At 45.4% G+C, this 113,693-nt stretch overlaps 2 protein-coding genes across 4 annotated transcripts; both read left to right on the top strand.

Moving 5' to 3' along the window:
* Window positions 1–18,339: 18,339 nt before the first annotated feature.
* On the top strand, window positions 18,340–63,184 carry LOC110526396 (trichohyalin). 2 transcript variants are annotated; one of them, XM_036980756.1, is made up of 13 exons: window positions 18,340–18,358; window positions 19,444–19,524; window positions 20,612–20,695; window positions 23,105–23,251; window positions 26,360–26,443; window positions 27,385–27,529; window positions 28,797–28,871; window positions 54,929–55,075; window positions 56,147–56,239; window positions 58,244–58,306; window positions 60,039–60,553; window positions 62,550–62,707; window positions 62,992–63,184. In XM_036980756.1, the coding sequence occupies exons 3-12, from the start codon at window positions 20,652–20,654 to the stop codon at window positions 62,569–62,571; spliced, it is 1,335 nt and encodes a 444-aa protein (XP_036836651.1). In that variant the 5' UTR covers window positions 18,340–18,358; window positions 19,444–19,524; window positions 20,612–20,651; the 3' UTR covers window positions 62,572–62,707; window positions 62,992–63,184. The 2 variants fall into 2 exon arrangements, with proteins under 2 accessions (XP_036836651.1, XP_036836652.1); XM_036980757.1 differs by lacking the exons at window positions 18,340–18,358; window positions 19,444–19,524; window positions 20,612–20,695; window positions 23,105–23,251; window positions 26,360–26,443 and adding an exon at window positions 26,474–26,747.
* Window positions 63,185–70,879: 7,695 nt separating this feature from the next.
* Window positions 70,880–86,080, top strand: LOC110526397. Of its 2 annotated transcripts, none has more exons than XM_036980758.1 (8): window positions 70,880–71,060; window positions 72,155–72,377; window positions 74,344–74,466; window positions 75,783–75,909; window positions 76,069–76,226; window positions 77,419–77,654; window positions 80,815–80,968; window positions 84,577–86,080. In XM_036980758.1, exons 2-6 carry the CDS (start codon window positions 72,174–72,176, stop codon window positions 77,515–77,517), a joined length of 711 nt encoding a protein of 236 aa, XP_036836653.1. In that variant the 5' UTR covers window positions 70,880–71,060; window positions 72,155–72,173; the 3' UTR covers window positions 77,518–77,654; window positions 80,815–80,968; window positions 84,577–86,080. The 2 variants fall into 2 exon arrangements, with proteins under 2 accessions (XP_036836653.1, XP_036836654.1); XM_036980759.1 differs by having other exon boundaries at window positions 76,069–76,303.
* The last annotated feature ends 27,613 nt before the right edge of the window (window positions 86,081–113,693 follow it).

Here is a 113,693-nt window from a genome sequence, read left to right as displayed (position 1 = left end):
CTGAAGACGGGACAAAACCAAAATAAAAAAATATGATTTTTTAAATAATCTAACAAAAACCAAACTGACCTCAAAAATCAGTAATCGCTCAGCTCTATCAGACAGTGCAGTGCAGATGGCTGAGTTGAATCAACAGATCACATCACATATTTTAGCACATATTTTGCTTCCTGCTTTGCTCCTTTGGGTACACTCACAATGGCCGCCAGTCCACCCATTATGCCATCATTGACTTGAATGGGGATGCCCGTTCTATTCATTCTATTTCTACGGCAGCACATGCAGTCAGAAGCGAAGGAGAGGAGAAAATGTGCGTCCCAACTGTGCCATTCAAACGTTAATTACGTTGACCACGTTCATTTGGCTGGCGAATTACCGTCATCCAAAATTCCATGACCATCACAGCCCTAGTGTGAGTGCATGAGTATATGTGTGTGCCGTAGACTACAGCGATGTGCATGGGGAGTAATGGATATAAAGTACCTCATAGAGATTGCTCCCTAATCTGATTCCTCCTGAAGCTGTGGGCTTGCCATGATTTGTTTGGCTGTTCTGGGCTCCATATGCACATCATGCAGAGTGGGCTTGATTTGCAGCGCTCCAGAATGATCCCACTTGGCATTACAGAGAGAGAGACAGAGATATTTGTATACTAGAGAGTGCAGAGAGCGTGCCGGGGAGGCTGGTAAAGAAGCACCCTTCAGTCCAGTGGGTGGGGCTGATCCATCTCGCTCTGAATTGTGCACTTTGAGGGACATTTCTCGTAACGTGCCACTCGCTCATCCTTAACACCAGCAGCCCGCTGGGAACTTTCCAAAACTCTGTCCGATGCACCACAGCAGTGACACACGGCCCAGCACTCGGCACGCCACCTCCACGTCACGCCGCTCCTCGCCATGCCAACCCCCATGATGCATCATTCACCGCCGGGCCCATTTACATCCATTTATCTGACTGCGTCAACATGGGTACAGTGTGGGAACAGTTGTGTTTATCTACTCCTCATATATCATCATACTGTATGCTGTAGGGATTTATATTCATCAGCTTCTGTTTTCGAGAGTGTAACTGTTATGCTATTATTATTGCATTGGAAATGCACTCTGTGGTAAGAATTCCCTCAGTCCAGGATGATTTGAATCTGGTAAACAATATAATCATATGATTTGGAAAAATGAAGGGGGGAAACCTGAATTGCAAGATAAGATATCAAATGGTTTTAATGTGATTACATTGTGAGTGTAGCCTGTCTTTATCTAAAAGCTTCAAGAACCAAACAAAAGGAAAATGGTGTGATTGTATGCTCTTTTAAGCAGTCCTTTGTTTCAAAAAGTAATCATAAAAATAGGACTCAAGTCAATTACACATATTATCTCCCAGTTGAAATGACGGTCCCTTTGCAGACTATATCTCCAGTCACATTACATAATGTCGATTATATATTGAATGTCACCTATTTTCTCTACCTTATTGACGGGCACCTGCTAAACTGCCTGACAACATTCACATTAATACCATATTTTCTGTATAAAAATTCCTAAATATATTTATCAGCTTAAAACATGGTATTTAGATGGTATTTAAACAATCTAATTATAGGAAGGTCCATTAATCACTGTGTATTGTTTATGCACTGTCAATGCAAATTCATTGAGGAGAATGTGGGCTTTAGTATTATGTATGTTGGCATAAACTGCTTTTCCCTGAGCAAACCAATGCTGTTATATTATTCATCAGCCAGACACTGTACCAAATATCCCTGCAGCAAAATGGAGGTGCGGCAGCCGCAGCAGCAGGCAGGCAGGAGACACTTAGTCACATGGACAGAGCAGGAGCAATAGCAGCTCCTCCAATTCAGCTGGGAATTGACTCTGGGTGACAATGGAATTAATTTCCAAAGGCTGTGTGTGTGTGTGTGTGTGTGTGTGTGTGTGTGTGTGTGTGTGTGTGTGTGTGTGTGTGTGTGTGTGTGTGTGTGTGTGTGTGTGTGTGTGTGTGTGTGTGTGTGTGTGTGTGTGTGTGTGTGTGTGTGTGTGTGTGTGTGTGTGTGTGTGTGTGTGTGTCTGTGTGTGTGTCTGGTGACAGGGCTGTGGTAATGAGTCTCGGCAGCAGCCCGCTTTAGTATTAAAGGCACAACTCCCTTCCTCTACAGGCAGTAAAGTAATGCTGGGACGCAGTGAAATGTTTACAGCGCTGTGATTGGCTCCTGCAGCCAGGCCGTGGAGGATATTACTGCAGCTCGCAGCTAATCACTTATCCCTGCCCACCAATCAGGACTTTGCCCCCTCCACCTCCACAACAACGCTCCTAAAGCACCGCATCACAAGGACACTTTTAATGCCTTCCCACTACGCTTAGAATGATTAGCCCTATTTAAGCATTTTTCCATTATTCATTATTTGCATCAGGAACTCATAAACACGCCGGGTTCTGATTCAGGCTGTAGCTTTTGACACTGTTGAAGGTTGGCTGAGGTGAGAAGTTTGCCTGGAGCTCTGGGAGGAAGGTTCCAGAGGGGTTTAGGAGGGACAGTGGGGTCATAGGGAGGGAGCCAGAAGGTGTGAAACCTGAATAATAAAACCAACTTAACAGAGTTACACAGTCACAGCCCTGCATACATCACCTCAATGACAAAATAGGATTTATTCACCATTCAAGTGGGAAGATTATCTTTGGCACAAGCTATCAACTTGAGTTTTTTTTGCAAGAATGCAAGTATGGCTGTTGGAGTGTAAAGTGACTTTTAGTTTTTTTTTCTCCTTTTTATCAGGGCTTGGTTATGCTTGTGGTTGGTGACTCCCCATGTTATTACGAACCAGTAGTGAGTGCCAGTTTATCCTAAGCCAGTGCAGCTGGTGGGGCCTGATTTGAACTCCATTCTGATTCTGGTGGGGATTGCCGTCACACACAATCATCACATTGGATTAAAAGTTGTTGTGATTTTAAGTACTCAACTCCCTTGCCAAAATCAATAAAGCAAGTCAATAGCTGGACCCAGCGCTCCGTTCCTGCTTCCCATCACCAAAGCTGTGCTACGCTGCTATGGAAGCCTGCCTTTCCTTCCTCCACAGTCACACACCCTACCAAACACAAGTTCTCAAACCCACTAAGGCCCCATCTCATTTGGACTTTTCATTATCTCTCCTTAGTTGAGTCTATATCAGATTGTTGAGATACGCTGTAGTGTCCGTTACCATCCTTGATAAGAGTTAGTTTGGCCAATGTCTTGTCCTTTTTGTACAATGTAGTTTGACGTATGTAGGCTACTCTGTGTTCTGTTAAGTCCATGTCCCTTACTGACCATTGTCTCTCACAATAGCCTAAGAACTCTCTGCTTCTACAAAAGACAATACCACCGTATGATTATTGTCTTAAGAAGAAATTCTGGTAATTGTAACAATACAGTTACTGTACAGTTAGGTTACAGTTCAGTTAGGTTACAATACAATTAGGTTACAATACAGTTAGGGTACAGTTCAGTTAGGTTACAGTTCAGTTAGGTTACAGTTCAGTTAGGTTACAGTTCAGTTAGGTTACAATACAGTTAGGTTACAGTTCAGTTAGGTTACAGTTCAGTTAGGTTACAGTTCAGTTAGGTTACAGTTCAGTTAGGTTACAATACAGTTAGGTTACAGTTCAGTTAGGTTACAATACAGTTAGGTTACAGTTCAGTTAGGTTACAGTTCAGTTAGGTTACAGTACAGTTAGGTTACAGTTCAGTTAGGTTACAATACAGTTAGGTTACAATACAATTAGGTTACAATACAGTTACTGTACAGTTAGGTTACAGTTCAGTTAGGTTACAATACAGTTACTGTACAGTTAGGTTACAGTTCAGTTAGGTTACAATACAGTTACTGTACAGTTAGGTTACAATACAGTTAGGTTACAATACAGTTAGGTTACAGTTCAGTTAGGTTACAATACAGTTAGGTTACAATGCAGTTACTGTACAGTTAGGTTACAGTTCAGTTAGGTTACAATACAATTAGGTTACAATACAGTTACTGTACAGTTAGGTTACAATACAGTTAGGTTACAGTTCAGTTAGGTTACAATACAGTTACTGTACAGTTAGGTTACAATACAGTTAGGTTACAGTTCAGTTAGGTTACAATACAGTTAGGTTACAGTTCAGTTAGGTTACAATACAGTTAGGTTACAGTTCAGTTAGGTTACAATACAGTTACTGTACAGTTAGGTTACAGTTCAGTTAGGTTACAATACAGTTAGGTTACAGTTCAGTTAGGTTACAATGCAGTTAGGTTACAGTTCAGTTAGGTTACAATACAGTTAGGTTACAATACAATTAGGTTACAATACAGTTACTGTACAGTTAGGTTACAATACAGTTAGGTTACAATACAATTAGGTTACAATACAGTTAGGGTACAGTTCAGTTGGTTAGAGTTCAGTTAGGTTAGAGTTCAGTTAGGTTACAATACAGTTAGGTTACAATACAGTTAGGATACAGTTCAGTTAGGTTACAATACAATTAGGTTACAATACAGTTAGGGTACAGTTAGGTTAGAGTTCAGTTAGGTTACAAAACAGTTAGGTTACAATACAGTTAGGATACAGTTCAGTTAGGTTATAATACAGTTAGGTTACAGTTCAGTTAGGTTGCAGTTCAGTTAGGTTACAATACAGTTATTTTACAATACAGTTGGGTTACAGTTCAGTTAGGTTACAATGCAGTTAGGTTACAATACAGTTGGGTTACAGTTCAGTTAGGTTACAATACAGTTAGATTACAATACAGTTAGGTTACAGTTCAGTTAGGTTACAATACAGTTAGGTTACAGTTCAGTTAGGTTACAATGCAGTTAGGTGCAATACAGTTAGGTTACAATACAGTTAGGTTACAGTTCAGTTAGGTTACAATACAGTTAGGTTACAATACAATTAGGTTACAATACAGTTACTGTACAGTTAGGTTACAATACAGTTAGGTTACAGTTCAGTTAGGTTACAATACAGTTAGGTTACAATACAATTAGGTTACAATACAGTTACTGTACAGTTAGGTTACAATACAGTTAGGTTACAATACAATTAGGTTACAATACAGTTAGGGTACAGTTCAGTTAGGTTAGAGTTCAGTTAGGTTAGAGTTCAGTTAGGTTACAATACAGTTAGGTTACAATACAGTTAGGATACAGTTCAGTTAGGTTACAATACAATTAGGTTACAATACAGTTAGGGTACAGTTAGGTTAGAGTTCAGTTAGGTTACAAAACAGTTAGGTTACAATACAGTTAGGATACAGTTCAGTTAGGTTATAATACAGTTAGGTTACAGTTCAGTTAGGTTGCAGTTCAGTTAGGTTACAATACAGTTAGGTTACAATACAGTTGGGTTACAGTTCAGTTAGGTTACAATGCAGTTAGGTTACAATACAGTTGGGTTACAGTTCAGTTAGGTTACAATACAGTTAGATTACAATACAGTTAGGTTACAGTTCAGTTAGGTTACAATACAGTTAGGTTACAGTTCAGTTAGGTTACAATACAGTTAGGTGCAATACAGTTAGGTTACAATACAGTTAGGTTACAGTTCAGTTAGGTTACAATACAGTTAGGTGCAATACAGTTAGGTTACAATTCAGTTAGGTTACAATACAGTTAGGTTACAATGGAGTTAGGTTACAGTTCAGTTAGGTTACAGTTCAGTTAGGTTACAGTTCAGTTAGGTTACAATACAATTAGGTTACAATACAGTTAGGGTACAGTTCAGTTAGGTTACAGTTCAGTTAGGTTACAGTTCAGTTAGGTTACAGTTCAGTTAGGTTACAATACAGTTAGGTTACAGTTCAGTTAGGTTACAATACAGTTAGGTTACAGTTCAGTTAGGTTACAATACAGTTAGGTGCAATACAGTTAGGTTACAATTCAGTTAGGTTACAATTCAGTTAGGTTACAATACAGTTAGGTTACAGTTCAGTTAGGTTACAATACAGTTAGGTTACAGTTCAGTTAGGTTACAATACAGTTAGGTTACAATGCAGTTAGGTTACAATACAGTTAGGTTACAATACAGTTAGGTTACAGTTCAGTTGGGTTACAGTTCAGTTAGGTTACAATACAGTTAGATTACAATACAGTTAGGTTACAGTTCAGTTGGGTTACAGTTCAGTTAGGTTACAATACAGTTAGGTTGCAATACAGTTAGGTTACAGTTCAGTTAGGTTACAGTTCAGTTAGGTTACAATACAGTTAGGTTACAATACAGTTAGGTTACAGTTCAGTTAGGTTACAGTTCAGTAAGGTTACAATACAGTTAGGGGCAATACAGTTAGGTTACAGTGCAGTTAGGTTACAATACAGTTAGGTTACAGTTCAGTTAGGTTACAATACAGTTAGGTTACAGTTCAGTTAGGTTACAGTACAGTTAGGTTACAGTTCAGTTAGGTTACAATACAGTTAGGTTAGTATTCAGTTAGGTTACAGTTCAGTTAGGTTACAATACAGTTAGGTTGCAATACAGTTAGGTTACAGTTCAGTTAGGTTACAGTTCAGTTAGGTTACAATACAGTTAGGTTACAATACAGTTAGGTTACAGTTCAGTTAGGTTACAGTACAGTTAGGTTACAGTTCAGTTAGGTTACAATACAGTTAGGTTAGTATTCAGTTAGGTTACAGTTCAGTTAGGTTACAATACAGTTAGGTTGCAATACAGTTAGGTTACAGTTCAGTTAGGTTACAGTTCAGTTAGGTTACAATACAGTTAGGTTACAATACAGTTAGGTTACAGTTCAGTTAGGTTACAGTTCAGTAAGGTTACAATACAGTTAGGGGCAATACAGTTAGGTTACAGTTCAGTTAGGTTACAATACAGTTAGGTTACAGTTCAGTTAGGTTACAATACAGTTAGGTTACAGTTCAGTTAGGTTACAGTACAGTTAGGTTACAGTTCAGTTAGGTTACAATACAGTTAGGTTAGTATTCAGTTAGGTTACAGTTCAGTTAGGTTACAATACTGTTATATTACAATAACGTTAGGTTACACTTCATGCCTAGGCCTTCTTGGCTAGGCCTTCTTGGCTAGGCCTTCTTGGCTAGGTCTTCATGCCTAGGCCTTCTTGCCTAGGCCTTCTTGGCTAGGTCTTCATGCCTAGGCCTTCTTGGCTAGGCCTTCTTGGCTAGGCCTTCTTGGCTAGGTCTTCATGCCTAGGCCTTCTTGCCTAGGCCTTCTTGGCTAGGCCTTCATGCCTAGGCCTTCTTGGCTAGGCCTTCTTGGCTAGGCCTTCTTGGCCAGGCCTTCTTGGCTAGGCCTTCTTGGCTAGGCCTTCTTGGCTAGGCCTTCTTGGCTTACTTTTTATATCAAGAAGATATTCTGGTAATTGTAACAATACAGTTATTGTCTTGTACTGATATAATACAATACAATAGTGTAGGTGTGAGTTTAACAATACAGAAACTATTGATGTTAATTGGTTTATTTTTTTGAAACCTCTGGGCCAGGCCACCATTGTGAACGAGAACATGTTATTGACTTTTTCTTATTAAAGAATGACAAAAAAAAATTCACCTCAAACTATGCCTCTTCCAAGGAATGGACATAAAATGGATGCCTTCCAGGTCCAGTCTTGAAAGGTGTCGCACATTCCATTTCCCCTTGACAACATTTATTTTATCCTGCCACGCCAGAGGTGCAAGAGATGAAGCTAAGCAGAGATGAGTGCTTTGTACCTATCAGTACTACATGTTTTATTTATGCTTATATGTTTTAAAACTCTTAACCACTAATCGAGCAGATTTTTAATTGCAATCCAAGGAGAGTCGTGATAGTTTCAGCTGGAGATAACCTGCTGCTGTGCTTCTGAAAAGATGGCTGTTTTTAGAGGATCCAATCTACACCAACAATAGCAAGGCACTCTTTGTGTGTGTGTGTGTGTGTGTGTGTGAGCATACATGGCTCTGTGTGTGTGTGCATGTATGTGTGTCCTTGTAGCTGCGTCTGTTTTGGTGTGTGGGTGGTGAGTGATAACACAGTTTACAACTAGATGCAGGGAGCATTCTGTGAACAAACAGCATGATTCGATTCTGGGAAAACACATGTATTAGTGAGTGTTCACTTCAGCTTGCTGAGGACGTGGGTGGTGGAGCTGCAGAGGACACAATCACATGTTGTTGACCATGATTTCATTGTGTTCTTGTTGTTGGTTTCTTATATTTTTAAATAACTTTTACATTTTTAAGTAGTAGTCTCAAATCCTCCTAACAGTGGGCTCTCGTAGTGAAGGCCTACTTGACTTACGCTTCTGGCACACCCTCTGGCCTTGCGCGCACGCACACACACACACACACACACACACACACACACACACACACACACACACATTCATAGTGGAGATGAGGATGAGGGGAAAGAAATAAGCTGCAGCACTGCATAAGACAGGTGTCAGCGTGTCCTCTTCGCCGGCCATAAAAGTTAATTAAAGAAAAGGAATTTTTATTATGCTGTGCTGCTTGCTGGAGCACGGCTGCTGCTTAATAATAGCCTCTCCTGGAGCTGCTGTCAAGAGGAGCACCAAAGCAGAATAATGGCACTGTGTGTGTGTGTGAGTGTGAGTGTGATTGTGTGTGTTCATCTGCTCATGTGCCAGAGGGATTCATTCTGTGTTGGTCGGAATGTTTTGTTACATTACAGTGATGATATTCTATTATATATTCTATATTCTATTCTATTGTACATAGTCCTTCTATTCCTACAAAGACCACTCAATATTTCATTGTTTTATTTGTGAGGAGGTTGAGCCACACCTAATGACATCTGAGAACATAGATTTCTGAGGACTTGGATTTCCGAGGACTTGGATTTCACCTACCTTAGTCTTGTGATTCCACCATGGCTCGATAAAGACCTGACTCTCTAGAAAGTCGAGTCCCCATGTGGCAAGAGAATACCTCAGAATACTGCAGTGCACTGGATGTCTACATAGCCTGACTCTATATGGAATATATCAGGGTTTATATAGTAGTCCTTATTTGTAGTCCCTTCCTGCCACTGCTTTAATGATATTTGTTTTGTTCTGCGCTGAAAGTATTTTGGGAATCTCAGTGGGGAGTTTGGGTTTTAGGAGGATTGGGTGATTTGGATCAATGTGGCTCATTTTTCTTCTTGCATACAGCGATGCCCTCTTTTTTTGGCACATTTGAAAGAGAAACGTGGGCATATCAAACGCTCTCACACAAACGCACGCACCTAAGAATGCACTCACTCACACACACACACACACACAAACAAGAAAACAAACGCATGCACACTAACAAACACACTCTGTACATTAGGATATGCAGTACCTAGCAACTTCCAGCTTTAGCATTATATCCATACAATATAATACATTAAGGAAATACTGTTTAAGAGCCTACATGCAGCACAGTATAAAGTGGTGGATTTGATCTCTAGGTTTATGTCTAATTTCAGCTTTAATTACTAGAACGACTCAGCAGTAAATTAAGTGGCGGAGGATGAGTTGAGAAAGGGAGGGAGGGGGCGGAGGACAAGGGAAAGGGAGGGGGGAGGATAGACGGGGGAGTGGGAGGGGAGCAGTGCGGTAGTAAAGGATGCATTAAGCAATTAAAGTTAGGGCGCAAAAGAATGAAGTGATGCAATGAGTTTTGCAGTAATTGCCTTCGCTATGACTGGTGATCACAGGGGAGCAGGGCAGAGAGGGGGGGGGGGGGGGGGGGGGGGGGGGGGGGCGGCAACAATATTCTGTACATCAGTATCTTCTCCTGAAAGTCCTTCATACTCACTCACAATCAAGGGCATACTTTACACATGTGATACACACACGTATGCATTGCATATATACAGTGGGGCAAAAAAGTATTTAGTCAGCCACCAATTGTGCAAGTTCTCCCACTTAAAAAGATGAGAGATGCCTGTAATTTTCATCATAGGTACACTTCAACTATGACAGACAAAATTAGAAAATGAATCTAATGAATTTATTTGCAAATTATGGTGGAAAATAAGTATTTGGTCAATAACAAAAGTTTATCTCAATACTTTGTTATATACCCTTTGTTGGCAATGACAGAGGTCAAACGTTTTCTGTAAGTCTTCCACCATAATTTGCAAATAAATTCATTAAAAATCCTACAATGTGATTTTCTGGATTTTTTTTCTCATTTTGTCTGTCATAGTTGAAGTGTACCTATGATGAAAATTACAGGCCTCTCATCTTTTCAAGTGGGATAACTTGCACAATTGGTGGCTGACTAAATACTTGTTTTGCCCCACTGTATAAACACCCACACACACATTCTAAATTGCACAGGTCCAAAGCAGAAGGATAAAAATAGTATGCTTGGCTTTACATTTGCGTTGATTAATTCATATGTGCAATCATTCTCTCTATCTCTGTCTCTGTCTCTGTCTCTTTCACCACCACAGAAACGTATAGACACCACCATCTGCACACATATGCGTGTATAATTATGCATGCATCAATATTTGATAAAGAACACATGAGTTAGCACCCTGCAGTATTTGTGATCTTGAATGGTGGGATTATGTTAACAGTGCTCACACAAGCTCATCTATGATTTATCTGGTGCCAGAGCCCAAGCCAGCACTTTTTCACACTTTAAAGCATTTGTCTTGCCTGTCTGTGGGAGATAAGACAGTGGATATACTTGGGATGGGACGGAGGACAGGAAAGCAGGGGGAGAGAGAGCGAGGACTGGACAGAGACAGTGCCGATGGAAGGAGAGGTGTAACCTTTTGTTTGTAACTGGGGTGAGTGTGGGGTGTGTGCCGAGCCCTCCTTCCTCCTCTCTTTCTCTATCTCTCTCTCCATCTCTCTCCTCTGCGTTTTAGAGGGACGTCTGGCTCCCGCTAGCCGCTCCCTGCAGGCCCTGATTAATGCTAATTTATGCAGCCTCCTCTTGCACAAAGCAGGGCTGGGAGGGGCCCTCTCCCCTGATTACCAGCAGAAAGAGAGGGAGGAGGTGGGGGAGGGGGTGACGTGGACAGACACCTCATTTCATTTAATACTTTGGAGCATGCGGTGGCGGGGTGCGCCAGAGAAGGAGGGAGATAATCAAGAGCCCTGGCCCTTATAAATGTGCGCTGAGATGACACAGAAGAGATTGGATTTGGAAAAGAGGAGCAAAGAAGAGCAAAGCCGAGCGAAACGCGATTGATTGATTCCATTCAAGTGATCACACCCGCTGATAAGGAATGAGTTATTTTTCTTTTTTTAAGTAGGAAAGAAAACCTGATGAGTTTTTTCAAATTTAATACAGTGATTGCGAATTAAGTGTTTTCATAGCTCGGCCTATCCCTTGTTCAGTGATTTTTTACAGTCACACACTAAATATGCATCATGAATTGCTGTTTCATATAGCAGAATCTGCTTTAAAAAAAACTACAAACAGCAGCAATATGGTTGCCAACACATCCGAACATTCCAAACTCAATTCCATAAATAAAAAACTGCTTCTGTAGGTATTTTAGGCCCAGACTTCACAGAGATAGATAATATCTATGTCTCCCAGCGGCTCCAGTTCAGTAATGCAGCTCTGTGAAGTAAAGTGATACCTAGAAACCCCCCTGGTTCCCTGAAGACCTGCTCTGGCCATCCCTGAGCTGGTGCTGGTGCACCTCACGAGGCTCTGCTCTCTCTCTCTTTCTGCTGAAGGTTGAAATGCCGTCCACGCTGTGACGAATGGCAGGAAATCGGGAGGCGGCCATGACTGGCAGATTATGAGATCCCTCTGTCTACATGACTTAGCCTCTTAATCGTTAAACATGATTAAAGCAAACAAACGCAGCATTATTAGATTAGTCAGAAGGACATGGAGTCTTTGGCACTGATTATCTATTCCTTTTTAATGAAATGCTGCTCGGAATTAACATTGCTTTGGCTAATTTGATTTAGCACTGCCCCGAGAAATGCCAGACAGCTCTGATTCAACTGCAGACTGTTTGAGATCCTTGTCAGGAGCTTAAGACCAAACAGCGATGCAAGATCAACGTTTCCAGCATTTTAGAAAGTTCAAGAGGCTGATTGAGTTACAGGCGCTGTATTCTAAATGACAGAAGGCTTCGGATGAGCTAGTAAGAGATAGTAGAGAGAGAGAGAAACTAGACAAAGGGTAGAGGAAGTAGATATGGGGGACAGGAAGTAGAGATGGGATATACAGTTGAAGTCGGAAGTTTACACACACTTAGGTTGGGGTCATTAAAACTTGTTTTTCAACCAGTCCACAAATGTCTTGTTAACAAACTAGAGTTTTGGGAAGTCGGTTAGGACATCTACTTTGTGCATGACACAAGTAATTTTTCCAACAATTGTTTACAGACAGATTATTTCAATTAATAATTCACCATATCACAATTCCAGTGGGTTAAACAGGTTGGAAAATTCCAGAAAATTATGTCATGGCTTTAGAATCTTCTGATAGGCTAATTGACATCATTTGAGTCAATTGGAGGTGTACCTGTGGATGTATTTCAAGGCCTGCCTTCAAACTCTGTGCCTCTTTGCTTGACATCATGGGAAAATCCAAAGAAATCAGCCAATAATTGTTTTTGTAAACCTCCACAAGTCTGGTTCATCCTTGGGAGCAATTTCCAAACACCAGAAGGTACCACGTTCATCTGTACAAACAATAGTACGCAAGTATAAACACCATGGGACCACGCAGCCGTCATACCGCTCAGGAAGGAGACGTGTTCTGTCTCATAGAGATGAACGTACTTTGGTGCGAAAAGTGCAAATCAATCCCAGAACAACAGCAAAGGACCTTGTGAAGATGCTGGAGGAAACGGGTACAAAGGTATCTATATCCACAGTAAAATGAGTCCTATATCGACACAACCTGAAAGGCCGCTTAGCATAGAAGAAGCCACTGCTCCAAAACTGCCATAGAAAAGCTAGACTACCGTTTGCAACTGCACATGGGGACAAAGATCTTACTTTTTGGAGAAATGTCCTCTGGTCTGACAAAATAGATGCCATCACGAGGCGGAAAATTATGTTGATATATTGAAGCAACACCTCAAGACATCAGTCAGGAAGTTCAAGCTTGGTAGCAAATGGGTCTTCCAAATAGACAATGACTCCAAGCATACTTCCAAAGTTGTGGCAAAATGGTATTGGTACGGTATTGGAGTGGCCATCACAAAGCCCTGACCTCAATCCTATAGTTAATTTGTGGGCAGAACTGAAAAGGCGTGTGCGAGCAAGGAGGCCTATAAACCTGACTCAGTTACACCAGCTCTGTCAGGAGAAATGGGCCAACATTCACCCAACTTATTGTGGGAAACTAGTGGAAGGCTACCCAAAACATTTGACCCAAGTTAAACAATTTAAAGGCAATGGTACCAAATACTAATCGAGTGTATGTAAACTTCTGACCCACTGGGAATGTGATGAAAGAAATAAAAGCTGAAATAAATAATTCTCTCCACTATTATTCTGACATTTCACATTCTTAAAATAAAGTGGTGACAGGGACAGGGACAGGGACTTTTTACTAGGATTAAATGTCAGGAATTGTGAAAAACTGAGTTTAAATGTATTTGGCTAAGCTGTATGTTAACTTCCAACTTCAACTGTAGAACCTAGAGATGGGGTGGAGAAAGTAGAGATGGGATAGAGAAACTAGAGATGGAGTGGAGACATTAGAGATAGGATAGAGAAAGTAGAGATGGGATAGAGAAACTAGAGATGGGGTGGAGGAAATAAAGATGGGATAGAGAAACTAGAGATGGGATAGAGAAACTAGAGATGGGATAGAGAAACTAGAGATGGAGTGGAGAAAGTAGAGATGGGATAGAGAAACTAGAGATGGGGTGGATAAAGTAGAGATGGGATATAGAAAGTAGAGATGGGGTGGAGAAAGTAGAGATGGGGTGGAGAAGCTAGAGATGGGGTGGAGAAACTAGAGATGGGGTGGAGAAACTAGAGATAGGGTGGAGAAAGTAGAGATAGGATAGAGAAAGTAGAGATAGGATAGAGAAATTAGAGATAGGATAGAGAAACTAGAGATGGAGTGGAAGAAGTAGAGATTGGATAGAGAAAGTAGAGATAGGGTGGAGAAAGTAGAGATGGGGTAGAGAAACTAGAGATGGGGTGGAGACATTTAAGATAGGATAGAGAAAGTAGAGATGGGATAGAGAAACTAGAGATGGGGTGGAGAAAGTAGAGATGGGATATAGAAAGTAGAGATGGGGTGTAGAAACTAGAGATGGGGTGGAGAAAGTAGAGATAGGGTGGAGAAAGTAGAGATAGGATAGAGAAAGTAGAGATAGGATGGAGAAACTAGAGATGGAGTGGAAGAAGTAGAGCTTGGATAGAGAAAGTAGAGATGGGGTGGAGAAAGTAGAGATGGGGTAGAGAAACTAGAGATGGGGTGGAGACATTTAAGATAGGATAGAGAAAGTAGAGATGGGATAGAGAAACTAGAGATGGGGTGGAGAAAGTAGAGATGGGATATAGAAAGTAGAGATGGGGTGGAGAAAGTAGATATGGGATATAGAAAGTAGAGATGGGGTGGAGAAGCTAGAGATGGGGTGGAGAAACTAGAGATGGGGTGGAGAAACTAGAGATAGGGTGGAGAAACTAGGGATGGGGTGGAGAAACTAGAGATAGGGTGGAGAAAGTAGAGATAGGATAAAGAAACTAGAGATGGGGTGGAAGAAGTAGAGATTGGATAGAGAAAGTAGAGATAGGGTGGAGAAAGTAGAGATGGGGTGGAGAAACTAGAGATGGGGTGGAGAAACTAGAGATGGGGTGGAGAAACTAGAGATGGGGTGCAGAAACTAGAGATGGGGTGGAGAAACTAGAGCTGGGGTGGAGGAAGTACAGATGGGGTGGAGGAAGTAGAGATTGGATAGAGAACCTAGAGATGTGGTGGAGGAAGTAGAGAAGGGATAGAGAAACTAGAGATGGGATAGAGAAACTAGAGATGTGGTGGAGACATTAAAGATAGAATAGAGAAAGATGGGATAGAGAAACTAGAGATGGAGTGGAGAAACTAGAGATGGGATAGAGAAAGTAGAGATGGGGTGGAGGAAGTAGAGATGGGATAGAGAAAGTAGAGATAGGGTGGAGAAAGTAGAGATGGGGTGGAGAAACTAGAGATGGGGTGGAGAAACTAGAGATGGGGTGGAGGAAGTACAGATGGGGTGGAGGAAGTAGAGATGGGATAGAGAAAGTAGAGATGGGGTGGAGAAAGTAGAGATATGGTGGAGGAAGTAGAGATGGGATAGATTTAGTTTAAATGAGAGTTAGTAAACATGAGTAGTGTACCTGTAGCAGGAAGGATAAAGAAACTGAAACAGCAGGTAATCAGCTCAGCAAATCCAATGTATGTAATTTGGATGTGTGTGTCTGTTTATGTTGTTGTGTATTTGCGTGTGTGTGCATAATGCTCATCTGTAGTCCAGCAGTCCATCTGAGGTCCTGCTGGTGTGTAATTGGCAGCGGGTGCTGCATTGTTGTTCAGGATAATCCTGTCAGCATAATCCTCCTTTGTGGGGTTCATTAATTGCACTTAACATTGCATTCAATTTAGCTGATTCAGGGCCTGCCTTTGAGCCAGCCTCAGCCCCTCTCCCACATAAAGCCTCTGTTACTTCAAAGGTTAAAGGGACTGGCCTAAGCGTGTTTTCAGATGTTTTATTTAAATTTACAGTGCTTTTTATCTGTGAGTTTTACAGCAGTATGGCCACATTGTTTCTGTGGTAAAATGAATTGAACAGGCAGGCAGCCTCTCGGTCGGAGCAGCTGCTGCAGACATTTGTGTTTGAGGGATGTAGTGTTTTAATGGCCTGGGTATACACACACGTGGCAGATCATTTTCTATTCCACTCCATTCACAATAGAGGAAGTAAAAACACTTTTTTACAGAAACCCATTCCCGGCTCTTGCATTCTATTTGGATAAAGCGTGTTTCTACTTGGGTTCCTGCTCCTCCAGTATTCCTCTGTATTGTGGAGAGAGAACCACTCAGGCAGCCGAGTCTAGCCCAGCGTGGGATAGAAACACTGTTCTCTCACGCAGCCCTGCCTCTGAATCACCCTCCTGCACACTACAGCCTTTTTTATTTTCCTGAATGAAACTTTAAGAAATCCATTTATGGCGGCCTTCGCAGCCTTGGCTGTCAGACACACGGCCGCTTAAAACCAGAGGTCAGCCCCAGACTTGTTTAATAGCTACTCAGAGCACCTAAGCGAGTGTGTGTCTGCCCCGACTCGCAATAAATACTCACTGGATGGGTCCAGGTTTACCTTTCCCCACCGGGCCCTTTAAAGGGACACCTCTTACTTTCTGGCCCATCTTCTTCCTCCCCTCTCCCTCCCCAGTGAGCCTCTACCCAAGTCGGATGGAATAGTTGAGGTGGTGGACTGGGAAGCTGTTGCACATGTTTGGGTAATATGAAGTCTTGGGGAAAGGGAAGACTGTTGGTTTATATTGGTCAGTATTTGGTTGTATGTCCTTCCTGTATGGAGGAGCATCAGCAACTCTCCTCTCTGTGGACATGACAGCTGCTGGAGACCCATGAATACATTTATAAATGTACGATTGTCCTGCATGTATTACTGCCCAAGTGGAGAATGATGAGCAGTACTGTGGACTCCTCACCCAGGCCCCCCCCAGAAAGGCAGGGAGAATAAGAAGGAGGGAGACTGGGAGAGATCGAGAGAAAGATTGAGAAGGAGTGAGGGTAGTGAGAGAGACAGATAGAGGGAGAGAAAGGGAGAGGCGGAGAGGGGTCGTCAGAGAGTGACGCAGAGGAATGAGATGTATAGAGACAGAGAGAGGGGTAGACGGAGAGGACAGTGGGGGAGACAGAGAGGAGTGCAGTGAGACAGACAGAGAGGACTGAGATAGATATAGACAGAGGCGGGGGGGGGGGGGGGGGGTAAAGAGCTCTCCCCTCCACCTGTGAGCTGAGGCAGTAAAGGGCCTCTCTCAGGCAGAGCAGCCCCATCACTCTCTGCCAGACGAGGGGCTTGTTCTGTGTAGAGTGCCACCAGGGACCGCTGGGCTGCGGCTATAAACTTAATGAAGTTTGACTGAACTCATCAGCTTCTGAGAGCTAGAATCTCAGAGACTAGGAAACCAGATGCGGGGGGGGGGCTGAAATTTTTGTTGGAAGAGGCTCACTAAGAGGTCATTACTGTAGTACAGGAAGTGTCTATGGATGCGGGAGGTGGACAGGGGCGGCACATCTGCTTTGCCCCCCACAATCCACGCATGACCCTGATGGCACACACACCTGGGGTGGCAGGTAAACTAGTGTTTAAGAGAGGGTTGGGCCAGTAACCGAAAGGTCACTGGTTTGAATCCCCAAGCCGGCTAGGTGATCTGTCTATGTGCCCTTGAGCTAGGCACTTAACCCTTAACCCCCCCGTAAAACAACACATTTCAGTGCACCTATCTGGTGTATGTGACAATAAAACATATATATATATTTTTTACACACTTGCGATCCAGCTCTTCCCAGCTCGGCCCAGATGAGACAGAGATGCTGTTGTTGTCTCTTGCAGGAGAACCTGAAAAATACATTTTAACTAGCCTATGGCTTTTTGTCAATTACATTTCCTCATCTCCTACATCCTCTCTCCTCCATCCTCTCTCGCCTCTTTTTGACAAAGGTCAAAGGTAATCGAGGAGAGTCAGTGAGGAAAGTGAACGTGGATTGAAATGCGTTTGTGTGAAATGAGATGGTTCTTCTCCACTCATGCGTCAATAGGCAAATGACGTTGACAGGGGTGGATAAATGTGTAAAGTGATCAAAACAAATTGAGTTAGTTGTGCAATACATTTTATAAATAAAACAATAAGTAGCATATTGTTTTTAAAGCTGATTCAAAGGAAGGTGGTGTGGCAGATTACAAAACTCTTCCGCGGTTGGATACACGAGTATCCTCTGATAAAAGGTGGCTATCGAGGAGTCACACAGACATCCATGAGATTATTGATATGAGTATTCGTCTGGTTTGTTCCTGTGTGTCTGTTTCTCATCTATGCTTTAATTCAGCTCTTTGAGGCATATCCGTCTCTCTCTTTTTTCTTCTCTTTACCCCGTCTCTGCCTGGTGGCAGGAGGGAACTTGCCATGCATTTCACGTCCAACTCAGAGTGTGTTGCTATGGTGGTTGCTAGGGATTTAGCCTAGAGTGACGTGAAAAGCCTGAATATTAAAGGTGTCCTTCTGATGCAGTGCTGTTTGAAGCTGTGAGGAATGAGCAATCACTTCTGAGAGACTATTTTGTCTCTCTCTTTGGAATATCAGGATTGATTTTCAAACAAACACCAAAGGGTGGACTGGATAAAAGCAATTTGCCACAGGAAGAAAAAGAGAAACAACACACTGACTACCTTTTCAGTATGATTGGTTGTTCATTAATTTCCTCATTTCCACATGTCTATGCATCTCTAACATCATGCTGCTCATACTAAACAGTGTGTACCATCTCATCTGTGTGAAAGCAGCCAGTTGTGTATAAATGACCAAGGACAGCAGATTCTCCACGTACTTGTAAAATAGCAGAGGTCCTAATGTGCTTTCCTCACATCTAATGCACTGAGTCTCTGAAGGCGACGGCCCGTGATTGTGTGCTAGCTGAGAGAATGTCCTTGGTAGTTGGAGGTTAGGATATAATTGAGGATGTAGAAGTGGAGGCTGAGAACCGGGTGGGGTGGTAGGGGTGCATTGTAAACAGGGTTAAAGGCTCTCAGCATTAGTTAACTGGGCTCCACACTGTAGACGCTAATGTGGTGGCAAACGTCTCCGGCATGGAGAGCAGATCAGGTGTCTCCATCACGATCCCCGCCAGCTTTCATGAATTCAACTTAACCTTTGTCTTCACAATGAAGGAATGCTCACAAAATACATGTTTCCCGGTTGCTCATGGTCTGACTGGAGGGTGGGTTTTCCAGCACCAGGCAGTACTCTCTGTCTCTGTTTAACTGTCGTCTTTCTCAGCCATCAACTGGCTGTCCAAACCACTCTGTCTGTCTGTCTGTCTGTCTGTCTGTCTGTCTGTCTCTCTGTCTTTCTGTCTCTCTGTCTGTCTGTCTGTCTGTCTGTCTGTCTGTCTGTCTGTCTGTCTGTCTGTCATGTACTACTGAGTGTCTGTCAGTCCTGATATGGTAGGACTGGTGTTGTGCCGTATTGCTTAATAATGAGGGGTGTGGAATATGGCCAATATACCACGGCTAAGGGCTGTTCTTAGGCACAACGCAACGCGGAGTGCCTGGATACAGCCCTTAGCCGTGGTATATTGACCATATACCACAAAATCCAGAGGTGCCTTATTGCTATTATAAACTGGTTACCAATGTATTTAGAGCAGTACAAATAATTTGTCGTCATACCTGTGGTATACGGTCTGATATACCATGACTTTCAGCATTCAGGGATTGAACAACCCAAGTCACAACAACCATATTCTGTTTATTATTTTCCAGGGGAGTACTACTGACCCGACAGGATCCAGTCCAGTCCCACATCTTACAGAACAGAGGGGCAGAGAACTGCTGAAGACTGAGGTAGTCACACCCATCAAGTCAATAGCTACTGTCATGTAGCAATAATCACCCATTTTTTATTTCCCAGTGTCCCCCAAACACGACCAAAATGCAATGTACACAATGAAGTAATCTAGTCTTTCCATTGTACTGATGTTGTCAAATAATTTGTTGATCGGAAACCAGACCCTTAACTATTGATGAATTACTAGTAATGTTATTGTGGTGCGTGCCATGGTGTCTCTGGGATTGTGTGTGTGTATTGAGTATGTGTCTCTGGGATTGTGTGTGTGTTTGAGTATGTGTCTCTGGGATTGTGTGTGTGTTTGAGTATGTGTCTCTAGGATTGTGTGTGTGTTTTGAGTATGTGTCTCTGGGATTGTGTGTGTGTTTGAGTATGTGTCTCTGGGATTGTGTGTGTGTTTGAGTATGTGTCTCTGGGATTGTGTGTGTGTTTGAGTATGTGTCTCTGGGATTGTGTGTGTGTTTGAGTATGTGTCTCTGGGATTGTGTGTGTGTGTTTTGAGTATGTGTCTCTGGGATTGTGTGTGTGTTTTGAGTATGTGTCTCTGGGATTGTGTGTGTTTTTGAGTATGTGTCTCTGGGATTGTGTGTGTTTGAGTATGTGTCTCTGTGATTTTGTGTGTGTAGCTGTGTGTGACTGCATGGGGTCCAGGCTTATTTAGCAGGCAAATCAATAGCAGGCTAAATGGTAATGACCAGTCCCCAACTCAGAGCTCAAGGCCTGGGGAGAGAAGGACCTGCCCTACCCTGTCCGTCGCCCTCCACCTTCCTCAATCCCACCCTCCCCTCCCAGTCTGCAGCCACAGCAGCCGTCACACAACCTCAGGCAGCCTAGTTAGCCCTGGATAAAAAGAGCTAGAACCTGCGATCAATAGTGTTAGTCTTGTCTGTCTAATTGCTCATTGGTTGACATTGGCGCCAGGCTATATGTAAGTGCATGTTCTGTAGTGATCGTCTGGCATTTGCCTCTCTGTCCCACCTCACGCCTAGTGTTGGGTTCACACTCTGCCCCTCTCTCCTCTCCTCTCTGTTCACCCACGTTCGGCATGGGAAAACCTGACCCGTTGGGCTGGCTGCACCCCAGTTATCATGTCGGGACGCAACCATCCAGAGGCTCCGGTGAGATGTGCTGCTCTCCCACCAGGCCCGCGACTCCCAGTCTGCTCAGGTAAATATCCAGCTAGGATTAATGACCAGCACCAAGATTAGCCAGTCATTCGCAGCGCCAGCTATTCCAATCAGCGGCAGGAAATCAGATGGGCTCGTTTTGGCATTCTGAACAGTTTATTATGTGATCCTACGCAGACGTATATGGCCAGAAAGCCGGCTGTGGAGAGGGCACTATTGATTGGGCTCATTGTGAATTACGTGAATAGATAAATGCGTGAGAGTGCATATATATAACGGTATTACTCATTCAGGTCTAAATGGAAAATATTAAAGATTTCTGCTTGAATAAATATGAAATATGTCTCTATCAGCACCGTCTAACTAGGGCATCCGCAGCGTTGGTTATTTGACATGATAATTAGGAAAGCGTGTTTCTCTTTCCCTCTGATGTGATGATAGTGCTCCTCTGTCTGGGATTTAAATGTGCTATTGATCAGTGTGAGGCTCGGGAGCTCAAATCAAAACGGTGCTACAGCCCCGCGCACTTGCATACATTCCTACCTTTTGTTTTTACTTCTTGTTAAAACAGATATTTAAACTTCACCCCCCCCAAAAAATATACTGTTATCTGTTATCCGCTTAACATACGAAGCGCATTTGCCTTCCTACTCTCGGTTTTTCTCCAGTTGTAGTGTGCTAATGTCATGATTTAAATGAAGTATTGATCAGTTTAGGAGGGGAGAATAGAGAGAGGGAGCGATTGTGAGGGAAAGAAAGCAAGAGCAGGGTTATCGGCGTGGATCGCACACAGAAAGAGAGAGCTAAAGGGATGAGCCAGGTTTTCGGTGGGATTCCGTGGAAACGATTCCTATATCAGTGCTACTTTCTAATTGAGGAATAAGCAGCAGTCACCTCATCAGGCTTTCCAAGAGGGAGATGGTGGAGGCAGCCATGATGCTTTTCAACAGAGAAAGAAGGGGAGAAACGCCCACGAGGGTCCTGTTCTGGGTGGATTTGTGGATTATCTCTCAGCCTGTTTGCAGATGTTTGATTAATGGGTCGTCCTGGGACTCGTCTGGGACTCCATCTTGTCTGTTTTCCTTTCCTCCTCCTCCTCTCGCTGCTGCTGCTGTTGTGATGAGCTACCACCATCACACACACAGAAACAAGACTATGTCTCTGTCTCTGACCAACTGGACCAGTACCTGCATGGGTCTTTCCTTTCCCTCCTCTCTCTTGTTCTATCCCACTCTACCTACTCTTCCTCCTCCCTCCCTCCCTCCCTCCCTCCATCCCTCCCTCCCTCCCTCCCTCCCTCCCTTCTCCCTCTCTCTCTCTCATATGATTTAGCAGGTGACTGTGTTGTGTTAATTAAAGATAGTTTATTAGAGTTAGTGCTGTGTTGGCGTGCCGGGCCAGCCCACTGGCCAGGCTTCTGCAGGTGTCAGACCGGGATCAGTGGGATCCCTCACTGGTCCAGAAGTTTGTTTGGTTACATGTTGATGGTAAAAACACCAGACACAAAAAAAAGGTGAAAAAAGGGTTATTCGGCTGTCCCCATAGGAAAAGCCATTTTTCAGGTAGAACCCTCTGTGGAAAATATTATTTATGGAACCAAAAAGGGTTCTATCTGGAACCAAAAAGGGTTCTTCAAAGGGTTCTCCTATGGGGACAGCCGAAAAAACATATTAGGTGGTAGATAGAAAACAAGGTGCTAAGACTGTATGGTTTCTCAGGAATCCTGTCCTGTGATTATTACAATGATTTAAAATGTTGTTTTTAGTTGTTCTGCTGTTCTAAGTTGTTTTACATTCTATGATCAATTCTACTGTTGCTCGTATTATAATGATTATTTCCTTTTTCTTTGTTTAATGACACTTCAGCAGTTGGTTGTCATTGCATTAACTGCATAGGAGTAACATTGTAGTATTTAAACACACATGTAGTCTGTTATCGTGTGTGTTGACACTCACTGACGCAAACCTCCGCTTCTACGGGATTATACCGTTGAAATTGAAAAGGTATTTGATTAGTTAAGATCAGACTAGATTAGTTCCATGGTGATTATTCCACACTTTATTGACCCATCATTGATCCGTTGTTATTGTTCAGAATAAGAACTGGACAATCTCTCACCATCAGTACTCGTTTTGGGTTTGAACAATGCATAAATGGCAGCCATTTCAATACGGCAGGGTGTATTCGTCAGATTTTTTGCGCTTATTTAATTCATCCAGACGCTTTCTTACTCCGAGGCAAGCGAATCTCAGGGCTGGTGTTGGGAGAGCAGTCCTGGGACTCAGGGTGTCTGGACTTGGGCAGCTGGTGGGTCTGATCTGGGATCCATGATGTAGCCCTGTCTCAGATAGACAAGCAGGCAGGCAGAGCCAAGACGAAAGGAGAGGCTCTTTGTACTGGATTGATTTTCTCCTTCTCTGCCGCCCTGCCTTCTTTTGTGGTTCGATAGCTGGATGTCCATGGGCAGAGGATCTCTCAGCTGCAGACGGAGCTACAGGAGAGCCAACTGGAGCTCCAGAGGGGACACAGCCGAAGAGAGCAGCAGCAGAGGGACCTGCAGACCCAGACACAGCAGGCAGAGGAGCTCCACACTCAGGTAGAGAACTCACCGCCAGTCTCAGGCTTCTCAGGCCTCCTCTCCCTCTTGTTCAGCCTTGATGCTTTGTGTCTACAGTTCTTTGAACGTGTGTGTTCGGTGTCTGTTCATTAGTGCACGGTCAAGAACCAACCAATTTACCCCCAGGAATCTAATCCAAATGTGCTTGAAAAATGTAGACTAACTCATCATACAGGTTGTGTCCACTTTTGTGTCTTTATCATTTAAATGTGGTTTGTATAGAAAGCATCATAAGCACATGTTACCGAATGTAAAGTAGCCTGGTATTCATATTGATGAATTGTATTTAGCTAAACTGTGAAAGTGCGTCATCTTATAGAGGAGCTTATCTGTTGACCATAAAATAACTCATCCTTTAGAAACTTGAAGATTTCTCACTTTCTAGCAAAACTATATAGTCAGGGTACGTAGGCCTAGGTTAAATCTGCACAATGATCCAATAGCAGCATAATGGGCGATAATCCTCCATGTTGATGGAGGCACAACATCCTGTCTTATGGACCAAAGTGCCATAGCGGGACAGCCCTGTATTGGTTCCATTAGTACAGTTATGCTTTCTGATGCTGGGTCGTGGCTTGGGAACATGTGCTGAGCAGCTGGCCCTGTCTGTGTCTGTGTCTGCCTCTGGCCCAGTCCACCTCTCTCCTGTCTAACTGGCAGAGGCCAGGAAACATGATTTTTTTTTTTTTTTTTTTTTTTTTTTTTTTTTTTACCTTTATTTAACCAGGCAAGTCAGTTAAGAACAAATTCTTATTTTCAATGACGGCCTGGGAACAGTGGGTTAACTGCCTGTTCAGGGGCAGAACGACAGATTTGTACCTTGTCAGCTCGGGGGTTTGAACTCGCAACTTTCCGGTTACTAGTCCAACGCTCTAACCACTAGGCTACCCTGCCGCCCCTGCCGATTCAGGGCAGGATGACTATGTTGTTTACTACAGAAAACTGGGGGGACAGACAGACAGACAGACATGTTGAAAAATAGACATCCATAAATATACAGTAGTTTATACAGTAGTTAGATACTTTTTTTAGCCCTTTTTCTCCCCAATTTTGTGATATCCAATTGGTAGTTACAGTCTTGTCCCATCGCTGCAACTCCCGTACGGACTCGGGAGAGGCGAAGGTCAAGAGCCGTGCGTCCTCCGAAACACAACAGAGCCAAGCCGCACTGCTTCTCCTGGATAAAACTGCAAACCAATCAGATTCAGAGCTAATGCTGTCTGTCAGCGCCTGTGTCACCTGTCGCTAGGTATCTAGGCAGACTCTCTGCCTTGAGCTGGAGGGATCCACAGCAGCTATCTGCTCTACATGCCTGATGAAAGATCTCATTCTCACTTGTCACTCTGAGCTCTCTGCCTTTATCTCCCCCTTCTATCTATATAGAATGAAAGGAACGAGTCAGTTTATTTTCCTTCATAGCATAATTATATTCTGTAGCCTCCTGTAACTGTACAGTCATGGCTAGATCTGATGGTTACATCAGAAATGTCCAATTAATGGATGCTGTGTATTAAGATCCAAGTGCTCTGGACACCAATTGGGCATAATGCTAAAGTTACCACCAGCCTATTTCCTCCATGTGCTATCAGTGTCCATTAATGATGAACTAATCAACTGTCTTGTCCTATCCTGTCCTAACTCCCTATGTGTTTCATTCCAGCCCCTCCATAGTCATTATCACCGCTGTGTCACCCACCTTTAATTTAAAGTTTTTTTTTCTACTTTTCTACATTTTCTACTCTCTATAATGACGTGTCTCTGTCCTTTTTCCTTAGATTGAGTAGATTTGAATGTGGTGACTCTGGTCCCTGTCTATATTAGTCATACAAGCTTCTGCCTAACCTGAAAGAAGTTCACTCATAGGCGGCGCTCGAGTTCAGTTTGGGGAAACACATTTTGACCATAAAAATGCAAACAGATCAATAAAAATGACGTTGTCTGATCCATATAATAGGCCTATGAGAAGGGGAGACGCCAATACAAAATGACGTCCATACAAACTGGGGGAGGGAATAACAAACTTTCAGGTGGCACCGAGCCAACAATGATAAAGAGTGAATATGCACACTCACCACGGGGATATGGTCGATGCTCTCCGCTGGTGCCAAGGAGATAGGCTACTGTTCGCTCAATGACAATATAAGGGCACAGGGCGAGGCCCAGATGCAGACACGGGAGGCAGATGGTTTGAGTCTATGATATTTATTAGTATCCAAGTGGCAGGCAAGAGAATGGAGTCCAGGAGGTACAGAGTGGCTCGAGGTCAGAGCACGCAATATGGTCAGGCAGGCGGGTCAAGGCAGGCAAGGGTCAAAACCGGGAGGACTGGCAAAAACAGAGAAACGGAACAAGCAGGCCCGCAGAGTAACGCGCTGGTTGACTTGACAAAACCACACGGACTGCACAGACAGACAGAAAACACAGGTATAAATACCCAGGGGATAATGGGGAAGATGGGTGACACCTGGAGGAGGTGGAGACAAGCACAAGGACAGGTGAAACAGATCAGGGTGTGACAGACAATTTAGATAACTAAAAGACAGATTAGAGTATTTTCATTGTCTTCTCTTTACAGCAATATCCATTTGCTTTCCAAAATATGTTTTCCCGCAATTGTATTTTGAAATATTGCGATATGCCTGGCTGGGCTTCTCTACTTTTCAATGACAGTCTCAACTCAACAGTCATCTATTTGGAATTGAACGCGCGTTGCCCAAATTGCGGGCACTTCCGACTGTATGAAATGCGATTTAAAGAATCGAATGATCCCCTGTGGTCAAATTGCGCTTTCTGGTGTAGTAGCCTATTTATTTCTGTGTAGACAGGAGTAGGCTAATTAGGCTATATAATGACACGAACAATTTACTTTCGCCACGTATGATTTCACTCTTGCAGTTTCTACAGAAGCTTGGGTAACAGCTGTGTTACTGTAAGAAATAATGAAATGCTGTATTGAATAGAAATTGAATAGTGTGGATATATATTTACCGTATTCCAGTGTTTGTTCAGAGAAAAGTAGACCTCGTTTACGCTGCAGTACTGTAGTATTCCTCCCTCTCTGACATCATGTCTCTTTTGTCTCCCTAGCTGGCTGAGGTCAAAGGGCGTCTTGTGCAGGTGGAGGGAGAAAATGAGGCGCTCATGGGATATAAGCGGGAGCAGAGAGCCGAGGTCAGACTGGGTGCCTGTCGTGGTTCACAGTGACTGGAGTCCACCACTAACACAATACTCCAGCGGAAACACTTTCATAACCCAAAGTCCATCACCAGCAACAATACACGCTGATTCACACCCGGATTCATATTGTCCGCCGGAACAGAAATCTCTCCATAAACTATGTCCATCTCTGTTGACAATGGAGACCTTGATGCTCACATTCACATTACTGTATACTCTGGAGTCTCTGCCTGTTATAATGTCTCTGTAAGAGACATTATTACCATTGAGAGTCTGCTCATATCCATGCCTACATAATGTGAGTGTGCACATGTGTGTGTGTGTGTGTGTGTGTGTGTGTGTGTGTGTGTGTGTGTGTGTGTGTGTGTGTGTGTGTGTGTGTGTGTGTGTACATGCGATTGTGTCTTTCCATGGTCTCTTCCTCTCAGAGACCCACTCCTTCTCCATTAACCTGGGCAGACAGACAGACAGAGATTCCCACTCGGGAAACTGTGCTCTCCCCTGGGACTAGGGGAATATGGATGAGTTAAACATAGACATGGCTCAGGGGCTGGGTGGATTTGGGCTCTGTTAGTGCTGGGAATGAGGATGTATAATGAGAGGGAAATGAGAGCCACTCTTACCTGATTGCCATGGATTTCCCTCCAGTATTAGTGAGGAGTCACAATGAGACGGGCCAGCCTACTGTCCCACTGGGAGAAGATGGAGCTGTGACCCAATGTTGCAATAACCTTACAGTAATGTGTGTGTGTGTGTGTGTGTGTGTGTGTGTGTGTGTGTGTGTGTGTGTGTGTGTGTGTGTGTGTGTGTGTGTGTGTGTGTGTGTGTGTGTGTGTGTGTGTGTGTGTGTGTGTGTGTGTGTGTGTGTGTGTGTGTGTGTGTGTGTGTGTGTGTGTGTGTGTGTGTGTGTGTGTGTGTGTGTGTGGACCCTGCAGGTGGAAAGACTGGCAGCAGTGGTGTGTTCTCTGCAGAGCTCTGCCAGGGTCAGAGAGGACACAGTGTGCGCAGGCCGAGCAGAGGTGTGTGGACCTGGAGTGGGAGCTGACAGAGACCCCTCCCCAGAGACCAAGGGAAGCCTGGGTGAGACCACCATGCTATGAATCACCATCAACCCAGCTGTACAGATAGAAACATACAGACACACGGGCACTACCACTCTATAAGATAATGTCATGTTGACCTGACTGTTATGCTCAGTGAGCCTACTTCAGTTCTAGTCTTACCATCTCACCCACAGTAAGATACTTGATGTCAGTGCTTATTGGGTATACTGGATTACTCCTAGAGTACATGCCATTGTAAAGGCAGCTACGCTCATGTTGAAGAAGCTGGAATTGTGTTTGCCGTGGCTCAGAACCTTGTTCAAAAGCCTCCCACTGATCCAGCTTCTCCATGTGAGGTGGTGGAAGTCCGGCACATTTCCTCTAGTGCTCAGCATACGGCCAGAGCCTTTATCTGAACACAATTAGTCATTTTCCCAGGCCTCTGCACTCTGCAGGCTCTTCCACTGTAATTTCTCTGCATGTCCCTGTAACCTTTAGTAGTGGGGTTTGAGTCCACTGTGAGCCCCAGCTCCTCTGCCCAGGCATCCATTACAGCTCTCCAGGACAGCAGCATTAATCCACCTGATGCCATGCCAGCCGTGCTCCTCACATGGAAATTAAGCTGCCTCACTGCTGCTGTATTACTATTCACAGGAGGCTATGGAAGTCTGTCTGTATGTCTGTCTGTCTGTCTGTCTGTCTGTCTGCCTGCCTGCCTGTGTTATTTGTCTGCTTTCTCTCCATGTCACCTTTGTTGATTTTGTCTCTCTTGTCTCCGTCTCTGTGCTCTCTGCTTTAATGACGCATATATCCTATCTTCAGTCACTGCTTAATCCCAGCAGTGCTGGCCCAGGAACAGATTACTGCTCCCAGACATGAGAGAAGTAAAGAGCAGGGAGGGAGAGAAAGAGAGTTAGAGACGCCTCAATGAGACGATCCACAGGGAGACAGAGGGGTCCAGCACATGTATGTGGAAGTGTAAATGCCCACAACCCTGTCCCAGACAGAAAATTATTTTTAAAACTCCATCCACTGCTTTTGTTCATCCTCATTTGCTATGATGGACTCTGTGTACAGCCAGAGAACCATGTCCAGGTTCACACCAACAGTCCCTCAGAGTATGCAGTGGGTTTCAGAATGGACTTTTTCCATGTTAGGATGAATCACTTTAATCAATGCCCTCTCTATCAATGTCTATCTCACCTCTAGCTCCTTTATGAGCTCAAACTGCATGTTTTTGACCTCCTCTCTTTTCCTCCCTCTCCCCCTCTCTCTCTTCCTCCCTCTCCCCCCTCTCTCTCCAGGCTGAGGAGCAGACCCAGAAGTTCCAGGCCACGGTGTCCAGTCTGAAGAGCCAGCATGGCTGTGTTAGTCAGCAGGTACGCAGGCCCATGTGACCGCCCCAATCCTAACCCTTTCCCCCTTGATTCCTCACCCCCTACCCATACCCCATACCCCATCCCTACCACACCCTGCTGTTACAATCCCTAATCCCTACCACATGCTGCTGTTACCATCCCTATCACACCCTGCTGTTAAAATACCTAATCACTACCACATGCTGCTGTTACCATCCCTATCACACCCTACTGTTAAAATACCTAATCACTACCACATGCTGCTGTTACCATCCCTATCACACCCTGCTGTTAAAATACCTAATCACTACCACATGCTGCTGTTACCATCCCTATCACACCCTGCTGTTACCATCCCTATCACACCCTGCTGTTACCATCCCTATCACACCCTACTGTTAAAATACCTAATCACTACCACATGCTGCTGTTACCATCCCTATCACACCCTGCTGTTACCATCCCTATCACACCCTGCTGTTAAAATACCTAATCACTACCACATGCTGCTGTTACCATCCCTATCACACCCTGCTGTTACCATCCCTACCACACCCTGCTGTTAAAATACCTAATCACTACCACATGCTGCTGTTACCATCCCTATCACACCCTGCTGTTACCATCCCTATCACACCCTGCTGTTAAAATACCTAATCACTACCACATGCTGCTGTTACCATCCCTATCACACCCTGCTGTTACCATCCCTATCACACCCTACTGTTAAAATACCTAATCACTACCACATGCTGCTGTTACCATCCCTATCACACCCTGCTGTTAAAATACCTAATCACTACCACACCCTGCTGTTACCATCCCTATCACACCCTGCTGTTAAAATACCTAATCACTACCACATGCTGCTGTTACCATCCCTATCACACCCTGCTGTTACCATCCCTATCACACCCTGCTGTTAAAATACCTAATCACTACCACATGCTGCTGTTACCATCCCTATCACACCCTGCTGTTAAAATACCTAATCACTACCACATGCTGCTGTTACCATCCCTATCACACCCTGCTGTTACCATCCCTATCACACCCTGCTGTTACCATCCCTATCACACCCTGCTGTTACCATCCCTATCACACCCTGCTGTTAAAATACCTAATCACTACCACATGCTGCTGTTACCATCCCTATCACACCCTACTGTTACCATCCCTATCACACCCTGCTGTTAAAATACCTAATCACTACCACATGCTGCTGTTACCATCCCTATCACACCCTGCTGTTACCATCCCTATCACACCCTGCTGTTACCATCCCTATCACACCCTGCTGTTACCATCCCTATCACACCCTGCTGTTACCATCCCTACCACACCCTGCTGTTAAAATACCTAATCACTACCACATGCTGCTGTTACCATCCCTATCACACCCTACTGTTAAAATACCTAATCCCTACCACATGCTGCTGTTACCATCCCTATCACACCCTGCAGTTAAAATACCTAATCACTACCACATGCTGCTGTTACCATCCCTATCACACCCTGCAGTTAAAATACCTAATCACTACCACACCCTGCTGTTACCATCCCTATCACACCCTGCTGTTACCATCCCTATCACACCCTGCTGTTACCATCCCTATCACACCCTGCTGTTACCATCCCTATCACACCCTGCTGTTAAAATACCTAATCACTACCACATGCTGCTGTTACCATCCCTATCACACCCTGCTGTTACCATCCCTATCACACCCTGCTGTTAAAATACCTAATCACTACCACATGCTGCTGTTACCATCCCTATCACACCCTGCTGTTACCATCCCTATCACACCCTACTGTTAAAATACCTAATCACTACCACATGCTGCTGTTACCATCCCTATCACACCCTGCTGTTAAAATACCTAATCACTACCACACCCTGCTGTTACCATCCCTATCACACCCTGCTGTTAAAATACCTAATCACTACCACATGCTGCTGTTACCATCCCTATCACACCCTGCTGTTACCATCCCTATCACACCCTGCTGTTAAAATACCTAATCACTACCACATGCTGCTGTTACCATCCCTATCACACCCTGCTGTTACCATCCCTATCACACCCTGCTGTTACCATCCCTATCACACCCTGCTGTTACCATCCCTATCACACCCTGCTGTTAAAATACCTAATCACTACCACATGCTGCTGTTACCATCCCTATCACACCCTACTGTTACCATCCCTATCACACCCTGCTGTTAAAATACCTAATCACTACCACATGCTGCTGTTACCATCCCTATCACACCCTGCTGTTACCATCCCTATCACACCCTGCTGTTACCATCCCTATCACACCCTGCTGTTACCATCCCTATCACACCCTGCTGTTACCATCCCTATCACACCCTGCTATTACCATCCCTATCACACCCTGCTGTTACCATCCCTACCACACCCTGCTGTTGAAATACCTAATCACTACCACATGCTGCTGTTACCATCCCTATCACACCCTACTGTTAAAATACCTAATCCCTACCACATGCTGCTGTTACCATCCCTATCACACCCTGCTGTTACCATCCCTATCACACCCTACTGTTAAAATACCTAATCACTACCACATGCTGCTGTTACCATCCCTATCACACCCTGCAGTTAAAATACCTAATCACTACCACATGCTGCTGTTACCATCCCTATCACACCCTGCAGTTAAAATACCTAATCACTACCACACCCTGCTGTTACCATCCCTATCACACCCTGCTGTTACCATCCCTATCACACCCTGCTGTTACCATCCCTATCACACCCTGCTGTTACCATCCCTATCACACCCTGCTGTTAAAATACCTAATCACTACCACATGCTGCTGTTACCATCCCTATCACACCCTGCTGTTACCATCCCTATCACACCCTGCTGTTAAAATACCTAATCACTACCACATGCTGCTGTTACCATCCCTACCACACCCTGCTGTTAAAATACCTAATCACTACCACATGCTGCTGTTACCATCCCTATCACACCCTGCTGTTACCATCCCTATCACACCCTGCTGTTACCATCCCTATCACACCCTGCTGTTAAAATACCTAATCCCTACCACATGCTGCTGTTACCATCCCTATCACACCCTGCTGTTACCATCCCTATCACACCCTGCTGTTACCATCCCTATCACACCCTGCTGTTACCATCCCTATCACACCCTGCTGTTAAAATACCTAATCACTACCACATGCTGCTGTTACCATCCCTACCACACCCTGCTGTTACCATCCCTATCACACCCTGCTGTTACCATCCCTATCACACCCTGCTGTTACCATCCCTATCACACCCTGCTGTTAAAATACCTAATCACTACCACATGCTGCTGTTACCATCCCTATCACACCCTGCTGTTACCATCCCTATCACACCCTGCTGTTACCATCCCTATCACACCCTGCTGTTAAAATACCTAATCACTACCACATGCTGCTGTTACCATCCCTATCACACCCTGCTGTTACCATCCCTATCACACCCTGCTGTTACAATACCTAATCACTACCACATGCTGCTGTTACCATCCCTACCACACCCTGCTGTTACAATACCTAATCACTATCACACCCTGCTGTTACCATCCCTATCACACCCTGCTGTTACCATCCCTATCACACCCTGCTGTTACCATCCCTACCACACCCTGCTGTTAAAATACCTAATCCCTACCACATGCTGCTGTTACCATCCCTATCACACCCTGCTGTTACCATCCCTATCACACCCTGCTGTTAAAATACCTAATCACTACCACATGCTGCTGTTACCATCCCTATCACACCCTACTGTTAAAATACCTAATCACTACCACATGCTGCTGTTACCATCCCTATCACACCCTGCTGTTACCATCCCTACCACACCCTGCTGTTAAAATACCTAATCACTACCACATGCTGCTGTTACCATCCCTATCACACCCTGCTGTTACCATCCCTATCACACCCTGCTGTTACCATCCCTATCACACCCTGCTGTTAAAATACCTAATCACTACCACATGCTGCTGTTACCATCCCTATCACACCCTACTGTTACCATCCCTATCACACCCTGCTGTTAAAATACCTAATCACTACCACATGCTGCTGTTACCATCCCTATCACACCCTACTGTTAAAATACCTAATCACTACCACATGCTGCTGTTACCATCCCTATCACACCCTGCTGTTAAAATACCTAATCACTACCACACCCTGCTGTTACCATCCCTATCACACCCTACTGTTAAAATACCTAATCACTACCACATGCTGCTGTTACCATCCCTATCACACCCTACTGTTAAAATACCTAATCACTACCACATGCTGCTGTTACCATCCCTATCACACCCTGCTGTTACCATCCCTATCACACCCTGCTGTTAAAATACCTAATCACTACCACATGCTGCTGTTACCATCCCTATCACACCCTGCTGTTACCATCCCTATCACACCCTGCTGTTACCATCCCTATCACACCCTGCTGTTACCATCCCTATCACACCCTGCTGTTACCATCCCTATCACACCCTACTGTTAAAATACCTAATCACTACCACATGCTGCTGTTACCATCCCTATCACACCCTGCTGTTACCATCCCTATCACACCCTGCTGTTACCATCCCTATCACACCCTGCTGTTAAAATACCTAATCACTACCACATGCTGCTGTTACCATCCCTACCACACCCTGCTGTTACCATCCCTATCACACCCTGCTGTTAAAATACCTAATCACTACCACATGCTGCTGTTACCATCCCTACCACACCCTGCTGTTACCATCCCTATCACACCCTACTGTTAAAATACCTAATCACTACCACATGCTGCTGTTACCATCCCTATCACACCCTGCTGTTAAAATACCTAATCACTACCACATGCTGCTGTTACCATCCCTATCACACCCTGCTGTTACCATCCCTATCACACCCTGCTGTTACCATCCCTATCACACCCTGCTGTTACCATCCCTATCACACCCTGCTGTTAAAATACCTAATCACTACCACATGCTGCTGTTACCATCCCTATCACACCCTGCTGTTACCATCCCTATCACACCCTGCTGTTAAAATACCTAATCACTACCACATGCTGCTGTTACCATCCCTATCACACCCTACTGTTAAAATACCTAATCACTACCACATGCTGCTGTTACCATCCCTATCACACCCTGCTGTTACCATCCCTATCACACCCTGCTGTTACCATCCCTATCACACCCTGCTGTTAAAATACCTAATCACTATCACACCCTGCTGTTACCATCCCTATCACACCCTGCTGTTAAAATACCTAATCACTATCACACCCTGCTGTTACCATCCCTATCACACCCTGCTGTTACCATCCCTATCACACCCTGCTGTTACCATCCCTATCACACCCTGCTGTTAAAATACCTAATCACTACCACATGCTGCTGTTACCATCCCTACCACACGCTGCTGTTAAAATCCCTACCACACCCTTCTGTTAAAATACCTAATCACTACCACATGCTGCTGTTACCATCCCTACCACACCCTACTGTTACCATCCCTACCACACCCTGCTGTTACCATCCCTACCTCACCATGCTGTTACCATCCATAACTCACCCTGTTGTTACATCCCTACCACACCCTGCGGTTACCATCCCTACCACACCCTGCTGTTACCATCCCTATCACACCCTGCTGTTACCATCCCTATCACACCCTGCTGTTACCATCCCTATCACACCCTGCTGTTAAAATACCTAATCACTACCACATGCTGCTGTTACCATCCCTATCACACCCTACTGTTACCATCCCTATCACACCCTGCTGTTAAAATACCTAATCACTACCACATGCTGCTGTTACCATCCCTATCACACCCTGCTGTTACCATCCCTATCACACCCTGCTGTTACCATCCCTATCACACCCTGCTGTTACCATCCCTATCACACCCTGCTGTTACCATCCCTATCACACCCTGCTATTACCATCCCTATCACACCCTGCTGTTACCATCCCTACCACACCCTGCTGTTGAAATACCTAATCACTACCACATGCTGCTGTTACCATCCCTATCACACCCTACTGTTAAAATACCTAATCCCTACCACATGCTGCTGTTACCATCCCTATCACACCCTGCTGTTACCATCCCTATCACACCCTACTGTTAAAATACCTAATCACTACCACATGCTGCTGTTACCATCCCTATCACACCCTGCAGTTAAAATACCTAATCACTACCACATGCTGCTGTTACCATCCCTATCACACCCTGCAGTTAAAATACCTAATCACTACCACACCCTGCTGTTACCATCCCTATCACACCCTGCTGTTACCATCCCTATCACACCCTGCTGTTACCATCCCTATCACACCCTGCTGTTACCATCCCTATCACACCCTGCTGTTAAAATACCTAATCACTACCACATGCTGCTGTTACCATCCCTATCACACCCTGCTGTTACCATCCCTATCACACCCTGCTGTTAAAATACCTAATCACTACCACATGCTGCTGTTACCATCCCTATCACACCCTACTGTTAAAATACCTAATCACTACCACATGCTGCTGTTACCATCCCTATCACACCCTGCTGTTACCATCCCTATCACACCCTGCTGTTACCATCCCTATCACACCCTGCTGTTAAAATACCTAATCACTATCACACCCTGCTGTTACCATCCCTATCACACCCTGCTGTTAAAATACCTAATCACTATCACACCCTGCTGTTACCATCCCTATCACACCCTGCTGTTACCATCCCTATCACACCCTGCTGTTACCATCCCTATCACACCCTGCTGTTAAAATACCTAATCACTACCACATGCTGCTGTTACCATCCCTACCACACGCTGCTGTTAAAATCCCTACCACACCCTTCTGTTAAAATACCTAATCACTACCACATGCTGCTGTTACCATCCCTACCACACCCTACTGTTACCATCCCTACCACACCCTGCTGTTACCATCCCTACCTCACCATGCTGTTACCATCCATAACTCACCCTGTTGTTACATCCCTACCACACCCTGCGGTTACCATCCCTACCACACCCTGCTGTTACCATCCCTACCTCACCCTGTTGTTACCAGCCCTACCTCACCCGGTTGTTACCATCCCTACCACACCCTGCTGTTACCATCCCTACCTCACCCTGTTGTTACCAGCCCTACCTCACCCTATTGTTACCAGCCCTACCTCACCAGGCTGTTACCATCCCTACCACACCCTGCTGTTAAAATACCTAATCCCTACCACACCCTGCTGTTACCATCCCTACCACACCCTGCTGTTACCTCCCTATCACACCCTGATGTTACCATCCCTATCACACCCTGCTGTTACCATCCCTACCACACCCTGCTGTTACCATCCCTACCACACCCTGCTGTTACCATCCCTGTCACACCCTGCTGTTACCATCCCTACCACACCCTGTTGTTACCTGCCCTAATCCCTACCACACCCTGCTGATACCAACCCTACCTCATCTCGCTGTTACCAGCCCTACTACACGCTGCTGTTACCAGCCCTACCACACCCTGCTGTTACCATCCCTACCACACCCTGCGGTTACCATCCCTACCTCACCATGCTGTTACCATCCCTACCTCACCCTGCTGTTACCATCCCTACCACACCCTGCTGTTACCATCCCTACCACACCCTGCTGTTACCATCCCTACCACACCCTGCTGTTACCATCCCTACCACACCCTACTGTTACCATCCCTACCACACCCTACTGTTAAAATACCTAATCCCTACCACACCCTACTGTTACCATCCCTACCACACCCTGCTGTTACCATCCCTACCACACCCTGCTGTTACCATCCCTACCACACCCTGCTGTTACCATCCCTTCCACACCCTGCTGTTACCATCCCTACCACACCCTGCTGTTACCATCCCTTCCACACCCTGCTGTTACCATCCCTACCACACCCTGCTGTTACCATCCCTACCACACCCTGCTGTTACCATCCCTACCACACCCTGCTGTTACCATCCCTACCACACCCTGCTGTTACCATCCCTACCACACCCTGCTGTTACCATCCCTTCCACACCCTGCTGTTACCATCCCTACCACACCCTGCTGTTACCATCCCTTCCACACCCTGCTGTTACCATCCCTTCCACACCCTGCTGTTACCATCCCTACCACACCCTGCTGTTACCATCCCTACCACACCCTGCTGTTACCATCCCTACCACACCCTGCTGTTACCATCCCTTCCACACCCTGCTGTTACCATCCCTACCACACCCTGCTGTTACCATCCCTTCCACACCCTGCTGTTACCATCCCTACCACACCCTGCTGTTACCATCCCTACCACACCCTGCTGTTACCATCCCTACCACACCCTGCTGTTACCATCCCTACCACACCCTGCTGTTACCATCCCTACCACACCCTTTGTGTTGCCTTTTTCCGTTCTCACTGTTTCTGAACAAATAAGTCATTTATTGAGGATTTTTGTCTTATGAAACATGTCTTTTCTTATATAACATTAATACCTTGTGAAACATGTCTTTGTTTGATCTCTCTCTCACACTATGTGTTGTCTATCACACACACACATCCCCAGCTCAGCTTGTTTCAGACTCCATGCGGCTTGTTATGTATTTCACAGACTGTGAAACATGAAGGATCAGCTGCCATTTAGGACCTATCTGTCTGTCTGTCTCCCTCTCACACACACAGTGTGCACGCACCTACACACAACACACACACACTCTCTGTTGGCGCTGTCCAGGCCTGTGGAGATTACAGGAGCACGGGGTCTGAGTGAGTGAGCCCCTTCCTCAGCCCGGCTGCCCTGGGGGTTAATTAACACTCCAGCCCCATCCTGCTCCACCAGCCCCATCCTGCTCCACCAGCTCCATCCTGCCCCAGCAGCCCCATCCTGCTCCAGCAGCTCCATCCTGCCCCAGCAGCTCTATCCTGCCCCAGCAGCTCCATCCTTCCCCAGCAGTCCTATCCTGCCCAAGCAGCTCCATCCTGCCCCAGCAGCTCCATCCTTCCCCAGCAGCTCCATCCTGCCCCAGCAGCTCTATCCTGCCCCAGCAGCTCCATCCTGCCCCAGCAGCTCCATCCTGCCCCAGCAGCTCCATTCTGCCCCAGCAGCTCCATCCTGCCCCAGCAGCTCTATCCTGCTCCAGCAGCTCCAGGTGTAAATAATTGGGAGTTGTGCGAACCCAAATGGTCTCCTCTGTAACTGGCCTGGTTGCTGAACCTGCCTGCTGGCATCACGCGGGCCCCTCCCAGGTTAGATGACTGTTAGGGCCAGGCGGACGGCGAATGATTGCTAATAAAACATTTGATTGAGAGGAGAACAGAGTGAGAACCATAAACATCCTGGATTCTGCCCTTTCATTTTGCCATCTCCAGAGAATTGGTTTTGCTGTGCCGCAGAGCGACTCACACACAAGCAGTTAGTTGTCTTCCCTAGGACTGGAATTTAATTTAGTGCGTGTGTACGAGCTCATGTGCATGTGGGTACGGGTGTAATGCGGTGTGCGTATTTTATACTTTCCTATTTTATAGAAATGAGCCAGGGTTTTTCTAGGTTTGAAATCTCCCGTCCCTATAGGTGCAGCAGTGCTGCTACAGATAAGGAGAGAAAACAGTAATTTCATACTGCAGTGGGGAAATTACCATAGAGTTACCAAGATGTCCACTGCAGAGCTGTGAATGCACTGCTGAGCCCTCTGCAATCTCCCCTCATTCTTGCTCTTTGTGTTACAAGTTTGTGAGGCAGGTCTGTAGTGATGAGCTATTGTACAGGCTAGTGTTTAGCTACTGTGTTTGACTACAGGATGTGGCTCTTCTACAGTCATTTACCAGCATGTTGTGGGCTCTTTATGTTAGAGATATTGTATGGCGGTTATTGACAGTGTCTTGGTAGGGCACATACTGTATGGCTGGTTGCTGTTGCTGAGTGAACCTGAGAGGCTGTTATGATTACTGGAATGTAGTTCTACTACAGTATTCTGCATGGATGCATGGGATTGATGGGTCTTGTTGGTGTGTGTTGCCAGTGTGTTGGACAAATGTGCATTCCTGGTGTGTGTTTAAGGTGCTCTATGATTGCTGGGTTGGGTATATAGCTTGATACAGTATAAGACCACTATGTTTAATGCTGGTGTATGTTGGTTCTGTGCAGGGTGTATAAAATGCATAATGGGTGTGTTGGTGTAGTTGAGCGTCTGAGGGGGTTGGATACCATCAGTGTGGTGGGGTGTTGGTGTGGTTGGGTGTAACACCGGTGTATTGGGGTGTGTGGGGTATATACTCTAATAACCATGTATTGGGGAGTGGGGCTGGGGTAGGATGAAAGGGTTAGAAGCGTATATCAGACTCCAGCCCAGGCAGAACTAATAAAAGGCCAACCATGTTGGAGCTCCTCTGCTTCTGGCAACAGCGCTGCTTTTTACTGCCGCTCTGACAGCAAGATAAAGTGCTCATCCAATTAGAAAAATATTTGGTCACCTACCTACCAATGGAGCTTGGGCTTTTATTTTTCAAGCCATTTGATCCGGAATCCTTGCTATTTTTATTGTATGTTTTCCTACCATTGTGTATATACATTTGATTGCGCAGCCATGGAATGTTGATGAACCATTTACCATGTAGTAATGTAGTGAATGTTGTCTGTCTCAGTGTGGTTTCTAATGAAGGGTGGGGCTGGAGGCACTGCTACATAGTGTAGGTCTGTGTATAGTATGGTGGTGTGTGGGTTTACATTCTGTTAGGTTTTTGTGTTGGTGTCGGCTATGTTTGGGATGAGAGGATTTTAGTCATCTCTGTCATTTGTCCATTTCCTGTGCAGGACTCTGTGCATGTATACATCGCCATCTCTGCTTAAGAATACTGATGTATTTTTTCCAGTGCATTAAAATTAAATTCTCTCTTGTTGTAAAAAGAGGCACATGTTAAAAATAATTGGATGTGGGAGAGAACAAAGGGCTGCCTCTCGTTCCCTCCCTGCACACCCCAGCTAGGCGTTAATACCAAGCCAGCCGCATTGTTCTGCCGTCTGCAGCCATCCCCCCAGCCAGACACTCAGCGCTGGAGAAGTCACTTTTAATGTCTGATAATCAAGGTGAATTTTCAAAAAGCTGCCATTTTCAAACGATGGTGTATATATTACATGGAGATGGAATTTGAGGAGGGGAGGGGCTCTGCTGGGAGAGAGGCAGAGCCTCGGCCATGCACAGTGGAAGAGAGACACCTAATGGCCACGGCATGGACTGCAGGCAGGTTGTGCTCTGTTGGCAATCAATGGAGGAAGGTGGTTGTCAGTTCACTGTCAGTCATGTGTTGTTGTGCTGTGTAATTTGCTTTGTCTGTGGTAGAGTATGTGTGTTCCACAAGTTCAGGTTGAACAATAGCTTTCAGCGATTCCTATTTTCTCAATGAGCCATTCACTAGGAATGTCCTTGTGTCCTCCAAACATTCATGTACATTTTACTCATATACAGACAGAGTATATAGAGATCTATTATTAAAGATAGTATGTCCACGTATATGTGTGTTCATCCGCTCTTCTCAGTAATTGTGGTGGAGCGTTGCAGGGGAGACCGAGGCAGCCGAGATAGGAGTAGGGGGGCTCTATTTCTCCGGCGTGGTGCAGGGGCTCATCTTCCCCCGCCCCCTCTCCCTTCTTTCTTCCCCACGCCGATCTAAGGTAGGATTATTTCTCCTCCGCTCTGCCGCACCATATATCCTAGGTCCACAGTTCCCCCTCGCCGCTGTCATTTTTCACACTGTGTTTTCGGGTGCAGCATTGCGCGGTGGCACTGTGCCTATGCAATATGTTAAGGAGGTGAATATATGCAGCGTGTAGAATGTAATAAGTGTACATTTATTTTCTGCGGTGGTGATTTACTGGTGTTTCCGGTGCTTGGGAAAAAGAGGGCAGCAGTGTATCTTAATGAACATGACTGCTGCGAATGCACTCACCTCTGAGGCTTTTTTACACACCGGAGACACAATATTATCCAGTTGATAGAGAGGGTTTGGATGTTTTTTATGATGTGTATAAATGAAATGCCCCGATTCCAGCATGGTGTTTTTTTTGTTTACAGATGGTGATGTTCGGTGTTGGCTTGGTTAAATACCAGTCTAATGGCACCTTGTCTGGCAGTGAGGCGGAGTTTAGTATATTTAGGATAGCTGTGGAGCTTGGACCCTGCCATTCTGATTGCCCATCCTGGTCCACCTGTGTTCCTACACCCCCTATAGAGCCCCCTGTGTTTTTAACCTGCACACACACACTGACACACACACACAATCCCCCTCCCATCTCCAGTCCTGTCCCCCTGAGTGAGATCTGATGGAGCCATGCAAAGAGGTTTAAAATAAAAACACTAACACAAACACACATGGTTGATGGAAGCCTGAAATGGACATTATACTCTGAGGGGAAGTAGATCTAATCCCATGAAACAGTAGGCTTTAAATCTATTCTGTGCTCGGAGCCTTGTGGCGCAAACCTCCCTCTGTGAGACCACCACTGAATAGAACAAAACAAATCAAACAATGTTTTTTCAGAAGTAAATGCTAGTGTAGAAGCTTTTGGTCCAGTGTGTCTGATGCTGTTCATTGATTAGCTCAGCTATGTGGGTTTGTTTTAACATTTCTGGCCTCAAAAGACTGACTTAATGCACCCCGGAAGAAAAAAAATGGAGGCAGCCTCCTCTCTGCTCTTTCATGAGGACAACGTCTCAGGCGTGCCCCGCTCTTTCAGTGTGTCTGTGTGTGCGCGCAAAAGCCTCTTCTTGTACACTGTCAAAAGCATGAAGTGTTTTTCAATGGGACACTGTTGTTGGTGGCTGAGCTCTATGTCTCTCCCATTCTAGTAGTATTTAGATTTCATATGTGCGTTATACTCCTCATCTCTTCCCCATTCTCCCGTTGGTCTTTGTGAAGTGGGAAGATTTTCCATTGTTAATTTGCTCCTTTCTCTCCCCTTTTCTATGCTGGTCTCAGAACAATTTTTTCTCTCTGAGTAGACTATGTACGACAATGTATTCTGATATTTGCTACAACTCCATGGCTTGTTTTCTATAGGATTCTTTTCTCATACTGGCTTTGTGTTGGTGTTTGAAGTTGTGTTTTAGTGTTGTGCCTGAGTGTTTGTCTCGTGGTCGTCGTGGGTTTCTGTGGTTTAGCAGAGACACTGTGAGACAGACGTGGACCCATGACACAAACCACTACAGGCATTGTGTACATCAGAGTGACCTTCCGGACCAGGCTGGAGTTCACATACGAGCTTTTTCTTCTGAAAGTACAGAAGCTATTAGATGTAATGGCGATGTTGTTGTCTTTTATATTTCCTATCTGCTAGAATTCATTGATAGTTTGATAATGCAGGGGTTCACTGAGTGCAAGAACTCTAACCATATGATAAGATATTGGCAACGTGTTTGAAGGCTGGTGGTTTTATTTGGTACATGAGTGTATTATTTGTTCCTGGCACTGTTATGTTTCATTGCTTGGTTAGAGGGCATGCTTCCAAAGTGTTGTTCTCAGCTGTAGTGGAGAGTAAAGAACGGAGAATGAGGAGAGGACTGGGGCCGGGGGCTCTCTGATGGAGGGAGGAGTGTGGAGAGATGAAGATAGGGAGCGTTGTTTTGCCAGGCCAGTGTGGCAGAGCTGTTATGTCTGGCCCTGTGTCAGCCTGGGCAGTGTGCCCACGTGGAGGCAGTGTGTAGCCAGCGCTGTGCCACAGACAGAGAGGCATAGAGACAGAGGGAGAGGCTGGTAAGAGGACTGACTGACTGTCAGGGGAGTCTGTGTTGAAGTGACACTCCCCCCTGGGGTGTGATGGGTGGGCAGGACCAGCGTGAGAGAGAGAGAGAGAGACTCACATATCTATTGGGTGAAATACCATAGTGTGCCATCACAGCAGCAAGATATGTGACCTGTTGCCACTCGAAAAGACTAACCAGTGCAGAACAAACACCATTGTAAATACAACCCTAATTTATTTTCACTTTTGTACTTTAACTATTTGCACATACAGTGGGGCAAAAAAGTATTTAGTCAGCCACCAATTGTGCAAGTTCTCCCACTTAAAAATATGAGAGAGGCCTGTAATTTTCATCATAGGTACACTTCAACTATGCCAAATGAGAAGGAAAAAAATCCGGAAAATCACATTGTAGGATTTTTTATTTATTTATTTGCAAATTATGGTGGAAATAAGTATTTGGTCAATAACAAAAGTTTATCTCAATACTTTGTTATATACCCTTTGTTGGCAATGACAGAGGTCAAACGTTTTCTGTAAGTCTTCACAAGGTTTTCACACACTGTTGCTGCTATTTTGGCCCATTCCTCCATGCAGATCTCCTCTAGAGCAGTGATGTTTTGGGGCTGTTGCTGGGCAACACAGACTTTCAACTCCCTCCAAAGATGTTCTATGGGGTTGAGATCTGGAGACTGGCTAGGCCACTCCAGGACCTTCCTTGAAATGCTTCTTACGAAGCCACACCTTCGTTGCCCGGGTGGTGTGTTTGGGATCATTGTCATGCTGAAAGACCCAGCCACGTTTCATCTTCAATGCCCTTGCTGATGGAAGGAGGTTTTCACTCAAAATCTCACGATACATGGCCCCATTTATTCTTTCCTTTACACGGATCAGTTGTCCTGGTCCCTTTGCAGAAAAACAGCCCCAAAGCATGATGTTTCCACCCCCATGCTTCACAGTAGGTATGGTGTTCTTTGGATGCAACTCAGCATTCTTTCTCCTCCAAACACGACGAGTTGAGTTTTTACCAAAAAGTACTATTTTGGTTTCATCCGACCATATGACATTCTCCCAATCTTCTTCTGGATCATCCAAATGCTCCCTAGCAAACTTCAGACGGGCCTGGACATGTAATGGCTTAAGCAGGGGGACACGTCTGGCACTGCAGGATTTGAGTCCCTGGCGGCGTAGTGTGTTACTGATGGTAGGCTTTGTTACTTTGGTCCCAGCTCTCTGCAGGTCATTCACTAGGTCCTCCCGTGTGGTTCTGGGATTTTTGCTCACCGCTCTTGTGATAATTTTGACCCCACGGGGTGAGATCTTGTGTGGAGCCCCAGATCGAGGGAGATTATCAGTGGTCTTGTATGTCTTCCATTTCCTAATAATTGCTCCCACAGTTGATTTCTTCAAACCAAGCTGCTTACCTATTGCAGATTCAGTCTTCCCAGCCTGGTGCAGGTCTACAATTATGTTTCTGGTGTCATTTGACAGCTCTTTGGTCTTGGCCATAGTGGAGTTTGGAGTGTGACTGTTTGAGGTTGTGGACAGGTGTCTTTTATACTGATAAAAAGTTCAAACAGGTGCCATTAATACAGGTAACGAGTGGAGGACAGAGGAGCCTCTTAAAGAAGAAGTTACAGGTCTGTGAGAGCCAGAAATCTTGCTTGTTTGTAGGTGACCAAATACTTATTTTCCACCATAATTTGCAAATAAATTCATTAAAAATCCTACAATGTGATTTTCTGGATATTTTTTTCTCATTTTCTCTGTCATAGTTGAAGTGTACCTATGATGAAAAATACAGGCCTCTCTCATCTTTTTAAGTCGGAGAACTTGCACAATTGGTGGCTGACTAAATACTTTTTTGCCCCACTGTAATATGACATTTGAAATGTCTTTATTCTTCTGGAACTTTTGTGAGTGTAGTGGCTATTTCACTTGCTTTGGCAATGTAAACATATGTTTCCCATGCCATTAATGCCTTTAAATTGAATTGCATTGAGAGGAGAGAGAAATGGCTGATGTTGGATAGTGCCATGTCATTATGTGCCTTAGCGACTCCATGGACATCATTGCCTATTTAGTGTCTGTGCATTTTCCGTTAATCTCCAATGCATGGAACATATGCAGACTGTAGTGGACAATGGGGATTTTGAGCAATTAATGCTATTTATGCAGTCGTTTATAGTCTCAAATAATACTGCTGCTAGTCTGTTCAGAGGTTGTTGTTTTTCATTCACTCAGTTGTTTCTCCTTTTTCAGTGTCAATGCTTGAATAAACAGATGCTTCATGGATAAAATGCTATCTCCCTGGTATGTGTGCATTTAAATAGTGTTTGCTTTTCAAAACCCTATCCCTCCTTTCCCCCTCTTTTCCCTCTCCGTTTCCCTCTCCCCCTCTCCACTCCTCTTTGTATCCTTAAAATATTCTGCACATCCCGCAGCAGTTCCGCATCGCAGATATCCCTAATATAATCTATGTGTCTGAATACTAATTTATACCGTCAGGATAAAATAAATAGTCTACAGTTAATCATGGGGAGCCGGCTCCTGGCCTGGCCCAATGATTTATGAAGTGCGCGTAGGCATTCTGCTACACATTTTTCTTAATTTATTTTAATCTGTCTTTCAATACATTTTGCTGGAAACGTCTTAATGATGTCAGAGGTCTGTGTCAATGACCCTGGCTCAGGGAGCAGTGCTCTGGTGGGGGAGAGGTAGAGGTGGGGGGGGTCCAGCCTGACAAGGGCACTTTCAGGCACACCCCTTCACCCCTCCCTCCCACCTCCCCTCTCCACACACCACCTCGGTTTCATTTGCAGCCTTGATGTCTGTCTGTGTGGTTGTCTGTGCTTCCATTTGTCTTTCTGTCTGTATGCCTTGCTGTCTGTGTGTCTATGTGTCTGTCTGTTTCTCCTATCAGCATTTCTCCTATCTTTCCTGTCATGACTGTGTGTCCATGTGTTTTCTGTGGGGGCTCCTGTTCCACTAGACTGCTCTCTTGTTTATGTAGCTCTCTGGTCCTATGTGAGCAGTAAGATACAGTAACGTAGCAGTACGGTTCTGGGTAATCCATACCTCTGTCAGAGCTGTTAGCCAGGCCAGGGGCTGGGGGGTGGGTGGTTGGTGATGCTGGGCATGGTCCACCAGGGGAGAGAGAGCCCCTAGCTCTCTCTCAGACAGCAAAACACTTCACATGATTAGATGCATTTTCTCCACCCTTTCTTCTCCTCTCAAATGAAAGCCGATGCCTCCTCTACTTGTTATGCGCTGTCGACCTCCGTCAATTAGCGCGGAGCGTGCCCGACGTGACGCTCGGAGAGCCCTGGTAGGGAGCAGGCGGGCAGGCGCTGGGCCTCCGCCCTAACCACGTCCGTCCGTCTGCCAGGTTCCCAGACAGACAGAGGCAGCACACAGCTCGTCAGAGCAGGGCCCCATTAGGGACATCCACACATCTCTCTGCATCAGGATGCTCTCATTTACCTCCTCCAGATCCTACCATTCATCTCCTCTGAAAAAAAAGATCTCCCATCAAGCGGCCAAGCATGGCTGGCTGCAGTGGCTATCCTGAAAGAGGAAAAAGAATGATTTAATTTCGTCTCCTTTTTGTCTCAGTGGCCTACTCACTTTGTTCATACACACATCATTACACACAGAGGCCTGGTTTTCATCTCGCGGCCAGGCAGGCTGAGGCTGAGATCAGGGCTCTAAGTTAGCCATGCGGCCGCAACCAGGCCATCGCTGCAGATCAATACCTGTGGTCAGGACGGAGCACGCCGTGCTTTGCTGTGCTACGCCTCCTAAATAGGCCCTGCAGGTCCCACTATAAAACACCTCACAGGCCAGCCTGGCGGACCCATAAATCCATACAGTTTTTTTTTCTTTCTATTGGAGCGAGCCAAGAGTAGCAGGGCTGGGTTAGGATAGGGTGGTCCATGAACAGAGGTCTAGAGGTTAGGGAGTATGACTCTAGGGTGGTTCCAGCTGTTAATCTGTATCCTTAGAGACCTATAATCAATAAGCATTAGCCAGGGAAAGGACAGGTTGGGATTTGTGTTGTGTCTTTTGAAAATAAACATACACTCTTTGATTTGGGCCAGAACAAGCACACTTGTTTAGTTATTGTGTTGGGATCGCTAGTCTGGAGTGTTTTACTGTGAACTGGGTTACAGGGCTGGATGGTGCTAGTATCAAATCAAATCAAAGTTTATTTGTCACGTGCGCAGAATACAACAGGTGTAGTAGACCTTACAGTGAAATGCTTACTTACAGGCTCTAACCAATAGTGCAAAAAAAGGTGCTAGGGCAATGCTGGGCTACAGCAAGGCTGGATTGTGCTAGTATGCTGGACTACAGCAGGGCTGGATTGTGCTAGTATGCTGGACTACAGCAGGGCTGGATTGTGCTAGTATGCTGGACTACAGCAGGGCTGGATTGTGCTAGTATGCTGGACTACAGCAGGGCTGGATTGTGCTAGTATGCTGGACTACAGCAGGGCTGGATTGTGCTAGTATGCTGGGCTACAGCAGGGCTGGATTGTGCTAGTATGCTGGGCTACAGCAGGGCTGGATGGTGCTAGTATGCTGGGCTACAGCAGGGCTGGATTGTGCCAGTATGCTGGACTACAGCAGGGCTGGATGGTGCTAGTATGCTGGGCTACAGCAGGGCTGGATGGTGCTAATATGCTGGGCTACAGCAGGGCTGGATGGTGCTAGTATGCTGGGCTACAGCAGGGCTGGATTGTGCCAGTATGCTGGGCTACAGCAGGGTTGGATTGTGCTAGTATGCTGGGCTACAGCAGGGCTGGATGGTGCTAGTATCAAATCAAATCAAAGTTTATTTGTCACGTGCGCAGAATACAACAGGTGTAGTAGACCTTACAGTGAAATGCTTACTTACAGGCTCTAACCAATAGTGCAAAAAAAGGTGCTAGGGCAATGCTGGGCTACAGCAAGGCTGGATTGTGCTAGTATGCTGGACTACAGCAGGGATGGATTGTGCTAGTATGCTGGACTACAGCAGGGCTGGATTGTGCTAGTATGCTGGACTACAGCAGGGCTGGATTGTGCTAGTATGCTGGACTACAGCAGGGCTGGATTGTGCTAGTATGCTGGACTACAGCAGGGCTGGATTGTGCTAGTATGCTGGGCTACAGCAGGGCTGGATTGTGCTAGTATGCTGGGCTACAGCAGGGCTGGATGGTGCTAGTATGCTGGGCTACAGCAGGGCTGGATTGTGCCAGTATGCTGGACTACAGCAGGGCTGGATGGTGCTAGTATGCTGGGCTACAGCAGGGCTGGATGGTGCTAATATGCTGGGCTACAGCAGGGCTGGATGGTGCTAGTATGCTGGGCTACAGCAGGGCTGGATTGTGCCAGTATGCTGGGCTACAGCAGGGTTGGATTGTGCTAGTATGCTGGGCTACAGCAGGGCTGGATGGTGCTAGTATGCTGGGCTACAGCAGGGCTGGATTGTGCCAGTATGCTGGGCTACAGCAGGGTTGGATTGTGCTAGTATGCTGGGCTACAGCAGGGCTGGATGGTGCTAGTATGCTGGGCTACAGCAGGGCTGGATGGTGCTAGTATGCTGGGCTACAGCAGGGTTGGAGTGAGTAAGATGTGTTCCAGATGAGAGCCTGGGGACCTGCCAGAGACAGAGAGAGACAGAAGGCTGATTCTCCTCATCTCTCTCCTTCAACCCCCCAGGCTGTGTGTGTGTGAGTGCCTCTGTCTCTGTTGGCCTGCTCCATGCATTAACCAAACAGATAGCCACCAACTTTAATTACCTTTGCTTCCACTTACTCACCCCTGATGCCCTCAAACTCCATCCACCGTTCTTGCCTCCGTCGCTTGTGCAAATGAAAGAGAAATAGGGGGGAGAAAGAAGAGAAGCATAATTACGTATTTTAGTGGAGTGCGGCAGAATGCCTTTTGCCAAATGACTCTAATTCCAAATAGTTAGCAAGATTTTTCTTTTTAATAGAGCCGAATCCGTGTGACAGCAAATAGCTTTCCCATTTGCAGCCCTTAATGGCTTTTCATACTTTGCACTTCCAATAAGCAGTAAACTCGGAAATTAATATTGCACGCTGTGTTATGATGCAAATGGGAGCGAGATAGGAGAGCGGTACCTTCATGCAGAAAGCTCTGATTAGATCCATAATTGCTTCAGTGGGATGAAAGCATTTCTCCCGTTCGTTTGAATTTGTTTTTTTTATATATATGTATATTTTAAGCCTCGCGATTCGCTCCGGCGTCAGAATCGACAGAATTGTTTTGTTATGTTGTTGTTTTGCGTTTTTAAGTCAATGCTAATCAGTGGTAATTGTGGTTGGAAGAAAAACACTCCTCCACAAAGTCTTTGTCTATATGGAAGATTGTTTATGTGACCTTTCACTGTATTCACTATGTATTGGTGTATATTTTCTGTACTGTGTTCAGATCTGTAGAATATGGTTTAAGATCCTAAAGGTAGATTCTATCCTTGGAGCGTCCCACTAAAACACCTCTATTTCATCTGATCATACTGTAAATGGACATTTAGCTGCTTTATGGGTCACCCAGTTACAATGTCTTTGAACCAACCAGCCACCTCTTTCCAGGAAAACACATGAGGCGCAATATTTGATATATTTGTGCAAGGTGTCTCATAATTAACATCTGATCCAAGTCATTTAGTTTCCAATTCCATTTTACACGTCCTCAAATATTAAGCCTGGTCTGTGCATAACGTATTGACATCCACGGGGTTGTCATGTTAATGGAACATATACATTTATTATATGGCTTGACCCTGATCAAAAATTCAACTCCTAACGGCACCCTTAGGCACCTGGCTCTCATCCTTGCTCTTTCACAAGCCACTTCAATCTGTCTCTGTCATATTCAACATCTCGCCCTCCTCAACCCTGTTGACTCACTGCATATCACTGTAGCAGGCTGTCCTGTACCGCAGACATATGTGTTTGTCTGTTCATGAGCGTATACATTCCACCTGCTCATATTGTCTGATTTACTGCATTCCCAGCCCAGCTATGTTATAACACTGTCATATGCTTTAAATGCAGATTATCCCTTAAGACTGTAAATACGCCACAGCACAGCGGCCTGCCCCGATGCCTGACTCTAGCCAGCCCAGCCCACAGAGCCTGTCTTTGGGGAGAGAAGAGCGTCCTGCCTGCTTGGAGCCCCAGCCCCAGACATACAGCCACACTGACCTTTGGACAGAAATAGCTAATAAATGGGCCTCCGATTGCTGCCAGCTATTGAGGTTAAGTGTCCTTTGGTCTGCGGGGCTTCAATGTAGCGCTGTGCAGCCGAGGCTGGCTGGGTCACGTGACCAACGCGCACGCCCACACACACACGCACATCTGATTCCCTCTCGCCGGCAGTGTCGTCATGGCAACGCTTCATTTATTTTTCAGCGTGTTCCTATTTCACCTGTCACTTCGATAATTGCCACAGAATTTTCCAGCGCATCACGGAAGAAATTACGATGATGATAATAATAAGACAATATTTATGAGCCAAATGACTGACAGACAAGTGTAGAGAGATGAAGAAATGTAGAAAGGTTTCATTAGGATAGAATATTAATGCAGGGACAAGGCCTTTTTGGGACTGATAAAGCTTGTTCCCTTTTGTCTCACGGGCTTTAGCTCATTGCCTGTGTGACTGGCAGCGGAGTCTGAATTTCCATTGTTTTAATTGGGTTACCCTCTCCTCCATGTCGCCTCTCTGGTGAGCATCTCTCTGCTTAATCAGTTCTACAAGACTGTCTCGCTAGCCGAAACGTCCTAAACATCCTGTGACCCTCACAACTATTGATGTTATGCTTTTAGAAGTATTGATAAGACCAGCAAACGTAATGTCCTTTGTCACGGTGCTGTGTTCATTATTGGCCTGAGAGAGAGAGAGAGAGCTGGTCTCATTCTCACTGTATAGCTTGAAATTGACAGCAAGCTGTGAAAGCCAGCAAGCTGTGAAAGCCAGAAAGCTGTGAAAGCCAGCTACTGAAGTGAATAAGAATGATGCATTTCTTTAATTGGCTGTGGTAGCATTTGTTTACTGAGGTTATTGACAAGATGTTGGATATGTTCTATGTGCATAATTAAAGTGGGGTGGGGATATTAGTGTGCTTGTTGTGTTAGGTGCATTGAGTGCATTCTGGACTTGGTCGATATGTGTCATATTATCACGTCCTGCTGCTTTGAATGATTCTCATAATGCACTAGCATATAAAACATATTTTCTCATCAAAGTGTTCCAGACCTCATTTGAGATTTTAAAGTCAATATCTACTTTCAAAATCTTGTAACTCAAATGAGTCTGTGTTTGTAACGATAACAAATGCCCTATCCTGTCGGGGTATTTTAGGATTAGAACATAAAAATGTGAAATGATTCTTGCTTGCTTTGCTTGATAAAACAAAGACACGAAAGCAAGCGTCCATGTTGGATTTATATGTGTGCTTTGGGGGAATGTCAGTGGAATTAATTGATTTGCCCATATTTGTCAGAAAAGAGTAAGCGCCTAACCCCAGCTTGCATTATTAAAGCTAATACCACAGTGGTTTCGGCAAGTCCTCTGCCGTGAATCAAAGTCTGACATGGACTGAGGATGTATGGATATATTATTCAGAGCGTTGCATGGGGCTCTGAGCAGGGCTCTTGCCCCCCATCCTGCATCAGCAGCCCCACCCCATCCCCCTGGAGGGTACCTGTGTTTTCAAAGTAAAGACCACTTAGAGAATAGCCCGGGGCATCTGCATACTGGAGTGTCCTGTGTTACACATTAGAAGCCTGTGTCCAGGTCAGCAACATAAACACTCTCAACAGCCTCTGTCTCCCCCTCCGCCCCGGATACCTCAAAGACAGAGAGGGGAAACAGCTCACACAGACAGGCCGCAGTGTGGATCAGATGGTCTTTAGGGACGTGACCACGTTAATGACCACTCTCTGAGAACCTCCTCAGCTCAATCCTGAGGTGAGCTTTCATAGACAATATGGAGAAAATGCCTAGATTAAATTAAATTGCCATTACATATTTAAAAAGCATTCAAGAGCTTTTCTCTAGAGAATGAGGAGATATTCAGTCCAATTCAAAGCATTGTGACTTTTACCTGCTTAGCTTAGCACAGTAACCCCTTCTTACTTATGTAGCCTGTCCCAGCAGACAAACACCCAGTACGTCTCAAAACACGGCAGCATGTCTGCTAACAAATACACTACTTAATGAGCTTCATCTAGTGGAAATTGAAAAGCACTTGTGGAAATAATGAACACTTAAACGCTGAGAGGATGGGTGAGGGGCGGAGGGAGAAGAAGATGGGGCGCGCTTTTTGACATGTGGCATCAAAGACAGCATAGACTAAACGGGGGCGTATGAGAAGGAGCTGGGACTGTGCAGTGTACAGGGTGCACTGGGCTGACATCTTGGGGGTGAACAGCAGACACAACAGGCAGTAAACATCTCCCCCATGGGTGAGGCCTCGGCAGAGGGTGAGACGGGGTTAACGATCAGACGTCTCGTTCAATCCCCCCGGTGGAGTAAATGGGTTTTGATCAGGCGCCAGGAAGGAGCAGAATAAGCTGCTTTCATAGGCAGGCTTTACCATTTGTCAAGACCAACAGTTTTAATATTTAAAAAAACAATCCTATTACCCAACAAAAATAGAGCAAGGATACCGGGAAACCTGCAATATAAATGTTTAATGGCAGTTTCTGCACATAGCTTTTGTATCTACATATATAGCTTGGTTGGTTGTTGAGGGAAAAACAAGGAGTATTGCTTCACTGCTCCTTTGTGTGGATGCAGACAGAGAGAGCTGGAATTGAATGGCTGGGAAGGACATTAGAATGTCTTTACTGCCTTTCTCATTTCTGTATCTCCCCACCTGCCGAGATGGAGGTGTGAGGAATAGCATCATTAAGGTAATGTGCCTGGGAAGGCAATGAGTTGAGATCTAACGTGGGCAGGTTCCTCGGCTCAGCCACCAGAAGCTTTAAATGCCCAATCTACAGTGACCTTTACCGCAGAGAGAGGAGAGAGCTTTGGAACTCACACACAAACACACACACAGCCCACCAGACATATTGAGCAACGCATATAATGTACACATTTAACATATAGATTATTGTGTTAAATGGCTTCTAAATGATGACTGTTTTATTTGTTTGGAGATAAAGATCCGTCCAGTGTGGATATGAGTGTGTAATTTGAGGTTTGTGTCTGTCTGGGATCAGTTAGTCTGGAGTGTTGCAGCCTCCACAGCGTCACCAAACTCCAGGTTGTCTGTCAGCTGAGATGCAGAGCGGAGCCCTTTCATGTCACCGGCATTCTCTTGACAGAGTGGCAGAATGAGAGCAATTATAATACACTTAGTGAGTGTGTGTTCCAGTATCAGATGGACCGCTGGACCAGACCAGCAGCACAGAGGCACCGGTATGCCTCTGTTGCTGTAACCCTCTTCCATCAGCAGCACCCCCGCCAGAGAGAAGACCATGAGGGGGGTTTAGTCAACCCCTGTCTTAGTGTCCAAGCACAGCCAAGCCAATCATTCCTCAGCCCCCTTCGCCCCCCCGTCCTGCAGCGAGAGAGTCAACAGCCCTCCTTAAACACTCTCGTTCTCTTTTAATGTGTCGTTTCACTGTGTTTGTAGGCAATCAGGAGTGACCAGGGGTTATTTTCTTGTTTGGTCGTCCAATGTGTGTTTTGTTTGGGCTGAGGTCTTGCTGATGAATTTCACATTTTCCAGGGTGGTTGACCAATGAGTGGTGTGGGTCTAGGGGAATGTGGCCGGTGGTGTTTTTCTTTAATAAGTCTAGAGGTGAGGGGAACACACCATGTGATCAGTCATCCTGTCAGGATGCTCGACTCTGATTAGCCCAGTACTCTGGCTGACATATCTGACCTGCCACACTCCACGATGTCAAACGACTGACTCCGGTTCACCTAATGACTATTTTTAAGTTAGCCAAAAAGTCATCTTTTGTGACCTATCGTGAATCAAGTTTGTTTATCGGATTCATCTCTTACGAAAATAAGAAAAACATCCATCTCTTTGTTGTGGCATTTTCAGAGTTTTCAGTAGATAAGGTCACAGACGTACTAAAATACAGATCATCAAAATATATCGCCCTCCATGATTTCACTGGCCCGTCTGATTAGCTCTGGGAACCCTTTTGTTACACCTGTCCTACAACTCTTCTAGCAGCATTTTATTAGTCCTAGTTGCTCCAGGCCCCCTGGCTTTGAAGCCTCTCTATTGCTCCCCCACTACCCCCATGTCCCTATGTCCCCTGTTCCCCTTGTCCTGTCAGGTGTGTGTCTGAGGCAGCCTAGTGCTGTTGGTGGCACTCTCCCCTTTGGGCCTCCGTCAGAGACTTCAGAATAGATCTTTATTTACAGCACAGAAGTTGGAAACAGCTGGTCAATCCATTTAGCCTAAGGCCACTGATTTGTTCGTATTTACTACAACACCCAAAGAAAAGCCGGGTTTTTCCCCCTCTCTCTTTCCTATTGATCCGGCGCTTAGGAAATCTGCTCTGCTGTCTAAACACTATTGATCCCTCCCTCTCGACGGCAGGCTACCCGCACCAGTGTATAAAGGGACTGGATGAATTGAAATTTCATTTCCGACAACTTGTTCCTGTTATTTCTACCTGTTTTTTGAGGGAGGGGAACATGCGCTGGCGAGACGATAGGTGGTTGGCAGAGGGAGGAGCAGTGGGGCGAGGCTCGCTATGTCATACCAGACCGCACCGTAATGTACAACCATAAACAGGCCAGCCACACACACAGGCCCCAGCCAGGAATGAATTCCTTGTTGAATAAGTTCCCAGTGATCATTATGGGCTAATAGGGCCTGCCGTAGGCCAGCATGCCCGGCTCTCTCTCAGGCCTCTCAGCAGCCAGCTGAATGGAGAGTCACAGCTACATCACAGAGCCAGCCAACACCCACAGAGAGAGCTGGACCTCAGCGCCAACATCCAGACCTCTCAATCATATGGATCGTATGGAGTTTTATAGCCAAATGAAGAGTCTTGTGAGGAACTACCCAACATGTTCTCTACGGGCTTTATATGATTCATCTAGTCTGATGAGCTGCTTGTTGTCAAGCCTTTAGTTTAGCAGGATGCTGTTGGTTGTGGATTCAACCAGGATGTGTGACCATACCTTACCTCCCATGAGCAAAAGTTGTCTGTACAGTGTGTGTGTGTGTGTGATTGACATTATTCTTCTTTCTATGTCCTTTAGCTGCAGGACAGGAGTGCTGAGGTGCAGAGGCTCCAGAGGTCATTGGCTGAGCTACATGGACGAGAGATGAGGTGGGAGAGAGAGACATCCGCCCTGCAGGGCCAGCCGGGCCTTGCCAGAGAGGAGCTCCACAGCGCCATCCTCAGGGTGAGCCCCGAACTGCATCCTGCCCTTCCGCAGCGATCCCCATTGTGTTCCACTCAGACGATTAGCACTGAGATATAGTGGTACATAAAAGGGGAGGCCCTGTTTTAATTAACATAAATATTAGTATAATGACGTGAAGCCATCCCACGTTCCATTTCAGGCTCTTAGTGTTAATACCTATTTTAATACATTATCATTACCGCCATCATAATTCTTATTATGGTAACTGTAATTATTCGATTTATGACAGAATTATTATTTTGTTCCCTGCAGCCATTTCCTCCCCGTAAAACCACATTTTCCCTTGTGTATGGCGCTCTCGGTCTCCCCCCTCAAAAATATTGAACGGGCACTGATAAAGATAAACACACAAACACCCCAGCCTGTTGGCTCCCGCCCCTGTAAAACACTCAATCTGAATTGCATATCCGCCTGGCGACCAGGCTTGTCATAAGCCGTATTAAGAAAAATGGTCACACGGTTTGACATAAATTGGAAAATGACATTTGGAAAGCGGCCGCTGCTGTGGAAATTAGAGATATTAAAATTATAAATCAGTGTCTGGATGTGCAAGGGGGTGTTGAGGAGAGGCTGAGTGTTCTCTTTCTCTCCAATGTCCCTCTCTCTCTCTTGCCTCTCTTTCTCTCTCTCTCTCTCTCTCTCTCTCTCTCTCTCTCTCTCTCTCTCTCTGTGTGTCTGTCTGTGTTTCTCTCGCGTCTCATTCTTTCTCTGGGGACAGCAGAGGGGGCCTGGTCCTACAGGGACAGAGGCCTGGAGAAAGTGCTCCTCTCTGGCTCAGCGACCCTCTCTCTGCTCCGTAGGGACAAACACTCCCTCTCATTTGGCAGTGAAAGTAGAGGATATTGTCTGTGCTGGCGTAGTGTCCTGTCAGCTGATTTAGCAGCTCTCACGCTCTAACCTGCTAATGGATCATTTCAGAGGTGTGATATGCATAATGCAAAGATATCCGCTGACACCTTTAAAAACAGACACTTCCCTCTCCCATGTGTGCCTCACCTCTGCCCTCCGGGTGTGTGCGTGTGTGTGTGGGCATTTGTGTGTTTTGAGCAGAGGCAGGCACAGCAGCAGAAGGAAGAGCTGTTTGGTGAGCTGCAGAGGGAGGTGGACAGACTGAAGAATGGGAGACAGGAGATGCAAAAAAAGGTAATTGAGTGCTTTGTCTATTGACAGCATCAGTAACACACCTCACACACACACACACACACACACACACACAGAGCTTACAAGAAAGGCATTTCACTGTACTTGTGCATGTGACATTAAAACATAAATCTTGAAAAACACACACGCTGTCTATAACAACCTTCCTTTGCTCAATGAAGAACAGTAACCCCACTCATATAAACATGTGTGTACCTTCAAGTACCTTCAACTGCTCAATAAGTTGTGATTCTTTATACTGCCTGACTGGACTGCACATCCCTTCCTTTCACTGAGCTCAAAGAGAGGCTCCACAAAAGACTGCAACTGCTGTGGGGCTATGTGCCTTGACACTGCCGACCCTGAGCTATTGAGGGAAAAAAATATGTCTGCTTTAAGATGAGGCTCAACTGTGCTACCTTCAAGGCATGGGTTAAAGCTCTTTTCATTCCAAGTGCAGGGAGAAAACATTACCTATTTGTGTCCTTGGGGCAGGAATGTTGCATTCAGATACAGGGTATTTGTGTTGCGAGAGAAGAGGTCAAGAGTGATGTCATCCTCCTTGGATCTGAAAGAAGAGAGGTCACCTCTATAAGAGCAATCCCACCCAGACTGGGTTCATGTGCCATTCTCTGCCCTCCGACTCTCAAGATGTTCACACTCAGATTGAACTATCACTTAAGAAGTTTCTGAAGATTTCATTTCCATCAGGCAAGTCTTTCCTTGCTCAATATCTGCTGTTTACCATAAAGCGCTCTCTAAGGCCTCCACTCAGTACGGCTTAATTTCCCTAACTGCCAGAGTTCCAGTACAGCTGAATGTCACCTCCCTGCCAGGGGCCACTGTTAATAAAGCCCGGGGGCCCCAGGGGTCTGAGGTACCTGCGTCAGCCTCTCCCGTCCCGGTAGTCAGGTCTATCGCTGTCGCTTCCCACTCTTCTCCTACACACACCCTCGCCCCTGCCATCCCTCACCCCCCCCCCCCCCTCCCTCGTTACCGCCCTTCCTCGCCCACGGGCCCCTCTAGCCCCTGCCCTCCCTCGTTCCCGCCCTCCCTCGCCCACTGGCCCCTCTAGCCCCTGCCCTCCCTCGTTCCCGGCCTTCCTCGCCCCCGCAATGCCTCGCCCCTGCCCTCCCTCGTTCCCTGCATTACCGCTCCCAAACTGCCCAGCCACAGCACCCCTTCAATATTTCAGCACTTTCTACTCCTGCCGTAAGTTTTTGCTGTTCTCTCTTAATATTTAAATATTTAAAGAGGTATTCCTGAAGAGGTCAAAGAAAGAAAGGAGAGGCACTTTGTTTTATTAAGATTTCAGATGCTTTTCACTCCAGGTCTATTGAGGAGAGAGAGGGGGGTAAGGGGTACAACCACTCAGTAGGACTAGATAACAGCATTAGTTATTCATCTGGACTGGCCTAGACCTGTTGTTGAATGCCAGGAGACTTAGCACTATTGAGAATGTGAACGCTATTAAAGTCCCAGTTCAAAATTCAGTTTTTTGTTTCATGTTGTGCAACAGTTGATGAAATTAACACTGTAAATGTGTGAAAACTCTGTAAATGTGATCATTGTTATTTCCTCATTCTGGTTGGAAATACAATCTACACAATACCTTCTAATCTCCAGGTTTTGCATGGGTGGAGTTTTGGCTTTCTTGGTGACATCACCAGGTGGTAAATTAGTTAATAGGTCAATAACAAGGAGTTCCAAACCTCTCTGCCAATAACAGCTAGTTTTCAGTTCCCCCTCCCCACTCAGACCACTCCCAGACAGTCCTAGCAAAATTCTTGCTTGAGAAATTGTTTTTGGGTAAAAAGCTATTTTTGTTTATTTTTGATCATTTTAATGGAAAACTATTACAGTAAGGTACTTAATTGTTATTCAGAGCTGATTTGATATTGATATAAATTGGCTGCATTGGGCCTTTAATAATGTGCTTGTTATAACAGCCCTTCTGTGTAACCTCCCACTCTATGTACTTAACATGTTGTCTGTGTTTCTCCTCAGCTTTGTGGTAGAGAAGAGGAGCTGAAGAGGCTGAGAGACGAGCAGCATCAGCTCAAGGACAAGGTCTGTGGCTCTGGGCTCTGGGCTCTGGGCTCTGGGCTCTGGCTGACACCTTTGTGCTTCCCCCGAACAGGATGACACACAATGCTGCTTAACAAACCCTCTCCTCTCACGCTGCTGTGTTGTGAGGTTCCTGACTGACTGACACAGAGTGGGCATCTTCTAACGCCTGCTTTCAACCCTTCAACTTCACATTCGCCTCTTAAGCAGTGGGAGCCGACGTGTAATGAGGCTTTTGGTCGGCCCTTAAAGGCCAAAGAGTGGGTCAGGAGCGTTCCCGGGGATTGGTGTGGTGTGTGTGTGTCTGCGTGTATGCACATGTCTACTGGGCATGGCCTTGGCAGCCCACACTAATGAGGGCTCAGACAGGCACCTGTCCCAGTCAATAGAGCCACAGGGAGGTAGTGGGTGAAAGTGGGACAGAGCAGAGGGAAGACCTGGGACAGAGCAGAGGGAAGACCTGGGACAGAGCAGAGGGAAGACCTGGGACAGAGCAGAGGGAAGACCTGGGACAGAGCAGAGGGAAGACCTGGGACAGAGCAGAGGGAAGACCTGGGACAGAGCAGAGGGAAGACCTGTGACAGAGCAGAGGGAAGACCTGGGACAGAGCAGAGAGAAGACCTGGGACAGAGCAGAGGGAAGACCTGTGACAGAGCAGAGGGAAGACCTGGGACAGAGCAGAGGGAAGACCTGGGACAGAGCAGAGGGAAGACCTGGGACAGAGCAGAGGGAAGACCTGGGACAGAGCAGAGGGAAGACCTGGGACAGAGCAGAGGGAAGACCTGGGACAGAGCAGAGGGAAGACCTGGGACAGAGCAGAGGGAAGACCTGGGACAGAGCAGAGGGAAGACCTGGGACAGAGCAGAGGGAAGACCTGGGACAGAGCAGAGGGAAGACCTGGGACAGAGCAGAGGGAAGACCTGGGACAGAGCAGAGGGAAGACCTGGGACAGAGCAGAGGGAAGACCTGGGACAGAGCAGAGGGAAGACCTGGGACAGAGCAGAGGGAAGACCTGGGACAGAAGGAGTGATAATCTGTAGAGGGAGAGAGGGAACAAGACAGAAATAGAAAAGGGTCAGACGGGCGTTTTAGGTGGTCTGCAGGTCTGCGCTAGATCCCTGTGTGAGGTGAGTAACCCCGGACGAGTGTCGAGCGCTGGGCCTGCGTGTTTTTACAGCGCGGCCTCACTGTGCTCTGGGACCGCAATAAACCACGGCCTTCAAAGCACAGCCAAGCTCCACTAACTGCTGAGTGCTTCTCTGGTGGTTGGACAAGATTACTCTCAAAACAAAGTGCAGACAGGTTGATTGATAGAAGGGTCTGTAGAGGTGCGCGCCACAGTGTTTATTCACACCCTGCTAACACTCGTTTGTTTCATTCGCATGGACTTTTATGTGCTGATCCTGTTACTGTGTGAGTTTGTCAGTTCATAAAGAATAGTCCTGCTCTTTCAGTGGGTTTTAGTGGAAACTCACTAGGGCTGTTATAGATGTGTTGTTTTAACATCCTGGGAACTAGCTGTGACAGGAGGGACAGTCTGCTCTGTGCCACAGCAGTCACTGTGATGACGAGCGTCGGACGTGTTTACATGAGTGTCTGTACTATGTCCTTGACCGTTAATGTGTGTGTTCTGAGTGTTTGTGAGTTGTGTTACTAGATGTCTCCTGACTGATATGAATGACTGAAGATGTCTATTTGGTGATATAACTGACTGGGACTGTGTGTCTATGTGCAGGTGAGGGAGAGTGATGTGCAGGCTGTGTGGCTGCAGAGCCAGGCAGACGGGGTGGGTCGGGAGCTGTTTGAGGAGAGTGCCCAGCGGGACAGGGAGCTGTGGGAGGAGAGTGCCCAGCGGGACAGGGAGCTGTGGGAGGAGAGTGCCCAGCGGGACAGGGAGCTGTGGGAGGAGAGTGCCCAGCGGGACAGGGAGCTGTGGGAGGAGAGTGCCCAGCGGGACAGGGAGCTGTGGGAGGAGAGTGCCCAGCGGGACAGGGAGCTGTGGGAGGAGAGTGCCCAGCGGGACAGGGAGCTGTGGGAGGAGAGTGCCCAGCGGGACAGGGAGCTGTGGGAGTGGAGGGACCGCTACCATGCTGTCTCAGAGGAACTGAGGCTGAGGGAGGCTGGGCTTGAGGAGGTGCAGAGGGCCAGGGACACGGCCATCAGAAGCCTGAGACTACAGGAGGAGAAGACCCACAGTCTGGGGGCCCAGAGGCAGGAGCTGCAGCACAGCCTGGAGGGCCTACAGGACAGGTGAGTGGCTGGGGCTGGGGAGGTACAGGGAGCAGGGTTGAGGGTGTGGGGGGGGGTCGAGGGACGGGTAGGAAGAAGAGGGGAGAGGTGGAAGGGAGTCTAGGCCTGGGGAGGTGGAAGGGTTCTAGGAGCTGTGGGGGTCGGAGGGAGGGAGCAGGGTTGGTGTGGCTGCAGTGTGTGTGTAGTGAGGGCCCGGTCAGGCTCCATCACATCAGGTCACTGGGGTCTAATTAAGCTGAGCTCCACGTTAGGCTGCAATCTGCAGACATGTACAAGAAATTAGATTTGTTTCCCACTCCTCGCTTTCAAGTGCACGGCCGTGTTAAAATGCATATGACCCCTGTGGTTTTAATTACCATTTTGTGCTTAGCAGGCAGGTTAATGACGCTCCTTAATGGGCTCTGTGGAAATTAGCCTCACAGAGAGGAGAAAGGATATATATTTTCTTTACTGATGTGTTTCTTTCTTGTCCTTTTATTGTTTCTTGTGATAAAAGGGACATTATAACTCAGTTAACTACCTCTGTTAGGAATAACTCCTGTAGGTCAACTAAAAATCACTCTGCCATAACCCTATCACAATCAGAATGTTCTATGTGGAAATAAGGCTCCTCTGTTTCAGAGTGAGGCCTGTGCTCATTGGAAGGCACAGCGCTCTGTGAAAGCATGTGTGTTGAACCTCAGACTGACCTTGTGGTTCTCAGTCTGATCATACTCCTGTGTCTGTCTGTCTGTCTGTCTGTCTGTCTGTCTGTCTGTCTGTCTGTCTGTCTGCTCATACTCCTGTGTCTGTCTGTCTGTCTGTCTGTCTGTCTGTCTGTCTGTCTGTCTGTCTGTCTGTCTGTCTGTCTGTCTGCTCATACTCCTGTGTCTGTCTGTCTGTCTGTCTGTCTGTCTGTCTGTCTGTCTGCCTGCTCATACTCCTGTGTCTGTGTGTCTGTCTGTCTGTCTGTCTGTCTGTCTGTCTGTCTGTCTGTCTGTCTGATCATACTCCTGTGTCTGTCTGTCTGTCTGTCTGTCTGTCTGTCTGTCTGTCTGTCTGCCTTTCTGATCATACTCCTGTGTCTGTCTGTCTGTCTGTCTGATCATACTCCTCTGTCTGTCTGTCTGTCTGCTCATACTCCTGTGTCTGTCTGTCTGTCTGTCTGTCTGTCTGTCTGCCTGCGTTGGGGTTGGAATCCTCAGCCACTCTTTAGATACCCCAGTCTACAGCCAGCCCTCTCCTCCCCAGCCCACTCACCCATTCCACATGTTTCCAGTATCAGTGTTGTTGTTAATTGCCTCATCCCAGTCAGCCTCTCTCTGTCTCTCATGCGTATGATTACTCACGACAAAATAACACTATCACTATAGCCGTGTGTTTTCATTACTCGGGTACCAATGTGGAGTCTGATCATATTTTAACAGATTTGGGCAACAAAAACAGAGAGAGAAAGCTGCTTTATCAATAATTATGTGTAATCCACAACAATTTCACAGAAGCTCAATAACAGCAGCAGAACTGTTATAAATTCTGTATAAATTCTCCAATTTGCAGTGGAATGGAGGGATGTAGCTAGCAGAAAAACTCATTTCCCTAAAACAGGAAAAATTGTCTTGCTTATCTAGGACATGTTTTTTGTCCAAATGGGAAACTAACTGGACAGAACGTCTATATATATATTGTGTTCTTTTCTAATGTACAATTGTGAGTGTTGCTACCATTAAATGGTTTGTTGGACTTTTACCTCTTTATGTGTTATTATGTGTGTCTATAGGATGGAACTAAAACCATCACGCTCTTTGTCATTGTTTTCCTGTATCCCAGTAAGACGGAACATAGAGAACAACAGTAAATATTTTTGATTTGAACTTTTTTGCTCCTTGCTGAATGCAAATGATGCCTGTGATTTGAACAGGAAAGTGCTTTCCACATAGCTATTACTGTACAATCAGCATGTTCTCTGTCCTGTCCTTGATGTGTTCTTCAGTGTGTTACGTTCCCTCCTGTCCCGCAGCTTGCCCAGAAGGAGGAGATAGTCGTGGCTCTCAGAGTGAAGCTGCAGGACCATGAAGAAGACGCCCGTGTTCTCCGCCAACAACTGCTCTCCTCCCAAGATGCACTGTAGCAAGTTACTGCCGAGCTGAGGTCATGTAAAAGAGAGAGGGAAAGCAGGTAAGAAAATACGTTTCATTTGACCCATTAAGAGCCATGTGTTGACATGTTTATGACAATGGAATGACACGTGCCACAGACTGGCTGAGATCAGAGCTGATCTGGTCCAACTACAGCAGCAGTATACCACCTGCTATGCCCAGGTACTTGAACCTTGATAGAAAGTCACTCGTACATAATATTCTAAAATAGTCTATAGATTTATCCATATACTGTACCTCTGCTAGTCTCTTTTATTAGCTTCTCTTCTGTTAGACCCATACTATTTCTCTGTCTGTGTGTAGCTGGTCCAGGAGGAGGCTGGGGTGGGCAGGCTGAGGGAGGAGCTGCGTGAGGTGGGGGAAACAGAGGGAAAGACTGGCTTCTCAGGTGACAGAGAACCAGGACCTGAGCCATGATCTGGACCTGAGCCATGACCTGGACCTGGACCTGAGCCATGACCTGGACCTGCTCACTGAGAAACACAAGGCTGCACAGCACAAGGTACTGGCCTTAACATCACTCAACATCTCTACTCCATCTCTCCTCCATCTGTCTCCTCTCCCTCATCTAACCAACCCTCGTTAGCTCCTTAGCTGCCCCTTAGCTGGTCAGCTCACAAACAGGCAATCAGAAATGCCATGGCCTTGTATCAGGATGTTTCATAATGGATGTCGAATACAAAATGTCTTTATCCAGGAACACCTGAAATCAGCTCAGGATGAGGTGAGGCCTGAGATCTAACGCATCTCTTTTTAATTAGTCAACAAGGACAAGGACGTGGTTGTACAGACCTGCCTAGTCCCTACAGCCTTCGAAGACGAGTCCTAGTGCTGTCGGTATATGGAGAGGCTAGTTCAACTCAAATCCAGCAGAATTCCCAGGGGCACAGACCCCCCCCCCCCCCCCCCCCCCGGTATATCACTGAGAAGAAAGCTCAAGGACATGGTGACCTTGTTAGTGTCCAGCCAGCCCTGTACCGTGGGACTTAGAAAAGACACCTGACTGTGTCCCATGTACCCTCTGTGTTATTTCAGAGTTTTCTTCTTGAAGGAGAACTTGTGGAGGATCTGTCAATGGCCGTACGCTGTGTTGTGCTGGTTTATTTATTCCTCTCTCTCTGACTGGTCAGATATTTGTTTGCCAGAGTGTCCTTGTGTTATAAATGGGACAGGCCTGTCACTTCAATGCTGAGAGGATGTTTTGACTTCCTTGAAAGATTTTTATTTATTTAATTTTGGGTTGGAGGAGAGCGGTGAATAATGCATTGGGAACCTGCTACATCTACTGTTTTTATCATTAGCATGCAGCCCAAGTTATCTGCAGAATACTTATGAGTGCCAGTGAAATGTTTGTGATGTTATTTATTTATGTTGCCCTCTCAATTATTCATTTGTTTATTTATTCATGGCAGAACTAACTGCAATTGGAAAATTCATTTTTGCTGAAGGGCACATGCCCCCCCACCCCCTACATAAAGGGAAGGGGGGACATCAGGCTTATTAGTAATTGCTTTACTTGGCGTTTCCTGAGACTCACAGGGAGATGTCATTTAATCTGAGCAGACGGGTGAAGAGAGGGACTGGGGTAGAGAGAGAACGAGAGAGAGAGATGGGATGGGTCGGGTTGAGAGGTGGGGTGGGGATGGGAGAGGAGGGGTGGAGAGGGGGTTGAGTTTATCATTCTTTTAGCCTACTACCTCCGAAACTTGCTGCTGGAGGGGGCTGGAGGGGACTGGAGGGGGCGATGGTTAGGGGGGAAACAGGGTAATATCCACATATATTACAGGGAATCAGATTCCACTTCTCCAGACAACAAGCTCTACAGGTCTGACTACAAGCAGAATAGAGGAGAACACAGTGGTTTTGTGGTTGTCTCTGGTTGTCTCCATGCTCCCCTTCCTTCTCTTCTTGTCTGCTCACAGCACCGGTTTCTTTAATTATATGGACTGGGATTTTGTTCAATTTCACACTTGCGCCCACACATGCAGCAATTGTTTCCTGATAAGGGATAATGTTTCACTGAACATTAAATAATATGTATGTTGTGTGTGTCTATCTGTCTGTGTGTCTGTCTGTGTGTCTGTGTGTGTGCGTGTGCGTGTGTGTGTGTGTGTGTGTAGCTGTCAGTGCAGGCTCAGCAGGAGCAGGCCCTTGGAGAGGAGATGCAGAAACTGCAGAAGGAGGTGAGCTGTCTCCAGGGCAGCCTAAGTCAGAGAGAGGAGGACATGGAGGCACAACTACAGACAACTGGCCAGCTACAGCAGGAGAGGGTCAGTCTGCTCACACAGGTCAGCTATACACACACACACACACACACACACACACACACACACACACACACACATCCTTAGTGACACTCATGTTTTTTATGCAACATTGTGTACAGTAGCTACTGAAATTATGATCTTTATAATGATGGGCTTTATTATATAGCTGCAGAAACTATACAATATATATACACACACCTTAATCTATATAAACTATACAATATGTATACACACACCTTAATCTATATAAACTATACAATATGTATGCACACACCTTAATCTATATAAACTATACAATATGTATACACACACCTTAATCTATATAAACTATACAATATGTATACACACACCTTAATCTATATAAACTATACAATATGTATGCACACACCTTAATCTATATAAACTATACAATATGTATGCACACACCTTAATCTATATAAACTATACAATATGTATGCACACACCTTAATCTATATAAACTATACAATATGTATACACACACCTTAATCTATATAAACTATACAATATGTATGCACACACCTTAATCTATATAAACTATACAATATATATACACACACCTTAATCTATATAAACTATACAATATGTACACACCATAATCTACATACACTTGGCACTCACACGTTTCTACACCACCTCAGGGCATGTACAGTATGCAGTCACACATATCACGGAAATTTACATAGACTTAGGTTGGAGTCATTAAAACTTGTTTTTCAACCACTCCACAAATGTCTTGTTAATAAACGATAGTTCTGGCAAGTCGGTTAGGACATCTACTTTGTGCATGACACAAGTCATTTTTCCAACAATTGTTTACAGACAGATCATTTCAATAATAATTTACCAGATCACAATTCCAGTGGGTCAGAAGTTTACATACACTAAGTTGACTATGCTTTTCAACAGCTTGGAAAATTCCAGAAAATCATGTCAGAGGCTTCTGATAGTCTAATTGATATAATTTGAGTCAACTGGAGGTGTACCTGTGGATGTATTTCAAGGCCTACCTTCAAACTCAGTACCTCTTTGCTTGACATCATGGGAAAATCAAAAGAAATCAGCCAAGACATCAGAAAAAAAATGGTAGACCTCCACAAGTCTGGTTCATCCTTGGGAGCAATTTCCAAACGCCTGAAGGTACCACGTTCATCTGTACAAACAATAGTACACAAGTACTAACACCATGGGACCATGCAGCCATCATTCCGCTCAGGAAGGAGACGCGTTCTGTCTCCTAGAGATGAACGTACTTTGGTGCGAAAATGCAAATTAATCCCAGAACAACAGCAAAGGACCTTGTGAAGATGCTGGAGAAAACTGGTACAAAAGTATCTATATCCACAGTAAAACGAGTCCTATATCGACATAACCTGAAAGGCCGCTCAGCAAGGAAGAAGCCACTGCTCTAAAACCACCATAAAAAAAGTCAGACTACGGTTTTCAACTGCACATGTGGACAAGGATCATACTTTTTGGAGAAATGACTCTGGTCTGATGAAACAAAAATAGAACTGTTTGGCCATAATGAACATTGTTATGTTTGAAGGAAAAAGGGGGAGGCTTGCAAGCCGAAGAACACCATCCCAACATGTTGTGGGGGTGCTTTGCTTCAGGAGGGAACTCCACAAAATAGATGGCATCATGAGGCAGGATTATTATGTGGATATATTGAAGCAACATCTCAAGACATCAGTCAGGAAGTTAAAGCCTGGTCGCAAATGGGTCTTCCAAATGAACAATGACCCCAAGCATACTTCCAAAGTTGTGGCAAAATGGCTTAAGGACAACAAAGTCAAGGTATTGGTGTGACCATCACAAAGCAATGACCTCAATCCTTCTGACTTCAACTGTACATACAGTATGTCTAACCTTCTCATCCCTCCTATCACAGTTTGTCTAACCCTCTCATCCCTCCTATTACAGTATGTCTAACCCTCTCATCCCTCCTATTACAGTATGTCTAACCTTCTCATCCCTCCTATTACAGTATGTTTAACCCTCTCATCCCTCCATATTACAGCATGTCTAACCCTCTCATCCCTCCTATTACAGTATGTCTAACCCTCATCCCTCCTATCCCTCTCATCCCTCCATATTACAGCATGTCTAACCCTCTCATCCCCATATAGGGTTGTAAAATCCTGGTAACTTTACCAAAACTTCCAGGTTTTAAAGAAATGCCGTTTGTAGAGTTGCAAGCTTGATGTAATCATAGCATGCTAGGAATATGGGGGGCTATATACAAAAAGTACTATAATTTCTAAAACAGTTCACCCGATATGGATGGAAATCCATAAGTGCTGGAGTACAATGCCAAAACAACTAAAAATGTCACTGTCCCAATACTTATGGAGGTCACTGTATACACAGACTATGAGAAATGACCCATGGTGTGGCTGTGTGCAGTAATGTGTGCTGTTGAGGAGAAGCAGCAGAGACAAAGGAGTGGGCAGTCAGCGATCCCTCTCTCTTTCTCTCCATGCCAACAACAAACACACAGCACAGCACACAGCCGTGGAATTCCAATTAGTATCATTTAATTAGAAGTGGGCAGCCTCTTGGCACAGTTCCTTCATTTATTTGAATCTTGTTTATGCACCTTGATTGTTTCACAATATAGATTTATTTTAATTAGCTAAGATTGATTCAATTGCATTGATTCTGTATCCTTATTCAAATGAAATCCCCATCCCTCCTCCTCCCCCCGCTGTGGTATTTTTCATAATTAATGGTACAGTGTGGGACTAGGGCAGGGGGTTGTAATAGTGACAGCTTTGACCATTTTGTAATCAAGGCAAGGTTTATCGTTATTCAATGCCTGTGCTGTCACGTTGTGACGTGAAAGGCGTTTTTTGAGTTTGTGGACCTGGTGACAGAGCTCCTGCTGCATGTCTGCCTGCCATTCTGTTCTGCCACAGTCACAAGATAAGATGGTCAGACTGTTCTTTTGTCTTTAGCGGAGAGTTCAGCCTCTGTCCACTCTACAGACAGACAGCCCCTGAAAGCACTGACCTTGGGCGGGGGGCCCAGTGTGTGTGTGTGTGTGTGTGTGTCGAAGCGGCCATGGTTAACACCCAACGCCTCCTTCTCAACCCAGAGCTCTTTTAATTTTGATTGATGACTCCGTTTATCTTCTGCATAACAACCCTCCACCCCCACCTCCCCCACTGTCCATTTTCCCAGCTCCCGCTACCTTCCACACACACCCAGTAAGAAAATTATATTAGAAACAAAATTAGATTTGAAATGTTATGTCTGACAAGCGACTTGATGAAAGGGTTTTATTGCAGGGCCTGATCCATGGAAATGTTATGCTAATAATACTGCTAGCCAAGCGATCTAGTTGGAAATTAATCAGTGGTTGAGCTGCGAGAGAGGGTGAGGGAGAGGGAGAGAGGCTGCTCTATAAACACCCTTCCCCCCCTTCCCTCACCTCCTCTCTCCCTCTCTATAGCTATGAATCTAATCAAAAATAGCCATGGGGTGTTGTCTGTGTGATGAGGTTGGGAGAGAAATAGGGAGTTAGAAAATTACACTGCAGCTTAGCACTGATTGATGCAGTAATGTATGCAGCAGGCCAGGCAGGCAGGCAGGCAGTATTATGGATTAGTCTCTCTCTCTCTCTCTCTCTCTTGCCTCTCTCTCTCTCTCTCTCTCTCTTTCTCTCTCTCTCTCTCTCTTGCCTCTCTCTCTCTCTCTCTCTCTCTCTCTCTCACTATTATTATTATTATATTTATCCTCTTCATCTGTCCTCTTTTGTCTGCATGTATCTTTTACCTCCACATTTGTGTGTCTACACGGTTTGTGATGTCACAGACTGCCTCAGTCCATCCTGTCACTTCCTCCCTCCCTCCTTTCCTGGGAGACATCAATGGAGTCTCTAATGGAGTCATCAGATTTAACTCATTTAAAAGAACACAATTAGCACTGGGGTCTTAATGATGTTTGTAAGTTAAATGCAAACTAATGTTTCTCTCTTCCTCTCTCTCTCTCTCTTACTCCTAGCTTAGAAGTCAGTAAGAACGAAGGAGTAGATGAATCACAGAAGTGTTTTGTGGGTGTGGGTGCGTGTCTCCCAGCCATGTTACAAGTCTGGGATTTATTATTTTTACCCTGAGAGCCATCTGTTACACTGCTCCTTATTTTTGTAATGTATCATCAGCCAGGGGAAAACTAATATTATCCCATCTGGGATATTGTACTCTGGAGTGTAGTAATGTAATGTAGAGCTGGTGTCATTAAAGTGCCTCGGTGGAGCTGCAGGGAGAGGAAGGAAGGCTGAAAGAGTGTACTGGATCATATCTGTCTGTTCTTTCTGTGTGTGTCCTACACCCCTCATGTGTATATACACACACACACACATATATACACACATACGCACACACACATATATACACACACATACATACAGTGGGGCAAAAGAGTATTTAGTCAGCCACCAATTGTGCAAGTTCTCCCACTTAAAAATATGAGAGAGGCCTGTAATTTTCATCATAGGTACACTTCAACTATAACAGACAAAATGAGGGAAAATTCCCCTGCATGGAGGAATGGGCCAAAATACCAGCAACAGTGTGTGAAAACCTTGTGAAGACTACAGCAAACGTTTGACCTCTGTCATTGCCAACAAAGGGTATATAACAAAGTATTGAGATAAACTTTGTTAGTAGTGTGTTACTGATGGTAGGCTTTGTTACTTTGGTCCCAGCTCTCTGCAGGTCATTCACTAGGTCCCCCGTGTGATTCTGGGATTTTTGCTCACCGTTCTTGTGATCATTTTGACCCCACGGGGTGAAATCTTGCGTGGAGCCCCATATTGAGGGAGATTATCAGTGGTCTTGTATGTCTTCCATTTCCTAATAATTGCTCCCACAGTTGATTTCTTCAAACCAAGCTGCTTACCTATTGCAGATTCAGTCTTCCCAGCCTGGTGCAGGTCTACAATTTTGTTTCTGGTGTCCTTTGACAGCTCTTTGGTCTTGGCCATAGTGGAGTTTGGAGTGTGACTGTTTGAGGTTGTGGACAGGTGTCTTTTATACCGATAACAAGTTCAAACAGGTGCCATTAATACAGGTAACGAGTGGAGGACAGATGAGCCTCTTAAAGAAGAATTTACAGGTCTATGAGAGCCAGAAATCTTGCTTGTTTGTAGGTGACCAAATACCTATTTTCCACCATAATTTGCAAATAAATTCATTAAAAATCCTACAATGTGATTTTCTGGAGAAAAACAATCTCATTTTGTCTGTCATAGTTGATGTGTTCCTATGATGAAAATTACAGGCCTCTCTCATCTTTTTAAGTGGGAGAACTTGCATAATTGGTGGCTGACTAAATAATTTTTTGCCCCACTGTACATACATACAAACAAACAAACAAACATACACACATACATACATATACACACACACATACAAACACATACACACGCATACACACACAAACATACACATACACATACACAAACATTCTCCCTACACACTCCCTCACTGACACTCCCTTCTATCTCCAGCGGGACAACCAGCAGGGGGCAGTGTGTGTTCTGCGCGGGGAGCTGCAGCGGTGGCAGGCGGAGGTCCGGTCTCAGCAGGAGAGCAGTGAGGAGGTGTCGGGCCTGAGGGCTGAGCTACAGGAGACCCAGGGCAGGCTGCAGCAGTGTAGAGCAACCATGAAGCACCTCCGCTCTGACCTGGAGCACGGCCAGAGACAGACCAGGTAGGCAGAGGAGGAGGTGGGTGGGAGGAGTGAGAGGAGTACAGTACACAGAAAGACAGGAACATGGATTTCTCTTCACTTCAATAAGCAGTGAAGTTCCCTCAGTACTGTTCCTGTTGCAGGTGTATGTAAGCCATTATACAGGCATATTGAAGTAGACTACAGTGTTCTGAGAATGTGTTGTCTAGGCTGAGGGCTGTGCTACAGGATGCTGAGAGCAGAGCAGTGGACACAGAGACAAGGCTGCAGACCCTGACCAGGTCCCTGGAGCTGTACAGGGTCAAGTACCAGGCCTGCCTCACCAAGATCTCCCAGCAGGACAGCACTCTACAGGCCCAGGACGAGGACCTGAAGGAAGCCAGGGCTCAGGTCAGCTCCACGCCATCTTCACCCTGCAGGAAAACTAAGAGCTGATACTGGAGCTTTTTCTAGTTTTTCCAGAGCTTCTATTTGCTAGAGGTTCTGTCTGCTAGAGCTTCTGTCTGCTAGAGGTTCTATCTGCTAGAGGTTCTATCTGCTAGAAGATGTTTCTAAGATAGTTGGCGTTAAAGTTACTTAAATAAATACATTTAATAAATTCATTAAAAATCCTACAATGTGATTTTCTGGATTGTTTTCCCTCATTTTGTCTGTCATAGTTGAAGTGTACCTATGATGAAAATTACAGGCCTCTCTCATCTTTTTAAGTGGGAGAACTTGCACAATTGGTGGCTGACTAAATACTTTTTTGCCCCACTGTAGGTAGGGAACATTGAACACCAGCCTCCCGGGTGGCGCAGTGGTTAAGGGCGCTGTACTGCAGCGCCAGCTGTGCCATCAGAGTCCCTGGGTTCGCGCCCAGGCTCTGTCGTAACCGGCCGCGACCGGGAGGTCCGTGGGGCGACGCACAATTGGCCTAGTGTCGCCCGGGTTAGGGAGGGCTTGGTCGTTAGGGGTGTCCTTGTCTCATCGCGCACCAGCGACTCCTGTGGCGGGCTGGGCGCAGTGCGCGCTAGCCAAGGTGGCCAGGTGTTTCCTCCGGCGCATTGGTGCGGCTGGCTTCCGGGTTGGATGCGCACTGTGTTAAGTATCAGTGCGGCTTGGTTGGGTTGTGTATCGGAGGACGCATGACTTTCAACCTTCGTCTCTCCCGAGCCCGTACGGGAGTTGTAGCGATGAGACAAGATAGTAGCTACTAAACAATTGGATACCACGAAATTGGGGAGAAAAAGGGGTAAAATTCAAAAAAAAAAAAAGGGAACATTGAACAGAACAAGGCTGTCATTAACTCCATTTAGACTAAAATGCAGATAGAACCTTCTAGCTCTCCAATTGTTGTGTTTTTCATCTCTGCTGCTTATACCCTTGCTGCCAGGAGTTGCATACATCACTAGGCCTGATTTATGAGTGTTAATAGCATGCCTTTTTTATGTATATGTGTGTTTGTGTGCCTGCCTGCGTGTCCCTGTGTGTCTGTGTCCCAGGTGGTGGAGCGGGACGAGCATGTGCTGCGTCTGTGTGCCCAGGCGGTGGTGTTGCAGGGGGGAGCTGAAGGCCCACAGTGCCCAGCTGGAGAGCGGGGATGGTGCCCTGAGCCAGCACCTCCGAGACACCCAGAGAGACCTGGAGTCCAGCCGCAAACACAGCCAGGAGTGTGAGATGGTCATCAGCACTATGAGAGACAGCACCGCCGCACTGAGACGACAGGTCGGACAGTCAGTCAGAACAGTTAGGTCAGTCAGTCAGGCCGATCCTCATCTACAGGGATGTAGCTTCCCAATGACAGACTCGTCCACAGACACAGACAAACCCGGTCACGCTGTGCTAATCACTCCCTTTCCACTACAAACATAGATTAATATACTAGTCCACTCAGTGGTTTCCCTCTACACAGTCAGGCCCGCTCGTCCTGCTCACTACCCCTGCTACCTAGAACAGTGCCAGTCATGTGGTGAAGTCAAAGCCAGTCAAGTAGTACTAGCACTGTAGTATACCCAACTGGCCTCTCAGGTGAGTGAAGCTACATGCAGGTCAGTTGTCGTGCCACACCTCTGTAGGTAAGGCTCCATCTCTGCTGCTGATCTGTAAACGGGTGGAGTCAGACAGGGTACAACACACTGGGAGTCGGAGGCCTGGGGACCTCTGGAAGTGTTTTCACTGATTCCTATTGATCGGCTTCATGGCCCCATACAGGAGGAAACACAATGAGAAAACACAGGCAGTGTGAGCTCCCTGGACAGCACAGAGCACAGCACACAGCACAGAGCACCACCATTAATGTCTGGCAGAAGGAAGCAGAGAGGAGGGGAAGACTGGATTACATGGGCAGAGCAGTGGAGAGGAAGGATTGATGTTTGGACTTGTTTGGGTGTGTGTGGTTGTGTGCATGCATGTGTGTGTGAGACACGGGGTGGTTGACAGCTCCATGCACGGAAGAAGCAAAGTGGAAAATCATGCTGGGGATGCGATATGTGGCTGAAATAATAGCAGCCGTGCCCAGTGGAGCTCAGCGTTTATGTGGTGTGGGGGTGGCTTGAGATGCAGTTGGGCGTTTACCTCCTTCTGTGAGCCAACAATGGAGGCGCCGTTCCCATCACTTTCAGCTCTTACCCCCACACCCCACCACCTGGGTCCCTAACAACACCCCCTCCCACACAGCAGAGCTCCATTGGTAACACAGAGGCTCTCAATCACACACACAGTATTGATCTCTCCCATCCTCAGCTGGGTCCTTAGTGCACACAGCGCGACACACCACCCGCTCGGTTCAGACTTTTAAGTGATCACTTCCTGCCAAGTTATTTTTTCACACCAATGTTTCTTTACCTCTTTCCTAAGTTTACATTTGTTGTCTGGAAACTGGGGTGTGTGTATGTCTGTGTGAGAGAGGGAGGTAGAGAGAGGGAGAGAGAGTCTGATTTCATTTAATGAGCCGATCGCTCTGAGTCTGCTGTGAGATATCAATACAACCAGCTGATTTCACCACCTCTCACTCCATCTTCATCCTGCCTGTAACGGGCCCTGGCTTTATGAACACTACAGACACGAGGTAGTGAAGGCTGTCTGGAAAACATAGACAAAAAATAACAACAGTGGGTAATGAGAGGAACACCATATTCAGATAGATATATTAGTCTCATAAACTTAGAGGCCATTTGGAAGTGTTTTATAAGTGCAGCAGCACAAAGTAATCCTGACAAACCACCGACACCCAATAGGACATTTTGACTGTGTGTGTGTGCGTGTGTGTGTGTGTGTGCCCCTCAGACAGGCCAACTCATCTGTGAGAAGCAGAATGTGCTCCAGTCACGAGCCATCAGGCCCAGCACAGCGTGCAGACGGGGGAGACTGAGGGGAAACATTCTGTTTGCCTGTCTCTGTTTCATTAGTGTGAACTCACCCAGCACCTCAGCCCCAAACTTAGTCTCATGGTGACCCCTGGCCTGCCTCACCCACAGTCAGACAGGAGGACCCCATGCAGTCTGCCCTTCAACCATAGTCTCACAGAGCTCCAGCCAGTCCTTCTGTCTCTACCTCGCAACACTCAACTACACAACACAGGAAGGAAATGGGAGGAGAGACCTACTAAAGTCAACCGCATGACAGTGGTTCTGTACCGGTCTGTCAACAGATATATCTGTGCGCTATGTTTGTACCTGTGTGCCTCTCTCAGGTGGAGGAACAGGAGGAGAGTGTGGTGAAGAGCCAAGCTGATTTCTCTGTCTACAGAGCCAGTCACATCCGCTCTGACTCAGACTACGACTCCCAGCTCTGCCGCATCCAGGAACTACAACAGGTACAGTAGGGGCAGAACACTTCACCTCTTCATGCTGGAGTCCTGCTAACACAACCTGTCACTGTGGCCAGTGAAATCACAGTGACCAGAGAAAGTCATTGTCTTTAAAACTTCACTCATCAACTATAGTTAGAAGTTTGGTCCTGCTGTATGTTCAGTAAGTTCACTGTAGTTCTGTGTATTCCAACACTGGCTTTAAACTGACCCTAGACAGGAAGTCAGAGCAGCCATCGCCAGACAGACCCTGACCCACACCAACCAAGGTCCATAACGGCCACGGTGACTAATTGTTTGTTATGTCAGCATGCGTATGCCCGTTTGCCTTTAATGGAGTGTAGTGGGGCGATCCATCAGGCTGTCAAACAGGCCCAGTGTCAGCTGGAGTGGCTGGCGTGTCAGAGAAGCGCCCGCGCTGCGCTGACGTGATTTACTGCCCTACTCCCAACGCACGCAGCCACCGCTCCCTGCTCCACTCCGACTCAGCCCAGATTGATTACCCAGCCCGGCTGGCCCACGATGCCCGCCATCTTCTGGCAACCTTTTAGCTGCGTTTTATAGATGGTTAGAGCACCTCGTTTGACTATTTATACATCTGTAAGTGGCCATGAAATCTAGATTTGTCTTGACGGGTGTCAGCGTCAGGGGGTAGTGAAAGCAGAGCCTGGTGACAACTCGTTATTTTAATGGTCTGAGATGAAGGGGGAAGATGGCAGGATCTTCCCTCCTCAACATGGCTGAATTATACTTTTATTATTTTCACTTAATGTTTACGTACATATTTCACTCAAAGCTGTTGGCTTGTATTTTCTCCACCACGTTTGATAGGGTCTGAGAGCAGTGGGGAGATGGCTGACACACATACACACACACTCTACCGGAGGAAGAGTGACAGTGACATGTTGACCTGTCAGCTGCCTGCGCTCACACACACACAACTTATCTTAGGTAAATATGTCATGGCAGCCACACAGTGCAGTTGTCTGGTTAATTGAATAGTTAAAACATCAGTAGGTCTGTGCAGATTGGATGTGACACCTGTCAGATAGGTGCTCCCCTAACACAGGATGCTTCCTCCACACACTGATACTCATGCCATCATGGTGGAAATGCCAAATTAGGGGCAGGCGCTTCACTGAACGCGCTAGAGCAGGTGTGGAGATGTCCTGGGGGGTGGAGGAGGGGGGAGGCATTGCTATGCTGGGTCTCTCAGGTGAGGATGTGGAAAGCCTTGGGCTTCGGTCCTCCCCTTCCCCTCAGGCATAGTCATAGGTGTGTGACAGGTGTATGTGTGTCCGTGTGTGTGTGTGTGTGTCTAGGCATTCTCCCAGACCGTGGAGCAGTGTGCCCAGGGTAGCCAGGACCTCAGTGTGTGTCAGTCAGAGGTTCCTCAGCTGAGAGAGGAGGTGTCCAGACTCACCCAGCTCAAGGACAACACTGTGGCAGGTGTGGTGGGCATGACACAACTCAACCAATAACTTTGTGTTTATGATAGAACACATAAAGGGTTAATTTTTTACTGCATAGTGTGTGTATTTGTGTGTGCCTCCTTGTGTGTGTGTGTGTGTGTGTGTGTGTGTGTGCATCCATGTGTGTGTGCTGCAGAGGTGCTGCGACTGCAAGAGGCTGGGAGGCAGCTCCAGGCAGAGGCCAGGATGGAGGGCCAGCGCAGGCTGGAGGAGGTGGGAGCTCAAGAGCAGAGGGCTGCCAGGCTGGAGCAGGACCTGCAGGCCGCCCACAGACAGTGTGCCAAGAGACAGCAGGTACACACTGCGGCACGATGCCAGGCCAGGCCCCATCACCTCCAACATGCCTGGAGGATAGGATAGAAAGACCTTACGTACGTACACCTACTCACTCAGAACTTCAGGAAGTGTAAAACACACACACACATAAATAGAACTCTCTGGATAAGAGGATACACACACAGGAGTATACACTACCTTTCAAAAGTTTGGGGTCACTTAGAACTGTCCTTGTTTTTGAAAGAAAATCTGCTTTTTTGTCCATTAAAATAACATCAAATTGATCAGAAAAACAGTGTAGTCCTGGTTAATGTTGTAAATGACTACTGTAGCTGGAAACGGCTGATTTTTTAAATGGAATATCTACATAGGCGTACAGAGGCCCATTATCAGCAACCATCACTCCTGTGTTCCAATGGCACGTTGTGTTCCCTAATCCAAGTTTTTCATTTTAAAAGGCTAATTGATCATTAGAAAACCCTTTTGCAATTATGTTATCACGGCTGAAACTGTTGTCCTGATTAAAGAAGCAATAAAACTGGCCTTCTTTAGACTAGTTGAGTATCTGGAGCATCAGCATTTGTGGGTTCGATTACAGGCTCAAAATGGCCAGAAACAAAGGACTTTCTTCTGAAACTCGTCAGCCTATTCTTGTTCTGAGAAATGAAGGTTATTCCATGCAAGAAATTGCCAAGAAACTGAAGATCTCGTACAATGCTGTGTACTACTCCCTTCACAGAACAGGGCAAACTGGCTCTAACCAGAATAGAAAGAGGAGTGGGAGGCCCCGGTGCACAACTGAGCAAGAGGACAAGTACATTAGAGTGTCTAGTTTGAGAAACAGACGCCTCACAAGTCCTCAACTGGCAGCTTCATTAAATAGTACCCACAAAACACCAGTCTCAACGGCAGCAGTGAAGAGGCGACTCCGGGATGCTGGCCTTCTAGGCAGAGTTGCAAAGAAAAAGTTATATCTCAGACTAGCCAATAAAAAGAAAAGATTAAGATGGGCCAAAGAACACAGACACCTGACAGAGATATGGCTTTTTCTTTGCAACTCTGTCTAGAAGGCCAGCATTCCGGGGTCGCCTCTTCACTATTGACGTTGAGACTGGTGTTTCTAAGTGGCCCCAAACTTTTTAACGGTAGTGTATGTTCACACACACGTACACTCACACTTTGACTGAGCCTTCCCTCTTTTCCCTCCCAGGCAGTGCAGATGCGGGATAACCTCCTGAGGCGTTCGAAGGCTGACCTGCTGGAGGCCCGGGAGACTCTGAGGAGTCGGGCTGTGGAGGTGGAGCGGTAGGCAGCTGCAGCCAGGGTCCTGGAGGCTGACGTCTAGAGGGGCAGGAGGGAAGGACAGCAGAGAGAGGCAGAGTGTGGCTCTCTCAGGACCCAGCTGGGAGGAACTAAAGGAGGCCCAAGGATGCTGCAGGGACATGGGTAGGAGGATTACACAGTCCTGGGGGGTGGGCTGGGAGACTGGTGTCTATAAAGCTGGACTCGTGTGTAGTCAGGTACCTTTGTAGCTCTCTCTCTCTCCCTATTTCTCTGTCTTGCTCTGTCTCTCTTTGTCTGACTGTTTGTCTCTCTCTCTCTCCTTCCCCCTTCCTTGATGGAGAAGAGGTTCTAAAAAACAGTTGAAAGCAGTAGAGGCATGAGGAAGAAGGAATGAGAGTAATGCTGATGGAAGGAGGGAAGGGGAGAAAGAGGAGAGTGACATGGTTGTAGTGGCAGCAGCAGCAGTGCAGCCTCTAGGGCTGACTTTAATGATCAGTATGAGACAGTCACCTGTTTACGTCCTGCCTGCCCCAGAAGCCTCAGCAGCTAGCCAGCAATGAAACAGACCATCAATTCACAGCCTGGGGCCTTTTGTCTGACACACACACTCACACATGCATACTAACATATGCATATGCACTCAGAGGGACCACCAGCAGCATCGGGCACAGGAACACCTGGCAGAGCGTGTGGCAAAGGTGGTGAGGGCAGAGCAGGCCCAGAGGAAGCTACAGGCAGAGCTACGCACCTTAAAGGAGAGACTCCGCACCACAGAACATGACCTGCAGGGCTACAGATACTCTACAGGGCTTTGAGTTCCCTAAAGCACTCTGACTGTCTGTCTCTATCTGGCTCCAAGTAGAGGTCTGCGCATGACTGATTTATTCATGCCATTCCCACCTGCACCCGCAGCTTTTCATACCACACCTACTTGCTCCCGCTGGCTTTCTGTCTAACTCCCACCCGCTCCCGCAAGAACTGGTCCCCAACCGCGGCCCCGCAATGTTATTTTAGGCGTATGTGATGCAGCGAGCTTGCTAGCCATGGTCCTAGCAATTTTGTGCTCTATTGTCAATATCATAATGCCCAAAAATAACCTACGAAATAAGTAACATTTCCAGAGAGTCTCACATTCTCCATTATATTAGGCTATCTATATTACTGGGCTATATCAGCCAATAGGCTAGACTTAGTTTGAAGAGAGCGGAGTTGGAGAGAGAACGGACACTTGCATTTTCTCTTGAGCTACGTTTAATAGCCTACCTTTTAGAAGCGGGACGATTTTCAGACGGTGACAAAATAATATGGGTGATTCATATTTATTACTAGGCAGTGTAGTAAACTATAGCCTAATTATATTTATGAAGCTAATTTCCTTGGAAAGAGAACTGCCCCGTGCTTCTCCACCTATGCATAGGCTACAGCCTACTCTATTAAATTGAGACCAAACGCGCACTTGATCTCACACTTCCAACTAGGAAAGGTATGGCTACTGAACTTGAAGCAGCAAGAATGATGACAGCTGACACTTGCACTTTCTCTTGAGCTACGTCCTAAAAGGTATAGCTATATCCTATATGCAAAGGATATAGCTATACCTTTTAGGAGCAGTACGATTTGTAGGCAGATACAAATAAACGAGTAATCAATATTTATTGAAAAAGAAAAGGGCAGAATGCTCACCATGGTATTTGCGCGTTTTGCCTTTTCCTTTTCAATGATGATCACATTTTTGGATTGCACCTCGACTCACTTTGGTTGAGCTCCCTCCGCTTCTTGCCATTATTGTCAATATTTACTTACAGACGCTTGTAGTAAACTACAGCCTAATCATATTTAAGTTAATTTCCTTGGAAAGATTTGGCCACAGGAAGAAATATCCTGGACCGTGACTCACTGATCTCTGTCGGGACATTCTGCCCTCCACCGCCAAGCACACAGCATGACTTCATGTCATGAACCCTGTCTTTAACCACAATCCTTCACATTTCACTGAGCCATTAGTTCAACAGTGACTTGAGTATTTGCTGATTGCCATGAGTCTGTAAGACTGTCTTATTCCCATTTAGATCCAAACTGAACCTTTTGGCCAGTAAGGCCACAGTGTCTTTATGACTCAGACAAGCCTCTCAAACAATCACTCTAAATAATGCCTGTGAAGAAAATGTGATCTGATGAAAATCTGATGTTAAATGTGTTTAAAAACCCACTGTGCCTCACACACACTCTCAACCTTGTCTGTATCTTAGTGGCTGATAGAAAGAGAGAAAAGTGTTTTGGCTTTGTGACCCTTGGCACGCTGCCTCCCCCGCTCTCCCCCTCCTCCCCCCTGTCCATCTGGGCTGTGTGTGCTCCGGCCGCTCGATAGGCGGATCATTCCAGGTCGGGGCCCTCTTGTGAAATCATATGTTTAACTGGCCAGGAGAAGAGAGATGGGAGCGTCTTAACCAACACCTTGCCAAAGGTCTCCTGTTCAGTCAGCCGTCCTGCCGCTTGGAGTGCGCCCGCCGCCTGCCAATAGGCATTAGGGAGGATTTAGTAATTAAGTGATAGGCTGAGGACTAAATTGGGTGTTTGTGGGCTGGCGAGCCACCCAGAGGTCCCCACAGCCATGCAGATAGGGGATTCTAATTGCCAGGGATATTGATCAGCCTGGCAAGGGGGGGATGCAGGGGATTCACAAGCCATCGATTTGCTGTTACTGCGGCCGCCTTGTCAATGGGAGAGGGAGGTGAGCACTGAGAAGCTCTCCCCCCCCCCCCCCCACACACACACACACACACACTCTCAAACACTCACTCACTCGGGGTATGTCCCTCCCTTTTCACGCTTTACTGTGGTCTGAGTTAATGTCTCAGGGAGAGAGGGCGCAAACTGGGATTTGATTAGCTGCTTCACCTGACGGTAAACAGGCCATGGCCACCCCTCACACACACAGCTCTGATCCCATCACTCACGCCCCAGCGCCCCATCAGCCCAACGCTCACCCCACTACACCATGCCACACCGCAAAGCACCGCACAGCCAAAATTAGTGCAACGGCCTCTCATTAAATGTTCAGGCTTGCCTGCTCAGATTAAATCTGGCAGACACAAACACACACGCATTACTCTCAAATGAGCACATTTTTCGCATTACATCACAAGATAAATTAAATTCCCTTTGATTTTGAAAATGTAGACGAGTGAAAACAAAGTTTACAGCATGTGGGGGGTAGCGTTGGCAGAGAGAGGTATCAAACATGCCAGTTTGAAAGTAGTGGTCGTTTAAAGACTGGGAGCCCCTGACTGATGGTGTGTCTGTGGCCGTGTGCATGCATCAGGACCCAGGTGGAGAGGCTGAAGAAGGAGGCAGGGGAGAGCAGGCAGGCCCAGCTCAGTGCTCAGCAGGAGGCCAACACACACCAGCAGAGGGCTCAGCAGCTAGAGGCAGAGCTGACCAACACCAAGGACACACTCAGGACTCTACAGCAACAGGTAAGACCTAACAATAACACACACAACAAACCAACCAAGAAGTTCCCCGTCGGGGGTACACCCCCCCCAAAAAAACAGTAAAGTTTTTATTACTCACCAAAAATACAATTAAACCATCTAGGTGTTCAGCGAAATAACAACACAATGTCAAATACAGGTAGCCTAGTCAAATAATTAACATCCAATCACATTAACTCTTACTCTCTCGTGGGAATTTCACTAGCGGTCCGTATGTAGCCAAATGTAACTGCTGCTCATGTTGGTCTCTGTACTGATGGAGCAAAAACCATGACAGAGAGACATAGTGGAGTGGTAACGACCGTGCAAGCAGTTGCTCCCGACGCCACTTGGGTACACTGCAGCATCCACCGAGAGGCTCTTGCTGCCAAGGGAATGCCTGACAGCTTGAAAGACGTTTTGGACACTACAGTGAAAATGGTTAACTTTATGAAAGCAAGGCCCCTGAACTCTCGTGTATTTTCTGCACTGTGCAATGATATGGGCAGCGACCATGTAACACTTGTACAACATACAGAAGTGCGCTGGTTATCAAGGGGCAAAGTATTGACAAGTTTTTTTGAACTGAGAGACAAGCTTATAGTGTTCTTTATTGACCATCATTTTCCTTTCTCTGACCGCTTGCTTGATGACGAGTTTCTCAGACGACTGACCTATCAGGGTGATGTTTTTTCTTGCCTGAATGATCTGAATCTAGGATTACAGGGACTCTCCGCAACTATCACATCATCATCTGCTCATTTATCACTCCAGTGTTAATCTGCTAAATTGTAATTATTCGCTACTACCTATTTATTGCCTACCTCCTCATGCATTTTGCACACACTGTATATAGACTTTCTTTTTTCTACTGTGTCATTGACTTGTTTATTGTGTTATTGGCTTGTTTATGGTTTACTCCATGTGTAACTGTGTTGTTGTCTGTGTCACACTGCTTTGCTTTATCTTGGCCAGGTCGCAGTTGTAAATGAGAACGTGTTCTCAACTAGCCTACCTGGTTAAATAAAGGTGAAATAAAAATTTAATTAAAAAACTATATTCAATGTGCGGGACAAAATTGAGGCTATGATTAAGAAGTTGGAGCTCTTCTCTGTCTGCATAACAAGGACAACACACAGGTCTTTCTATCATTGTAATATTATTTTGTGTGGAAATGAACTCAAGCTTACGGACAATGTCAAATGTAATATAGCAAAGCACCTGAGTGAGTTGGGTGTGCAATTACGCAGGTACTTTCCCAAAACGGGTGACACAAACAACTGGATTCGTTATCCCTTCTATGCCCTGCCTCAAGTCCACTTACCGATATCTGAACAAGAGAGCCTCATCGAAATTGCAACAAGCAGTTCTGTGAAAATGTTATTTAATCAGAACCCACTGCCAGATTTCTGGATTGGGCTGCGCTCAGAGTATCCTGCCTTGGAAAATCGCACTGTTAAGACACTGATGCCCTTTGCAACCACGTACCTATGTGAGAGTGGATTCTCGGCCCTCACTAGCATGAAAACTAAATACAGGCACAGACTGTGTGTGGAAAATGATTTAAGACCGAGACAATACAACTCTCTTCAATACAACCCAACATTGCAGAGTTATGTGCATCCTTTCAAGCACACCCTTCTCATTAACCTGTGGTGAGTTATTCACAATTTTCGATGAACAAATAAGGTTTTATATGTAAGATGGTTAAATAAAGAGCTAAATTATTGATTGTTATTATATTATTATTTGTGCCCTGGTCCTATAAGAGCTCTTTGTCACTTCCCACAAGTCGGGTTGTGACAAACTCACACTCATTCTTATGTTTAATAAATATATTGTATAGTGTGCATGTGTGGCAGGCTTAAAATGATGGCAAAAAACAACATTTGAGAGTGGTGCTAGAGGGGGTACTCAGAAGGAGGTTGAATGTTTGAAGGGGTACGGGACTAAAAAGTTTAGGAACCACTGCACTAGAGGAACAGTCTTTTAACGCCACTTCGATACCAAAGTGAATTAGTCGTATCAGGTTAAGAGACTGATTTGGAAAATCCTCTCCTAACCTGCCATAAAAATCACTTTGTATCGAAGTGGCGTGAAAAGAGGGTGTTGCATTACACTAGATCAATATATTGATTTGGGATAGCTAATGGCCCAGTAGCCTTGCACTTGACTTTTCCTACTAGCAGTGACTTTGCTGATAACTTCTTTATTGAGAATTGTTTTGTTTTCCATTTTAATAATTTTATACGAATGATTTTTTATTTAAAAAATGTACCCCCTTTTTCTCCCCAATTTTTATCTTGTGTCATCGCTGCAACTCCCCAACGGGCTCGGGAGGTGAAGGTCGAGTAATGCGTCTTCCGAAACATGACCCGCTAAACCGCGCTTCCTAACACCCGCCTGCTTCACCCGGAAGCTAGCTGCACCAATGTGTCTGTAGAAACTTAGAGCTATTTATCACTTGTCAGAAATGTCCAGATCAACTAGCCCATGTCAGCTAACATTTTTTATTTTTATTTTTTTTGCCGATATGTATTGTTGTAATTCTTACAAAAAACAAATAATTAGAATTGCAAGAAAATATGCTTTGCAAAATGCAAAATTTACACCCCATTACAAAATGTGTAGAATTTAATGAAATAAGCTTTGTCACACCCTGATCTGTTTCACCTGTCCTCGTTATTGTCTCCACCCCCTCCAGGTGTCGCTTGTTTTCCCCAGTGTATTTATCCCTGTGTTTCCTGTCTCTCTGGGCCAGTGTATTTATCCCTGTGTTTCCTGTCTCTCTGGGCCAGTGTATTTATCCCTGTGTTTCCTGTCTCTCTGGGCCAGTGTATTTATCCCTGTGTTTCCTGTCTCTCTGGGCCAGTGTATTTATCCCTGTGTTTCCTGTCTCTCTGGGCCAGTGTATTTATCCCTGTGTTTCCTGTCTCTCTGGGCCAGTGTATTTATCCCTGTGTTTCCTGTCTCTCTGGGCCAGTGTATTTATCCCTGTGTTTCCTGTCTCTCTGGGCCAGTGTATTTATCCCTGTGTTTCTTGTCTCTCTGTGCCAGTTTGTCTTGTATGTCCAAGCCTACGAGCAGTTTTCCCAGTTTCCTGCTTGGCCTTTTTCCCCTTTTGCTAGTCCTCCCGGTTCTGACCCTTGCTTGTTTTCTGGACTCCATGCCCGCCTGCTTGACCATTCTGCCTGCCCTGACCTCGAGCTTGCCTGCCCTTCGGTACCTCCTGAGCTCTGAACTGGTTTTGAACCATTCTCTTGCCTAAACCCTTTGGATTTATTAAACATCTTAAACTCCAACCATCTGCCTCCTGTTTCTGCATCTGGGTCTCGCCTTGTGTCATGATACTTTACACCTGCAAAGTTCTCTCCACCAACAAGAGGGGTGTGAATCGTTTGTCATGAACAGTGCTTGTGCCCCTAGAAATAGACGTTGCGCGTGCGCAGGGGGGGAGCGGGATGTTCCCCAATGCTGGAAGGGGGGCCCCCGAGTGAAAGCGTTTGGGAACCCCTGTGCTAAATGACTAAAATGTAAATGTAGCCTAACCTCAGAATATTGCCTGTAAACGTGTGGTCGGTTGGTTGACTGTGGTTGTCTCTGTGTTCCAGCTGCAGGAGCAGGCTGATGCCAGCCAGGCACTGCGGGCAGAGCTGTCCCAGGAGCAGGCCAGGCAGCAGTAGCTGCAGGAGAGGAACCAGGGGGCCAGGGAGAGAGAGGGTCGACTGGAGTCAGAGAGAAACCAGCTCAGAACCAGCATGGAAGCAGCTCACAGCTCACAGAGTCAAACACTATAATTAATCAATAAGGCACCTCGGGGGTTTGTGGAATATGGCCAATATACCACGGCTAAGGGCTGTTCTTATGCACGTCGCAACGCAGAATGCCTGGATACAGCCCTTAGCCGTGGTATATTGGCCATAAACCACAAACCCCAGAGGTGCCTCATTGCTATTATAAACTGGTTACCAATATAATTAAATGTTTTGATATACCCGTGGTATACGGTCTGATATACCACTGCTGTCAGACAATCTCCATTCAGGCTTGAACCAACCAGTTTATAATGTATATAAAACTAGCACTCAACTAGACATGTGCAGTCAACAACTCAGCACTCAACCAGGTGCTTTCACACACATACTAATGTATCCAAAAGCTAGTGCTCAACTACAAATATGCGGTCAATAAATTCACACATATTGCAAATGCATGTCACACTCACACAACCAACAAATGTTAATTATACTGTAGTGTTTTGTCTGTTGATTTATGACTAAAGGCAATATTCCAACACAAATAATTTAGTGTCAGTGAACGTCATGAATTGAACCTGTGCTTGCTGACAGTTAAAAGTTTCAAGAGGCATTTTTTGGCTTTACATGTTGTTTTTCTATTCATCAGGAGAGCATCTTCTCCTCACATAGTGTCTGACTGAAGCCTGGCTACACTCATCTACAATCCACTCAGATTCCCCCTCCAGCCATGCTCGCAAATTGAATTAGTTTCCGTCTCTGAATTTGTGTTTCAAAAATAGTAATTATTTTTTAACCCCAAAGGAAGCAAGAGAAACGAGTCAGATCTGCACACGTCATGAATTTTGTGAAATAATAGTTTTCCACCAGCCAAAGGGATACAAGCCTGAAGCGCGGCAATTTACCAACTGTTCAGCTGCTAGGAAATTAAATTGAAGCACATAATTCATATCTTTAGAAAGTTAAATCAATCTGATCAAAAAGTTTCCCACTCAATTACGGCCTGAAATTAATCTCCTTAATCCCAATTTTAAATCTGTCATGCATATAAGTGCAGATCTCTCATCTATCTGCCCATCCATGTGACTTAATCCTGGAACAGAGAGCTAAAATGGCGCTGCGATTGTCAGATTTAGTCCCATCTATCTTTGAGCCTGATATACACACAGTGGCACACACACCTGATGGGAGCTCTGATAGGGGTGTGTCTGCTGTCTGTCCTACAGTTGAGGGAGCGGGAGAGGACTGTGGGGTGCCTGCAGGAGCGTGTGGTCGAGCTGCAGAGCACCACCCAGAGGCTGCAGGAGGAACAGACAGCCTGCCAGGCTCAGCTGTGGCAGTGAAGGAGGGAGCTGGAGAGCAGGGAGGGCCAGAGACACAGCCAAGAGGTCAGAGGTCACAATCACATACTGTCCATATGTTGAGTGTATTTTGTGTGTAGTTTGGGGCCCATGTTCCATGTGTGTGTTCTCTCCAGATGAGCGTCTTTCAGGAGACGGTGTGCAGGCTGAGGGAGTGTGTAGAGGAGGCCCAGGCCAGCAGCAAGCAGGGGACCAGGGACACAGCAGCAGCACAACACAGCCTCAGAGAGCTGAGACTGGAGCTGGCCTCCACCCAGGCTTCCCATAGAGAGAGCATGGAGCTGGTGCGTGCCCTGCTTACACACAGGTACTCTGTCAGGCATGTATTGAAAATACTGACGTTAAAACAATGACATTAACTCTCAACTTGTTTTAGGTTAATGACAGTGGAGGAAATAATGTGTAGTGGGACTAACAATGTATATTTTGTGTGGATGTTTGTTTTGTGGTGTGCGGCTGTGGTGTGGTGGTACTGGTCAGCTGGCTGAGCAGAGTGGTGAGGCTGCAGGTCTACGTAGTGAGCTGTCCCGCCTGCAGCAGAGGAGCTCCCAGCTGTCAGAGGAGAGAGGGGGCCATGAGGAGAGGACCAGGCAGCTGGCTGCAGAGCTCCACAGACTACGTACTACCAGCAGACACTGGACGAGGTGAGAGAGAAGGACCTACACATCAACATTTCCATTCATCGTCATGGCAATTAACCAATAACCATTCATTTCATTGTCAATATCCAATAACCACTGATCTGGTTCTAGATCTGACACTGCCAACTGCCAACCATTAGGTCATGGACCAGATAGCCTCACATTAAATCCTAGACTGTTACAGCCTGTAGCCGACCACTACACCATCACATGATTAGAAGTGTGATGGCTCAATCTTTCAACCTTATGTGTTGTATAATAGGAAAGGGGGTTATCTAGTGTAATATATACCCAGGGCTGGAAATGAACACTATGCCTGGTCATTAGTGTGGAGCACACAGCCCCTCTGAAGTAGAGACTTAACCTCCACAGGTCGCGCTGTACACTAATTGACCACTACAGGAGAGAGCAGGTTCTGTTGTAGAGAAAAGAGGTGTGACTTGTAGCAGTGCCCTTTCTGTGTGTGCGGGGCTATATTCCTAAAGCTGATTGGATAATGAGACCTCTCTCTCCGACCCCCGTAGATTCTGCATGTACAACACACACACACACAGTTGAAGTCGGAAGTTTACATACACCTTAGCCAAATACATTTAAACTCAGTTTTTCACAATTCCTGACATTTAATCCAAGTAAAAATTCCCTTCCCCTAGAGAGAATTATGTATTTCAGCTTTGATTTCTTTCATCACATTCCCAGTGGGAATTAGTATTCCCAGTGGGAATTAGTATTTGGTAGCATTGCCTTTAAATTGTTTAACTTGAGTCAAACGTTTCGGGTACCCTTCCACAAGCTTCCCACAATAAGTTGGGCGAATTTTGGCCCATTCCTCCTGACATAGCTGGTGTCTGAGTCAGGTTTGTAGACCTCCTTGCTCGCACACACTTTTTCTGTTCTGCCCACAAATGTTCTGTAAGATTGAGGTCAGGGCTTTGTGATGGCCACTCCAATACCTTGACTTTGTTGTCCTTAAGCCATTTTGCCACAACTTTGGAAGTATGCTTGGGGTCATTTGGAAGACCCAAGCTTTAACTTCTTGACTGATGTCTTTAGCTGTTGCTTCAATATACCCACATAATTTTCCTTCCTCAAGATGCCATCTATTTTGTGAAGTGCACCAGTCCCTCCTGCAGCAAAGCACCCCTACAACATGATGCTGCCACCCCCGTGCTTCACGGTTGGGATGGTGTTCTTCGGCTTGCAAGCATCCCCCTTTGTCCTCCAAACATAACGATGGTCATTATGGCCAATCAGTTCTATTTTTGTTTCATCAGACCAGAGGACATTTCTCCAAAAAGTACGATCTTTGTCCCCATGTGCAGTTGCAGAACGTAGTCTGTTTTTTTTAATGGCGTTTTTGGAGCACTTTTCTTCCTTCTTTTCTTCCTTGCTGAGCGGCCTTTCAGGTTATGTCAATATAGGACTCGTTTTACTGTGGATATAGATACTTTTGTACCTGTTTCCTCCAGCATCTTCACAAGGTCCTTTGCTGTTGTTCTGGGATTGATTTGCACTTTTTGCACCAAAGTACGTTCATCTCCATGAGACTTGGAAAATTCCAGAAAATCATGACATGGCTTTAGAGGCTTCTGATAGGCTTATTGACATCATTTGAGTCAATTGGAGGTGTACCTGTGGATGTATTTCAAGGCCTACCTCAGTGCCTCTATGCTTGACATCATGGGAAAATCAAAAGAAATCAGCCAAGATCTCCGTTTTTTTTTTTAGACCTCCACAAGTCTGGTTCATCCTTGGGAGCAATTTCCAAATGCCTGAAGGTACCACGTTCATCTGTACAAACAATAGTATGCAAGTATAAACACCACGGGACCACTCAGCTGTCATACAAATCGATAGTACGCGATTTGTATGACAGCTGAGTGGTCCCATGGTGTTTATACTTGCATACTATTGTTTGTACAGATGAACGTGGTACCTTCAGGCATTTGGAAATTGCTCCCAAGGATGAACCAGACTTGTGGAGGTCTAAAAAAAAAAAAAATCTGAGGTCTTGGCTGATTTCTTTTGATTTTCCCATGATGTCAAGCATAGAGGCACTGAGGTAGGCCTTGAAATACATCCACAGGTACACCTCCAATTGACTCAAATGATGTCAATTAGCCTATCAGAAGCCTCTAAAGCCATGTCATGATTTTCTGGAATTTTCCAAGCTGTTTAAAGGCACAGTCAACTTACTGCATGTAAACTTCTGACCCACTGGAATTGTGATCTAGTGAATTATAAGTGAAATAATCTGTCTGTAAACAATTGTTGGAAAAATTACTTGTGTCATGCACAAAGTAGATGTCCTAACTGACTTGCCAGAACTATAGTTTGTTTACAAGAAATGTGTGGAGTGACTCCAACCTAAGTGTATGTAAACCTCTGACTTCAACTGTACATACAGAAAGAGTTTGCAAAGACGCAAACATTTAAACACACAGTTTTGCTTAGAGGAACTTATAATACACATAATAGTCAGTTTAACAGTTTAACTGAGATACTCATACAGTACAGAAATGTAGTAACAGGTTTTCAAGTGAAAATGTCTGAGGCTTTATGGTTCAAATAGTCTAAGCATTGTGTTTGTATTGTGACAAATCCGAAGCACTTTGTTTGTGTACACAGGCACATAAGAGCTGTGTGTGCTTGCTCTGCAGTGCCAAACCTCTACAATGTGTTTGTATGTGTGTTTAGCCGAGGGCACATCTCTGTGGCTCATCGCTGTGGTCTCACGTCATCCTCCTTAAGTGCTGTCAATGTTGCATGGTAACAGCGGCGCTCTGCCCTCTTAATTGGTTTAGGAAGAGCATCCTTGTCATTTTGCGGTCAGCAAACTCCGCCAGAGAAAATGAAGTGTGAGTTGCACCCCGCACAACCCATCCCACAAAAAAATAAAATGATTATGTGCAGCTGTGTGTGTGTGTTTGTCAGTTTTTACTTTCCACTTTTAGAAATAATTGCTGGTTGCTCGGTGGGATCAGAGGAAGGGTATAATGATTGTCTCTGGCTGTGTGGTATGGCTGGGTTCTGGGGAGGGCTGGGGGAGAGCAACTCATTTCACACACCTAAATGTGAGTGTGTGTGAATGTGTTAACATTAGTGTGTTTGTACAGCATGTAACTTGTTTGTGGTGTCTATGTGCTTGATGTGTATCTACATACTGTACGTGTGTGTGTGTGCACGGCTGTCCTTTTGCACGGATTAGCAGGTGAACGCAGCAAGAGGATGACCAGACTGGGGTTGCGATACTGTCACACAGGGGTTAGGGGGAATACAGAGCTGCAGTACTGCAGTTTGGAGCCTCCAGTCCCCACACACACACCACTTTAATTGCCTTTGCTTCTTTCATTACATGTATTGCCTCTCCTCTGCATTGCCTGCTCCCTGGGCTTGTGGAAAGGTCATTGTAGTGGGGATGTGAACACTGCACAGCCTCCGTGTGTCCCAGCCAAGCAGGCAGAGGATAGGGCGGGGGATGTGAACACTGCACAGCCTCCGTGTGTCCCAGCCAAGCAGGCAGAGGATAGGGCGGGGGATGTGAACACTGCATAGCCTCCGTGTGTCCCAGCCAAGCAGGCAGAGGATAGGGCGGGGGATGGGAACACTGCACAGCCTCCGTGTGTCCCAGCCAAGCAGGCAGAGGATAGGGCGGGGGATGTGAACACTGCATAGCCTCCGTGTGTCCCAGCCAAGCAGGCAGAGGATAGGGCGGGGGATGTGAACACTGCATAGCCTCCGTGTGTCCCAGCCAAGCAGGCAGAGGATAGGGCGGGGGATGGGAACACTGCACAGCCTCCGTGTGTCCTAGCCAAGCAGGCAGAGGATAGGGTGGGGGATGTGGCTAGGGAGGACTGGTTACTGCTGTCCTTCACATTGTTCCTATAAAGAAAAATGTGTATTTTATGGTGACCAGTTCTTTGATGTAGTGGCTCAACATGTACATGCATGTTAGCATACGCAAGCATTGTTAAGAGTGATTTAGAGTCAGATGAATGTGACTATGACAGGACAATGTTACTAGAAGGAGATGTTTATGGAGGAGTTCACTACAATGTAATTAACTAATGAACTATCGTTTCCCAGTTTCCTACCTGGGAAGGGTTATAGGAAACCCTCATGAATATACATTGCATGTTGCTGTGATTCATTGTTCACCATTCATTTAAAAGGTTCATCAGTTTTCTGAAATGAGAACAAAAATGATATTAGGAAATGCCAATGACAGGTATCATCCCTCTCCCACCTAGACTCGGTCCTGTGAGGGCAGGCTGGCAGAGCTGAGTGCCTAGCTGGGGAGGTCTCAGTGCTGGGGCCAGGAGAAGCTGGTAGCCCTGGAGAAGGTGGTGTTGATTAAGGTGGAGATGGCTTCTCTCAGGGAGAACTACCATGCCAAGGTGGCCCAGGTCAGACACACACTTACACAATGGGTTCTGGGGACATTCTGGTAGGGTTTATGACTAAGGATAGGAGGTTTTGCTGACCATGTGACCTGATCAGGAAAAACTCTGGGCCCTTATAATAGCCGGAAGCCTTACTGCCTAACTGTGTAACTAGGCCCAAAGTTTTCCTGATCAATTGATGTGCTCATGAAAACCTCTTGGCTCTAGTTATGACACATATCCTCACACTTTGCACTGGCACAGAAAGGCCAAACAGCATAGTTAGTAATCACCTCTCAATGAAAAATGAGCTGTATAGCCATTACAATGTGCAGCAGGGGTTTGTTCATGTGTCTCTGTTCAGGTGGAGGCCTTACACTCACAGCACGATTCCATGGAGCACAAGTACAGCACAGCAGCTAATGAGGTAGTGAACCCTTAAAATCTCCAGATATGTCAGATAGACACTGTTAGAGTTGTAGACTCTCATTACACTCTCTCTCTCTCTCTCTCTCTCCCCCCCCCCCCCCATATCGTGTTGCGCCAGTCTCTGGGTAATGCTCGTTCAGACAGTTCTCTTCTACACAGGGAGAGTGAGCTGGTGGTAACCAACGTCAACCAGTGGGTGAAGGAGCAGAAGGAAGAGCATACCTAACTCCACACACACACTGATGCCCAGTCACATTCTACTCTACATTCACAAAGCAGCATTAACCCTGTCTTAACCCTGTCGACAGGCAAGGGTCTGCAGGAGGAGAAGAAGAGGCTGAAGGCTGAGCTGGAAGAGAGCATGATTGAAGCCGAGAGTTTCAGGGTACGTACCATACACAGTTACACACACTGGATAACACTGTTAGACCTCCACACATTTACAACCCTGATATACTATAATATAACAACACCAATTGAAGAGCATTGTTCCTTTCTATTGAGTAATGTCACTTGTTTTTGTATCAGACCTCTCAAGCCAGTATGAGTGGCCAGCGCAGTGCCCTGACCAGACCTCCCGTCCAGCTGCTCCACACAGAGTGAGTACTGTACTACTGGCACTGACCTGAGACACTGGATCTGTGGGCTTGGCAACTTCCCAGTTCTCCAGGAACAAACTGCAGCAGGTCCATACGAGGCAAATGACTACATGTCCTCTAACTCTTCACTAGTTTCTTTGCTAGGGCTCTAGAGACAGCATCAGTGACAAAGCAGTGACTTCCCGGACTGAGTGAATTCCTCTCTGTGTGTTTCTAGAGTAGAGCTGAGACATGGGTCAATAGCAACAATCACCAACACATCTTAGACAGTATTGGTTAAGAGCGGGAGCCCGTCTATAACTCATAAGAGCTATTGGCAGCCATGTTGATTTCTGTTGTTCTGGGATTAGCATCTGTGTTTCTGGGGGCTAATGGTCCGTGTCGTCCGGCTGTGAAATCAGTGGCCTGAGAGCCTCTGAGAAGCCTGCAGATTGGTGTTTCAAATCCCCACCCCCCTCTAATGCAGCACAGCCTGTCTCAGCCACTCTCTCCATCTCCCAGAGTAGAACAGTTTCGCTGTTCCCGAGTTCCCCCTCCTCACCCTGGGTGACCCCCACTGCAGTCTCCCCACGCCTGGGCCCAGACGCCACCGGCCCTTCCTGCCCCACAGGACCACTGCAGCTTGTTAACACCGAAGATACATTTGTGCAGTCAGGCAGGAAATCCTAGAGGTGGTAATCAAAGGCCTGGTGCTCTGACACTGAGGACTGGAGGAGGGCTTAGAGATGACCTCTAGTCTGGCCTCCAATCATGGCCGATCATCCCAACAGACGGACGGACAGACAGAGCCATCCAAGGACACGGTCTCCTCTCCTCTGGGCCAGACATGTCTTAGTCGTGTCTGTTTTCAGACACTCAGACAGACGTCACCCACACATTGCCATGGTACCGACTATATCTTTTTAAAATTGAACTTGCATTTTATATGTGATGCTGAGAAAAGGTGATTTATTGGTGAAATTGTGTTCCATATGGTTGTTTGACAGTTGAAGCCTTCTCATTTTGCGCTGCCTATACCTCCTCGCTTTAAAGTAAGCCAGTCCTGTGCTCACTGGCATTTCCCTGTAATGCGTTCCCGTCTGATTTCCTTCTAAATTGAAATGCGGTAAAGTTAGGACTGATTGGAGGGATTACTTTTGGTGAGTGTGAGATAGGAGGGAGAGAGAAAGAGACTAGACTGGTTGTGAACCCAATCAGAGCCCTGTGTTGACTGTGCTGATTAGAGGCTTGTAGTGAGTGGGATCCATTCTATCCCATCATTCCCTGTTTGCTCTGATAACGGAACCTCAACACTCATCATGTCCCTAACCTCATCCTCATGCTGTCACTTACAGCACACCACACTGATCTCTCTCAAACGTCTTATGCAAGGTGGGTAATGTACCAAAAGACCCTTTAGAACTTTAAACCTGCTTTGAAATAATAGTTGGCATGCTTTGGAAAAAATTCACTGGTTGGCTGAGTGTTAAAAAACATAAAAAGTTGCAATGTGTAGTTGAGGAACACTGAGGCATTGAGGATGGACATTGCTCTGGAGAGAGTACCGTACGCTAATAAGTGTGTTCGTGCGTTGTGCGTGTTACCTTGCCTGATACCAATGGAGGGCAGATGCAAACTCAGCCCATAAAGGCCCACTGGATGGCTGCGACTTCACTCAGCTAATGTTCCAGGACATCCAGGAAGCCTGTAGGGAGCTGGGAGAACACAGAGGAGCGCTAAAAAGCAGCCAGAGAGAGAGTAAATACAAATAAATAGATAAATAAGTGAATGGCATGAGAGGAGCAGAGGGAACAGTCGTCCATTCTCGTGTACGCACCGCGTTTGTTTATTTATGGTGTCTGAGGGCCTGAGCAGGGCTGATGGGGGGAGGAGGAGGGTGCTGGGGGAGGACACTGGGCCTCTCCTTCCTTACGCATGCCTGGCTCTGCTCCCCAGCTTTCATTAAGTGTCATTACCAGGGCTTTCAGCGCTAGAGCCAAGCTGAGACCTGACATCCACTCCATAGATATGTGTGCATATGGATGGACTGCTGATCCTTCTTATCCGCCACTGAGGAGGGAGAATTAGGCCAGGGAGAGGAGAGGAGAGGAGAGGAGAGGAGAGGAGAGGAGGATGCAGCCATATCTGACTTTAATGGCCAGAATATAGCTATTACTTAAATGGAGGACAGTATGTCATGAATATGCCATACAGGGCATTTAAAGTGTTTGTACACTGGTGATTGTAAGGGCTATGCACACTGCAGTGTGTTGTAGATCAGGATGACTAGGATGCATATCGATACAGTTACATATCAGGATATTCTAGTTGACTGTACCTGCACCAAAACACCAGTATTTTTCCTTCATATTTTTAATGTGGGAGCCAAAACAAATTCAGCACTTTTTATTTCCATGAATGATCAAAACTCGTTTTCTTATGACTCTTGTCACTGCAGCAGACATATGGTGAGCAATATGATTGGAACATCAAATCACAAGAAAATCACAAATACCGAATCACAACACATATAGAATCGCAGTATATATCGTAATCGGCACCTAAGTATCACAATAATATTGTGTTGTGAGATGCCGGGCCATTCCCAGCCCTAATGGCCAGTAGCAGAAATAAAGGCATGCAGCTGATGTGAGATGTGCATTTCCTTCTACGCAAGGTGTTCATTATCAATGTCCCTTTCCAGTTCACTTCCTGTTAGAAGGCCTGCTGATTGATGGCTTGTACTGTTTATTTGGATATCAGCGAATGAAATATTCATGTCGTACGCTTTCCCAAGCAGAAGTTATCTAGATGCAGCGTAAATGGTACTTGGGATTAGATTTTCACAGCAGATTGCTGTTATTACAGGAGAAAAAGGTGAAAAGAGACTGTGTGAGCAGTCGTTTTCCTGGGAGGCAATCTATTTCTCTTCCACTCAGAGCACCGGAGCGCTGGACCAGGCTCTTAATGCGCGGGAGAGAAAGTGCTTTGGTCTGCAACCTTTCACACCTTCACCTCCCCTTCATGTGATTGAATAGTTAATAACTTTGACTTTCCTTTGAAAGCCTGTGACGTGGCTCCTACTGAACAGCCTGTTGTCTGGCTGACACACCTGCCTATTGCTCTGTCTGTCTGACTGACTGACTGACTGCCTGCCTACATGTCTACTTGGCCCAGATGCCAGATTGTCTGATAGCCCACCTCTCTCTTCTACAAGCCCTCTCACTTTCAAGCCTGTCCCTCACCTGAATTACCACCTAGCTTATCTGTCTTTCTTAAAGGAGCCTGTACATTATCAGAATTTTGATGGAAAGGGGTTTGGATTGCTTACTCTTCCTTCCTCCCTCAAGACACACACACACACACACACACACACACACACACACACACACAGGGAGCTCATTAGTGCACCCCGTGTTCACAGCTCCAGCAGAATGTAACCTTGCCTAATTGTGCGCCATGCTAATTTGTTCTCCCTGCATGATGTGGCGATTGCTTATTTATTCTCCTCAGGGCTCCTCTCTCACATTAAAATTATTGACTTATTTCATTCACTGCACATTTGCCAAGCTTTATTTGATAAGCTCATTTCCCTTGGTGCCCAAAATCCCCCCTGTTCCCATGTTTTAAAAGTTCTAATGTTCCCAATGCAGATTATTATTCATACTTGTGATTGTTTCTTCGTCTAATTATCTGTGTTGGAATAATTTTGCATCTGTAAGCCTGTTTATCCCGGCGGACTGAAACGGCACAAAAGGGCACACATTAACGATGCGTCTGGAATAGCCGAGGAGCCAGTTGTGTACACAAAGCTGGCAGACGCGGTCAACAAGAAGCTTAACAGGGATTGGGACATCGTGGAAGGTTTACCAAAATAAGCAGACTGAATTTGCATTTGGTTAGAGGGCTGTTGACGAACAGAGCCATCAACATTTGGTCCATCAGGTAATGAGACAGGCTCTGTTTTGATGTGGATATATGCAGCGAGGTGGAGCTAAACTAGTTGTAGTCAATAGAGGTCATGGTTAAGGTGGGTAGTGCAGATCCATTCCACTCTGACCCATTGACCACCATCAGCCCTCTCCTCCCCTACAGTGGGGAGACCCTCCCTGCCTCACACCAAGAGGGGAGTTCTAGAGAGACTCAGCAGTTTAGAGAACAGAGCCAGTACCAGAGCAGAGACAAGCTAGCAGCAGGAGACCTGTTCAGTAGTGTACCGGTAGGTTAATACACTGAAATGGACATCAACTCACCAACAGAGGACACAGTGGGATAGTATTAGGTAGGGGAATGATTGGCAGTATTTCTGCAGTGGGAGGTGAATGATACCTCATGAGTAATGTATTAACAGTAATTATATGGATAATATTAATGATGACAAATATGCAAACTTAAGGTCCATGGTGATGCCAACATACCAATAGTAACACTGAGCTCTGAGGCTGACTATTGAAGGTATCTTATTTGAATAATCTCTTTCTGTCTGCCTCTGCTCTGTCTCAGATCTGCTCTGACTGCGACAGGAGCCTTGAGTGGCCAGAGAGACAACCTGTGGAGGAGGAGCTCTGGCTGCCAACCTGCATCTGCGCTAGCCCCAGACTCAGCCTGTGTCTGCCTGGCAGGGAGGGGGGCCACGTTTGCTGCTGAGGTGGCCAGAAGAGTGGCCCTTAGGACCCTGGAGCGCAGACCCCTGCCATGTGGCCACCACCGCTGGAGCAGACCCACTCTCTCAGCTGGGACAAGCCACGCCCTACACATCTCAGGGAGGGACACTGGTGGGGGCTAGTATGAACCAGTGAGAAGGGAAGTACAGGTAGTTATGACTCAAGAGAATACAGCACACAAATATTTATGATTTTGTAGCTTGATAGATATGAATAAATTATTGTATTATATTTAAGATTATTTAATGACAATACTAAACTTGAATAATTTAATTTCTTTGGTATTTTCAGTATATATTTTTTCAAAATCGAATCTTTGTGGCACAATATTGTAATAATAATAATAAAATTGTAATCTCTTACCATTACTCCTTCAGCCCAGTTCTACATTATGATTGTCTACTTATTCACAACAGATTCTGTTGAACACAGATTCTGTGTTGTGAATAAGTAGACAATTACAATCTTACCTGTACAGTTGCTGGGTCCTTCCACCAGTTTGGTGCCTTTTTAGAAGTGTAACTTGTGATTTCACAAAATGTCCTAAAGAGCACATGTTCAACTTCATAAAAAACACGTTGCCATTCCAATAGGTTAAATAAAAAAATACTATAGTTAGTGCCTATTAAGTGCTAAATAAAGTATCAGGGTTGACGGTATCAGGGTTGACGGTATCAGGGTTGACGATCTCGTTTTAAATCAGCCATAAATCCTCTCGTGACAGGGGGAATGGAAGCTTGTGTGCAACAGGGAGTGGCGATTGAAACCCGTTAGTTTTCTATCACAAAACAGAAAATGGCCCAACAAGTTTTTACACTATGATTTGACTATTTGATGTTCAATGTTTCTTTTGAAAAATACATTTTAAATGAATAGTTTCACCATATTAAAACTAGAGGGTTGACCTTAAAATGAGGGACAGATGTGAATGAATCACTAATCAAATGAAATAAAACAAATAATCTTCAGAACTGACTTAAAATAACTAGGGATGTACAATGGAGAAATGTTTGGATTACATGGGATGAAGTCTTCCTAGAAGTGACACAGGGTTGGCAGAGGGACATGTCAAAATGCTGAATTTAGCAAGCCTTTATTCATATTAAAAATCAGATTAATTGAATTCTCCATGCCGTCTATATTAAAGGGCACTTCATTGAGTAGAACAGGCTTTTAAAATTAATATTGGCGCACAATTTCTACTTAATATCAAAAGGCACTCTTTGTGGAACGACCCATCTGACAAATATTTGTATCTATCCATTCAGGGTTTTGATTTACATTTTTATAGAAACCTAGAAAGAATTAGAAAAAAGTGTCCAGCCTTTTATTGTGGTATGAGAAATAGTCCTGCTTATTTCTGAGGTTGTCAAATGATTAATTGATGTCTAGATCAAAGTACTAAAAATGTATTGGGGGGGATTTCATGGTTTCAGTCACCTAGAGCAATACATTCTTGAGTTCATGTAAGTCCTAATGAATTGTGTAAGCAGAGAAGTCTTTGTGGCCAAATAAAAGTCTGGTAAAGGCATCTAAACCCATAACAAGTGTCCCTTTGTTCTAGCACTACTCTATTCATCATGAGTCAGCTGTGTGAATCCAGGCATTGCTGTAGCTTTGAGAGCAACTCTGAGTTCCATGCCCACCAGCTTTCAATAACTAGGGATGTCGGAGCTTGACAGTAGAAAGTATTTTTTCTGACTAGAAGAAAATAAGAGCCCTAAGCAATAGTAGATGAGCTGTTAGTAAGCACACAGTCCACTGGGAGAGAGACATGGCAGCATACTATACATAGTGCAGTGGTGAAGGCGAAACAAAAGCGAAATGTAATACTATTGTTTGCAGATATTAAAGATATCCAAACTATAGTGCCCCCCAATTACAGTAATAAACCATGCCCATCATTGTAATGATCCACACCAGCATGCAGGGTGAACTTTAGAGGAGGTGTGTTCACAGGGAAGGTTTGTGTCCTAAAGAGGCCCTAGTCAGCCAATGGGATCGAGCAGTGGCTGTTGTTCACTGGCAGCCTGCTAGGATTAATCCCAGCCTTACAGGAAGACACCATCTTTTTCTGCCTTGGTCAGATCAATAGGCAACATTCTCTCCAGCACAGCAGTCAATACCCAACACTTAAGGTGTCTGTGGAAACTAAAGAATGCCAATAATTGTTATTAATGCCTAGGATTTCCCCAAGTACTGCATTTATAGGGTAATTCCAGTCTAACAGACATTCAACCAACATCACACACACAACACCAATGCCCTCCGGAGACGTAGTGTATACATTAAGAAACCTATACACAAATACAAAGATGGAAAAAAAATCTGCAAAATGGAAGTGCATCCTTTTTTCAAATAAGTATTGTGTTTGTAACCTGATTTATAAATGGTATTGCTCTTTTGAGTCCGATACTATAATGGTACTGAGTAGTGAGCTACTGCACCATGCTCTGGGTAAAACCTTGGCCCATTCAGGCCTTATGGAGAAATTGGTCACACTGAAATTCAATCATTTGTCCACGGTGCTAGTTTATTCAGTATGCCTGATGTACCTTTGGTATATTAATCAATACGGCCTGAGATGTGATATATAAGGCACAAGTGGGTGTGGTATATGGCCAATATACCATGGCTAAGAGATGTTCTTAGACACAACGCAATGCGGAGTGCCTGGATACAGCCCTGGGTGGTTCGAGCCCTGAATGCTGATTGGCTGACAGCGGTGGTATATCAGACCGTATACTACGGGAAGGACAAAACATTTATTTTTTACTGCTCTAATTACATTGGTAACCAGTTTATAATAGCAATAAGGCACCTCTGGGGTTTGTAGTATATCGCCAATATACCACGGAAAAGGGCTGTATCCAGGCACTCCGCAATGCATTGTGCGTTAGAACAGCCCTTAGCCATGGTATATTGGCCATATACCACAAACCCAGAGATTCTTTATTGCTGTTATAAACCAGTTAACAAGTAGTTTTGCGTTATACCTGTGGCATGTCGGATATATGCTCCGATGGAATTCTGTTTCAGCCAATCAGCATCCAGGACCCAAACTGCCTGGTTTATAATGGCATTTAATAAAATGTTGAACATTGTGTGTGTGTGTCTTTAATAGCAGGTGTTATTCCGGCCACGTGCTGAGGAATGGATTTGTGTTGATTGTGGAGTGTTATGAAACATGATGACAGACATTAAAGAAATAGCACATTGTAATGCCTTTCTCCTTGCCTCTAAGATCAAGAGGATTTTTTCTGAGAGCCAAAGAAAGGCATTGATTATTTTGTCTGATTGCTCAAGGATCATAATTATACCTCTGCCACTTTGAAGCTGCTCTGTCAGGAAGATAAAAAAAAATAGAATTCTAGGCATTGCCTGCCATATGAATAAGATCGCATTACATACATTAAAATATGTCAATATGACCTTTCTCCCATCAACCCTACCTCCTGAAGTCCTTTTTTCATCTACTGTCTGTTAAGATTCCAGGAAGTAACAAAGAATACAACTTAAAAATTGACTTTGCCATGAGTATCTACTCCAGCATGGACGTGGGCTGTCCTGTATGGATTTTGGAATTCCATCCAATTGTGTGTTAATTCATTCTGAAAGCACAGGGTCAGAGTTCATAGGTTTTAAATGTAAGCCAACGTCATTTCACAAGGCCTAAATACATACTGTACGTAGGTGTTACAAGGACAAGATCTCCCATTGGGTGGGCTGCAGCAGAAAGAGTAGGACCGCTTCAGGGAGAGGGGCCCTCGGAATTGCTTTTATTTCACTATTTCACTCAAGCACCACCACTCCACACGACACAACAGCCGCTCTAGCAGTGGAAAGTGAAGGACAGTAAACTCCAAGCATACATTCCCTACCTCCTCTTTCCATTGAAAACTACAAGTGAGGGAGGCGGGGGGTGTTCTAAATTCAATCAAGCGAAGGCCGTCCCCGGCAGGCAGGGACACAGAGAGAGCGAGGGGACGGATGAGGGAAAACTCAACTTAAGTTTCCACTGGGCCTGCTGGGCTCCTAATGCGGCCTTGGATGTAATTGGGTCCCAGAAGGCTGTTCATTATCGTGGCTGTTCATTATTGAGGCAACAAAACGGGTGGAAAGGAAATAAATGCCTCGCTCCACTCTGTGCCCTCCGCTCTGTCCCAGCGCCATTGTGGGATTGGAGTTAATTAAAAGAGCAGTTGATGCCACTGTTTTCCTCATCAATCTCACTTGTGCTCTTATTACGTTTGTAATGACAGTGGGGCTTGTCCTGGTCTGCCACACAGCAGGGCAGAGGGGGAAGAGAGTGGGTACGAGGTATGAGGGACAGATATTTCAACAAATCTCTCAGCGGTCAACAACATCTGTTGAGGATGTAGGTGGGGGGTGGGTGTAGATACTACAGCGCTGTGAGAGGACGACAGACCTCTTCTTTATTCAGTGGTGTTGAGGTTGAGGACCAGTCTTTACCCCCTAATCCTGCAACTCCCTTGAAGGCCATTTTAATTCCTTTCATCATTACACAGTCTTTCCCTGGAAACTTCTGGCAATCTCTGGTAAATAATGCTGGAAATTTCTGTGGCATGGTGTTGCTGGACCTCCAGAAAGCCTTAGATACAGTAGACCACCCTATTCTACTCTACAAGCTAATGGCCCTAGGTTTTAACAGCATGGCAGTAGACTGGCTCAGATCGTATCTTTCAGGAAGGTATCAGAGGGTTGATGTCAATAGCACTTTTGTCTATTGCCAGGTTAATCAGCTGTGGAGTTCCACAAGGGAGTGTTTTAGGGCCCCTCTTCCTGTTATATATCAACTATATGAAATCATCTTGTTCCTGTCAGCTTTTTTGTATGCAAACAATTTAGCTATTTTGGTCTCACACAAAGACAAGAGTATGGTAGCAACTAGGGAGCCAGCTTTTGCAGAACTGGAGGGAATCAGTAACTAGCTGTCAGATAACAAATTGTCTATCAATTTGGGGGGAAACTGAGTCAATTTCATTGTCTCTAGATTAGGCTAGGAAGATCACCACGCTTCAGAGTCATGGTTGGTGACAGCTAAGAACTGTGTTAGGTACTTAGGCTGTGAACTTGACAGGCTTTTGACCAAGGAGGGCAGTGGACAGAACGTTATTGCCAAGGTGAACCAGAAAGTCACATTTCTTGCCAGAAAAGCCACATTTCTGGATAAGGGTACCTTGAAAGTACTTTCAACAGCATTAGTGCAGCCTCACTATGATTATGCTTGTACTACTGGCACAGTAGCTCCCCAAAGGTTTTACAAACAAACTGCAAACGGGACAGAATAAAATGGTACGGGTGATACTGAATCTTAGCTCTCAGGTTGGCCATTCTCAACTCAGAGAACTCCAGTGGCTAACACTTGATAAAAGGGAATTGTTGGGATTGACTCACACAATCCTGTATGGCACAGTCCCCGGTATCTAAAAAGCTATTTTACTTCAGTGAGGGACTCACACTCTTATGCCATGAGGCAGTGCCACAGACTTTGTGCCATATTTTTAAGTTTTGTTTATTTAGTAAACATTTTCTTAACTCTATTTCTTGAACTGCATTGTTGGTTAAGGGCTTGTAAGTAAGCATTTCACAGAAAGGTCTACACCTGTTGTATTTGGCTCATGTGACAAATAAAATGTGATGTTATTTTAAGACCTGTACTGGGGAAAACATGTTTTTATATATATATATGGCATTGGTAGAGTGGAACAAAATCCCGGCTGCGATGAAAACAGTTTCTGACAGTCATAGGTTCAAACACCCCTGCAGGGCTTGGTTAATAATGTAAACCACCCTGCTCTATTGGAGGGATTCTCTATGCGTGTATATTTGCCTTTTTGTCTACACTGAGTGTACAAAACATTAGGAATTCATGCTCTTTCCAGGACATGGACTGACCAGGTGAATCCAGGTGAAAGCTATGATCCCTTATTGATGTCACTTGTTAAATCCACTTCAATCAGTGTAGATGAAGGAGAGGAGACGGGTTAAAGAAGGATTTTTAAGCCTTGAGACAATTGAGAAATGGGTTGTATTTAAGTGCCTTTGAACGGGGTATGGTAGTAGTAGTTGTGATTGAATTGAATGTTGGGGTGTACAGTATGTATTTTGCTGGGTGTTAAATGTTTATGTATTTTAAATTGGCAAATCCATTTTTTAAAATGGTGACTGCTGACACTAACACACAAGGACTATTTCAAAATGTCAGCCTATAGCCCAGATTTGTCTCATTAAAGTTGGTGGAGTCCATTATAGCCTCCCTCTCCTTCATTAGCCTACTCTCAATCAAGCAGACTTGGGGAATTGAGAGGTTGAAGGAAATGTTCACAATTATCTGCATTTGCATAAGGGTTACTGGGAGAGAGAACTAAATTGACCAAGTAGAAATTAAAATTCAAGAGGGAGGCTGCCTCCACACAGCACAGGGGAATAGGCAGCAAGTTGTTGCACACCACTCAAGAAGGAATAATTCACAACAAAGCATCTATTTTTCATCTAGTCCTCCAAATGGTTGCCAAGGAGAATATAAGGTTTCAACTAGAAAACAAGGACATCAAGACATGTCACCAGAAACACGATGATGACACTGGCACATCATTAAGGCTGTTTGTTTCATACTGGGTATGACCTCAAGAGGATTTACATATGGCTTCAGACTCAAGAGAGATGCGAGACACATCTACTTAGCTCCTCTCTTTACACTCAACATCTCACAGCTGAGAAAATCCAAAGCACTGGAATCAGTCATGTAGAGCTGTTGCTGCATTATGGGAGGAATTCAGACCTGAGTTACGTGCACGTAAATGGAACTTATTTCCCTTTTTATGCACTCTCTGGAGACACATATTCTGACCTTGGGGAAACGCATGTGCCAGACAGGTATTTGTTTGGGGTGTCAGAGGTGTGTCTACTCTAACAGTAGTGGTGTGTGGGTAAAATCACCAGGGAAGCCAAGCCAGGGGGAAAAAAAGGCATATTTTAACCTGTGTTGTGATAATTGTGTTGTTTGCTCTATAACCTGTTAGTTCATATGCCTTGACACCATGATATATAGGCCTAAGGCAGAGACAATAAGAAGACACAGTGGCAGGATAAATTCAACCACACCTTTGTTTCATCACAAAACCCGAGAGCAACATCTGTCTAGTGAAGTCCACAGAACATATTGCATGTAACAAACAGTTACATGACCTACAGCATGGTTAAGAAAGTTCATGTTTCCAACATTTTTGGACTACTGAACAACTATTGATTTAGAACCATGGAGAGCTGCCTCCACTTTTATTCCAGCACAATTTCAACAGCAAATTAAATCAAACATGGTTAGCAGGTGTTATTGCGAGTGTAGCTAAATGCTTATGCTTCTAGATCCAACAGTGCAGCAGTATCTAACAGGTAATATCTAACAATTCCACAACAAAACCTAATACACACAATCTAGTAAAGAAATTAGATGAGAATATATAAGTATCAAATATATAGATTAGCAGTGACAGAGCAGCTAAGATGCAATAGACAGTAAAGAATAGATAGTGAAGGATACAGTATATACATATGAGATGAGTAATGCGAGATATGTAAACATTATTAAAGTGACTAGTGTTCCATTTATTAAAGTGGCCAATGATATCAAGTTTGTAGGTAGGCAGCCACCTCTCTGTTGCTGTTTAACAATCACCTATGCTTAGTCTAATACAGTGACAACTAAAAGATACCAAAAATGATTTAGTCCAATTAACGTAAGCTAAATATGATGTGGCTGTCCATGGTACTGATGTGTGTGTGTGTGTAAGTAAATTCTATATTTTTTTACTCACCCTACTTAGAGAAATGCCAATGCCATCCAGGTTGCCTAAGCAGTCTATGACTCTGTCATATACACTTTTAGTTTTTGTTGTCCGACCTAGGCTACCTGGCTAAAATGCTTGCTTGCTAGCTTAGATTCCTTTTATGGGCAACGATGAGCCGTGTCCAGCTAGTGAACATTAGCCTAACGTTACTACATCTAGCTGCATGTTTAACTTCCAACCTCTCAAGCCAGGAGCAAATGTATGAATTTATGGTTGGATCAGAATCACCGTTATAATCATTGGCCAGTACAGAGAATTAAGTTTAAATAAGTCCAAATCCCTATCTCCATCCATGGCTAACTAGCTAGCCACTGGAGGACAATGACACAAGGAGATGGAACAATTCAAGTCTTGTTAATGACGTTTGGCTTCTAATGTGATGTGATTGGTGTGAAGACAAATCAAAACTGGCTTCCGTTAAGACTTTTTTGGGGGCGCCAGGACCATTCACAGCTGAGCTCACTCTGTTTAGCTCAACGCTGATGAACTATTATTTAATTTACAAAAATATCAAGAGGCCAAATGCTCGCTAGCTTCCCTTGCATTCAATGCTACAAGTGGCAACAATGTCATACTCTTTTTTAAAATACTTCTACCCCTTTTTCTCCCCAATTTCATGGTATCCAATTGGTAGTTACATTCTTGTCTCATCACTGCAACTCCCGTACGGACTCGGGAGAGGCGAAGGTCGACAGCCATGTGTCCCCCGAAACACGACTCAACCAAACCGTACTGCTTCTTGACACTTAACCCGGATGTGTCAGATGAAACACCGTACACCTGGTGACCGTGCATGCGCCCAGCCAGCCACAGGAGTCACTAGAGCGCGGCCAAACCCTCCCCATGGGTCTCCCGGCCGAGGCCGGCTGCGACAGAGCCTGGACTCGAACCAGAATCTCTAGTGGCACAGCTAGCAACTGCAGTGCTTTAGATCACTGCGCCACTCGAGAGGCCCTGTCATACTCTTTTTGACCAGACAGCATAGATGGGATACACATACAGAGATAGAGGAGAGCTACTCTTTTTGACCAGACAGCATAGATGGGATACACATACAGAGATAGAAGAGAGCTACTCTTTTTGACCAGACAGCATAGATGGGATACACATACAGAGATAGAAGAGAGCTACTCTTTTTGACCAGACAGCATAGATGGGATACACATACAGAGATAGAGGAGAGCTGTTTCGTTCGCTTGGATGCTTTCTCCAGTGAGATACATTCAGCCTCTTGTGAATTGAAGGAATTTTATGAATAACAGAGACAAAATAAATATTATTTGGTATATATTTTTTCCTTGGTAATTTTTTTGCATGGCTTCCCTTGGGATCTATGAATACACACCACTGAGTGTCTACAGATATGCCGTATTCTGACCTTGACTTAATTCTCTCATAATACTACCACTTTTACCCGCAAGGAAACCATGAATAAGGTCGCGCGAACCTCTCGGTTCGAAAAAAGTAACACCTTTCTCCATGCACTGTCATTTATAAATCGATAAGAGCCATTAATAAGTGCTAAGTAAATGAGTCATTTGAGCCGTTTGGAGAAAGGGATTTTAAATACAATTAGCAATTGTTTTAGATAATATAATTCATTCTGATCGCTGGAGATGAATGTCATGGACAGAAAGTGAAAAGCATATCAACATGACAAGCATTCCCGCCCCTTTCCACAGTGAAGTATAAAATGCTGTGACCTTATGCATAATTTGTATTGTATGACATTTGAAGAAACTTGGAGATGCAAGCCAAATGGGTAGGCCTGGTGCATGTGATGATGATGCAAGCATTGTGCAATGACAGTCACACCATATTTAACCTTTGGGCACTGTCCAATGTTTTAATTATATGCCCTGACTTTCTCTGTCCTACTATTTATTCATGTCAAATATTAGCCTCTATCAGTATTGACTGTCAGTAATAACCACACATATTTAACTGCCAATTTGGTTGGAATAATACTGTGAAATTGTAGAAATTATCATAATGCCCTTTTAGTTAGTTGAAAAGGCCGCCTGAAATTTCTGCATGTTTTGGCTTACCTGGTGACATCACCAGGCGATGAATTAGTTAATAGACTAATAAAAAGAGTTCCAAACATCTCCCAATAACAGCTAGTTCCCCACTCAGACCACTCCCAGACAGTCCTAACAAAGTTCTTATTTGAGAAAGTGCTCTTTGCTAAGAAGCTATTTTTATTTAAAACCATTTCAGTAAGGTACTTAATCGTTACCCAGAAATGATTTGACACTGAGATAAAAAATGCTGCATTGAAACTGATGCATGGTGCAAAACTTGGTGTGTCATCACACTGTTCCATGGTCAGTGTGGGCAATAGGCTAGGGTATACTGTTATCCCTATTATAATTATATGTACATTAATATTCCAACAATACCATGGGTTGAAGAACTGAATGTGGCCATTTTCAGAATGATTTTTTTTTGTGCTCCATAGGCTACATTAATCTGTTGTGCTGATCAAATTCAAATGAAAAGGTACACAGTATTTAAAGGGATTGCTTTATATAAATGAAGAGAAAAACAAATTGAAGAAAAACCCCCTGACCAAATTGGTAGGCCACCCAGTGGGTGTGTTTTCTGGAATTTAATAAAAATGTATTCAGTGCGTGGAAGGGAGCCACACCCGCAAACCTCGTTATGCACATACATAGGGTAAGTCTAAATACCAAATACTGAAGTTCTTAAATCAAAATGCATAAAAAGGCATACATTTCTTATGTCTGAATTGGACCCTATGTGCTGGGGTTTAATTGGGAATTGGAGGTTGGAGAGTTATGCCAAGATTAGGGGTAGGACTCGATTCAATCCGTATTGCGGAAGTTCAGCACTATAGGTCGCTTGAAATTTAAAGGCCATGTTCCTACGTTTGCGCAGACTGCATTCACGGTATACGCTGCGCATATGTCGGCTCAATTGTAAATTACCTTTACATTTTACCTTTAAATTGAGCTAAAGCACTGAACTTCCGCAATACGGATTGAATTGAAGCTACGGTTAGGGTTGTGGTTGTGGCTAGGGTTAGGGTTGAGGCTAGGGTTAGGCTTGAACCTGGATGTGGACATAAAACTATGGTTAGGGTCACGGTTGGAGCTAGGGTTAGGGTTGAGCTAGCATTCAAAGATAAGGCTTGGGACAACACTAGCCCAATCCCTATTCCTAGCTCAACACAACCCTAGCTTCAAGTCCACATCATGGTTCAACCCTAACCCTAGCTTCAACCACAACCCTAACCCTAGCTTCAAGTCCACATCACGGTTCAACCCTATACCTAGCCTCAACCACAACCCTATAGGAAGGGTTGTGGAAGGCCACCAAAAATCCTGAAATGTCCATCCCTAACTATAGCATTTAGAAGCTTGACGACAAGATAAAACTGCCAAAGGGGGCGGAGTTGCAATCTACTGCAGAGATAGCCTGCAGAGTTCTGTCATACTATCCAGGTCTGTGCCCAAACAATTCAAGCTTCTATTTTTTTTTAAATCCACCTTTCCAGAAACAAGTCTCTCACCGTTGACGCTTGTTACAGACCCCATTCAGCCCCCAGATGTGCCCTGGACACCATATGTGAATTGATTGCCCCCCATCTATCTTCGAAGTTCGTACTGTTAGGTGACCTAAACTGGGACATGCTTAACACCCCGGCTGTCTTACAAATATAAGCTAGATGCCCTCAATCTCACACAAATTATCAAGGAACCTACCAGGTACAACCCTAAATCCATAACCATGGGCACCCTCTTAGATATCATCCTGACCAACTTGCCCTCTTAATACACCTCTGCTGTCTTCAACCAGGATCTCAGGGCCCACGCCTGCGTGCGTAATGGGTCCGCGGTCAAACGACCACCCCTCATCACTTTCAAACGTTCCCTAAAACACTTTAGAGAGCAGGCCTTTATTTTTTTATTTATTTTTAACCCCTTTTTCTCCCCAATTTCATGGTATCCAATTGTTGTAGTAGCTACTATCTTGTCTCATCGCTACAACTCCAGTATGGGCTCGGGAGAGACGAAGGTTGAAAGTCATGCGTCCTCCGATACACAACCCAACCAGCCGCACTGCTTCTTAACACAGAGCGCATCCAACCCGGAAGCCAGCCGCACCAATGTGTCGAAGGCTACACCGTGCACCTGGCAACCTTGGTTAGCGCACACTGCGCCCGGCCCGCCACAGGAGTCGCTGGTGCGCGATGAGACAAGGACATCCCTACCGACCAAGCCCTCCCAAACCCGGATGACGCTAGGCCAATTGTGCTTCGCCCCACGGACCTCCCGGTCGCGGCCGGTTACGACAGAGCCTGGGCGCGAACCCAGGAACTCTGATGGCACAGCTGGCGCTGCAGTACAGCGCCCTTAACCACTGCGCCACCCGGGAGGCCGAGCAGGCCTTTCTAATCGACCTGGCCCGGGTATCCTGGAAGTATATTGACCTCATCCCGTCAGTAGAGGATGCCTGGTTGCACTTTAAAAGTGCTTTCCTCACCATCTTAAATAAGCATGCCCCATTCAAAAAATGTAGAACTAGGAACAGATATATCCCTTGGTTCACCCCAGACTTGACTGCTCTTGACCAGCACAAAAACATCCTGTGGCGTTCTGCGTTAGCATCGAATAGCCCCCGCGATATGCAACTTTTCAGGGAAGTCAGCAACCAATATACTCGGTCAGTTAGGAAAGCTAAGGCTAGCTTTTTCAAACAGAACTGTGCATCCTGTAGCACTAATTCCTAAAGTTTTGGGACACTGTAAAGTCCATGGAGATTAAGAGCACCTCCTCCCAGCTGCCCACCGCACTGAGGCCAGGAAACACTGTCACCACCGATAAATCTACGATAATCAATCATTTCAATAAGCATTTTTCTACGGCTGGCCAGGCTTTCCACCTGGCTACCCCTACCCCGTCCAACATCTCAGCACCCCCTGCAGCAACTCTTGCAGCTGGTGATTCTCTGATCCAACTCTACGCAGACGACACCATGCTGTATACATCTGGCCCTTCTTTGGACACTGTGCTACCAAACCTCCAAACAAGCTTCAATGCCATCCAACACTCCTTCCGTGGCCTCCAACAGCTTTTAAATGCAAGTAAAACTAAGTGCATGCTCTTCGACCAATTGCAGCCCGCACCCTCCCGCCCGACTAGCATCACTACTCTGTACGGTTCTGACTTAGAATATGTGGACATCTACAAATACCTAGGTGTCTGGTTAGACTGTAAACTCTCCTTCCAGACTCACATTAAGCATCTCCAATCCAAAATGAAATCTAGAATCGGCTTCCTATTTCGCAACAAAGCCTCCTTCACTCATGCTGCCAAACATACCCTCGTAAAACTGACTATCCTACCGATCCTTGACTTCGGCGATGTCATTTACAAAATAGCCTCAGCAAACTGTATGTAGTCGATCAGAGTGCCATCTGTTTTGTCACCAAAGCCCCATATACTACCCACCACTTCGACCTGTATGCTCTCGTTGGCTGGCCCGCACTACATATTCATCGCTAAACCCACTGACTCCAGGTCATCTATAAGTCTTTGCTAGGTAAAGCCCCGCCTTATCTCAGCTCACTGGTCACCATAGCAACAACCACTGTAGCATGTGCTCCAGCAGGTATATTTCACTGGTCATCCCCAAAGCCAACACTTCCTTTGGTCGCCTTTCCTTCCAGTTCTGTGCTGCCAATGACTAGAACGAATTGCAAAAATCACTGAAGTTGGAGTCTCCCTCTCTAATTTTAAGCATCAGCTGTCAGAGCAGCTTACCGATCACTGTACCTGTACACAGCACACCCAACTACCTCATCCCTATATCCGCTTGCTGTTTTGCACACCAGTATCTCTACGTGCACATCATCATCTGCACATCTTTCACTCCAGTGTTAATGCTAAATTGTAATTATTTTAGCTCCATGGCCTATTTATTGACTTACCCCCTACTCTTCTACATTTGCACACGATGTACATAGATTTTTCTATTGTGTTATTGACTGTACGTTTGTTTGTGTAATTGTGTTGATTTACACACTATCTAGACTTTCTTTTTTCTACTGTGTTATTGACATGTTTATTGTGTTATTGGCTTGTTTATTGTTTACTCCATGTGTAACTCTGTTGTTGTCTGTGTCGCACTGCTTTGCTTTATCTTGGCCAGGTCGCAGTTGGAAATGAGAACTTGTTCTCAACTGGCCTACCTGGTTAAATAAAGGTGAAATGAAAAATAATAATAACTAACCCCTAACCCTAGCTTCAAGTCCCAATCACGGTTCAACTCTTACCCTAGCCTCAACCACAACCCTTATTTATCTTCAAGTCCACATCATGGTTCAACCCTAACATCAACCACATCCCTAGCTTTAAGTCCAAACCATGGTTAAATCCTAACCCTAGCTGCCTGCAACTCTAAATTTTGGCTTAACCATAACCTTGGTTTATCATACTTTTATCCTACTTTTCTTTTTGGACCCGTAGCTAGTCAGTTGCACAACTGAATGCATTTAACCCAACCCTTCTGAATCAGAGCGGTGCGGTGGGCTGCCTTAAATCGACGTCCACAGAGCAGTTGTTGTTGTCTGGGGTTAACTACTTTGCTCAAGGGCAGAACAGCAGATTTTTCCACCATGCCAGCTTGGGGATTCTAACCAGCGACCTTACGGTTACTGGCCCAACACTGTTAACCGACAGGCTACCTACCCGTGTTTGTGTGAGGGGGATGCACTGATTTATTTTGTTTTATCTGACAGGTTTACTCATCTAAGCTCAAGTTGTGTTCACTCTCTCCTATATCAATAGAACGTCACCGCAATTTGATCTTGTCAGAGCTAGGTGTTGAGCCATTTCTACTCTACTACACAGTGACATCAGTCATCATGACCTTTGCACTCCACCCCTATGGTCTAACATATGAGAAAAAAAAGTACAAAATACCACAAATCCATGCTAGCTGGTTGGGAGAAACATTTAGAAAAGAGTAAAAAAGACACTGCTTTGTTTGGCCAAGGAGGGTCATCCATCATAATTAGAATTAGAAAGTGTCACCTCACATTTCTGCCAGATCAGCGGCTGATTAAATATTCTCTGGCTGCAGCCAATAATTGAATTGTGTGTGTATGTGTGAGCATGTGTGTAAAACCCAAGGGCTGCTGGGAAAAGCAAAATTAATTACGGACAGGTCTGGCGCCGCTAATGAGCGGGCCATGATTAGCTGCATATTTATTCACATTGGGTTGTTGGGCAAGGTTCACCATTCTCTGGCAGAAAAGCTGTTGGAACTGTAGTCACTAGTCAGACATTAGCAGGTTATATACATGAACACCTATCCACCTGTCAATCATTAGCAGGTGATTACATACAGGTAAAAGACTGGCCTAAACTACATAAACATGGACTATGGGCTGGATAAAATCTGTATCACAGAAGATCCGTGTTCAAATGTAAGGGTTATTTCCAATTGAGCCGACATGGATTATGCAGTGTTTACCGTGAATGCATGAATGTCTCCGCGAACAGGGCCTTTAAAATGTCATTTGAGCTATAAACGCAGATCTTCCGTGATACGGATTGAATCCAGACCTTCAAGAATTTATCACTAGCTCAGACATGAGCTTTAGGAGATGGATTCAATCCGTAATCGCTGAAGTTCCGCGGTATAGAAATGTAGGGCTGGATTCAATCCGTAATCGCTGAAGTTCCGCGGTATAGAAATGTAGGGCTGGATTCAATCCGTAATCGCTGAAGTTCCGCGGTATAGAAATGTAGGGCTGGATTCAATCCGTAATCGCTGAAGTTCCGCGGTATAGAAATGTAGGGCTGGATTCAATCCGTAATCGCTGAAGTTCCGCGGTATAGAAATGTAGGGCTGGATTCAATCCGTAGCACCGAAGATTAGTGTTGTAGCGCGGTAGAAATGGTCAAATCATTTTTGATTTAGACATGCAGTCTGCGGATACATTGCCTTTAAATTTCAAATCACACCATAATGCTGATCTTCGGCGGTACAGATTGATTACAGCCCTTAAAGGCAATGCTCCCGCGTTCACGGAGACTGCATTCACAGTAAACGCTGCATGTCAGCTCAATCAGAAATGACCTTTACATTTCAATTGCGCTTTACTACAGCACTTCCGCAATGCAAATTCAATCGAGCCCTGAGATAGTGTTTACTTTGTTTTACCTGTGGTGAGGGAATCAAGGACACATAAACCAACAGAGTAAAAAATAAGACCATTTATTTTCAGTTCCCAAACTGTAGTCAACTTAAAAATTATATTCGCAAACCATGGGCTGGTGTTACCAGAGCCTAATTTCACATCACAAAACAGAATCACTGACCACCACAAGACAAGATACTGGTCTGTACAAAACTATACAAAGTCAATCTAGTACACAGAATTAATGACTTCAGAATCAAGTCCACCGCTTGGAACTTGCTGAAACACCTTGCTAAACCTGACTATTCAAGTGCAGGACATATCAGTCTGGTGAAGAGACATGATGTAAGACAGGGTTTCCGAAACTCAGTCCTGGGGCCCCCCAGGTGCACGTTTTGGTTTTTGCCCTAGGACTACACAGCTGAATCAAATAACCAACTAATCATTAAGCTTTGATTATTTGAACCAGCGGTGTAGTGCAAGGACCAAAACGTGCCCCTGGGACTGAGTTTGGGAAACGCTGATCTAAGAGACGTGCCACAGTTACACACACACACACACACACACACACACATATCAACTCCAACCATGGGCCCTGCAAAATACATTTCTGGGATCATTCACCCACTTGACTTGGAGGGGAATCTCAAGATAAAATTGGTGGCCATTTTCAACACAAGGACCATGAGAGGCTGAGGCCATCATGAGTTTCATCCAGGTTCTGACATTCATGTGTAAACGGAGAGAAGCTGAGGAATATTACAGTGCTGTGGAGGGCTAATGGGGTTAGGAAAAGCTCAATTGCTAAAGCTTGTCCTCCAAACAGTTTGCATGAAGGGTGTTGTTAAGGTAGCTACAGATATAAGGTCTGAGC

The sequence above is a fragment of the Oncorhynchus mykiss genome, chromosome 6 (assembly GCF_013265735.2).
Source record: "Oncorhynchus mykiss isolate Arlee chromosome 6, USDA_OmykA_1.1, whole genome shotgun sequence".
NCBI classification, from domain to species: domain Eukaryota; kingdom Metazoa; phylum Chordata; class Actinopteri; order Salmoniformes; family Salmonidae; genus Oncorhynchus; species Oncorhynchus mykiss.
The sequence above is the reverse complement of the archived record's forward strand: the minus strand, read 5'-3'. Positions and strand labels throughout refer to the sequence as shown.

Excerpts from the sequence above, each read along its gene's own strand:
- LOC110526396 (XM_036980756.1), top strand. The coding sequence starts at position 20,652 with ATGTGCTGCTCTCCCACCAGGCCCGCGACTCCCAGTCTGCTCAG. Across the intron at positions 20,696-23,104 it reads GCGACTCCCAGTCTGCTCAG|CTGGATGTCCATGGGCAGAG; the intron begins GTAAATATCCAG and ends GTGGTTCGATAG. Across the intron at positions 55,076-56,146 it reads TCCACAGCGCCATCCTCAGG|AGGCAGGCACAGCAGCAGAA; the intron begins GTGAGCCCCGAA and ends TGTTTTGAGCAG.
- LOC110526397 (XM_036980758.1), top strand. The coding sequence starts at position 72,174 with ATGTGCTGCGTCTGTGTGCCCAGGCGGTGGTGTTGCAGGGGGGAGCTG. Across the intron at positions 74,467-75,782 it reads GCATCCAGGAACTACAACAG|GCATTCTCCCAGACCGTGGA; the intron begins GTACAGTAGGGG and ends GTGTGTGTCTAG. Across the intron at positions 75,910-76,068 it reads CAAGGACAACACTGTGGCAG|AGGTGCTGCGACTGCAAGAG; the intron begins GTGTGGTGGGCA and ends TGTGTGCTGCAG.